Source organism: Aythya ferina (assembly GCF_964211825.1).
Source record: "Aythya ferina genome assembly, chromosome: 11".
Lineage (NCBI taxonomy): Eukaryota > Metazoa > Chordata > Aves > Anseriformes > Anatidae > Aythya > Aythya ferina.
The window spans coordinates 19,896,475-20,039,362 of record NC_140307.1 but is presented as its reverse complement, the minus strand read 5'-3'; the positions used below and the strand labels follow the sequence as shown (position 1 = coordinate 20,039,362).

At 40.7% G+C, this 142,888-nt stretch overlaps 5 protein-coding genes and 1 long non-coding RNA gene across 14 annotated transcripts in view; 3 read left to right on the top strand and 3 right to left on the bottom strand.

Annotated features, from left to right (window-relative positions):
• Window positions 1-23,234, top strand: part of SCG3 (secretogranin III) — a 26,931-nt gene extending 3,697 nt beyond the window's left edge. Inside the window, exons 6-12 of one of the 2 annotated variants that reach the window (XM_084532579.1) lie at window positions 561-722; window positions 1,036-1,213; window positions 3,090-3,206; window positions 15,686-15,769; window positions 16,413-16,541; window positions 18,303-18,371; window positions 22,668-23,234. In XM_084532579.1, coding sequence (XP_084388705.1) covers window positions 561-722; window positions 1,036-1,213; window positions 3,090-3,206; window positions 15,686-15,769; window positions 16,413-16,541; window positions 18,303-18,371; window positions 22,668-22,786 — 858 coding nt within the window. In that variant the 3' untranslated portion in view covers window positions 22,787-23,234. Of the gene's footprint in view, window positions 1-560; window positions 723-1,035; window positions 1,214-3,089; window positions 3,207-15,685; window positions 15,770-16,412; window positions 16,542-18,302; window positions 18,384-22,667 lie in introns of both variants that reach the window. The other variant, XM_084532580.1, reaches the window with a different exon arrangement.
• A 5,324-nt stretch (window positions 23,235-28,558) lies between these two features.
• Window positions 28,559-37,939, bottom strand: LYSMD2 (LysM domain containing 2). Of its 3 annotated transcripts, XR_014696883.1 has the most exons (4): window positions 37,649-37,939; window positions 33,999-34,336; window positions 28,854-29,340; window positions 28,559-28,823 (listed from the first exon to the last, which is right to left on the bottom strand). XR_014696883.1 is itself a non-coding variant. In XM_084532433.1 (3 exons), the coding sequence occupies exons 1-3, from the start codon at window positions 37,844-37,846 to the stop codon at window positions 29,289-29,291; spliced, it is 588 nt and encodes a 195-aa protein (XP_084388559.1). In that variant the 5' UTR covers window positions 37,847-37,939; the 3' UTR covers window positions 28,559-29,288. The 3 variants fall into 3 exon arrangements, 2 of the variants coding, with proteins under 2 accessions (XP_084388559.1, XP_084388560.1); XM_084532433.1 differs by having other exon boundaries at window positions 28,559-29,340; XM_084532434.1 differs by having other exon boundaries at window positions 28,559-29,336; window positions 37,649-37,859.
• Window positions 29,387-33,992, bottom strand: LOC311442810. The gene is made up of 2 exons (XR_014696884.1): window positions 29,480-33,992; window positions 29,387-29,430 (listed from the first exon to the last, which is right to left on the bottom strand). It is a non-coding gene; the product is annotated as an uncharacterized lncRNA (long non-coding RNA).
• Window positions 37,940-58,964: 21,025 nt separating the features above from the next.
• Window positions 58,965-93,302, bottom strand: LOC311442622 (tropomodulin-2). Of its 4 annotated transcripts, none has more exons than XM_084532044.1 (10): window positions 93,242-93,302; window positions 83,136-83,341; window positions 81,302-81,458; window positions 70,191-70,313; window positions 68,551-68,637; window positions 65,828-65,958; window positions 65,077-65,184; window positions 64,681-64,824; window positions 64,213-64,357; window positions 58,965-62,164 (listed from the first exon to the last, which is right to left on the bottom strand). In XM_084532044.1, exons 2-10 carry the CDS (start codon window positions 83,259-83,261, stop codon window positions 62,130-62,132), a joined length of 1,056 nt encoding a protein of 351 aa, XP_084388170.1. In that variant the 5' UTR covers window positions 83,262-83,341; window positions 93,242-93,302; the 3' UTR covers window positions 58,965-62,129. The 4 variants fall into 4 exon arrangements, with proteins under 4 accessions (XP_084388170.1, XP_084388172.1, XP_084388169.1 ...); XM_084532046.1 differs by lacking the exon at window positions 93,242-93,302 and adding an exon at window positions 92,807-92,906; XM_084532043.1 differs by lacking the exon at window positions 93,242-93,302 and adding an exon at window positions 84,301-84,460 and having other exon boundaries at window positions 83,136-83,578.
• Window positions 93,303-98,093: 4,791 nt separating this feature from the next.
• On the top strand, window positions 98,094-123,451 carry LOC311442542 (tropomodulin-3). Of its 2 annotated transcripts, XR_014696718.1 has the most exons (11): window positions 98,094-98,173; window positions 103,031-103,217; window positions 104,568-104,724; window positions 113,242-113,364; window positions 113,971-114,060; window positions 114,582-114,712; window positions 115,907-116,014; window positions 117,439-117,582; window positions 117,938-118,082; window positions 119,229-119,370; window positions 120,363-123,451. XR_014696718.1 is itself a non-coding variant. In XM_084531874.1 (10 exons), the coding sequence occupies exons 2-10, from the start codon at window positions 103,092-103,094 to the stop codon at window positions 120,395-120,397; spliced, it is 1,059 nt and encodes a 352-aa protein (XP_084388000.1). In that variant the 5' UTR covers window positions 98,094-98,173; window positions 103,031-103,091; the 3' UTR covers window positions 120,398-123,451. The 2 variants fall into 2 exon arrangements, 1 of the variants encoding a protein (XP_084388000.1); XM_084531874.1 differs by lacking the exon at window positions 119,229-119,370.
• A 693-nt stretch (window positions 123,452-124,144) lies between these two features.
• Window positions 124,145-135,154, top strand: LEO1 (LEO1 homolog, Paf1/RNA polymerase II complex component). 2 transcript variants are annotated; one of them, XM_084531691.1, is made up of 12 exons: window positions 124,145-124,251; window positions 124,912-125,637; window positions 125,902-126,006; window positions 126,777-126,871; window positions 127,306-127,451; window positions 128,870-128,954; window positions 129,316-129,410; window positions 129,696-129,830; window positions 130,423-130,558; window positions 130,916-131,102; window positions 131,361-131,458; window positions 134,880-135,154. In XM_084531691.1, the coding sequence occupies exons 1-12, from the start codon at window positions 124,194-124,196 to the stop codon at window positions 134,982-134,984; spliced, it is 1,971 nt and encodes a 656-aa protein (XP_084387817.1). In that variant the 5' UTR covers window positions 124,145-124,193; the 3' UTR covers window positions 134,985-135,154. The 2 variants fall into 2 exon arrangements, with proteins under 2 accessions (XP_084387817.1, XP_084387818.1); XM_084531692.1 differs by having other exon boundaries at window positions 134,884-134,969.
• The last annotated feature ends 7,734 nt before the right edge of the window (window positions 135,155-142,888 follow it).

Sequence of the window (142,888 nt, the reverse complement as noted above, 5' to 3'; positions counted from 1 at the left end):
TCTGCACTAGAATTTGCAATCAGCTATTGCATGCTGAATCCCACTGATTACAAAGGGAGGTGTGTGGGGACAGCTGCATAGTACACTTGTCATTCAAGTGACAGCTGTTACGAAGCAAAGAAAAAACATTTTGAAGATGCTGCAGAAAGCTATTAGCGTTTTTCCTCCCTATATTACTGTATTCTGTTGTAGTTGCTCATAGATATGTACGTTGTTAAAGAAAATGTGTGCATGTATATATATATATGTAGTTACGCTGCACTTGCTGTTCCATCTTCCAAGCTGGACCCCATTGTGTTAAGCCCTACAGGGTTATATTTTCCTATTGGCTACATGGGGGTGGGGGGGTATGCACACATATTTGATGTGTGTTTGTATGTGTTTTTTATGTGCCTATCTCTCTCCATGTATACACACACACAAAACAGTGAATGTATTACACCCAATTTATCTATGCTCAGCTTTGAAGCAAACTATTTAAAAAGCTCAGGTTTCATATTGGCATTCATTTTAAGAAAACCACAATATTCTATAAGTACTCTGAACAAATATTTTAACAGATCACAGAGAGCCAGGCCTATACCCTAGAAGATGAAGTGGCAGAGGTTTTACAACAGCTAATTGCAAATGAAGCAAAGGATCGTGAGAAGGAATCTGAAGATTTTGATTACCCTCCAAGCAGAGCAGACAGTGATACAAAGGAAAAGCAACAGGAAAAAATGGTAATTTCTTAGCTAATAATTTTGACTCATTCAGTAAACAGTACAAGTAGACTGCTTCACTTTAGGGAATAAATAGTTCAATCTGGAAACTAAAGATGTTCTAAAAGTAATTCCATAAGACAGAAAAATGAATAGTGTATTATGTTGAATTTTAAGCTAGATTCTAAACTGAAATAACTTTGAAAAAACAGTCTAGTTTTCACTTGGTAGATAGGAAAATATTGGTGTGAGATGATGATACTATTGCTCAATTATCTCTATCGCCAAACGCAATGTGCTCATTGATTTATCTATTTTTATGTCTTTTGTGGAGACATCAAGCAAGACTGATCAGGATAGTTTCACTAACGGGGAAATTGATGACACAGTGGATAACACATGGTCATCATCCAATATCTTGGAAAGAAGAAATGAACTGCCTTCTGAAGATAATTTTGAAGACCTCCAATACTTTCCAAACTTCTATGCACTATTAAAAAGTCTAAATTCAGGTGAGCTTATTTTGGGTGTACAGGAATATTTAGGGAAAAAGTAGAAAATTATACTCTTTGTTTGCTCCAACTCTTTTCCCCTCCATTCTCCACAGCTCCCCTAATTGCTTTAAAAATGTTCTCCAAGATGCATAGCATAAACTCATTTTTTTTATTTTTTCTTTTTGTGAATATGACAAAACGTTGGGAAGAATGCCACTGAGAACTGCAAACGCTGTGACCTTGGTTGCCCATCCAATCTTGGGCCACACGATTCAGGAATCCTGAATTCTTTTCATTGTTGATGGGCATGATGAAAAACTGGAAAATTGTTTTCTCCAGGGCCTTTCCCGTAATGTCCTTTTCTTCTAAGCCAACAGAGATACAAGCAAGTAGAATCAGTAGAATCCTCATAATGATGCTACCAGTAAACGAGTCAGAGCCTCCCAGCCTTTTCACAAACCACAGGTTTGCTGTTTATTGCAGTGAAAGCTCTGCACGTCTCTTCCTATTCCGGTGCTAGACATTATTGCCTTCCAATTAGTGAAAGCAAGATTGTGGCACCTCGCCACAGCCCCTTTGTCAGCATGCTCTGCCACACACCCACTCTTACTCTCTGCAGCCAGCATGTCTTCAGCACTAATTCAGCAATAATTTATTCTGTAGATTCCTTGTCCTGCAGGAGCCTTAATCTTTCCTCAAACTGTCCCCATAAATACTTTAGTGGAGAACCAGAATGAAAAACCTGAGGGCATGTTTTGCTGAAATCCAGGCTAGAAACCTCATATTCTTCTTGTTCTTTTAATTTTCGCTTGGTAGTTTTCAATGCTATTCTTTCTCCTTTTTCTATTCACAAAGCAAAGCAGCATATGGGGTTTAACAGGTAATCAAGCAAACAGAATCAGGGCCCACAAGGCACATCTCTGCCTTGTCTCCTGCTTTATCCCATTCACCTGCCAACTTTTATCACGGTGGAGGAGAGGAGATTCAATTGCATTCTACAGATGTGTGTTAAATTGCAGAGAGCAATATTAAAACCTGTTCAGTAGCTCTCCAAAGGGGCTGGCCCTCTGCCAAGGCTGGGAGTATGTTTTTGACTGTCCCTGTCTGAGACTGCACCTGGCTCTGTTGGGTCCTGTGACAACCAGGGATGCAGGAAGAGCCTGCGTAACTCTGTGGTGGGAGAGATTCATGCTGCTAATGCAGACATGGCAGTAATAGTGCTCAGCAGATAAATGCAGTGAAAAAAGAAAGCTAAGAATCACTGCTTATGAGGGTATTCAGCAATACATATGGACAAGAAACATGGATTTTTATCATAAAAATCATTGTTTATGTCCTATTCTGGAGTCATGATCCTCCCAACCATGTAATATTATATTTTTTCCCAGTTCCTCAGTCATGGTCTCGTGCACTATTAACAGTCTCATTTGAGACACTTGCCAATAAATCCAAAGGGTCTCTGAGCCATCTTCATGTTAAAGGGCCAGATCAATCCACTGAGTAGTTCACTGACAAATAAAAGAAAAACATTGTAGAAGACTGTGCCTATATGTGCTCACTGCTTTTTGAACTTTGTCAAGTCACTTATCTCAGTGTGCTTTCCTATCCACAAAATGAAATTAATACTATTTTATTTCTATAACATAGATCTTCAAGACAAAAAGCTGTAAAGAAGAAACAAACCCCAAAGTTTTTAAGTATATTCAGATGTACTCTGCAGGAGCAGTTTAAAGGGGAACATAAGTAGGATTTCTGTTTGGTAATCTAGCACAGCCTTCCTTGTAGTGTTTTTGTTTTGTTTTTAATGCATGAAGTTTCTGCAAACAGTTTGCAGAACTGAGTTTTCTGAATTGGCTGAAGTCTTTGACTACCTTTGCTTTATCCCCTCACACAGAGACAGAGATGAAAGAGAAAGAGACCTTGATAACCATAATGAAAACCCTGATTGATTTTGTGAAGATGATGGTTAAATATGGAACAATCACACCAGAAGAAGGAGTTTCCTATCTGGGTGAGAGTACATACTTTTTGCAACAGTACTGTTTATTAATGCTATGTTCTTACTCTACCAACAGTAATAATTATATCGTCATCTCCTTTGCTCTTACGAGTCTTGTTTCAGACTTCTTCATTCAAAATGTTAAAGCTGTACTTCTAAATGACTGATCATTCATTATAGCAATGTTGAAATCTATACTGCTTTAATATTTCCACATAATGATGGAAAGGTTATTTATCAGATATGTATTTAGAGGTTTATTCCACCTTCACATTTGTGAAATGCAATTGATTTTAATTGGTGTTTTTTTCAGAGCAAGGTTAGCATTTCACTCAGTTATATTCAGGTGGATCAGGTGTCTGAATTTTCCAAAAGGAATCTAACACTTCAACACCTCTAATCTGTAATCTGTAAATAGCTAGAATAGACAGGACCTAGTGCTATGGACCAAGTTTTACCAAGTAAAACTCTCTCCATCTATGAAAAGCATTACATGTGGGCACAGGAGTAGCTTTTGAAGCTGTCTTTCCTGGATTACATTTTAGAATCTGTAAAATTTTAAAATTTGTATGTTTTTTGCATTTTTTTTTAATGTAATTAGACTTTGTAAAATTGTTATAATTTCCTGAAGAGGGATTTCAGAACAGCTGGGCTTGGTTTGTCTTTGTTTTGTTTTCTTACCAACCTCTCTTTCTGTCTTTTGCAAGTTTTATAGTAAATGTTGATAGTCTTTCTAGTTAAACAAGCAGAGCTACAGAAAAAGGGTACATCTGTATAAGCTCTCTACAGCTCTTTTATTTTTCTAAAGTATTTCTGTTCTAGGCTAACCTGATAATTTTTTGTTTACATCAGGGCAATTTCTCAGCGTAATAAATCAGCCTGTCACAGAGTTAGGACTGGCAATGATCTTTCATGACTTCTGTAGATTTGTTTGATACGAATGGTTGATGCTACTGAACCTGTATGGATTGATTACCAATTACTCGGCTGCAAAAAATCCAGTGACTCATGATTCACATTCAGTGCATGATTGTAACTCCCCTTTAAAGAATTCTGTATATCTCTGACCAATATTGTCCCTTGATTTTCATTGAGAAGTCCTTGAATTTTGGAAGATTTGGATATTTGATACGATCTCTGCCTGCCTGTGTGTTTAAGGAAAGATTCACATAATTACACAGTTATTTACAATGCTGTGATTTCAATGTCATTCTACAAATTAAGATAACATGACTTGCGTAGATATTGTCCTCACTGATAGTGTTGTGCCAAAACTTAATAGGTTAAATTCATCCCTGACGTAACGCTGCTCAGATAATGGAGTTACACTAGGGATGCATTTTTGCCTGCTAAAATTCAGGGCATTTATTCACATTGGCTTTACTTTGAATAAATAAATACCGTTACTGTGGAAACAAATTGCTATGATGACACAGTACAGAAGGCAGGGATTAGGTTAAGAATTTAAGAGGTCTGATTTAGTCTGGATTTAAAGTAAGGCTACCAATGTAGCCAGACTCTGCCTTGCAAATTAGCGATTTATGGAGAGGTGGATTTTATACTCCATCAAAGCAACTTACCGTAGTGGAGAAAGCTTTCTCATAGGTCTCTCATTGCTTCCGTGGTATTCTTTTTTTAGACTTGCTGTTGAGAAATGACTGTAAAACTGACCTTCATTTATTTAGTTAATATTCTCAAATATTCAAGATCACTAAACAAAGGAGAAAGCTAGCTTCTTGCAGCATCCATAACCATGGCAGCAGGTTTATTGCCACCCTTATTCAACTAAAAGTTACAATATAATATACCCAGTACTACGTGAATAGGTACAGTGTTGCTCAATGCAGTTTAGGCTATGGGAATGATGCACTGCTGTGTTCATTTGCAGCGGATGAAGGAATTAGAATGAATATCTGTCAGAGAGAAGAAATAATTAAAAAAAAAAAAAAAGCAGCTTTTAATTGTTCCTTCAATCCAGAATTAGTGAGCAGATCCCATGCTACTTGGCAGAAATTACCTGCTGGGTCTGGGCAAATGGAATTATACCCTTTTTCTGTTTTATTACAGTAGAAAACTGCCTAAATTACTTTTCATCACTCCGTGGGTGAAGCCATGCGAAACTATGTCCCTGAATTATATATTCAAAATAATAAATCATTTACTGAATCAAGTCACAAGCTTTTGTGCCTCTCACACAGAGACAGTAAATTTGAATTCATATACCAGTAACAGCTGGCTTGGGATTTGGAAACCACAGCATTATGTCATCATCATTGTATCCTACTCCAGGGGAAAATATCTTGCTGCTGCAGTGAATGATGTTGTTAGGTTTAGCTTTAAGTTACAAAAGATCTAGCTGCAGTGTGGTGCAAGAAAAACACAAAAGCATCCACATACAAATGCAAGGGAAAGGAAGTTCATGTTTTAATACAGATATTCAGTGTTATGTAAGATATATTTAAAAGCTTTTCATATGCTAAGTAAAATCTGTAACACAAAACACAGAAAGCAAAAAAGCAATTTATCCAGTAAAAGTACTGCCTGTCTTTTTACAGCATGTGTTCAGAAGGTACAGCTCTGGAAGCATTAAAGAGAGGCTGTAACAAACTGATATGAGATGTGCATTCAGTCAAAAAGCATCATATTTGATAATTTCCCTGCTGATGGCAGACTGCTGCTATCTTCTATCACTTTCTTAGCTATGGATGATGTATTTTGATGTACTGGGGGCAAGTTCTTCAGTGGAATAAAAGCCCCATGATACAGTTCTAGACTGTTCAGAGGCTTTCAGAAATCCTTCTAGAAAGCCTTTCTGCCCTCTGAAGATTGAAAGTTGCTTTAAAATCTCTTTTTGCAATGAAAAGAGTGGACAAATGGTGGTACAGAAGTCATAAGGTAATCAATCAAAGGACATGGGGCCACAGCTACACAAGTGGCTTGTGAGTTAGATCCAACTGTGCTATCAATTTATTCACCTATGGGCTGCTTCTCAGTATCCAGAAAATACTACCCAAATAGCTGAGCTTGCTTTCCCCAGCCTGCTAGATGAACAGGCTGTTATCACTGCACAGGTTGAGTATTGGGAGGGTATTAGGACAGTTACTGAAACAATGATTGCTGTTGGCAAGGGTGCAGTGACAGAGTGGACTGAAAGAGCTGGAACCTCTCCACATAATGACTGGCAGAAAGCAGCGAGAAGCTTTCAAAGAAGTTGTGACCGATTCAGCATAAATTATTTCATTATTCATGGCAGTCATACTGTTTCTGTTGCATAAGTAGCTGATGCTGAATTTCCCATGCAGAACTGAAAAGGACTATATCCTTCATGGTGCTGAGTGCCTTGAGGGAACAGGAAATGCTGTTCGAGCCATGGTAAAACTCACTTTGATATCAGCAGAGCAGAATAAGGAATGCATTGCAAACATCCTTACACTGTTTGAATATTACTTTGTGATTAATATTGCACTTGCCTTCATTTTCCTTTTCTGTCTGATGAGTAGTGTCACGGTGAAGCTTCACTCTTACAGCTTCTCTATCAGAACCATCAATCACAGGGCAGATAAGTGTTAAGGAAACACTTCTTCTACACTGCATAGCAAAGAGGGTTTTTTTGTGAGCTGAGTGAGTTTTCCTGTATGTCAGTCTGTTTTCTAGCTAATTTTAAAATGAAAGCATATCAGTCCACTACCATCCTAGTAAAAGCTCTGTTTATAGCAAATGCATAAAGAAAAATAATTTTGTAATACCCTGATGTTAATAATATTGTTGTCAGCTTAGACGCAGAAACAAATGGTTTCTGCCAGTTTGTTCAGATAAATTTGTAAATCATCTCCCACTAATAGGACCAAAATAACAAGTGAGTTTTAGAACTATTCGAGGAAATATTTGTAATTAGACACTAGTGGACCAAAACAAAAACAGAGCTTTCAGAAATGACAAACAAATTTTTAAAAGGCACCAGTGGGTATGTCTGAATTCTCTTTACACAGCTCAGTGATTATATTCTGCTACTGTACTCTGCTTACAAGAGTAGGTTTGTAGCAAAGTTATCCATTGCCACCCCAAGCAAATGAAAGTTGTATTATCCCATGAACTGTTACCCTAGAAACGCAAATCAGTTATGTGAACATTGTATTCCTGTGTGTTCTCATTTATTGACTAGTGCACGTAGCACCAAATTTTGCCATCAGTACTTCTTTCTCTCACATCTATGTATACGTTTCACCTTGATACTGTATATAACGCATATTTTATTACATTTTATAATTGAGGTTGGCGAGTTTTTTTTCAGTTTCTAAATCAGAGCTTCTATGTCTTCCACAACTGCACGATATTGTTGAAGAGAAAGGCAAAGGAGTGGGAAGAAAATTAAGTTTAAGCATTCTGGAGATTTGTTCTCTCTGAGGGGGATCCCACTTTTCACCTCCTTGTAGGAGAGCCTTTAGCTTAGTGTAACCAGTGTACAACACATGGCCCTCAGCAGAGTGGTTTGGGAGCAAAGCCCCCTTAAATTAGGAGGGAAAATAGAGAGATTGCTCCAGCTCATCAGTATGCAGTGTTTGAGTCACAGCCGCCTCCTTCCCTAGACCAAACCAAAGCCACCTCTCATCCGCCTCCCTTTGGCTCTGACTCACTGTCAGAATCCACTCTCTCCCCCGCGGCTGAGTAGGAGATTGTGTTGGTTAGAAATGGACACGAACAGATGTCTCTATTTACCTCTCCTAGCCCCTTGTCATTTGTTTCCATGGGCAATTCAAAAGGAGACTACGAACTGCAGGATGTACTAGCTCGAGGGAGATGGTTTCTTGGTGAGCTACTGCCTAGGTATACACAGTCATTACTTTGGTCCTTTTTTGAATGTTACTGTTAGGGCATTGTTTTATTTTCGTATTCTCTTTCACACAGGATCACAGGATCATAGAATTGTAGGGGTTGAGCCAGACTGAGGCTGCATGACAAAATTCTAGGGGAAGCAGAAGAGGCGCTGAGTCCCCTGTGCTGCTTTTACTATGCCCCTGTCTGCTAAGGAATATGGACTAGCTGTTCAGTCTCTCACATTCATGCTTGGTGCCCTTCACAGCTCCACCTCTGATGAAGGCAGAGCGCTGCAATTTCTCCAGCGTAGGCCAGTGCATAGTAGACACAATCTGGCCTTTTCCTAGGAGACAGGAGGATTCATTTGAATACTGTGACTAATCCCTAAAGTTCTCATCAGCACAGATGCTCCAGGCCAAAGGTCTGATCCTGATATTTGTTTAGATACGCAAGAACAGGCACTGAGTCAAGAGTATGAGGCAAAGAGCAGATCACAGCACCGAGTGGCATCATCTCTCCCCTACTCACTGTCTCCAAAAGCAAATGCTGCCTGATACAGACTGTGTGATTTCAAAAGGGGTCATGGAAGGTGTGGCTAATCCAGTGCCAGAGGCTGCAAGTGGTATATAGACAGCACTATAAGAAATTTTTGTTCTTTCCTTCATTTTGAGCTGAAAGGTGAAGTGCACTGACTATTTCATACAGGAAACCATTCAGGCATACTTTCTTTTTCTTTTTTAATGTCATTTTTCTCAAAGACCTCTTTGCTTATACCGTAGGTTTTCTTCATCAGCATTAAAATCTTTAATCAATTATAATCAAATTCTTTAATCAAATCTATCGGAATTTCCCTTTGGTGATTTTCCTTCTCCAGTATGACTTTATCATATGACTGATGCACACAGCTACCAGTGGGAGTTATTTAATTTTAGGCAGCTCTATTTTTCCTGAGATTTGCTTTGTATCTGATGAACTAAGGTGACACAGATGGCAGTACACTGCTTTAAGAAACTACACTGTTCTTAAGAAAATCAAGGGCTCTCATACATCTGAAATCAGGAGCACCTCAGATTAGGGCAGTGGGCCAAATACTGAGGAGCAGCAGTGATGATGTGAGGTGTATGTGAACAGTTAAATACAAGATGAATTTGCATGGCTGTGAGATGAAAGAATGTGAAAAGAGTATGCCAAGGTCTAGCAAGTCTAGCAAGTGTGCTGACCACAGGCCCTGTTTCAGCTTAAAGCTTTTCTTTCAGTAGCTTCATCCAATGCCTCATCCATTTCTGTCACATGGCACTCTGTGTTTGCACAAACACGTGAATGTTTTTCTGCCCTCACCATTTTCATCATCTTCTATTTACCCCCATTCATACTCTCACTGCATAGAAAAAAAAATAAATGGGTAGCCATGATATCAAAATTCTACTAACCCCAGAGTAATTAAAAAGGAGAACCACCACTCACTACTGTGAGTCATTATGGGCATCACTTAAGGGTGACAACATAGTATTTCCACTATCCATAGGATCTAATTTTTTCAGCTACCTTTCTGAGGGAGATTCAGTAGTTTTAGTATTATTGTTTTTTTCTCCCACCACATTGCATGGCTATCAAATCATGTGTAGAGGTCTGTAAACCAAAAAGAATATATTACAGTTAATTCCTTTGCTTAATTACTATCTAACCTTTAAATTTGCAGCTAGTTCTTGCCAATATTTTGCTTCTTCTTCCATTTCCCTTCACTGCTTCCTCTATGCTTTCCAACTGGATAGTTTGTGAGAAATCTCTGTTTCCTGATGGTGTCTCTGTTGACAAATAAGGATATTGCCCAAATCCTGAAAATCTAGGTCTTGCATCCTACCAAATGGTTTGTGCTTCTAAAGAAAAGAGGACAACACTTTCCTTTTTTTTCTCACTGTATTTAATATATACATTTATAAAAATACTTTCCTAATTTAGTACCTCTCTGACGACAGCTGAGCACTTATATGTAGATCATAAGCTATGATTTGAGATGATGGTGTGGGTGTCAGGTGAAGAGGGTGTCACTAAACTTTCAAAACTAAACTCCATCCCACTCCTGCAGTAGAGGCGTCTGCATGCTGCTTTAATCCCAAACCTTTTTATGCTTAGAAAGTACATTTTATCAAAATACTAAAAAGTGTGTGCGTAGGCTTTGTGGCAACCTCAGGATGGGAAAGGTATTAGGAAAGGAGTGTACCACACAGCTCTAGGAGACCCGGAGTAATACAAAGGAAATGCCTCTAGAATACTGAAAGGTTAAATCTGAGAAACAGACTGAGAGGCAGGGAGTTAAATAAAGTCAATTAAGGAGACTTGGCCAGAGCTTTGCTCACCTCAAAACATACCTATCTGATTGTGTTTTATTTTTTCAATTGCCTTTCATCTGATTGCCAAGTGATACTGCTGCTGTTTTATTTCAAATCACTCTGACCATCTTCCTGGAACCCATTTACGAGTGATGCCACTACCTGGGGTTTGTCACCTGACACATCGTTTCTCAGGGCAGCATTAGACTTCAGACACACCATCATGATAAATCAGTCAAATGGGGAGATTCAAAATGAAAATGCCATATCTTGACAGGTAAGGCAGTAGTAAGTTGGAAAGGAACGGGAGATTTGCAAGGCAAATTTGTAAGGTTCAATGTATGAACATTTTTACCTTTTCTGTATTTCTTATCAATTCTTTAAGGAGCCATCACTGTATTTTATTTACGTGCTTTTCCTAGCATTTTACATGACTTATGGGTATAGTTTAAAAGGATTATTTAAACTGACAAAGACCATAATTAATAAAGGAATATCCAGGACAAGTGAGTCAGACCACATTGTAGAAAGCACCCATTTATGATTTGGTTGGGTTTCCTTTCAAAAGAATTGTGATTTTTGTTCCCATTTGCAGTAAATTCATTTGGGTTGGGTCATCTGAGAGTCTACTTCTCTGATGCTTAGAAACCTTATTCTCATTAAATTTAGTCAGGGCTATTTGGTGCCATTTGCTTTTGTGTCAACATTATCATCCACACTGAACACCTCACTTCCCACTTCGATGTTTACCCCTTTCCATGTTTATGGAGGGCAATTTTGTCTTCTATCAGCCTTCATTTTGTCAGGCTAACAAGGCAAGCTTTGCTCTTTTCTGATAAATACACTCCTCATTTCTCTTACCATCCTGACAGATTTCCTTCAGTTTAATAATTTTTTTCTTAATCAGGGGTCATCACATTCAAAATGTGACATCAGTATTTGGTACACTAGCATTAAGATTTCCATGATTCTACCAGAAATACCTCACTGACACCTGCTAGGATTATATATTTTCTATAGCTACCTCTCACTCATACCTCACTGTCACCTTTGATAACTGAAATGCTGTATCTGGAGCTTTTTCCTCATTTGATTCTACTAGATTTCAAGTTACAGCAGAGCCATTTTCTTAGATTCACTATTATTATGTGACCTGAATGTCCTCTAAAGCATCCATCGCTGGTCACAGCTGAAGAAAATATACTGATCAGATGAACCACGGGCCTCACCCAGAACAGCAGCTTCTCATATTTCTGACTAGCAATGAGAAAGATTGAGATAGGAGGTAGCTAAGGGTCAAAGTCTGCTTTTCTCTACATTGGCAAAAATCAACAGGATATTGATAGTTCTTGTTCCCTCATGTAAGCTAAAAGGACAATTTCCCCAAAGAATTAGGCAGGTGTGCTATTCCTGACAGAACAGTCACAAACGAACACTGATATGTCCTGGATTTTGTCACAGATGAAAAAAGGCTTTGCAAATTCTGTAGAATCACCTACTGCAGGAGACAGAAGAACCCTGGGAGAATTACTAGCAGTCATCAGCAAAAAGCTATCCATCTGAAGCTGCTGTAGTGCGTGAACTCATAAAGTAAACTCATTTTTTAGCTATGCTTAAGATTGATTTTGGCTACCGTGATCATCCTTTTTTTCTCCCTTAATAAACAGCCTTTCTAGCAGGCCTTTCTGCAGAAGTTTAATGATGTGAAATCTTAGCATCAGTCAATTTGACAAGGATAGAATGTGTAACTGCCTCCTGGGCACAATGCAATTATGCAGATAAAAAAGTCTTTGCAGGACAATTTCCAAGAGTCCAGAAAACACCATGAATCTATCTATGGAGAAGGGTCCTTGTCAGGGTTCCATTACCAATTCCATTAAATACTCAAATGGTAATACTTAGAAACTAGTATATTAGTTTCTGCCTCTATAATAAGAACAAAGTAATTTAATTTGTAATTTTTTTTTCCACATAATATCTTTTTCCACAGATTTAAAGGGTGTAATCACAGTACCTTCTCACAGAGTAAACATAAGTATTTTCTGCTTTTATGTCCTTCAGATTTTCAGATACCCAACTTGAAAAACTTCAGTTTCATAAGTGCTGGGAATTTGCATTTTCAGATGCAGTCAACAGGATCTCTCATGCAGTGCCTGTAGAAATTGGGCCGAGGGCTTCTGAATGCCTACCCAAAATAGGAGCCTTCTTGAAAAATGAATGCTTCAGTGAGTCATTTGAGATCAAAGAGGAAGTTAGAAAGTGAGGCAAGGCAGAAACCAGATCTTCTGACTCTTGGTGTCTGGTTCTAATGATTAGATTATACTGCTCCTCAGAAAGCCAGCCGCCAGAGGGGTGACCTCTTTTACCAACATGGGTCACTTCCATTAGCTTGGTAGTTATTGTTCTGTTGTTTTGATTAGTGCCATTTCAAATAAGTGGCCAGCTCTGTGGAAAGGTCGTTACCTTTCTGAACTTTTACTCTGTAAAAATTATGTTGCTAGGGAAATGATACCAGAAAAGTAATCAATTCTTGTTAGACCTCCAAATCCTACATTCAGCTGCTTAGCTGCTGGCTGGGCACATCTCAGTTCAGGAGATGACTCACTCCATTAGTGTAACTCAGAGCAAACATTGCTCAGCCATGGCCTAGCCACGTTTGACAAGTACAAACATGTTTTGAAACAATATCAGCTGTTAAAGGCATTAATTCTGAAGGGGGAAAGAAAAAAAGGTATAAATCCTCTTCAGGAAGAGTTGGGATTCTCTTGTAAAATTCTCTTTATTATATACGTAGGTGCACCAGATGATCCCCATAAACATGAACAAGCTTACATTGCTAACACTTCTCTGTCACAATGAAAATACAGCTGCTTATGCAATCTTGAGATTCACGTTGATGTGCCATCCAGCCATCAGGATAGCTTCAGTACTTCTCCTGTAAAATGTAGTCCTTATTAAAAGGCCTTTCATATAAACTTGTCCATATCTTTACTGTTGAAATAAGACTTTGAAAATAGAGTATAGTTGTTATTATACTTGGTTTGGATTTGGTAAGAAAGCTTGGACCGTTAGTGGCCAATATTGCTATACTATTATACTTCATATGCAGATGTAGCTGTTCAATTCATGGGGCTGGAGAACAACGCATACTGCCATGTTACTGCACTTGGCAAAGTAGTAATATATATTAGTACTCCTATACTGAACTAAACCAATATTGTTAGCCAAATCAAAAGACTCAGAAACTAGAATTTCTGATTTGTAGAAGTAACCGAATAACAGAGGAGCACAAATCCTATTGCCTTCAGTAGTACCTGCTGGGTGTGGGTATATCAACTCTTAAACTCTTTGGGGACAGAGCATGAAAGGCACTTAAGAATCAATGCACTTACATATGTGTGGCATTTTAAGCATTTGAATACTTCTATGTATTTTAACATACTATTTTACACTTAAAATTAAGCCTGATTTAATAGATTTTGCTGGGATAAAGCCTAAATTCAGTGACGTTTTTGCATTTGCATGAATTAGTGAGGGAGAATAATGTATTCACTTGAATTTACGAAGGGTTTTTAAGTGAATGTATTTACATGGTTAACACCAGATTAATACTCTGTTTTCATTAAGATGTTTTTAATGAAGCACAGAGTTCTTAGCTGTGTAATCTTATCCAAAAAACTGTGCCTCTTGCAACAGAGAAATCCTTATATTCCTGCCAGAGTGCTAGTATGGTACTGATTCAGGATAAATAATAGAATCTTAAGCTCAGCTGAAAGGAATGTTTACAGTCTTTTCAATAAGCTCTGGATCAAGTGATAAGTGAGGCATCAATACCACCACTATAATACTAGCTCGTTTCTTCTCTTCATCAGTGTGTCTGATCCAGTTTGTAACCCAGCCCAGACCTGCTTAGGGCATAGGACAAGGTCAAGAATCAAATTAAAATGATAAGTTGATAAGATAAACGAAAATAGTTCTACCCCGATCCCCCCCCCCCCCAAAAAAAAAAAAAGAAAGAAAAACTAATGTGATGGAGAATTGACAGATTGTAGTCAAGCAGGTTACTGATAAAAACTGCTTACATTTCAGTTTTATGTAAATAAGGAAATATAGATGATCCAGGCAGACAGGATTATGTTGTTTCTCATCAGATGGCAGGCAGAATTGCTTATGGTGATCTGCCATGAAGAGAAGTGTGCTTGCTGAAAAACTAATCTTTAGGTTTCAGTGCTGAGCATCTTTCTGATTGAAAACTTTGCTTTCTAGCTGATGGATAAAATGTTGGCCTACCATGTAAGACATTATCTAAAATATTTACTACCCTTACATTATCTATTCTGCCACAGTTATCACATTTGATACTGAGTATTTCAGCTGCTTATATAAAGGGAGCATTGACAATTCAAAACCAAGTCTTGCAAAAATATACAACCAACTAGTTGACATCTATGAAATTTTGGATCCACGTTTAACCAAACTTTTAAACAAACAAACAAACAAACAAACAACAACAATAAAACAGAAGAAAATTCTGCACCAGATCCATAACATGACTAAGAAAATTGTACGATGTATTTGTGGATATCTATTAAGCATTGTAGCAAAAGAAGGACTTTTTTCGCACATAGAGATACAATTATTGTATCTGAAAAATCCATCTTGATGAAAAGATTGCTTTTAGTTTTAAATGAGATAAGAGTTCAACCCTAAAATTTGCATAGAAAATCATTTGCTAGACTTGTAGAGCTGTATACATTGCCACTGCTGTCTACTTCATTTTTAGATAGATGCTTGACCTCAGCAAATTAAAAAATATTTGTTTTAATTAATTCAGTTTAAGTATATATTTCATCTAAATATCATTTAATACATTATTTTTGCATTTCTTTTCCAGTGAAACTGTACAAAATACAGACAGATAAGCAGTTTGTGAGAATATTGTTCTACCAGGATGAAGTACATATTTCATAGTCATGTTAAACCCTTCCATTGTTTTCACCGGAATAAATTGCTACAGATACTGTTATCTATATTTTGTGACTTATACAATTTAAATAATTAGAACTTATATCCTCAGTCTATCCACACTCACTACTTTTACTCTATCTGTGCTTATTGGCCCTATTTGGTACTGCTATTACCATGACTTAGTATTTTTCTCTCTCTTAAGATTGATCAAGATTTAGTGTTGACTCTGCATTCATTCTTCAGAGACAAGGATGAAGACAGTTCTTTTAGAATTCCACTCACTGCTCAAACTGGTGTTGTGGAGAATATAGTATAGATTCTGTATCATAGCTGTTGAAGAATAACTACAATTTGGTTTTGTTTTGCCTTGATTTCTAGAAAACCTAGATACAATGATAGCTGTGCAGACAAAGAAGAAGCTTGAGAATCCTTCCACTAAAACCAAAACAAAGCTACCAGCAGGTACTTATTCTATATTATCTTACCTGGAAATCCATATTTAATAATATTTTTTATCCAGTTAAAGCAGGTTAATTGTATTAGAATTGTATTAGAAATGTATTAGAAGAGGGACTGCTAGCTAAAGATATTGGTCCTTCAAGGGTCTGTAGCCAAAGCTTGCATGTCTAAAGGTACAAGAAGAGATGAGTTTTTACTTAATTGGCTAGTATTTGAGAAGCATATTCACTTGACTGTCCTTTTCAGAGCAGTGCAAATGTTACTCATATACAACATCAAGCTATTTGAATGCTTTTTAAGGTTTAGGTTAAAAAATCACCGTGTCAACTTTGGATCTGGTGAATGGCAAATTTCCTACCCCCCCTTTTTTTTTTTCTGCACAAACAGACGTACACTTATAAACTGCATATTATTGTATTTTAATTACCTGTATTCAGCTACTGTTTGTAAGAGCAGAAACAGACATTCCTGTTTCCAGGGGTCTGGGGTAGAGATGACCTTTAGAAACCAATTTGATACAGTCTCCCATGAGTTTGTTCCTCAGTCATCAGTCAAAATGTTTTACTTCTTAGAGATCATACTGACATAATTTAGAAGTGCTTTTGGAACACAGGATACAAAATTGCTCTTATTATTATTTCCTTAGACAAGAGTAGTGAAGAAGCAGACAGTACGAAGGAAGAAGCAGCTAAAATGGAAAAGGAATATGAAATCTCAAAGGACTCCACAAAAAATGAAGAACAAAATGCAGCAGGAAACAGTGAAGAGCCCAGAGGTACAAAATAGCCCTTGTTTTTGCTACACATGTATGCCTTGAGTGATTAGAATCCTTTACTATCTTTGGTCTTGTTTTTCCATTGTGCTAGCATAAATATATTAATTTTATATAGTTACTAGGAGTCAACACACAATAGTTTGATTCAGAAGTTTATTTAATTATTTGCTTACCTTTAAGCATACAGAAACCATAGCCCATGCTGAGTAAGGCCATAACCCTTCACAGTAATGAAGGGTTAGGTTATGTAGTAGTCTAGATGTACCTCCAGAGTAAGTTCTTGCTCCTGTACTCAAAAACCTTCTTCATCATCAATTTATTGTCCAGACTTGGTGAACTTCCTTAGGAAGAGATATATAGAGAGAATATTTATCAGGTAATGAATTCTAAACTTGCAAAGTAGTATGCATGTTAGGACAGAAACCTTTTGGGGGGTTCTTATTGCTAAATAACCAGCATAAACATCTATGTTTTGTAGTTATTTGTTAAAAAAAAAAATAGGCATACAATCTGCTTTGCACTGATGCTGCTTTAATCTAGTCCATTTTTGTATGCACGTTTTCACTGCAAGATGTTCAATAATGAATTGCAGTGATCAAGGCTACAGATTGTAGTTTATTGGTCACCTGGTTCAGTCCTGTGGCCAGTGTAAACAGACAAACTATTAGCCAGTCACAGATAGGAGAAGATATTTTTTCCAACAGAGACTTTTTAAGTACAGAAGATAAAAATAGCTCAGGAGGGTTGTCCAATTTCACAGTAAAGAAAAATTGTCTCAGTACCCATAGGGTGTAATAAATAACATTTCCCTTGTCTGTTGAAGATTTGTCTGTTCAATTTGGTTCAGGTTATTTTACTTTAGCTTCCAAAAAAAATGTTCAGTGTTTAGTTGTCTCATAAAATATTCATTGCTCTCTCATAGAATAGCTTACTAAAAAGCTAGCTTTGCAGTCTCAGCTCAAAATTTACAGTATATCTGATACAGTATCCACTTACTAAAGTATTAGCCTTCTACAAGAAAATCACACTAGTGTGCTTTTTGTTTTTGTTGTTGTTTTTTCTTTCCTGACAAATATAAGAACATCACATCAATAAAGCTCTAGACAATTTAAGAATTCAGAATCCATTATCTGGAATATTTCCCTAGGGGCTTTATTAGGTAATCCTGGAACTAATTCTGTCCTGTGTGCTTTCTGGTCCAAAAATAGCCATCACTTCAAAATTTCAGCTATAAAAAGGACATATAATGGTATTTTTAATGCTTTCCTTTTCTCAGTAAGTATAAGTAGCTATATTTCAGCTCATCTTTTCAAAATATTCACAATCTTATATCTGCTATATGCTGTTAGTACTGATGAATAAGCATTTCTGACATTTTGTACATGAGCAGATAGTCAATGCTTTCAGTGTTAATTAAGTCATTTCCTGCCATCTGAACAGCTTCAGCTTTGCTGAACAGTTCTTATGATCAAAAAGCTACAGGTTGGCTTCAATTCACTTACACAGTAGTTGTGGATGCCACCAAAAATTATGTACACAAATCCAAAAAAAAAAAAACACCAAAAAAACATGATTCTAACTTTGTGGATGAGTAATCTTGTACAGATAAAACCTGCTAGCCATCTGTGGGAATTTTGACTGGCTAAGGTTGACAGGACTCGGCTTTTAAACAGAAACTAATAATAGTTTTAATCTTCCTTTGCTCAGTTAAACAAGCTGCATCAATCATTGATATATGTGCTCTCTCATCCTTTACTCTAGGGAAAACTGAGGCATATTTGGAAGCAATCAGGAAGAACATAGAATGGCTAAAAAAACACAACAAACAAGGTAACAAAGAAGGTATGAAGTAAAAGGCCTGGACATTGGGATAGTTACCATATAGATTACAAAGCATGTAATTTATATTCCATAACTTAACATTATGTTACAGGCTAAAAAATAATAGTATGAAACCGCGCTTGTCTGTATTATAGTGGTAATAGGTGATGTTAGAGTTAAATAATACAGGCCATGTAAAAGTTAAATTAATGTATTAAAATAGCAAACTAAGGCAAAGTCATATAAACTGTCTCAAACAACCATTGGCCATGAAACACATGGCGACTAACCAGTTAGAAGTTAGTCATGTGCTGTCCAGATAGTGATGGTGGTCTGCCTGTCACCAGATTTTGTCAAGTAAGTCAATTTTGTCAAGTGCTTCATTTGTTAGTTCAACAAACCTTTTAATTATGATTTTACACACATGGTAAACATCTTTTTAGATGCCTGGATTTGTCTACCTATGTGACCAGCACTGTAATATATTAGATTACAGCCCAAACTATTCTAATGTGTTGTGTCTCTCACATATAAAGCTATGTAGAAGGGGAGCAGTGACAGAAGGAGATACACAGGGTATGCTCACCAGCTGCTCCACTATTTGACTCTTCCTTGGAGGCAGGACTACATGAGAGCTGGAGGGAGGAATCTAACAGCAGCAGGATTTCTAGCTTATTTTTCACAGATCTTTATTTATCCATGTCATGTTTTCCTTCAAGATCTTAATATAAAACCAGCTTCCTATCACTTCTCTCTGCTATTGGTGGGGCTTCTGCTGTCAGCTGCTCTTTAAATGAAGGTTCCTAGCCAAGGGATCCAACCCTGGGGTATTAGTGGAGCCTGGTGAGAAGAGTCCTTCATGCACCAGCCAAGCAGAAGGGGATCTGAGATAAGATTAGCCCTGGGTAATCTAACCACCCTCTCTGTGAGTTGAAGCATATATGAATTACATTTCAGAGACAAGTGCATGTCTGCAGCCCAACACTTTAATTTTCCTATACAGAAACTCTGCAATGGGAAGGACTTTTTTTTTTTCAAGCCTATGGTTATTTTTCCGATCTGAAAACTTTCCTCTCAATGGCAACAACTGCAGTTAGCAGCAGGCATACACATTTGCTCAAGAGTTTTCCTGACACTTCTAATAAATATTTATATTTATTGGTGTACTCATTATAATCACTATATCTCAGTCACAAGTGATTATTTCTCTGTATCACACGTACTGACAGGGCAGCCCCTCACTCGTCTTCATAGTGACATTTTTTCTTGCACTACTGCAGCCTGCAAATGGCTGTGACTACAGATCAATAGCATTTTATCTGCCTGGGAATGCATTAAGATGTACGGATGTTACTACTCCCAGAAAATGGATCCACTGTGCTACTACTGAATGCATGTCTTTCTGTGTAGATGGATTTTCATTTACACTAAAATATCTGTCCTCTGGCAATGGAAATGGGCCTTAAAGTCGGCATAAGTTATAACAAAACTAGAATACAGTTCTTACTCTTCTGATACATAATTGTTATTGTACCTTTTCCTTACTTTTTATTTTTATAAAATGCTAATTCGGTTCTCCTGGGATGATGATAAAGGAAGTACAGTCAGAGTAAGGTTATCTAGCAGTGAATGCATTGTGTTGTGTTTCTTCAGTACACGATTAGGTGTCATTTATGTGCTCATCAATTATTTCTCTACTTCCAGCTAGTACCTTGGAGCTAGCAGAAAAACGATTCACAAAGTAATTCATGTATTAAAATGACCAGTCTTCTCTACCCTTATTCATGGATTGTTTATTCACAGGGTATACATAAAGAGGTTTAGGTTTGCTTCAGGAAATGTTTGTAGGTCTTTAACTTTGGATGAATTTCACTGGAAGTTAGTTTTCATTGAATGACTAATGACCTTGCAAGTGTTCATTTGCAGTTTCACAGTTTAAAAATATAAATTGCCTTTTTAGGAGGCAAGTAATCTTCAGTGGTCTGGATGATTTAGAGAGAAACATGTAAAGGCCTAGATTTTGACCTTACTGGCTTTTGTGTCCAGAATTTGTTTTGCATATACAGGAAGAACAGAAGTCTGTTCCTCTGACTGGCTTGATCTCCCAGACCTGGCTTCATCTCTGAAACCAATGCTCTTTCAAGACAAGCTCCTCTCCTGTGTAAATAAACATCTCTCCCACTGCTAGGTGTAGGCTGCTGTGTATTCTATTACTTTTTAGTGTCCACAGAACACAACTGTGAGTCATTTAACTAATACATGCAAATAGCACGTTTGAATTTTTCACAGAATACTTAGGCAGTTTATAGTTTCATGATGTTGACGGTAGCCATTAAGGAACAAAAATCAATTCTGTGATTAATTGTAGGATGCAATAGCAAATGGCAAGATTTGAATATGCAAACGAGACCTCACTTCATTTATTATAGCCATTTCACAGCTTAGTGTAATGCTGCAGCTATTGTGGTGAATATAAATTGAAACTGATTTTTCTAATTCCTTGCGCAAAATAATAGGTTGTAAATAAGCATTAGAAATTAACAGACCATTACTAAGTTCTAGGAAAAAAAAAATGAATTATACTGCCATGAGATATACAAATTAGCCAGAATTGGATAATATCTTCGTGGTTATAATCTCATGTAGAATGTATTTGTTTAGAAATTAAACCATCACATCTCCATGCAATGATCAGAGAGTTGTAAATACTATTCTATTTAAAAAAATAAACCTAGGAATTTGAATGTGGTTAATGTGGATATTATATTATATTAATTTAGTATTTATTGTTCCATCCATTTCCATTCCATGGAATCTTTCACTGGAGACTCTCATTTTGTCAACATGAGTCAAATCTCAAACCCTTATTACTAAATGGCTATTTAATTCCCTATTACTGAGATAGGATGAAGAGACAAACTGGTTATATTCTTTCAAGTAATCCCAATAACAGACTCAAAATGAAATCCTAGCTTCAGTACAGCAAATGGCAAAATTAACTCAGATATGGACAGGACATCCCTGCAGCAGTAGGGTGTTTTGAGTATCTATTTTCTGTATTAGTCACTTTAGATTACTTTATACTGTTATAGAAAAGATCACAAGCATTAATTTGCATCTTTAATGTCTATCTACTTCTATCTGGTTTTGGTCACTTAGCTGTAAAAAGACAGAAAAAATATTTTCTGTTTTGTTAACAATGTGCAGTTTGAAAGAAAGTCCTTCCATTTATATATGGTGGTATACATTGGACTACATTACAAAGTTAGTATTAATACCACTTGGAGGTTCTGTCCATGGAATAAGTCACTTCTACTGAAATTTTCAGGATGAATCTGTTTTTATGAGAGATACTAATTAATTTAACCTAGTATGAAACCTTAAGACATTGATGTTCTCCTGACAACTAACTTGTGATTCTAACAAATTAAGCTTTATATTTTATGCAGCTTTATATATTTATGTAACTGAAACATTTATGTGTTTATGTGGGAATATACTGGATCTGTGCTTGGCAGAGTTAAAACTACACAATATATGTAGGTTACCTTTTTAAGTTATCTGAAAGATTGCTTTAAAGCAGAATTCTCTTCATGGGAAATAGTGATGTTTTTTATCATAGGAAAATGTTGTTTAATGCATATACATGTACTATGAATCGTGCTGCATAGATGCAACCATCTATCAGAAAATGAGAAAGGATCTGTCTGCACTGTATTGCAGATTGACATACAAAGACTGTCAAAGACTACTTTGAGAGTAACACTGTCATAAAGACTACTCTGCAGTATTTTTCAAGTCAGGATACTATGTTCTGTATGAAGGTAAATAATTATATCATGTCCATTTACTTGCAGAAATTTGCTTTCTTGAGTTTTCTGTAATAAGTGCAAATTTTATTGGGATTTTTATAGGAGACAGTCAGTTTAATACTTTTCTTTGAATCCATGACAATTGTGAAAATATTAGGGTTTTAAAAATAGCTTTTCCATGCAGACTAGGACGTTGAATCTCTGGACCTGCAAATATTCTTACCTTAGCACTTACCAGCAAGCAATCAAGCACAAGAGATGATTACTCTTGTACTCTTGAATAGCAAACGAACCAAGAGGTGTAAGAAGACATTGTGTAGGTGTTTTTCTTTTTCTTTTTTTTTTTCTTTGTTTTTTTACAAGTCGCATTTATAGTGAACTCTCTTTTGTTGGATAAAATGCATTTATGGGTAAACCAAGCAATGGCATTGCTTCTTAAGTGAAGCAATATAATGGCGATGACTCACTGTGTAAATGAATTCTTATTTTTCAGATTATGATCTTTCAAAGCTGAGAGATTTCATTGATCAGCAAGCTGATGCGTATGTGGACAAGGGCATCCTGGACAAAGAAGAGGCAGATGTAATTAAACGCATATATGGCAGCCTGTAAAAAGCTGATGGCTGCCAAACACGTAGAAAACTAGTATAGCTTCCCCTCCTCCCAGCTCAATGACTTATGATCTGTTATTTTGAGGATATCATTAGAAATGCTCTGGTTACATTGTACTGATAACTTTCTAGACAGAGAAGAGGAACTGTAGTGCTTCGTGCACAGACTGCATACTGTATTTTCCTGCACTCACAAATCAAACCTAAACTCCAAATTCTTACACTGAATTTCAATTTGGCAGGGTAAATAATTATGTAATGTTCACTTTGATTTATTTTTTGTGTTTGGTTTACTTTTGTAGATAAAAAAATTGTTTCTGATGGACAGGTCTTTTAATGATACACCTTTTTGCTCTCACTCCACTAGCTTTCTATAGATGCAACTATGTAAAGGGCATTATTAGAAAATAGTTCATAGTTCTCTAAATAAAATATTTGAAAATAATTTACCTATTAAAGTTTTCATTAGTATTATTTTACATCCAGAAACCTTGTTTTAAATCCTAATATCATTTTTTCATTTACCCTTTTTCTGTTTCTTTATGTAGTATTCTATTACTTGAAGCATAGTGTCATTAGCTAACCAATATATCTTTAACACTACAACTGCCGCCTTTCATATTAAAGAGCTGTATTCTCCCTATTGTGGCTTCATTCAGCATGTATAAATGTTCTTTGGTACACCATTTTATGATTGTGCATGCATTAGTTGAATCCCTTATCTGAGTAGCCTGATAAAAAGTGTAAATAGCCATTACTTGCTTAGGGAAAAAAGAAATAATTAAAGCCATTTTGCAGGAAAAGGAGAGTTTTCAACTGGAGATACTTTAGGAACATGGGTCCTGTTTTTCAGAAAGACCTTAAAAAACTATCAGATCTCAGCATCCCTGAATATCAAGGCCATGATCTGCTTACTGACTTTGCTCTGTGTTGAGCAATATAATTTTGGAAAACTATTTTTGGCAAATGTATGCTATCACTAGCCAATTACTTGGTACACAACGGGTGAAAAAAGGAAACAAAAATGTCACCCTAATTCTTCTCTCTCACCTTACAGAGCTTATGAAGAATGGTTTAAGAGATCTTTTCATATTTAAGCAGATGGATGATTGTATACATGAAAAACTTATGAAACAAGAGCAAAAGTACAGACATTTTTTAAAAAGTAAATTCTAGACACAGTAATTCTAGACACAGTTCCTAAGATGCAGATCCTGAGACTTATCCCATGCAGCAGTCATTTGTCTAAATGAACTCCGGGAAAGTTCTCTTCTCTTTACTCTCTTTTACTTCTCTTTACTGGTTCTTCATTGATCATTGAGGCTATCCCTCCTATGATTAAAAAAAAAAAAAAAAAAGGAAAGAAAGAAAGAAAAAAAGATACTTCCCAGATTGCTACAGTGTTAGCTGATGCAGAGATCAGTAGCCACCTACCAATGAAGGGAGACTTAAAGAGTACTGCTTGCATAGCACAAAGTTCTCTACATGTTAAATGGTCAGATCATTTCTTTTCTTATTTCCTCAGCACATTTGGACAGAAAGGTGGATGAGGAGATTTGAACAATATTTCTCAGCCAACTGAAATAAATTTTGGCATCCCTGCAAAACATGTTATCCACTGGACGTTATCAACAGAACATTATTGGTAACAAATATTAAATAAACGTGATAGCAATGAGGTGTAACAACATATCTCTTTGAAAACTGATGATACATAAGCCAATGAATGCATCCAAAAATTACATCTTGATGTGGATCATTGAATTGCAATATCAGTCACTAATGGTGATATATTTTGCTCAGGTCAAAAATAATACTCAGAAATTTAGTCAATGTAACCTTTTCCTTTGAAAGATAGTCCCTTAGAAAAGCAAGAGAAAATAATTAGGAAAAAATAATTCATGTTATTCTGAATCATTGTATTTGTTTTCTTCTAAACCCTCTATTTTTTTATTAGTATTATCATTTGCTAATGTTCCCAAAGAACAGAATGTCTTCTTGTTCCTTTAGATCCCATTTTTTTTTCTGAAACAGCTTGTGACTTACTTTCTTCTGTGACTATCACAATGAAAAAGTGGACTGTTTCCCAAATTTGGATTTACAAACAACATCAGGAGAAGAATAACTATCGACCTTCACAGTTGGGGAAGTGATAGTGATCTAAGATCTGCAATTAAAAAAAATAATAAATAAAAAAAAGAAAGAAAGAAAGAAAGAAAGAAAAAAAAGACAAGTTTTCCTTCCCCAATTACTACTTTGTAAAAAGCAAACTTTCTCCTCCTGTCAATATAATGAGTAATATAATAATATTTTTAATTTTTGTTAGAAATTAGGTTCTCCCTTTGGCCTCTCAGGCATCTAGGCAGGAGTCTGGTACTAATGGAAAGATGCCATCAACCAGCAACCTGTGATTATAACAGTTTGTATCCACAAAAAGATTGGTGCAATATTTTTTAATCTCTCTTTTTGCCAAATCTTGTAACTTCAGCAAAACATAGATGACATCATTTAGCAAAAATGTCCAAATAGATATGACCCAATTCCAATTCAGAGCCTGTACGTTCTTGGTCCTGTTCCGTGCTTACCCTGCTCCTCTGTATCATCTGTGGTATATATGTAGACATTAGACCTACATGATGTCTAGCTGACAACTGAGCAAGCCTTTTGATGGCTAGATAAGCAGTCTCAGCCATGGTTCTTCAATCAAGATTCACTTCCCATCCTGTTCAAACCCATTTACCATGTTATTTGAATGTTTCAAATACTGGTTTGATTGTTGGTACATCAAACGAATGTTTATCATTTACATCACCTTTCAGAACTAGAGAGTAAAAACACAGCCAGCCAGATGAATCAGACTGTATTTCTGAAAGGCTTTGACTTATGCTAAATAAAATCCAGCTTAGTGACTTGAGTTTCAACCTGCAATACAGACCAGGCCTTATTTTGAAGGAACACTCGGAGCACATCTACACCAGACATCTGATGCCAGTGTATTTAGTACATAATTTGTAAATTATGTACTTACCCTGTCAGTACTTTTATTTCTCTTGTGAGAAAGGTATTTTCAACACCTGCACAGCTCTGGCTCTAAGACTACAAAAAACAGTTTCTATGTTGTTTGTATCTCTGCTGGATCTTTCAGAAACCCTTCGCTCTCAAAATTATCACTGAAAATGTAACAAGTACGATATATATGGTATTCACATTTTGGGCTTTTCTATTAGACTATTGTTTCTGACACTATATTAAACACTTTACTACAAGCTATGATAGTACAAGGCTGCTTTTGTGCATTAAGGAGAATGCATCTTTTCTTCCCAATGCTTGGCCTTTTGAGGAAGCCCTAAGCACGGAGCAATAGGAGTTCATCGCTGATGTCTGCAGGAAGGGGGAGGCCCCTCTCCGAAACCATTAAGTGGAACAATGGCACCCAATAGCTGCAGGTTTGTCCACCACAGAATAGCTGTAAAACGAGGAATATAATCTCTACTGTGTGTTTTACTTCTGCCTAAAATTTCCTCACTGGTAAAAATGCAAACAATAAAGTTGAAGTACAGGAAGAACAAAGGTGGAGTGAAAAACCAAATCTACAGGAAATACACAGGATGATGTATAAATAAAATATATAGGAAACACTGTCATTTTATTAAGTAATAATGTGGTGGGGGGGATTAAGATATTAAGACATTAGTTATCCTGGAGTCTTAGGAACCTGTTGTTTATGGAGTAGAGAAACTCCATCTTGAATTACTCTTTCTGTATTACAGAAATACTATTTCCAGGCATCATTTTCTCTCTCTCTCTTTTTTTTTTTCTTTTTTTTTTTTTTTTTTGTGGGATTGCACACTTTTGATCAGCGCTCAGCCAGAAGCCAGGCAACTCGCCACCGCTGCTGAGGAGAGCCTGAGGGCTCATCTGGGCCCAGCTGCCTGCTGGGCTCTGCAGGTCCCATGGCCTGCTCAGGGGCCCCAAGGACACGAAGAGAAGTGCCTTGGGTGGTCTGGGAGTGCAACTAGAGGTTGAGGTCTTGTTTGGGTTCAGTTTAGTGTTGGGGGCTGAGCAGTGTGCCCTCAGGGTGCTCCAGGTGGGAAGAGAGCTCTGAAGAAGCGTCTTCATGGCTGAGACCTGTCCCTGCTGTGTGGCAGGCAAGGAGAGGAGCGGAGGAGGCCTGTCCCGGGCAGCCTTTGTTGTGGTTAATGGTGGTGCTGAAATCTTCCCTGTGGGAATGTGCTTGTTTGGAACAGGGGAGACTGGGTAGGGGGCTCTTCATCCGTGGTATGGCAACGGGTGCTGCGCTGCGTGCTAGTGCAGTTGGGGTTCCTGTGAGGAGAGGCCCTGTGGGTCCATCCTGAGGGCTGCTGGCCTGAGCTGTGGGGCTTGACTGAAACGTGCCTGTGTGGCTGCTCCTGTCTGAGGCGAAAGGTGTGGTGGTGGGTTTCTGCCCCCCTCCTGTTCCTTCTGGCTGGCAGAGAGCTGCTTCTAATACCCTTCTGCATGGCTTTGCCAGTCAGGAAGCCTACGTGTGAATGGCATCACTGATATCCTGTTGTTTTTTTCATGGAAGTCCTTCATCCTGTGAGCATGGTAGTACTCCTGGGAAGCGTGAGGTGAAGTACAGCTGTTGGGAGCTTTACTGGCCTCATGTGGGAGCTGGAACCTGTGTTTATTGTGCAAGGAAAGCTGTATTTCTGACCTGTTTAATAAAATGTGCTAGTCCTGGGGGCTGGATAAGTGGTATTAAAATTGTAAATCTTCATCAGGAAAAGTTTTTTTTTTTTTTTTTTTTCTGAAAGGTTACAAAAACACACCTGGGCCTTAAGCTGGAATCTCTAGAAGAAAAGTTTCTTCTGGCTCTGGTAATGCCCTACTGCCCTACTACAATTAACTGAAAACAGTAGAAATTAATATCTAAGCAATAGATGTAAATCCCCATTTTAAAAATACAGAAAGAGCTAAAACTAACTCAGCAGTCTCCACGAGAATGAATGCTTTCTTTACTCTCAACTTTCCCTTCTTCTTGGGAATTTGTGTGCCACTACACCGGATCAGAGCTGGAGACATTCTGAATGAGTCTGCTGGATGGAAATTCCTGCAAGCTGTAGGGACATACTAATTCCTGACTAGTTTTGAACCAGGGCTTTTAGGCGCTTATTTCTAGTGTTAAATTTTGAAGCAATATTGAAAGCTAGTTACTGTATTGCAGGAAGTTTTCTCTTAATTTGAGCAAGCAATAAACTATACAGGTGAATTGATGAACAGGTAACATCTGTCACAGCAGGGATGCAGCAATTCTTTACTGAAGAGTTTTGTGAAGCTTCTTAAATAATTGAGGGGAAAAAAATCCAGGATGATTAACAAGAAGTTGCTCACATATTAACTACAGGGTGAAGAATGAATGCAGTTTGCATTCAGCATTCCTGAGCTTCAGGTGAGATCAATTTGCAGACCTGAATGCTGACATCTTAGAATAGTGAAGGCTTACTATTAGTTAGTTACTTACTATTACTTAGAATTAGTGAAGGCTTTTTATTAACTTTAATGAAAGGTTTTGGTTGACTGCACAAGTAGATCAAATAGTTTTTAGGAGTCTCATTAGTAGTAAATAACAGTAAACTCTTGGGTTAAGAAATGACTTCATGTGTGTAAGGGAAGAGGCAAGGGTGGAGCTTTTTATATAGTAAAGGAGCATATTTGCCCTAAAATTAACATCTAAAAGCTCATGTAATTAGATAAATCATTCTTCACAAAAAAAGTCTAGAACCAAGCTGACTTCATAATGAACAAACATTGAAATTTATTTATTAAATTAAAACCACACAATGTAACTGCACACAAGAACACACAACTGATATTTCAATGCTTTATCTTACAAAAGAAAAATCTCTTGCTTTAATGCTTCCCTTTTACTAGCCAATGTTTGTAGACAGCTCTTTAGTAGTAAAGGCTTTAACTAATGAAAACAAGCCAGACTCCCCTTCCTAGAAATAAAGGATGTTCTTATAACCACCCAGACATGTACAGTTCAGAGGCAAGTTCTGCAGCCCTGCAGTAGACACAACTTCCACAGCAAGCTTGCCTGTGTCTGCAGAATAAGTAAACTTCCACTTGTGGTTTTGTCATTTACAAGCAAACTTACTTAACATCTTAAATACTTAAAACAAATTTCACTTTAACGAGTATTTACAAAATCTTTACTAAAGATCAACATCCTGCATAAAGGGTGACCTCAAGGATATATTGTTGCTACCATGCTACAGTTTGCACAGAAGGGGTATAAAGGCCATTGCTAGTTTTGGAAGGCTTAAACCCTTTGTTCATATAGCATAAGGACATTAACCTATGGAAGGCAGAAGAGGTCATAATTTCAGTGCAATTACCCATTCATGACTTGTATAAAGTACAACATGATGATGAGTCCAAAAGACTTTTTTGAATTATTGACCATTTAGTTCTGTAAGAACTGATTTCATGGAAAGTTTTCAGGCCATCGCATCTGTCTTCTAGTGGTGATATGAAGAAGTTGCATAGGGACCTTCCTCATTCTCCTCCTCTCTAGAAAGGAAATGATCATAATCATCAGATCAGGGACAGATATCATGCCTCAACAATACAAATTTATTAAAATGTGAACAACTACTTTTCCTAATGGATCAAAATAGTTAAGAGTAATTTCCTAAGAACACTTGTATACTACTGTTCATTATACATGCCTGGAATTCTCATTACTTTCAAGAACAGAAGGCTAAAAGTAAGTAAAGCTGTAAAGGTTCCACAACATCAGGATGTTTAGAGCTTAACTATTTGTGGTATTATCGATTTGGCACTATTATAAAGGATAAGCAAGTAGAGAGCATGCTGGAATTCTATTTTTCTATCTATTCTGTTCTCCCATTTCTCTTCAAAAATAATATTTCAATCCTACATTTGCTTAAAGCCTTTTGAGTGGCAGAGGATGCAGATGGGCAAACTAGGCAATAAGGGGAGTGATCCATCAGTTGTATCTGTATCTGTCTTAATGCTGCAAGGATTTTCCCTGAGTGGATTTGTTAATATATTTTCCCTGTGCATCACTCAATATTGAGACTGATCACTTGGAATTTCTTAGTGGGAAATAGTTGCCTACAAGCTCTAGTGTGATGACTGGATAAACCACAGTAGTATTGCTATTAAAAATCCTCAGGAAACATCAGTCTGCTTACTGTTTACTTGACAATACTGCCCTTTTAAAGAAGTGTTCATATATACAATGCAGTGCAACAACTGGTACTAATATGAACATGTGAAGTACTACAAAGACCATAATTTTCTAGTAGTAGATCTTTAAGGATAGGTTCAGTAACATAATTTGGAAGCTGCTGTCAATTCTAGCGTGTTGGTGAGGACTGAAAGACTTCAGTTGTTGTACTGTGAGCTTCCAAGGATTTATTATTCTTAATGCTGTACATGCCTGCATACAAAGGTACTGTTACTCAAATAACCTAATAATGGTACAGGGTACACTATGCGCTTCAATCACGTTCCAAATGCCATCATGCTGACTTTTTCCTGCTAACTTCTAAACACCATTAACTACTGCTTAAATTTTGTATACTCCCCTAGAATACAAATGGGATAAAGCATGGAGTAACCAAGCAGCTGAATAACTTGTTCTCATTTCCACAATCTTCGTCTTTTCCTGAGTAGTCCAGAAAACAAACAAACAAACAAACAAAAACAAACAAACAACAACAAAAAAACTTAATCCAAAGATATTTCTTGAATTGAAACAACTTGTCAAAAAATTAAACCTCCCAGAAAATAAGGTTTTGAGTTAAACTTGCAGTTATTGCAGGGATATGTGTGACAGCAATACTAGAAAATTAGCCTATCAAAGTAGCAGAACAACTACAATCTAAGCTGTTCATACCTACTGCTGCTGTGAAATACATACTTAAACTACGGGCTCACATGGCAGTCTTCAATACAGGGCAGAAGACTAGCATTTGGGTCACAGCCAACTTTGTGGGGTTTCTGTATGTGGTGGGATGTAAGAATTATGTAGTGGGTGACTGTGCTTGAAGATAAGCAAAGTCGTGACTTGCTGTAATGTGCAGAATAAACTTCTAACCAAGGCTCAGGAATGCTGCAGTTGGCAAGACAGCTTCTAGCATTCTGTCCCAGGCTGCAGTGCTTTGCTAAGCAAAGAGGTTGACAACACGTTACTCCAAACCATGGTAATGGTCAGGAAGTACGACTACTGTAGATCTTCAGAGTTGTACGTAGCAAATACAGCTTATTTCAAATAGTCTAAAACCAAGCTAAGCTTTATATGAAGTAAGATTACATAGTAGCTTTGGTCCATTGTCCACAAGCAGCGAAATAGCAGTGTGTGTGTATGTTTAATGACTGAAAATTCCTTTACTTTTAAGATGCTTAAAATAGTGAAGTGGTAAGTCACTGTAACATTCCCCTTGAGGCAGAGGGAAAGGAACAGCAAAGAATTACAATGTTTTATAGTTCTATCTCTTCCTGAATGCTGCTGCCACTTGGCCCAGCAGGATGCAAGCACAGAAAAATGCCTACTGCAAGCTATTGTATGCATCAGGCCACAATAACAAATGCTAACCACCACTTTCATAAGACTGAGCATGCTTGTGACTGAACAATGAAATTTAAATCCAATCCTTAGATGCTTCTAGCATCCAAACCAAGGCAGCAATAAGAGCTCAGCTTCTGGAAATGTGAGTCTCCACAGGTACTGTCCTTTATTGAGGTATCTCTTTTGTGAGCTGATGGCTAATGATGGTGGACAATTATTGGATAAATTAACTGAACTTGTTGAAGCATTTAAAACTTATAATACTGTATTCTTTTCTAGGCTCAGTTCTAGGCAACAAAGCTGGTGACAACATAAGGTTCTGTTCCAGTGCTGCATGCCATTTAATTATATTGCCTTATATAAGCACTGATGATTAGAGAGGCTCTATTCAATTACACGGTTTTCAAAATCAGTCACTGAAAAATGCAATTGCATAAAAGTGTAACCTGTCCCAGAGGCATACACTTGGCCTTAGTGTTCTAGCCTATCACACTCTGAAATCCTAAGTACCCTACAAAGAGCTTGCATTAGATCTCTGGTGTTCTGTCTGATATAATAAGCATCACTAAACTCAATTTCAGTTTAAGCATCCTGAAACATATCCAATAGCATTTTGGGCAAAACAAAGCACTAGCATTTTCTCAAGCTACTAACTTGTGTGCCGTGTGTGGAATAAAACTAGCATCTTCCATAATATGCAAATAGAAGAGGTCTCTAAGTATGTTACAAACAACCTGTGCATTTTTTTGTCTATTATAAAAATACTGTCCAAAACAAAAACAGGGCTTCCTGTCTCAGGCTGCTCACCTAGGGCTGTATCTTGAATAAATCTGCTTGCTGCAGGGATTTATTAAACAATGACTTCTTGGTCAGTGAAACTCCAGCAGAAGTAGTAGTATGTGTAGGTCTAGATGTATTTTTCCATAAACTATCTAAGAGCAAAACACAGTTAGCACAAACTGAGTAGATTACATTCTATGATCTCTAGCACTTGTCTGCTTGCATGGCTATTAAAGCTTAACTTATCTAAATCTACAACTGTGTGCTCCTCACTCTTTTTACCTAACAGTGAGAGGCTTTTGTTGGGATGAAGTTAACTTCAGAAGTTAATACACTACATTCCTTTGAGAGTACTGAAAAAAAGTAACTTCAAGGGTTATAATTAAAGAACAATTCACCACCTTTGTAGCACTGGACTGTTGCTGAAATAGATACCTGTACCTAAGACAGATACCAGGTAAATGTGATCAGAATTGGTGCATGTATGTGCTTGCATTCTTGGTGACTTTAAGGCAGACCAAAGTAAAGAGCCATGTGAGATGTCATAACATCTGTCAAATCAGGCTGACCAGTATGGTGAGATGTTATGACTTCAAGTTTTGGAGCAGATTTTAAAAAACCACAAGCAGAAGCAGATGTTCTTGGTAATGTAACTTGTCCTCCTGCATTCCTTGTTCCTGGGAAGGAAACTTTGTACTGGACCCTCGCTTCCTACACTATAAGTTAAGTAGTACAGGAAGTGGATATTGGTAGAGGTGTGCTGCCTGTGCAGTGTCATTTTCACCATATAGACTTTGCCACAGCATGAGCAGAGCCAAAGTGAATTTTCTTCTGCAAACTTTGTTGAAGGGATGTTAAAAACAACTGCCTTCCTCCAACAGGGACCACAGTTCAATTTCACTCACCTTAACTGCTGGGTCAACACCTACTCTAATGGATGTTAGATACACATCTAATGATCTGAGAGTCAGCAGCAGCGCATATTTTCATAGGAATGCTCTCCATGGTTTCAAATATAATAGTGTAAATGAAAGAGTTTGAAGGAAGAGGGATTTGAGGTACAACAGCACTTTTCTTTCATGTGATCCAGTCAAAACAAAGTAAGTGTGCTAGCAAAATGTAACACTAAAAGCTGTCCAGCCTTCCCTGAGACAGCAGCTCTAAATTGCTGCTGTTCAATGGGAAGCGATGGGAAGCTGTATATGGAGTACAGTAGATAACAAATTGCATTCTTCAGTTGTCTTACAGGATATTTTTCCCAAATGAGGCTTATCTAACTGATAAATCTGATGTACTGTTTCCCGTCAAGTTTTTGTCTGTTGAACTTAGTTCAAGTTGATGAAATGACCCTTTACCTTTTTGAAAAAAAACGGGGCTATACTCAACAGATTTGGTCCTGAAAGGTATCGTTATTTGAAGTGAACTGGAATGATGGAAGAAGCTTTGTACCAAACAACTTTCTGAAGGAGAAGTATGTATCTGCCAGCATAACCTCTTTCCAGCTCTCCACGCGAAGAGAAGAAGTGTGAGGTCCCTGCACTCACACCAAACTGGGTGTGCTTAAATAGTGCTCGCTCACATCGCGAGACACTTTGGAGAATATTGGCCTTCGAGCTTTTATAGGATGCTATTGCAATTCTATGAACAACATACACGGAGGCAGCCTTTAACTGCCATGTCAAGGCATCTGCTAGTGGTGCACTGTAATTAGATCTTGTGCAGGATGATTGCATAGACTTGCTCTTGACAAAACTACAAGTGCTATCTGAGATACTCCACAGAGAGGGTCCAGCTTAGACTAAAAAGCCTTCAGGATGAAATTAAGATGCTTAATACTAAAAGTGGCATTTACCTGACACTGTCATCTTTCAGTTTTCTGGCTGCTTGTTTGGATAACTTAATCTGCAAGTCCAATCTCTGTAGAAAATCTTTGGCAGACAGTTCTTCTGGTGCAGTGGGCTGATTGTCAGGTTCTTGAGGACTGGGAGAAGAACTACTTTCTTCCTGAACCGTCACTGGGCCTTCTTCACAAGAAGGGGAGCTGTCAACAGTTTCATTCTCAGGAGACTCCAGTGAATTAAGTCCATTGAACAGTAATGGTTTCTCTGATATAACAGGAATATTCAGGGTTTTCCTCAGAAATATACAGTCATTAGTGAACAGTTTATTTGCCCTCTTTATTTGTTCCATCTGAAAAAGATAGGAAAAATGTAAATTATTAGGTTTTGGCAAAGTATAAAATGCCACCTTCCTGAAGTACTACAGTAACCTTTAGTTAGAATAAGACTATACTTTTGCAATGGTTTCATTAAAGGATTTTTTTGCATTCAGAGACTTCAGAGTGGATAGTAAATCTTAGCCTTGTTAACTCAGCGTTTTAGTTTCTTCCTTGCATATAGACTTGATTCCATTGTATTGGTCTTCCCAGAAGTCTTGTACTAGCTGAAGACGCATTTCTGGAATAGTCTTCCAATCTCTGTACAGGCTCACGTGAATAACTTACCAAAAACAAAACAAACAAAAAAAAAACACACCACAATTATATGGCAAAAGCACTGCTGGTTTGGTTTACATTAGAGTAAGGCTCAGCACTGCTAGCAGCTGCTATAATTGAACTACTTCAAAAAGCATGGATAAACAAGGGGGAATGGTTACCTTGAGCATCCTAGGACTCGCTGTTTTTTAACAGTGAGTACCACAGATGTTGGAAGAGCTGGATACGCTTCATCCATACTACTCTGTATCCACAGCTGATGCAATGCATTCAGGCTCAGCTGAAGTCCTGACTTTCTGTGAGGAGTCAGGCAGTGAAAGGGAGGGGAGATTCTAAACAATTTTGGATACAGTTGCATAGACTACATGCTGCGTCTGTCCAGTAAGCTGATTCTACAGCACGATTAACAAGCTCTTGTGTGTCATAATGCATCTTAACAGCTGCTGCATAACTTAAATACTACTTTGGCAACTTTTAGCCACAATGCTCCAAAGCCTACTCATCAGCAAATGCTACCTCAGGACAGAAGCAAGAATTCATTAGATGCATCTCTCTCAGTACTAATGTACGAAGACCTGATTGTTCCATACTTAATGCTATTTTTAATAGCATCTCAGGTTGTTCTACAAAGAAAAAGCCCCAGCTGGAGTTCATACTGCTTCCCTACTAAGAATATTAAGTTCTTACTCATCAAATTTTCTTCCAAGTCAGTACGTTAATGGCATGGTTAGATTTAATAGCTGAGTAACATCCAGTGTCAGAAACTCGTCAAATAAGAAAAGCTCATTACTGTCCCAGCTCCTGAAGACTGGAGACTATTTTTGGTGAACCTTGCGTAGTTTAGAGACTGTTTAAGTTTCCTCCCAAGCAGAGTACCATCTGAAGGCCAATAAGAAAGCTACGTGACTTAGTAACAAAATCAATAATGGCCATCAGATGCAAGTTTAAATGCCTATTTTCAGAATTTCTGAAAGTCAGTGCCTTTCTTGATTGTTATCAAAATAATTTAAAATGACAGCTGGAGCTCTTCTCAATTAAAAATACATTATAAAATTAAAAATAGCTATTTTCAACTCCAGTTCTCTTATCAATGGGACTAGGAAGCTGATGCTTCAGAAGCTGATAAATAATGCACTGTACTGCTCTTCTCTATCCTACTGCACTGTAATTCCACCTCTGGTTCATTCTTCCTGGAATATCTTTTAAGTACTATCTGGTGGCATTCTGCACTAAGTAACAGTGAAATAGGAAATATGTCTCTAAAGAATGCCCTTTGCAATCCTGAACATGTTACTTGATAGTGTGCAATATATTCTACTCTTTCTCCAACTCTGACTCATACATTCAGAGGTGCATTGCCTAAGTAGCAGGTAGTTTACCTAGTGCTAGGAAAACTCAACTGATTTGTTAGCTGCAGACCTATAATAAGAAATATTACTCTTAATACTGTAACTGAAAATGCACTAATGCATAAACTGGTGCTGAATTCACCCAAACCACTTCCACTGACAGTGAAACAAGTAGTCCTCATCCTTCTCCCCCACTAGAAGGGATACCTTTGTACGATGGATACAGTACTCTAAGTGAACCATAAATACATGTATGATACTAAGCATGTGAGCTATTAATTCCAGAGTTAATTTACCCAAGAGTTCAAAGAAGATCTAATAAACATCACACGAAATTAATGATATCTGGGGGGAGAAGGGCAGCAGCAGCTGAGGCCAAACAAAGCACAGTGATCTCCCTCTGTCCAACGTGATATTTTCATGCATCTTACATTGTCTATACTGATGTCAACTCAGGCACTGGACAAGGATGTCTTTTGCTACGCAGTAATTCCCTCTGAGGAAAAGCACATGGGGATGCTTCTAAAACCAGTAATGCTGGAAGTAATGTCAGCCCAAGATAATTCTGATGTTCCACAGTCCAGCAACTCTCACTTTCAGATAAGTATACAGGACATAGGAAGCAAGAGTAATGGCTCCTTAGAGGAAGCCAGTCCTTGTCATTGCGTGAATGTGTAAGATTCTTCATTTTGTTTAATGCAAACACGTCTGTATGCATTCATGCCCAGGACTGAAACCATCAAGGCAATAACAAATGTCTAACTTGGCAGTACCCATAGGTTAAGCTGACATGGAATCTCCCTTTCTCAGTTTCAGTCTAATGATGCCGTTCCCCAAGCAGAATACTGACAACACAAAATCAAACAACAAAAGAGATCTTCAAAGCCAGCATTCATATGTTAATTGCATCAATAGCACAGCAGAAGTTTATTAACTTTGTTCGCATGATGGGTTTATGGTTTGTAAGTTAAACACTTAAGACTGGTCATCTACAACTTTAATTTAGCTGAACTTGTAGAGTGTTTAGAAATGCCATTTTTGAAACTATTTTGTGATTCATGCATAGATTTTTCACTTGCTGCACAGTGCAAATACTTGTGTTTTGTTCTTTCAGAAGTGTAAATATTTAGGCCAGAGACTATCCATCATGGAAAGTGTTCCCAAAAAGTAGTAATAAAAAAAAAAAAAAAAAGCAGCAAGGGTCACTTTGCTCTGCCTCAGTACTAAGAAAACCTTTATTTTGATGTAGAGCACTGGTAAATCCAAAATGCCACTAACTCTGTCAACAACATTTGGTTAAGCTACTTTCTATTTCTTCCCTTAAACATTCCTTTCACGATGAAGGCTGAGTGCTGCCGAAGGCTGCTGAACCTGGAAGGCCCGCGCAGATCTTCCAGAGCCAGAGGAGGCCACGAAACCCGCCCCAGGCAGCGCCTCCCCGTTCCGCACCGCGATGGATCTTCCTCGGGAACGGGCCCAGCCGCGCGGCGCTCCCTGCAGGGGCACGGCCGGGCCCTCCCGGCGCCTTCAGGAGCGAGGTGCCGCGGGCACCGAGAGCGGCGGCGGCGGCGGCTGAACGGCGGCCCCGGGGCCCGGCCGCCGCCCCGCCCCGCCCGGCCCCGCCCCGCCCCGTCCCGTCCCGTCCCGCCGCGGCCTTACCGTGACGCCGTACTTGAGGGCGATGCCCTGCAGCGTGTCCCCGGCGCTCAGGCGGTGCTCCACGTAGCGCTCGGCCAGCGGCGCCGCCACGCTCGCCGTGCTGCCGTACGAGCGGGCCTTGGTGCGGGCCAGCCGCTGCGACAGCTCGGCCTCCGACTCCGGCCCGCCCGGCGGCTCCTCCCGCAGCGACTCGGCCATGCTCCCGCCGCCCCCTCAGCGCCCCGCGCCCCGCCGCCCGCCGGCCATGGCGCGGGGCCCGCGCGCGCCCCCCCCCCCCTCAGCCGCCGCCCGCCCGGTAACGGCGGCAGCGGCACGGGGCGGGCTGGGGCCGGCCCGCCCTCAGCTGCGCCGCGAGCCGCACGGCGCCTGCGCGGGGGCGGCTGAGGCGGGGCGGGAGCCGCGAGGGGAGCGGGAGGGCGGCGGGGGGACGGGGGGGGGTCCCACACGGGGGCGGTGCCCGGGTCTGCTGTCAGCGCTCGTTGCCTAGAAACCTGCGCACAGAGGTTCTTCGGCAGCTGGGCCCTCGTGAAGTGATGGGCTTCATAACACAGGGTGTGGGCTGTGTACGTGGTGCCCGTGTGCGCGCACGCAGGGTACCCAAATACCAGGGCCACACACACACATACGCGGGGTACCCAAATACACGGCGTGCCCTGTGCAGCCCTCTCAGGGTAGCTGGATGAGAGCAGGGCTTCTGGGCCGGCTGCCCTCCAGGTCTCAAGCCACCGTGATACTGGGAAGCGGTGGGCAACAAATGCCATGGTGCGTTTCTCTTCTGGAAGCTCCTAGAAAGGCAGACCTGGCCAAACAAAAGATATGTAAGAGCTTAATTGGTTTATGTGCTAACATCAGCATTCCTTGGTGCAGTGTGTATCCACATAATTATTTATGGATATTTATGTCAGCTGACAATATCTAGCCGTGGCTTTTAATTCGGTTGTGTTCACTGACTGTATCATAGTCTCTTGAAGGAATAAATGCAGAAATGAACAGAAATGAATGATCTGACAAAGGCTGTTAATCTGGCCACAAGTTTCCATGCATGTGTCAAAGCAGCCCTGAGAGATGCACTGGTTACTGGTAAGAACTGACACAGCAGCACCTCACCATCACATGAGAGAAGCCGGTGTGACAATCCCAGTGTCTAAACACACAACTGCAGGCAACATGTGGATAGAACAGAAATTGGTTGCAAAAGTGGCTAGCTTTAAGTTTTCTGCAGCTATAAAGCATATTTGGGAAGTTGTAGGCTACCTTGGGATATCCAGTTGAGGCTATACCGGCTCTGTAAAGAGCACCAGATTAATTGTAACCTCTGTGCTTTCAGTTCCTTCGGAAACTCGTCAGCCTGCTGAGCTGCATCAGCTTTCAGCTGCGGCCCACCCAGCGGGAGAGCTGAAGAACTGCAGGGCAGCCTTGTTAAAAAACTGCTCAGTGCAGCCATGGCTCAGCCTCAGCCTCTGACAGCCCATCAGCGGAAGCTACGAACATCTGGATGCCTGCCCGGAGATGGAATTACCCTGACCAGTTACTTCAGCTAAGCAGCTTTTAGCACAGGGGAGCTGAAATTCAATAAAATGAAAATGCCATTCGGTGTTACTGATACAGTGAGTTGAATGTGTAATGTCAGTTTGAAAATACACTGTATGGGTGTAGTAATATACTGTGCTCTTCACATCAGCAATTCATAGAGATGTTTGTTTCTTACCCCTTAAATCCACAGTATGGCTGGGAGAACACTTAGGTTCGAGATGATGCCGAGATACTTGATTTGACTAGCTGTCTGCCTCTTCTCTAAATAAAGTGAACACCCTTGGAAACAACAATAAAAGTTAAATATTTGAGCCAGAGCTTAAATTAGGAAGCCCATTTTTACCTACAAGCATTTCTTATATGCATTGAAAACAAGTTACAGAAGAAACTAGAAGTGCCTTACTGATGACTGTTTGTTTTTTAAGGAAGGAAAATGTTAGCAGTGAGAACAGGGTGTCCGTTCTACTGAGATGTCTTCATGTCTGTGACCTTGAGAAATCTGAGGGGAGTGCCAGCTTTCCCAGGGCTTTTTGGTTTGGGGTTGTTAGCTGCCCTGTCTGACCGTGGCTGAAGCTCACCAGCTTCCCAGTGTCATGCCAGCTGGGCCTGGAGTCAGTGCTGTAGTACAATTCTGCATTGTGCCTGTGCTGCCTGTTTGTTGGGTTGCCCTGTTTGATTCCAGACAAGGTAACGAGCTCCTCTGGCAGCCTGCAGGTCTTCGTTGATTACCCTTCCCCAAAGGTTTGATGTAGGGTTACCAAAATCGACACATTAGAAATAACTCCTGCTGTAGCTTTGGGATTCTCATTTCCCATAGTATTGTTCTCCCCAGGTCAGCAGCTTACAGACATATCCGGGTATTTCCTGATGGATGGGGCTATGAGGCAATTAGAGCTTTAATTGCAGGGTTTAGTGCCTGGTCATGACCTCAGTTCAGCAAGGGAGTTTCTTGGCAGTACTGTCTGCTTCTTTCCTTCCTGTTCTCTTCTGCCCTTCCTGTTTCTGTGTTGCAGCCTCTGCCACCTGAGCTTCTAGTTTGAAGGAGCTGTACTTGACCAAACCTGTTTCTTGCACTAATCAGTAATTCTTTAGGTAATGCTTGCACTAAAGTCACATAACTGGGGTGTTGGACTTGCTGCTCTAATCAAGTTTATATGGGATGGAGGAGTTCACTCCTGAGTCATTCTGAGCTTGTCTGCAGACATCATTGCCTCTATTACTCACTTCATGTTTGGGAGGTTATTGCTGCAGCTATAGCAGTTGGAAACATAGTTTTTTAAATGAAAGCTTTCACTTTGGACACCTCAACTAAGTACAGTGGAGCGTCTGCCTGACATAAGAGTTTCTTGGAGTTAAATCTGTGGAGAAGTGGAAACCTCTTTTTGCTTTTTCCCTGGGGACATATTCAGACCTAGATAATGGGCCCTGCATTCTTGTATAAAATCATTGTACAGGAATTGCCTATGGACAAACTATGTTTAACTACTGCTTTATAAGTATTGTAGCATTAGCTCAAAGGTAACTCTGGTAATGAGTAATGCATTCAGTTAGGGACTTCTGTCTCCTCTTGTCAATCTAAATTAGCTCTGAGGATGAATTTTCAGTAGAGCTTCATGATGAAACTTTAAGTAACCAACAGTATTTAAGTGTATGCAGTCCATTAACTGTCAGTTAGCATTGGGTATGTAGCTGCCATTTTATCTTTGAAAATCATCCATATCTAGGTCAGTAACTGCACAGTGGTTTTGATTTATTTACTTCAGTTTGTTGACCTATATAATGGTTAAAGCCAGGAATGTTCTAAAATAGAGATCAGTATCAACTGAGTCTACCTGGGGGGCAGCCTATACAACTTAATGGCCAAGTAGAGAAGACAATGTTTTTTAGTTAGGTAACCATTCTGTTAATGATCAGGTATTCATCAGCTGCTTTGTCAGTAAAGAAGCCTTGGGCCAAATCTACACTGCAAAGGGTTAAATGAAATAGAGCATCATCTAACTTCATTTATGAAGCAAGCTCAGACGTTACAACTTACAGGATTTGTACTGATGGAGGACAGGGTTGTTTTAACTTCAGGAACATTATACAGTCGTCTTCATGGGTTAAATATGTGGGCAGGATCACAGTAACTAGGACAGAATAAATGAAAATAAGGCTGCCCTTGGCAATGGGCCAAGCTGTGCTGCCCACCTCTGCTCATGTTGCAACCTCTGACCAAAAAAAATGGTGCAGTGTAGGACAAAGATCAGAGACAGATTCTGCCTTTAAAAATAATAGCCCTGGGTTCTGCAATTAATTGCAACACAGAGAAAAGGTCCTGTCTGAATTTCAAAGGGAAAGTAAGTTTGCCTGAACTGATGCACATTACTTAAACTGTTCACATATTCCGCATCAAAATAAGCCCATTATGTTGCAGTAGCAGCTGCGAGCCATTATTAATATTTAACACCCTTAGCAGGGGTTACTATGGGTTTCTATATTAAGGCTATAAGAGTGTTGCAATATGTGCTGTGAGTTTACATTCTCAGAGCTTTTTTGCCTTATTGTGTAAAGTGCCAGTGAAACCTTGTTTGTTCCCTTTCCCTACCATTTGCAGCAGCTGAATACCCTTCCCAGCTGCATGTTAGGTGCGTGATTACCTGTGGAAGGACCTTGCACTTCTTCATTGCCTCTAGTTTTTCTTGTACATCACTCGCCACTTAGGAATGTGAATGCTGCAAGTCCCATGCTGATGGGAGCAACCTTGCACACGAAAGCATGTGAATGGTTTGGGTTGTGCTATTACAGACATGTTCAATTTTCTCCAAGCATGTGGCTTCTGGTGTCAGCTGCTGGAGAATGATACCAGCCAGCTTCCTCTTCCTAACTACATCTTATGACTGATTTTTGTTTATGACCTGTGCATGTTGAAAGGGCAGTCAACCCTTGGGTGATTCATAGTTGTTCACACTGAAAATAGGTGGGGTGAATATGCAGGGTGGAATCACTGTTTGGCACACCTGTGAGGAGGCTGTCCATGGCTGTGTTCGACCTTGGGTTATGGGGCCAGGAGCCAGTACCCAGCAGAGCACTGCAGGCTTAGCAGACGGGGTTGCTGCTGACATTTCAGGAGTGTGGGACAGGCTATCCAATGACCCTGGAGGGAGAGCCACTGGCCCCAAACCTGTGTTCCTGTCCAGGTCTTTTTTAGCCTTTGTCAACTCTTCCTTTAGGTCATAAAGTCCTTGGAAATCAAGCTGTGTATAGCGCTGCCTGGCTAATAAATTGTCAGGCAGGAAAGTCAACAGCACAGGAGGAGGAAACATTTGGAGCAGCAGCATATGTCCATTAGCATCACAAGTGCTGTTCCCCACTGCAGTGACTGTTAGGGAGGCACCCAGGGGCATGAGCTGCTGTCCCTTGATGATGTCTGAGTTAAATGTGCTGTGTGCAGCTAAACCAGCAGCCTATGACCTTCTTTAACGCATGCCTTGCTGATTGTTATACATAACTTGCTGCTGCACACACAGATGGATACACATTGACTAACCTCTCCATACATCAATAAAAGCTCCCTTTCACATCGTGGTGGTTTTACCATGCTAGGCGGCTGAACACCACAACCACTCTCTCACTCCCCTTCCTTAGAAGAAGAGGGGAAAAAGTAAAGGAAAGAACAACTCACGGGTTGAGATAAGGGTAATTTAATTAAAGGGAAAAAAATAATTATTAAGGAAAGATTATTATTAATGAAACAACTAAAGGGAGAAAAAAGGAAAAGGGAGGGGGAAAGGGAAAAAAAATAAAAGCTATGTGGAAGTGCAGAGGGAAAAAAAATTACTCTCTACTTCCCACAAGTGAGCAATGCTTGACCACATCCTTGAAGCAGGACCTCAACTCAAGTAGCCAGTTTTCAGGAGGACAGACATTTTTGCAACAAGAACCCACCCCTCCCCTCTTCTTCCTGTTTCCACCCTTTATTGCTGAGTGTGACACCACATGATATGGAATATCCCTTTGGTTGGTTTAGGTCAGCTGCCCTGGTGATGTTCCTTTCTCACTTTTTTGCCCACCCCCTAGGAGGGTTAGAGAGAGTCCTGATGCTGTGCCAGCACTGCTTAGCAGCAGACACAACCCTGGTGGGATCCCACTGCTGTTCTAGCTACAAGTGCAGAGCACGGCACTGTATGGGCTGCTGCAGGGAAAGTTAACATCCCAGCCAGACCCAGTACACACATTTAGTCAGGCTATCAGTGACGGGAGATACTAGCAGCATACCTTTTGCCTCCCAAGGTGGCTCATAGATTCACAGGCAGCAATGCCTTGTGCTGCTTATCTGCATGAAGTTGTCATTGAAAACACGGAGGCAGAGCTGCGTGAGGACAACTTTTTGAGCAATTCCTGGGTAGCTGTCTGTTTATCACTGGACCCCATGACACCATTTTTTGACTTCAATTTCCAGAGTGAAACTAATGTCAAAATTATTCTTGCATATAGCATTAGAAAGTTAGTCATTGCAGAGTACTTCAGCGTTTAACTTGGCTTCCATATGTTTCTATTCATGCTGCTTTGCTTTTCTGTGCTAACTGCTTCTTCCCAGGTGCTTCCTCCGTTCACGTGCACCTGCACCCAACCGAGCCTTGTATGCAGCATCCTCACTGTCAGCCCACACAGATGAGTCTCTTGGTTATTTGTGTGCTGACTTAACATTTTCCTTCCGCCACTGAATTCAAATTCGGTACAATTAGTTGCTTTAGCATCTTAACTAAAAAAGCAATTAATACGATAGATCTGACAGTCACATGATAGTGGCAGCTCCACTGGTGTGTAAATCAGCAATAAATGTAAGGAAGACAGCTCTGTGGTGAGGGAAAGCTGTGCAGAATGGCTGGAGGGCTGGTAATAAGGGAATCTTTCCTTGCCCCATTGCTTCTCTCTGAGTGGCTTTTTCAATCTGAACATCTTTGGAGAATGTTTTATTGGAAAATCTGTAAACAGATGCCTCACCACAACAAATGTTTTATTTAGACAAAAACAACTTCTTAATATTCATTTGCCAGAGTAGGTGTTTTTTAGTGTCATTCTCTACCTCACTTGCTGAGGTAGCTTCAGTCACAGCTGAGCCAAAGGGAGCTTTCTTAATTAAAGGAGGAAATGCAGAGGAGAAGACTTGCTTATTATATATTGCAACTAGTTTTAGGCTTATTTTTTTACAGACAGATTTGTATAACCTGTTTCAACAGGTCAAGAATAACTTGTTAATTTTATATAGGCTTTTAACTTTGCTTAACTTTGCTGTAGTTCAGAAAGACTTAAAACCAAAAAGCCTTTCTAACCCTTCCCTCAGTCAGAGGGTTTTGTAAGGACTGTCTTCTACAGAAGTGTATCTGAAACTGATAGTCAGGGATCCAAATAAGTTGTCCAGAAATTCCCTAAGAACATGAATGAAGTTAGCAGATATCTAGAAATCCAGGTCAGCGTATCAAGCTTTCCATCCCCACATGCTGCCTATTGAACTATGCCTGCTCTGCCTTATGCTTCCTTGCTGACCCTATTTCTCTCAAATGTCCATCCTCATCTTACTCTTCGATCATTTTTTTTGCTCTGTCATTGTCTTCAAAGAGGATCTGGCTTCAGCTCTGGACTAAACTTAGTGTGAGGCAGAAGCTGAACTACCAGTAGGCTTGGTTCCTTAGACAAACAGGATTTGGTGACTCAAGTGATAAAGAGTGCAACTCTTCTGAAACTTAAGCTGAATGTTTTCAGCCTCTCCCAGGTACACACCGCCTCTTAAGCCTGCAGAAATCCCACCAATGCCCTGTCCAAATGAAAGAAGATCTGGGGAAAGCATACAGATGTCTGCCCTTGCAGTGTGCTTGCAGGATATATGTGTCTGGCTTTGGGGTGGGAAGTGCTTATAAAGAACCGCAGCTGAAAATAAGAGGGATTTTTGTTTGCTTTTCCTATTTGCAAAGCTTAGCAATTGCCTTGGAAAGAACAACTCTCATTAAGTTTTTGCTGTGAGTCTCTTCCAAAATTGCCAACCTTCACTGACTGCAGACAAGGCCCCAGACTACAGCTCCCAGGCCAAATGGATGGCAGTGATGAGGGTGCATTTGAAGCTGGGCAGCAAGTTTCTATTCCAGGAGCTTTTTGCCCTCTGAGTTGTTTACTACTGTGTGTTTTCTTCCTGTGGGAATGCATTAATTGGGCCTAATCAGCCTTGTGGCTCATGTTATCACTCGGTGCCCAAAAGAGGAGTGTGTTTTTGGTGTGTGGCTATTTTTAGCTGGTGTAAATAGGGCACTAAACTAGCAGCGTTCATACTTCTTGTAACAGGCTTCTCATCTGGGGCAGTGAGGAGTCACTCCTAAAAATACTGTGATGGCGTTGTGGGAAGTGAGGTGTGGTGGCGGGCGAAGTGGATCCTCGTTTCACATGCTGACAGTTTCTGGGTGCTTCTCCTTAACTTTTAAGGCAATAATTATAACAGCAGTCCTCTGAGATGTGGTAGAGGGAATAGCTGGCGGATCTGAGTGAAAGCTAGCTTGTTGCCTTTGCAGTCAACTCCCAGCTGGACACGCTGCCCTGGGGAGGAGATGGAGTCCTCAAGGAAACTGGAGAATTCAGGACGCTGCTTTGGCCACGAGCACTGTAAATGTAATTGGTATGAATGCTCCCAGCAGTAACACATCCTGCTTTGTCTGGACTCATTCCTGCCTTTAACATACACTGCAACTTTGTAGAAGAGTATTTTCTATGACAGGGTAAAGATCTCTATGCCTTTCCAAGCAATACTTAGTTGTGCTCTGTGTCTTCCCACAGCATTTTCTTCTTTCTTCTTCTCTGTTAAACTCTGAGCAGGCTCAAGTCAGAAGCCCCTTACAATGACACCTGCCAAGGGAATGTCACATAGCCACGTTCCTGTGTGAAGGTAGCCACTGAACAGCTCCAGAGATCTGAGTGGGTCGGAACAAAAGATGAAGAGTTAAAGGGATAATGGTGGCTTGCAGGAAAGCAACTTGAGGCATTGCTGCGGTTCCATACCATGCCTCTCTGACGGAGGTTACCGTCTGTACAGCAGTGTTGCTGGAAGCAAAAGGACACTGGCTCCTCCATCAGTAAGTCATAGCTTAGTGCTCCAGATGCTTGTTTTTCTGGGCCACTAGAAGGTGTGTCAGGGTGTGACCTGTTTTGTCTGTAAATTACAAATCAAAAATAGGAAGTGAGGAAGAGTTTAAGTGAAGGGAGTTGTGTCTTTTCGGGAGTACTTTGTTCTGACATTCCTGGTATATTTGAAGAATATTCTATGTTTCCACACTTCATCATAGACCAATTGTCCAAAGGGATTGAATATATCATTGTATGTTATCACTGACCTTACCAGAGGAGCTTACCTCCTAATGAGAACGTTCTCAAGTCCTTATGTTTTCCAAAGGACAACAAATTGTGCAACAGGATGGTAGCATTTAACAGTACATCAGAAAAGCACTATGTGCAAATACCTGACTTTCTTTCTGCATTGGCACATCTAATTAGTGATGGACTTGTTTGTTCAAGCATTGGTATGGTTTGTGAAGTCAGATATAAATAATTGAATAAGGTCCTTATAATTAGTTTCTTCCTCCTCTAAGAGTTTCAGCTGCAGAATCCCTTCTAGGGAGTCCTTCAGGACTGATTATTTCGGTGCCTGTGTCTTCCCTACCTCACTTTCTATCTAGGTCTCTTTAAGTGCCAGGCTGACTTTTTTCAGCTGCTTTTTTCCCACTCATTGCCTAGCCCTCATCCAGTAAAGTACTTGCTGCAATGAGTAGCTAATTCTTGCTCACCACCCTTTGAGTGATTAGTCTTTGTAATTGTTGTGTCTGTGTATATGAAATACAGCATATCAGAGTGTGTGAAGGTCTCTGTGAAATGTCTGTCAGATATTGCCAGGAAAATAATCTTTTTGATGACTTCGCCCATCTGAAGACTGCCTGTACTGAGAAGATCTCTCAATGATTTACATCTCTGTTTCCAGTTGCTGAGAGCTCCTTAATTAAGACTCCGGTACTGGCCATAAAATGTGATTATTTTCCAGATGATCATAATAGCACTTCATGTGCTTTTACCCAGCACTCTCTGAAGTCTCATTAAGCCAGAGTAGAGCATGGGAATACTGTCTGGGGCATTTACAACACATGCAAGAATGCAGGAAGGAAACACCCTGAATATTACGGTAGTATGTCCAATACTGGCTTATGCTCTGAATTCATAAACATGAGTGTCAAAGTTGCAAGCAGATATTATGAACATCTAATTCTAGAGTGGAATGTAGTAAGTTGGTGTTTGAAGTTGTTGTTGGTTAGCTGAGACATTAAAACAGCGATAGGTCAGATGTTGAATGTCAGTGATTAGGCTGCATATATATGGAAGTTTGGGTGATGGTAGTTCCTGGAAGCAGTTTATTTTTACTGGATTTGCAACCAGAAATACTGAGCTGGTCATCCAGGGTCAGACACAGGCCAGGGCTGCAATGAGAGGAGCCAGAGCCAAGTATCCCTGAGATTCTCTGAGATAAGCTGCACCGGTTATATTGGATTTCCCATTTACTTATAATGCACGTGAATGCATTTTGATGCATTTAATTCATTCACATTTATTGTGAATTGTAAACGTGAACGAATTAAATGCATTGATACAGAAAGCAAATGTGTGATTTTTGTTAAGAAAATCAGTCACTGTCACTATGCTAAAATGAAAAGCATCCTGCTTGTTTCTATCAGAAGTTGCAATGACATCGTGTTACCATGGAACTTCCAGTTTTATCTACTCACAAATGGATTTTTGGTGGGCAGGTAATCTAAATAAGGCCATGATAACATTACACTATAGCAATATTGGACATAGGCACAAACACCCACGAATATATTGAGTAGATTTTTACGCTGAAATAATGGGCAAGCATAAGCAGTAACTATACAGTGGCAAAGAGTAATAAATAGGAAAAATAGGTTAATATGCTTGCTTGGAAAGGAACAGACAAGCAGTTCCATTGTTAGGATTCATATTTGAATTGCATCCTTCTTGTGAAATAGGAATGAGATTAAAGGAAACGTTTTGCTTGGTGGGTGGGATAAATTGAGGATTTCTGTGAAATCTTTCCGTAGTGTTTTCTATGGAGTTTAGATGCAGTGTGGTGGCAGAAGATGTGAGATAGTGAAACCTGAATTGCAATAGAGATCCGCTGATTTCTTTGCTTACATCAAACAATTGTTGCTTCCCTTAAATTTCAAATTTGGTGATATAAAGCATCTACGCTGGTGTTTTGTCTTTAAACGTTCCTTTGAAAGGAAACAAAGGAAATCGGAGAATATTAGCAAAACACACTTACTCACTCCTCGCAATCCAATGCAGAAAAGCTTGTGACTTTTTTGTTCCCTTTCCTGGCTGAAACACTCAATTACTTTTGGCTTTAGATTCCAAGCTCAGCCCAGAATCCATTTGTTACTGTGCACTGAAACTGCGTATGATACTAACTAGACATGGCAGCTCTTTTCTAAAATAGACTGTTCCAATCTGTCACTTTATTCTTTGGCACCAGGGATTTTTGTTTTCCTGAGATGAACTCTGCTCCTGGCCATGAACCTGATGGTGTGGAAGAACTGCAGAACAAACTGCGGCAATCAGCTAATTCACCTGAGCAGAGCTGCAAGACCTACCTCATCCTGTGCATGTTCTCATCCTCAGCAGCTGAATAAACATTTACAAAACAGTGACTGAGCCAATAGGAGGAATTAAGTGAGAGCCCAAACACACTTTGCAAACACCTGTGCTGTTCTCAGTCGTACAAATTTGCTGAAACTTGCCTCACATTATCCTTCCTGCTAAACAATTCTTTCAAGATGCTCTGAACCAATTCCCTAACTCCATGTCATCTGAATAGGTGAGTGAGCCTGGAAAGGTACCTTCAGGTTCTCAGGGCCATCATCTGCTTCCTGATGAGCATCCCTGGTAGGTTTGTTTCATGGAACTCATTAGCACTTAGCATTAAGGTTGACTTTCCTTGTAAAATTATACAAACTCATTGAGGTCTACCTGTTAGTTAAGCTTACTAGAGTTGCTGGGGTGCTTTTCTACATCAAAAATGCAGCTCAATCACTAACGGGGTGCTGTGAAGAGATGCCTTTGTTTATTATACATGTTGCAGTATCGCTCAGTTTCTTGCTTGTAGAAGAACATGTCTCCTAAAAAAGACAAAAGGCAAAGGAGAGGGAGCAGGAGCCAAAGGAGTCTATCTGCAGAGCAAAGTGATGAGTTGTCTGTACCCTACAAGCACAAAATGCAGAACTCACCTCAGTTCCAGAGCTGAAAACAAAAGCTCAGAGACTTTGGGCATGTGTCAGGACTGGGATTGGCGTAGCCTTCTGAAGATGGTTGCTTTGTAAAGCCATGTCTCTGCCACTCTGATTTTGTGTAAGAAAAAAAGTAGTTATTGTCATGATTTGGTCCCAAGTTTGTCTGGATCCTGAGGAGTTAGGAAGGTATTGTGGGATGGCTGTTAGAACCTTGTTGCCTCAGTCCTCTTCTGCAGTAGAATACAAGGTGATCTCTGCAAAGAGATCCCACTAGATTTTTTTTCTTCTCGGTATTAGTCATAATGATTAAACTCAGTAAGCTGATTGCCAGTATTTAATGCATGAATTCAGAAACAAGATGTACTGAATATATTAATTTCTTCAGTGTTATAAGTGACCTAGTTGCTATCTACTTTCATTAATTACCATTTTAATCATCTTTCACATGAAGGAGGTTAACTTTCTTTCATTAAAAGTAGGATTTTTTACAATCACTATTTCTACTTACTCGTGACTGATTAGTATGAAATTTAACTTGAGTACAGAATATGCAAGAAAAAACTAAGTAGGGTATCACATACTGTTTTTCATGTTGAGGGAGATGTCTGTTAATGTAATCAATCCAAGGTAGCGCTTGGGGGAAAATAGATTAAGTCCAAGAAAAAAATAGGAAATACGTGCTAAAATTGTGATTCTCACCAAAAGATATGAATAGACATCAAGTGGTTCTGAGGATATAGTTTCTGTGAAGCTGCAGGGTTTTTCATGTATCAAGTGCACTTAGTCATCTCCGTGAGTATTTGTACAAATGGCTCAAACATCATGAGAACTCCTATAGTAAACAATTATATGCCTCCTAGGGCAAGAATGAGTGCCTTAAAATTAGTAGCAGAAGGATAATGTTCAGCAGTAGCTCTGAGATGCTGTCTCTGAATTAGATACTAAAATTGGATTCTTACTTCACAGCTCTGAATAGCAAAAAGATGGATTTAAAGAACTATTTTCAACTGGCAAAATAACTGCTTGAGTTCGGCAAATAATTCCTACTTGATAGAAAAGGTGTTATGAATTTCAGCTAGCTCAGTTATACTAAGATTCTTCAGCCTGTACTGGTTTACTGAAGTATTATAAATACAAATGTTTAATTGTCCTGTGAACTGGGATCACTGCTAATGTAGTCATAACTTCAAAGAAAAATAATGGCAATCACTGATGCTGGGTTGTGCAGTGACCTTTTATATCCATGGAGTTTGCAGCTATTGGAAGGTATTGGTTGGAAAGCCCTTTCAGTAGTGGACTCAGAAATATGTCCAGTACTGAATTAAATGCTTCTGTGCAGAAGTTAGTCAATTTAAGGAAAATGCTGTTTTCTCTTACTGGTTTTTGGATTCTTCATATAATGCACACTGTGAATACAGAGGATGTCCTCTAGTGTTTCAGTAAGTGCTCTGAAACATCAGCTTTCAGCTTTTTCTTGATAAACTTGTGAAATGCTTTTCCTTTTTTTCTTGATTAAGAGGAGTGGATGTTTTGGTTTGGTATTTACATTAAATCTGAAACTGTAAATGAATCCCAGGTTCTTTCAGACAGATCTTTCTCCACAGCAGATCGGAGTTGTAGTTGAGTTGGCTGTGAAGTTGGTCCCCAGCGTGGGATTTCAGTGGGGAAAGCACCTGCCAACAAAGAAAGGGGTCTGTGCAAATAGAAATAATAGAACTGCCATTTTATTGTGAATCTCTTGGCAATGGTAGTCACATGTTTGCTCTGCATTTGTGCTCTGTATGGCACACAGGAGCCTCCTGTTCAGCTGAGGCTGCTAAGCTCTATAAAACATAAATAGCTGTCACAAATGCACATGCAAGCTTTAGAGCTAGTTTTGTAGCTTTTAATTGACCAAAGTGATTATCTGTCTACAGTGAGAGCTCTACCTGAGCTGTTCCAGCACAGGGCTTAGACTCATCATCTTAAAAGCTTCTTTATGAATCATAACTCTGTGTCCTTGAATAATTTAGAATCTAACAGCATTGCAAATCTTAAGATTAACAGTCCAAACCTTGTAACGACAATGGTTGGTTTTGACGCACCTCTGAGGTAGGTACCATTACTCATCCTCACTTGGACTATAACCTTAGGTCCGCTGTGTAATGTTGTGCAGCTCTGTTCCTTCATCACCGGTCCTTACCTAGCTCTGTGAACAGGGAGGCTTCTGGTGCTGCATGGTAAATCTGTCCCACAAAGAAATCAGTAGAATGTGTATTCAGAGCTCATGTTTCAAAGGTGGAGCCTATGTGGACTCATTGAATTTATTTTTCCAGAAGTGATTGCACTAAAACTTGTTTGCAGTGGGTGGTGCCATGCCATATGGGTAAGTTGGTCACTTCTGACTGATCAGCAGTTCTCATAACAAATGTTTGTTTGCAAGGATTTCTGCTCGTCGTATGTTGTCAACATATACAAAATCAACTTTTAGTTTCACTGACAGTCCATGAAGCTTCATTTTAAGGTATCAGCTGTTACCTTTACCATATCCATGCTGGCCTTGTCTGTGTTCTGTCAGGCTCTCTGGTCCTGCTTAAAAGCTCAGATCTTCTAGAGTAGCAGGATTTCCTTAGAGTAACCTCTGTCTCCCTCCATCTTCCCTGTTTGTGGCTTTGTTCTGGGTGGCTGCACCTGGTTTGGGGGTGAGGCAGCTAGTGTTTTGGCTGGGCTATTACATCCAGCAGCGTAATAGCACCTTGCAGCTGGATGGCAGCTGCTGTTGACACTGAATTTCAGGAGACTTAATGCTGGTCTGTCACCACAAACTGTGTCAGTGTTTCCTACCTGTTCCTGTACCTTGTCTTCTAATAAAACCATGAACTCTTATTAGTCTGAAATACAACAAATCTCAGGTCTCTCTGAACTGGTTTAAAACAAAAAACATGATTCTTCTCCCAGTTCACATATGTAAATGGATGAGATCAAGACAACGAAGCCTGTTCTTTATTACAACTGGACTGGCCATTCTGAAAAATAAACATCTTGTCAGCATCATCCTGGCAACAATACCTGTGAATAGGTTACTTGGACCTTGTTAACATCAAACCCCACAGTGTTTCAGGTCTGAAGTGAAGGACACATCTCATTGAAGAGAACGCTTCATGTTAGTCATGTTTTTCATCTGTACCTAGACTGGTTTTCCTCAAACTGGCATTCAGGAGAAGGTGATCTTCTGCGGTAAGAAAGAATGCGTCCTTGCTCCTCCCTGAGCCCAAGTCACTCCTCAGCTCTGCAATCTGCCCTTTGGGCTTCCTGCTGGGCCGGGCACTCACTGCCCGCAGTGATCGACAGGAGCAAGCTCAGCAGGAGCTCAGCCTTGGCAGAGCATCTTCTGGGAGGCAGAGTACACTGCACCTGAGCAGTGGGGTAGGGAGGGAAATCCAGGTGCTGATTTACATCCCTCAGCGCTCAGATTTCAAATGGGGAGCTTGGTACAAGCCAGAGCTTTTAGCTAAAGGCTTGGCTGTATCTGGAGGAGTCTTTTCTTTTGTGTTATCTGCATTAAGGGCAATCACCTCAGACTTTTAACCTTGAAGCTGAATTGTGAAGTCTTAAAAGCGACAGAGCTGTGGTTGTATGCCTCACCCTGAGCGACTGCTGGCCACCTGCCCACACGCTGCGCATCCTTTCTTACTGCGGCCATCCAGCAATCAGGGGAAGATGCTGCTCTCATTCTGCATCCTGTTACATGCCTTGGTATCCATTAGCAGCACCATTTATTGTAAAATCTATATTTTATGCGTAAGGCAGAAATCAGCCTAAAGGCTGCCCACTGCACACCATGCTGGTTTGATCTCAGCTGCCGTGGCGGGGCTGCCCAGGGTGCAGGAGCAGAGTCAGGCTGATCCTGCTGCTCCTGCTGCCTGTACCCATGGGGTGACGCCAGTGCTGCTGTCACCCCCACCCCGGCTGCGAGCGGGGCTTCAGTGACTCACTGCAGAGGTGTTCCTAATGAACTGCGCTGGGAGACATGTGTGGCTAGTAGATAAATCTTCACGGACAGGGAAATGCATGAGGCTCGGCAGGTTAGAGAAATGTGTAAGGATGCGTCACCCTAAAATTATTTTTAATTTGTGATGCTCTGTGTATTCCTCAGCTCTGGAAAAATCTTGATGCGTGTACAGCGAGGTTCATGCGCACAGCCCAAATCTCTTCTGCCTCCTTGTGCTGCTTCTCTTTCCTGCTGGCTAACAATGAGCTGTGTGTCAGCCTGCAGCCTTGCTGTAAAGAGGCAGACCCGCCGTGCTGTCACTGTGTGGCAGCGGCCGTGCTCGTCTTCCTGTTTTGCAGTAATGTGGGGAACTGCATCGCATGGGGCTCCCTGCTGGGTGCCAGTGCCTCATGCAGAGCTTTCTCTTTCTTGCTGCCTGTAAAGTCTGCTAAAGAAATGTTATCACTTGCTTCTGCAATAAGTTGATGTTAATTAACAGGTGACTGTGGTGTTTCCAACAGCACACGAGCGTTCCCCCATTAAAACAGTGAGCTACTCCCTGTTTGGCGGCAGTGACAGGAAAGGATGAGCAGCCAGTCACTGCCTGCTGGGGCTTTCCTGCACAGTATAGGAACACCCTCTGTGCCCTGTGCAGCAGATGCGAGGATTTCCATGTACAGCTCAGCCTAGCAGTGGTGTTTATTTAAGGCTCTTAAAAGGAAGATGCTTCCTTTTAGGTCTGCTTTGGCACCACTAGCATGTGTGCCTGCAGTGCTGGGCACAGCCTGGGTGCTGCCAGGTACAGGTGCTGCTCAGCGAGGGAGCTGTTGGGTTCATCCCGGTTGTGTAGTACCTCCATCCCTTGGAGCCAGGCAGAAGTGTTGCTATTTGTACCCTTGGCAGTATCTAAATTCTTTTGGGGATTTGATTTCAGAGCAGCTTTGTTCAGGGGAGGAGATCCAAAGGGTCATCCAGAGGGCTGCGCAGCTTGGCGCTGGCTTACATACCCTGAGATGAATTCACTTGCTGAGGTCTCTGTTAAGCTCCAAGTGGAGCAAATGATTGGGCTCCCTGTGAACAGCCAGAAAACAACCTTGAGCACCAGTGCCAATGCATTTCAATATCTGACAGACCTTGTGTGCCAAGCTGCTCATGTGTCCAAGGGTAAACTCAATCACCTGCTGATATCCCCCCAACCCCTGCGGAGCTGGCAGACCTTGTGCTTTTTACTTCTGCTACAGTGGCTGGGTTTTACTGTCACCATGTGGAAATACCTGCATGTATTCGACCTAATTCATTCCTGCCATTGTATCTCTTACTCCCCGGAAGAGCTTCAGCATCAGCTTTTTTTGTTTGTTTGTTTTTTGTTTTATTCCAAATGATGCAAGTATTTGGTTTGATTAGATCATAGGCTGGATACTGGCATGCAAGTTAAGAGCATCAGATACACAAGATGCCAGAGCAGGTGGCGCCATAGTCCCTGCTATGGAAAAGATGAGACAAAAAAAGGATCAGTTTATAATGTAAAAAAGCTGTTTCCAAACAGCAGAAGCTGATTAACTCACAGGCACAGCAGTGCCCTGTACCATCAGGGTGGCTGAGCATGCACATGACCTTTGGAATAGCTTGTCTGACACTGAGTGGCATAACTGGATGCTACAATGACTGTGCACATTAGTGGGAAAACAATACACTGAACTCTTTTCACAAGTCTGTTCCTGTTTTCCTTGGCACCCAGAACTCCTCCTTGGATGTTCCTGCAGTGATTCACCCTGACGCCAAGCCAGCAGGACAGCCCAGCGTGTCCTTCCCTGGCACAGCAGGTACCGCAGCTGCTGTCTCTGGGGGCTGCTCCAGTCCTCAGCGCTGGCCTTGTGCAAGTTTGAGTCCTGGCTGTCTTGGAAACAGTGCCTCTTCCATTGTACTGATGTTAAATGTAAATCCTTCTGACTTACTCATTTAACTATGCAGCCAGTTTGAAAGCTTCAGAAGTAAGGGAAAATCATATTTTTAAATTGAATTTTCTCATTAGTACAAAAATAGAATAGGAATAACTAGAAGATATTACGTACAGCTATCCCATTTTAATGAAAAATGTATACCAAAAGAAGCGAATGCCTTTTTACTAAAGTCATCACATATCTGTTTAAACCTCTGTCTCATTCTCCTCATAGAAATGATCTCAAACTCTGAATCTCTAACGCTGTGAAAGTGACGCTTGCTCCTGGCAGGTGGCATCGCTACTGTTGTCCCTGCTGCCTGGTTTGCTGCAGCTGCTGAGCGCTGTTGTCTGGCTGTGGGCCAAAACTGCCATTTCCCTCTGGCAGGCACGGTGCTGCTGTGCTCCACAAATGCATGGGAGACACTGCATAAAAGCCAGTTAAGGAGAGCTGCTTAAATGGGAGGTAACTAGGTCCAGCTCCGTAAGAGGTGCTCTTGACCTTATTACAGGCTTACAAACCTCCCTGCAGTGCGTTTAAGAGGATGCTGCAGTTGTTAGCCCGGATCAGCTGGCACATTTGCAGCATGAAGGTGGGGAGAACTTAACCAGGGCTTTGATCAGTGACCGTGCCACAGTTGGGTCTGAACACCAGAATATAAAGGGGGTTCTGAGGGGCTGTTCTTTGTTGTCTAGGGGGCTTGACACACTTGATGACACTTTTCACTGGCAGCCTAAAAGCCTGCAGAAAAAACACAGGATGGGATGGAGCGACTGTGCCGCCTAGTGGGGCTGGACCCCGCGGGGGGCGGCCATGGGTAAGGCTTGGCAGCAGTGCCTGTGGGGTCTTCATCTTTCTGACCCCAAACGCAGAGGTGAGTGCCCTGCTGTAACGATGAGAGAACACACCTGGCTTCTCAGCAACCCAGTTAATGTGGATGATGAACACCAGCGTTGTTCTGCGGTGTGCCAGTGCTGCTGGAGCACAAACTACGCAGGAATGCCAACACCCTGCTTCACCAGGCATCTGTGCCTGGTCATCTCCATCACCTGAAAGTTTTTAATGCTGATTTAGACAGCTGATGAGTGTATAATATAACCTTTCTATGGGCAAATGACAGAATTAACACTAGATTATCAGGTTTGGGGAATTCCTTCTCTGTGTGTGCATATATATGTATGTATACACACACACAATGTTCACCAGCATAGCTTTGAGAGTCTAAACAAATTTTAGAGCTAGAAAATATACAGTTTGCATTACAAAATGTTACTTCCAGATTCTGTTCAGGATAGCAATGCATTTATTATTAGAAAAGATCAAGAGAAAAGCAATATATACAACTGCTTTAGCTGTAAACTTTGTCTTCTCCTCCCTTGCTCATTTACTGAGCCTACCTAACCTCAGGCTTGCTAAAGTCAGGCAGCTGTTACAGGAGACAAGCAGACCTTTCTTAAGGGAGGCCCCTCATGCTGATTTTCTTTGGGCTTATCTGCTTTACTGGACAGGGAGAGACAAGCCTGGATATTGGAAGTACTTTGCCATGCCTGGGAACCAGCTGAACACAGTTCTGCTTTTACCCCTCCTTCTCTTCAAATAGGAAACCTCAGGTGCAGTTGACCATTCCTCTCTGCTCGGATATGGATGAATGCTTGCTATAGCTTAACCAGGGATCAGAGGGACAGATTCCTTGGCTGGTTTTATTATGCAAATACTAACATGTATTAAAATGGTTAAGAAGTGGGTATTCATTGGAGAGCTGTGTGTTTTAGTGGTCGCTGTCTGACATCCCTGACCTGGTGGTGTTATACGCGTTTCCTCCCCACAGCCTGCGTTTGGGTGGCAGCAGCATGACGCTGGGCGCAGAGCTCCTGGCTGCGCTTAGAGAAGTGCAAAGAAACAGATCAGAGCTACTTGAATATGAGAAGACATAGTCAGCATGCACCTCGGTTTCTTGGAGGTTGTAATAAAACTTCCTAGAGTGTCTGTGCAGCAAGGGACCTGCACGGCAGCAGCAGCAGGTGGATGGCCAGAGGTCAGCTGAGCTGGCTGCAGTCAGGCTGTCACTCCAGATCATGTTCATACAGACTGACCCGGCATTCCTTGTAGAAAATAATGCACTTGGGCTTTGCACTGCTGTTGCTCAGGCTTGAGAGAGGAGTGAACAGATTGGAACGCTGGAAGGATGAGGATATGCACTCAGATTGCAGAAATAATATCAATCTTGTTGTAAATAAGTTATTTTTCAGCTGTTTATACATGAAATTTTCATACTGAAAAGAAACAGAAAGAAAAGCTGACTCCAGAAATGTTCAGAGTGAGAAGGTGGAACAGAATATTTGTGTTCCCTGACATAGATTGCATTTGTGGCCAAAACTGCAAGGGACTTCAGCACAACCCGTGTAAAGAATGATGCAGGACCAAATCCAGTTTGTGAAGAACCCTTTTCTCTTTGCAAAAGCTATGATGCCTGTAGAAATAAAATCCTATCTTGGAGATGGGAACCGGAGTGTGTGACCTTATGAGTGACTCTGCAGCTGTATTCTCTGATTCTGTTATAATTGAAGAGCTGGGAATTTTCCTACATAGTTCCCATGAGCACTCCCTCTGATGTTAGGCCCTACAAATCCCTACAGAACCACATCCTGGGACACAGATGTGTATTTTCTCACTGAGATATTTCCTCATTTTCTTTGAGTCTCATCCCTTTTTTATTTTTATTTTTTTTTCTTGGCATGCAAGAGCAAAGTAGAAAGATACTGTGATATTTCAGAGTTAAAGCAATGACATAAATAAAGGTGGTCTTTGGGCAGGGAAGATGTTTTGTTTCTTTGTGCCTTTTGTTTAGTCAGCAGATGGGAGGAAATGTGAACCTGCTAGGAGGGAAGGGTTGAAAGCAAAAAATTGGCCTTTCTGGGAAGCCACAGATATGGAAATCGGAGGTGGGTGTTTACACTCAGTTACTATTGCCCAGCCAGGATGAGGTGCACACTTCTTTACTGCTTCTGTCCCTGCCCGTGGCAGAGCGGTGGAATTAGATGATCTTTAAGGTCCTTTCCTACCCAGACCATTCTCTGATCCTCTTGCAGCTGGGAGGTGATCTGTGCAGGGTTTCCAAACAACCAAAGGTACAGTTGGCATTATTACAAGGGACGGTTTTTAAGAATAGAGAGAGGATAGCTGAAGAATGCAAGAAGGTGATGTATCTCTGTGAAGGATAACATGCTGGTATCCCACTGACTGCTGGAAATAGCTTCTGTTGATTGCTTTTGATTGTAAATGGCAATCACTGTAATGGCAATGCAGACGTAGTAAAAGCTTCTTGGCTGAGACGTTCACCTGTAACAGAGATTATTTGTGAAGACCTATTCAACAGTCTCTGGGATGGCTCCAAGATCTAGTGTGCGTGACGGGGTGGGGAGGGAAGGGGAAGCCCGACAGAAGATCAAGCCATGTGGGAGCTGCAGGAGCTGCACTGGAAGGACCAGCCTAATCTGATGTCAGAGCATTGAGGGAGGTCTGATTCAAGGCACAAAACCACAAGAAATTGCAAAAGCTCAATTCTTTATGAATATTTATTTAGAAAAACCACGATGTTGGGGAGTCACTGTTACATAGCGTGGTAATTCCCTTCCTCTTGAGTAATATGCACCACGGTGTGCGCATGCAGTTACTTATGTTCCAGCGATAACATCTTCACCTAGAGTTTAACATGTACACCACACAGTCTTTAGTGCACGCTACCAGTCACATACATGTTAGGACACGAACAAAGTTGAGCTTTTCCATGAAAAAAATGTATAAAAAATAGAAACCAAACTGAAGCTGTCGACACGAGAAGCAATGTGCAAAAGTAGACAAAGTTACTCCTGAAGGTTTGCTCTCCCTGTCCCCCATTCAGGGTGAAGTATGCTAGATGAAAGTGTAGCACTAAAAGGGACTAGTCACATCCTGCCCCGCTTCCTGTTACTTGCAGGGATTTAACCAGCTAAATCACCCTATAAATACAGAAATCTGCCTTCAAGCATCACCATCGTGTGCTGTTGTATCAAACAGATCCTTTTATCATTGCATCATTTGTGATGCTCAAGGCCAGAGGCTGACCAAGCCTTTGTGTGGAGCATACAGAGAGGCAGGACAGATGTCCCCAGTCACTGAGAGAGGGGCAGAGGCTGGCAGAGGCTGCCTGGAAGAAAGGGCCAGGCGCCACCAGTTCTGCTCACGTGCTGGAAGGAGCCAGGGCCCCGCTGAGAGCTGCGTGGCTCCGGGTGCTGCCTGCTGGTGCCTGCTGGGGCTGGTATTGGAGATGGTGCTCGAGTGCCTGAGAGTCCTCCCCGCAGAGGCGACGTGCCTGTGCAAAGAGCATGGCAGGTGAAGGGAAGGAGGCGGCCGCTTGGCCTTCCCGAGCGGTTCCCTTGGTCCATGACACAAACTGTAGCTGGCAGGAACGGAGCTGCCTGACGGTGCGAGCACCTGCGTGGCTCAGAGCAAAGCTACACAGTACGGCATGCTGCAGACATGGAGAAGCAGCCAGGCCAGTCCGTCCTTACAGAACGGCTGCATGCAAACACCAACGCTTGAAATGGCAATTAAGACTAGAAATGGATTGCACTTGTTTCCCTTGCACGCATAAATGTACCATCCTTAAAAAAAAGTTACCAATAAAAAAATTAAAATACATTTTAAAAAAATGATAGTTGGAATTCCCTTAGTTAGAACAAAATAAAAGAAGGAAATAGGAACAGTGTGATTCTAATCACTGAGGTCTGTCAGCAACCAAAATCTTTTGGCTCTGGGGATGAGGACTCTTACTGCAAAGCCCAGTATCACCATGCTAATCCACTTGTTTTTTAAGGGCTGCTTATTTAAGACCATGCAGAGTTATGACTGTGTTACAGAACTTGCTATTTTTAACGGAATATCTGACTTTTTCCACAACAAATCCTGCATGGATCCAGGGAAAATTTCAGCAAGACTCACCTGTGTTACGTTTTTTACTTGCAAAGCAAAGGTTTCGGCCTTTTTCTGAGGAAGGGAAGGAGAGATGGAAACCGTAAAGACTAGGAGCTCTCCAGGGAAGTCAGCTGTGTATACTGTGCTTCAGATTCCAACACAGCAGCCTACTTCAGCAAATTAGTTTAGGTGGGATTGAAGTGTATATTAGTCATTGTGGACCCCCCCCCAAGTATCCTACAGGAAGAGCCTTGCCTCGGACCTACTAATTTCCATGAAAAAGGCACAGAGGGAGAGTGCATCCCTTTAGCTTGCACTCCAGCTCTGTGCAGCCAAACCCATGCTGGGGTCTCCTGATGCCTGGAGGTTTTCTGCAAGCGTTGGAGTCAACAAGATGCCTAACCCAAGTCTCCCTTAGCTTCCCAGGGTTCTTACAGACAGCCAAAATGAACCCCTGGCTGTTTGTCAGAGGCAACTGTTGGCAGTGTTAAAACAGTGGTAGAGAACAAAGCAAAACATCAGACTTAATTCTTACTAAAATGTTGATGCTGTTGCAGGTTGGGGTTAGCCACTGCTTCACAAGTGCTTTCCATGGGGTTAAGAATTTGTACAGCATCTGAGTTAAGGCCTGATTTAGCAAAGCGTTTGTGCCTATGCTTAAAACTGCCCTTACTTAGCGAAGCACTAATACAAATACCTGACTGAAGCCTATAAATAAAGTTCTGCAGTTGGTCCAACTACCCTCTTCATGTTTTTTCCTGGTGGCACAGCTGCTGTCCAGGATTAACTATTTAATTAACCTTCATCTAAAAGGTCCTGAGAACAGTTCTATAATACTAACAAATGTACATAAATAACAACTAAAAAAAGGTCAAACACATGGCTCAATGCAAAACAAATATCGTGTAGAATACTTGTTTAGATTAATAGCTGTAAACTGTGCATTCTAGTAAAAAAAAAAAAAACTGTTGGCCTAGCAAAAAACAAACAAAAAAAACATCTAACATTCAAAGTATCTAGGATTGGCAGCACTACCATTACTTTACTCCTTTACTCTCTGGGGTAAAGATAGCAAATGCCAGTGTAACATTGCAAAACGATCCACCTAAGCTTATGTAAACAAGTACGCTTTGACAACGTTGGTACACCTCAGTGTGATCCTGCACTCAGACCGGGACGCTTGGAGCCCCGCAGCAGGGTGCTGTGCAGTGCCGTTCCCCTGCCTGGGTCCTGCTGCAGGAGAGGGGCGTGGGGTAAGACCCCACACACCTGTGGTGGCGTTACTAGATCTACTCCTAGGAGCATCCCGTTGCAGGATTCGGTTCAGCAGGACTGTACACACAGAAGTAAGGATTGATTATTTGCAAACATAAGGCATTGCAGGACTTGGCCCTAAAGTTTCTATTTTCAGCAGAGGATAACCTTATCCATACATGAGATCATATCTTAACACGTGAAAGTGTCTAAAGTAAGGGTCAATGCCACTATACGTTATGCTCAGTAACACAGTTAAGATTCTGCATATTGGTTTCAGATATCGTGAAACTTTCATTAAATTAAAACCAACTATGAATCTTTCACAAGAATTAAATGAACTATGGAAGTTAAAAGTGATCAGGCTGCATTTTCAAGGTTAAGAGGAGATGTTAACAGAAACAAGCAACTCCCATTGCAATGGTTTTCCAGTGTCTTGCCTTCTGACCAGTGAACGCTCTGAGAGTGCAGCTGCTGGCAGGCTCCGGTCTTGCCTTGCATCGGCCGTGGCGTGGCTACTGCCGCTCTGCCTCCACTCGCTTCTTGCGAACTGGGCCAATAAAACAAGAAAAGAGCAGTCAGTGTGGCTTTCCTGAGAACACGAGTGCTTTTCTCAGTGACACACTCTTCCCTCTAATGTGCATAAGAACGAAGGAGTTTCTAACAAATACCCCGCCATATTATGTCCATAAATGCCATAATTAACAGATCTTATTGCTAAACAAAGAAATGCTATCTAAACTGGACTTTTCTAGACTGTAGGATTTCACCAAGTGTTCAAATCAATAACTTCTCTATGAAAATCAGATTCTGATGGAGAACTTTTAGATGATGGAGAATTCACCATTTCCAGTGCTTCCTCCCAGTGGCTCCATTTAGATTTTTATTACAGTTTTAGTGCCCTCATTAAAGCCACTGTGTTCCAACCACTGTGCTCCAACCAAGTTGATACTGGTCTGCTCTGGTCTGCATGGCAGTGCTCTGGATTACTTAAGCATTAGGCACCAAAAATGAATAACTTTGTTAATTGCAGGGGTCTCTGTTGTACGTAAGCAACACTCATAATCTCTTACAAAATAATTTGAAGTGACGGTATCGGTGAGTCCTGGCAATGAGAAAAATATCATACTGGACCTTAAAGTGTGTGTTTAAACTTCACATGCTGTGATCACATCAGCCATCAAATAGTACCTTAAGTAACTCTAGATTCTTACTAGAAACAGAGTAGGGTTAAATTGCCATTTAGCAAAGAAAACTGAGATAAGCTTTGTGTTATGGACAGGATTATTTTGGCAAGAAGACCCCTGTGAATGTTTACAGCACTTAAAGTAGATTACAGCTGGTATAGAGCAGGTGTGGCTAGGCAGCATTTGCTGCTCTGTACTCTAGTAAAAATGCATTGAGTCTCCTCTGACTTGGACAGATAAGATTAGCGAGGGTCTCCTGTTCATGTGATGCAAGCTGGTGTTGCATCAAACTGTCATGTCCTGTTTTCTGATATTAAAGTGTTTTAGTAAAGAACAAAAGCAGTAAAACTAGATGAATGAACACTTTTCACTACAATAGTCAATAGCAACAGTATACATGTACAACTACAAAAATCCTGTTACTTTGCTATCAGAAGGTTTATTTCAGAGTGTTTTCTTGGCAAACAGATCATACTACTCCAAAGTCTTCATCATATAATCAGTTGTTTGTGTCTTTCAGTGTTTTGTTGCTTTTTTCAAAGTGTTCTGCCCTGCTAAATCTTGAATAAAACCATACAATACAAAACCAGGAAAATGAAGATTAGATACAGGAGGTATGTCTAATGTCAGTCAATTAAATAGTGGAAAAAAATGTCTTTCTCTATTTGTTGGTGGGATGTTTTAAACACTGTTCTACAAAAGCTAATAGTTTCAGGAACAAAAGTTTATCATGGAAACTGCTAAAACATAATGTTATGCATTAAAGAAGTGGGTTTCAGTTCAATTTTTATCTTAGTTTTCACTGAGAAAAACCCAACCAAAGGCATCATGATTTGGTGTTATCAATCAATTCTACTTTGTAGAGTTTATTGTATTTCTTTATTTTTCCATGAACTGGTACTGCCTAGTCATCTCCTCCCTGTGCTGTGTATCAGGCACACAGGGCCGAGCACACCGCACTCAGGTAAAATGTGCAAAGCTTTCCTGTCCATGCCTGCAATTAGGCAGTCAGGCAAGTCGTCCTTGCTCCCTCGGTTGGCCAGGCATGCTCTGTTGTGGTCAGGGCAAAGAGGCGAGGACCAGGGTGTTCCCTGAGCAAACAGGATGGGTTTGGCTCTCTGCACTGACTGGCCAGAAGAGCTGATGGGGCAGCTGGGAATCCAGGGTGCTCCACGGAAAAGGCTGCAGGCCCCCCCTTCCCAGCAGTAGTGGGAGAAGGATAGTAGCTCTTAATCACAGTAAGATCTTTGCTGTCCTGTCCTACATAGCTTATGGAGCTATGCATCACCCCTCACACAGGGCAGATTGGATGTTGAAAAGTTAACATTGAGCCTTGAATACAGACAGGAAGAGTTGTGTCTTGAGCTTGGCTCACCAGAACAGCTGATGAGTGGATGTAATAGTATCTTACCTAGATCATTGTTTTTAGTGATCGCCGCTGCTACCCTGGTTCTTGGGCCCTGCTTTGTGAACTGGTACCCAAACTTGAGAATCTTGGAGTTCTCCTCCAGCATCTTGGCAATCTCCATCTCTACAGCTGTCCCCAGCTGCTGCCTCTGTTGGTGACATGGTGAAATGTCCCCAAAAGAAAAGAAAAGATTTGCTCTCAAATGAGAGAGAAGTGGTAATATTTCAGTACTGTGATCAAACTACAAAGAGAATCCCTCTCGCCACCTCCGCACATTTGCTCTGGGTTTTATGTTTAGCTTTGACCACTTTTATTTGGATGTTTTCCATGATTTCATTGCATGGGACATAAGCTGCAGAATGACCGAGCCACAGAGGCTACCTTGACTTTGCCATAGCCCTCTAGGCAAACCCTCTAGGAATCTGTACAGAAGAGAGACAAAAAGGGACAGCAGTTCCACGCTCTCGTTACCTGGTTGTCAATTTTGATCTCTGTCAGGGATTCGTTCTCCTTCAGTGCATCAATCAGTGCCAAAATACCGGTCCCAGTGATGAAATTGGATTCTACATTCAGACTCTTCAGTGTTTTGTTCACTTTCAGCATATCTGCAAATGCCTGAGGGGTCAAAAAAAGGGAATGAGATCAACTTCCTAAAAGCTTTAGGAAATGACAGAATCTGTAAAACGCGGTTTAGTACCTACAAAGAAATAAAATACATATAGGCTCAGAAGAACAGAGATAGATGAAAATAGATTGCAGTTCCATCATGCATAGTATCAGGGAAATTCTGCAAGGGAAACGACAGATGCATCCTAAAGCATACATTGACCTACTTGAACATTGTTTTCCAAACAGCATTTAACTTACTATAGCTACGGGGTCATTGCTTCGAGTAGCTGCAAGGCTGAATGTCTTCACATGTGTGTTGCTTTCCAAAGCTTTTGCAAATTCTTTCAGTGTTGGAATAGGGATGTTCTGTATTCAGAAGATAAATCCAGTAATTAGGAAAGCTGGTCACAACATGCGACACCGGTTTTAATTGTTAGCAAACTGATTGATCAGTAGCCACAGGCTATGCAACTGACCCATCCCCAGTGCCTTCACGAGTGCCCCAGCACAGACGGCTCGCAGTGCTCCGAGCAGCACTCTGAGCCCAGGCGGCCACCAGCACTAGGCAGCTTTGTCAGCAGTGCCTTTAACTGGGTCAGGCCAATGCCAGCACGTGACCCATTTCTGAGCTGCTTTCCAATTTTGCTGCTAGTGGTTCAGAGGCTCTGCATCCCAGCTCCTCCTCCATTTGCATGTGTGGGCTAATTGAATTAGGGCAGTGATGATTGTATGGTGCCCATGAGATCTCTTGCTTTATGAGCTGCTAAAGAAAGGCAGCCAGCAGTCACCCCTTGGGCTTTTAATTGGTATCTGATTCAATATCAAGCATTGATGACCTTGGAGCCCTTCAAACAACTCCCTCCACTGCCCTCTCCTATATGTCCTGCTTTTTCTGTGCAGTACAGAGAGAAAAAAAAAAAAAAAAAAAAAAAAAAGTAAAGCTAAAAGGGGGTTGGAAATATTTGAATAAACCCTTCTATGAGGATGTAAATGAAACCACAGAATCTACCTTTATGTTGTTCAGGTTAATTTCCGTGAGACTAGGATCATTTGCTTTTATCCTTTGTAAACTTGCTTCCACGTTGGTGGGATTAGGTGGCTCCTCAAAAATGGGCTTGACCTTTTCACCTTTGACCACATCTGCAACACAAGAGCTCATTAAATGTTGACATAAGGAACAGGCAGGATCAGTAAGTCTGGCTCTTCAGCTGTCATTTAGGTCTGTGCTCAAGAAAGGGTTTACATGAACCCCAGAACTTGGGAGAGGAGCCTTAGCCATGCATCCCAGCCTTGCCCCTTGCCCCTTTGAGCACCCAGAGGCTGCAGCTGCAGTAGCCGGGAGGTATCATTACGGGCAGTTTCCTCCTTCAGGTACAAAAGTCCCAGCACAATTAGAGCCAAACCAGCTTTTAAGGTATAGGATGTAATATACAGCAAGGGCTGCTTTGTTCTCACTCTGACACCTGTAAAGGAAGGTGTGCTTAGAACACAGTCATTGCATTAGCGAGAAGACTTCTCTGCACCTCCAGATAGCCTGTGCTAACTGAACAGATGGTGGTGAGGAGGCCCCTCCGTTCCCTTCTCTAGCCCGATGCTATCAGCCTTACTATAAATGCAATTAGCTCTTGTAAAATTGCAACATCTGCACTTTTTAAATAATAAAACTATCAAAGTATGAAAAGCAAGCCTGTCTGCCAGCACCAAGATATATGAAGTCATTGGGTATTCGTGCTCCAAAGAGATACTACTTTGACTGCTGGCAGCTGTGAGCTGTAAATATTCTTAGAAATGCATAAAAATCATAGTTTAGAACACAATTAGTACTTCGAATTCCCAGGCATATAGTTGTGGGGATTAATTTATAACTGCTGACCACCCAAGCCTCTAGAGGCAAGAAAGCAATCTGTCACTGGCCAAAAGTATGTTCATTCTGTCACAGACAGATCAATGTAGTATGCATTTCTGTTCAGTGCAAAGTTCATCCCATATCGTGGGCCAAAACAAAACCAAATTTTTTTAGAACTTAGAAGAGATGAAGTCATACACAAACCTTGAGCTGGTTTTCACTTCACTCCCTTTTAACTCATTTTTATTTATTTTTATTTTTACCATTTCCCTGAGAGATCTTGCGTATGCCTGACTAACACTCCAGCCTTCCTAGGGATTAGGAAGTCAAAAACTAGAGGTACAACATACTTAGAGAGTTTGTTGCACCTTCGGTTCAAGGAAGGGAAGTAAAGAAAAACCAGCAGCGTGGCTTTGGTAGTGACACCCAGCTGGAAGCTGGGGACAGACTGGCCCCCATCCTCGGGCTAGGCAGCACATTGCTCTCAGTCTACAGTCAGCAGTAGTCTTCATTTTCTACTTCTTGTTGTTCCCAGGAGTTTTACCTTGTTTCTTTAATCATGGTGCTGTTTTGCCACGTTGGTGGGCAACTTCTGAGCTGCGTCTCCATCTTGTCCTGTCACGTGTCACTGGGCCAAGGGGGGCATTGCTTTTGGACCACAGAATAAAGTGATGTGGCAGGGCCATTTTCTGGTTGTTAAGGCTGCTCTTGGAGCATAGTTTAGCTGACTCACATAGCTGACATTGTGACTCTGTGCAACTAAAATAATTTGAAATCTATGTGGATTAGTAATGTATGCAGCTGCCTGTTACAAGATAGATGGCAGCTTGCACAGGGCCCCACTAGGGAGCTTGCAGGGTGTCTTAAGCCTGAGAAAAATGAAGTGACAAAGTGGCACAGTGTCCTGTCTACTTTCCCACCTCCTTTTAAGCAACGATGGATGGAAACAAAAGTCCTTGGCAAGACACTTGCTGTTCTCATGGCCTTGCAAGAAGAAAACACTTTTGAGTACCATTTCCTCAGTAAAGGGCATTCCACAATTTTGTCTCAAAAAGCAAAGCTACCCTACTTGGTATCCCAGAGCTTGAGGAGCCCTGATCAAGGCTTGGCAGCTCTTAAGCCTATGACAAGCAAAACTTGGAGTGCAGATTTACCCCTCACCCCCGCCAGTTGTTGAGCAAAGGTCTGATACACCAAGGTCTACTTTATTTAGTTGTACACATTTCTGTATTTAATAACTACAGTTCTTTCTGCTGGGGGGGATTTCCCAACTGATTACACTTCCCGTACCTATGGAGGCACATAACAGATGTTTACAAAGGCTGCACAGAATTAATAGGAGGGAGAAGTAGATCCGAGAGAACAGCCAGGGCAGGAACACCTTCCTGCAGTTTGTGCCACTGGCTGCAGCGAGATGTGATGATTCTGGCCAGAGATGTGACTGCCAGGTTCGAGCCCAGTGCTTAGCAGTTGTTCTTCACTTGTGTAAATGTGTGTACTCAGGGTGAGACAGCATGACCTGTGCTCTGGCCATCTCTTACCTACAGCTCACTATTTTCTGCCTGCTGCCTAAAATGAAGTGGAATAAAAATATGTCTTGGCTTCTTAAATACTCCCATCCTTTCAAACAGCTCTGCAGAGCCAGATTTTGCTCCCCAGCAAAACAAAGCTCCTTAGGAATCATTTCCCTGCATAGTACTGCTGTCATTATAGATAAATAATTCTAAGATTGTATTTCCTATAAAGAACTCCCCCTTATGATTAATTAGGTCAATCAAAGTAAAGCCAAGTTGCATTACTTAATTATTGCTTAATTAAACCAATACACCCAACCTGTAGGTGTCTAAAAGATTGATGTATAGCCCACAAAATAAATGTTTGCTTACTTCTCACAATTTCTTTTCCATCTTTACTGCGGGCTCCTCCTTCATCAAATTTAGGGTTGTTGACCATGTTGTGCACTCCAAGAACAGCTATAAATGTGTAAATAGCAGAACAGGATACCATGTTAATGGCAGGAACAAAGATTGCAGACAAGTATCTGTTCCCCAGATAAAGAAACCCCGTATAAAACTTGAACTCTGCCTGGTGCTTGTGGGTAGTATGCAGGCCAGGGAAATGCCAGCTGGAAGGAGCTGTGGGGGTCACCTTGTCCGGCTTCCACTGCAAGCAGGCATGCTGCCAGCACTAACCAGGTCAGCTGTGGCTTTGTCTAGCTGCATCCTGAAAGCATCCAGTAATGGAAATCCCACAATCTCTTTGGGTAGCTTGCTTCACTGCTAACACCACTAATGATATTTTTCAGTAATGTACAGCCTGAGTTTCTTATTGCTCCTCATTGTACTGTTTGGCACATCGGGGAAGATTCTGGCTTTACATGTGGTTAGCTTAATAAATTGGTGTTCGTGCTGGGGGTTCTTACAGAAGCTTATAGATGCTAACACACTTGGGAAGAATATATTCCAGCACTTTAAAATAAACAGTAAGCTACTATGAGAGAAATGACAAAAGAAACCAAAATTCCATAAAAGAAGCTTCAGACAAATTGTGTTCTGTGCAAAAGAACTTCCCCAGTGTCAGAGAATAAATTGTGCTGTTTGCTGGTATTTCTCCCATAAATTGTCTGGTCGGACTTTTTGCTACAGGATCATGTATGAGTTAGAGGTTATTAACTTAACGCAGATTTTTACATTTATTGTCATGTTTTTGTTATGAACAGTATTCTTTGTTCTGTAAGCACTGACAGTTGTTGTTACAGACTGGTTTTGGAACTCCGGGCAGTAGGTGTGTTCCTGGTTTTAATTAGACTTTGATACCTACAAACTCAGTCCTGAATGGCTGGCTCCCAGCCAAAGCTCAGCAGCACTTGGAACTTGATGCTGTGAACTTCAGACTTCGTGTGAGGTGCCAGCTGTATTGTAACCCTGTGATTCCTGCAATACACCACACTTCAGTCAGACACAAGCCTAATGCATCCAGAAATGTGTGGTGTAGCCAAGAATTACAGAAGATAATGCCAAGATCGTGTCCTTTAATGGGACAATGGAGTAGTTACAAGAGTTTTGAGTTTACTGTTGTTCCAAACCAGATTCAGATTAATGGGATATATTGAAATATTTCATTTAGAATTCCTAAAGAAAAACAGAAAAATGTCAATGGAGTTGAAACTTCCCCACCAAAGTTTTTGCATGGATTAGAGCGCTGAAGCGCGGAGCATGCACGTCAGCATGCAGTAACATCAGTGGTCTCCAACACTGGAAATGCCCCAGCCTGCAGCCTGCACCCTGTTGACCCTTCCCTTCCCCATACCACATTAGCTGCCTTGTTTTCTCTCCTTGCCAGCCACACCAATTAGAAACAGACCAGAGAGAGGTCTGAGAAATGCCACAGGTACTGAGTTATGCCTGAAGTGCTCAGGGGCGGTGACACCACAGGTACCTGGCACGTGACGGTGGGACACTCCTGGTGGGAGGTGTGGCGGGGGAGGCCCGGACCTGCGGGGGCTCACACCTGCACGTAATCTAACCTGCAAGGTCGTAGAGCTCAGTGTCTGAGGCGCTGGCCAGGGCTTCTTCTAGTTCCGGATCCAGGGTCACTTTCTCTTCTGTACGAGTTTCTATGGGCTTTTCTTTAGGGATAAATATTTTTCCTAAGAGAAGAAAATAGCCAGAGTGAGTAAGGAGTTATTGTAACAACCCGTCTGCCTCCTGGCAGTGAAGGGAATAGGTCTGTGACAATGGAACTGCTTGGAAAAATATCAAGGGCATGTTTTCCTGTTTCTCACTCGATGCTATCCTCAACACCAGGACCTTAATAATAAGAGTCTAAAAATAAAAGGTGCAGACTTGTGATCTGTGTTGGTGATTGTTACTATGGAAGCACGTTTCCTAAGATAAATCCCCCAGAGCAGCGACAGCTGGGATTTTTCTGAAGTTCCTGTGGGCTTGTATATGGTAGAATCAGGTCTACACAAAAAGCTTGCAGACATCTCGTCCTGAGATTTAAACAAGGCACCAGAGGCAATTAAAACCATCCCTCTGCAAGAACCTTTCAGTTTACAAATTCCATGCAGGAGCCTGAAAGCTCTGCAAACCTAATCTCTTCAAGTGATTCAGCTTAATGCCCAGCCTTCCCATTGGCATTTCCCCTCTCTGCCTCATGATGATCGTTCACACACGTAGCCTTCTCCTGATCATCTGTGCAGGCCTTAAAGGACTGAACCGAACCTCGTGTTCCTCGAGAGCTACTTGTTCCCTGACCTATTGGTTTGTTGTGCTTCATCTCTCCTGGGCTGCTACTGCTGCTGTGGTGGCAGCAGGAATTTCCCTGTGACATTGCCCAAAGACAGATCATCGGTCCTTCTGCTGAAATGGAGAAACTACAGAGTAAATCCAGGAACAACACACAAAGTCAAACTACTCCCTTAGCCCATTGCTAGAGCTAGTATCAATGCTGAGATGCTGTAACTGCATGGACTGAGGGCCTTGAGTTTAAATTTAGGGCTGCACTTCAGTCACCAGTGGCACTGGTTTTTTTCTCCCACATAGTGGGAGAAAAAGCCCATACAGTCAGTAATATGTTAGCTGATGCCACGTGCAACACATGGTGTCATTGCTCTGACAGGTCCGTGAATTCCCATTTTCTGTTGTCCACTGCTGAGTGGTTCCCTCACCTTGTCCCTGCCTACTACTTCTCACGCAGGCTGTACAATCCCACTGGAATGAAGCAGTGATGGCCTTTGGATGCAGGTGGCTTTGGCCCACTGTCTGCTTTAAACTGTCTTGTTTGTACAGCTTTGTACATTCTAGATGTAATGCTGGAAGCGCATCTTGTGGCTTCTTGAAATGCCTCTAAAATAGGTTAATTTTCACAGTCTCGGCAATATTAATTTTGTTACCTGTACAAAATACCAGAACTGCATTTACTGTTCAGTTACAGACTTTTTGCCTCTTTTTTCAACACTGGCATCCTTACATGACTTCATTATTTTTCCCATCATGGTTCAAAGTATCATTGCTATTTAGATAATACCCAATTCGTCTATCTCTTTCATACAAATTTGTCTACAGCAATTTCTGTACTGTCAATGACATCACTGAATAGGCTCAGGAAAAAAAAAAAAGGAAATTTCTGAAGCTGACAAGGTTTACTGATGCAGAATTTGACTCATTTGTTCTAGAGGTCTTTGTATCAAGGCTAAATAATTTCAGAGTACAAAACTGGACAAAAGGTTATGCAGAAAGACAAAGTAGTGTTGTATTATGATTCATTTTTCACGCAAAATTTTTAAGCAAGTCTTTTAACAAGAGGCTTCAAGGAGATAAAAGCCTTGGAAGGCCAAGGGTAAGAATCCTTTTCACTTTCACCATGCGCTATGAGATATGAATCAGAGGCAGCCATCCCAGCGGCAACAAAAAAGTCGAGTGGCAAACTTGGGTGAGAAGTACTCTCCCTCCGAGAAGACAGATTACTCATGCTGCCCAGATTTCACAACAGTACAGGTGCTAAGATTTAAGACTCTCTCTGTACTGCTACTTCATCTGATGTGTTGGGTGGCAATTTTCAGATACCACTGACCACAAGTTAGCTGATGTGAACATGACTGGTTAGGACAATGCAGCAGGAAAAAAAACATGACTATGTTGGAAGCTACAAGACCAAAATTAATCAGAATATCTGACTAAATCAATAGTGAGGGTACTGGCTGCAAAATGCTTTCCTTTTAGGTAACTGGTGGTTCCCCAGGAGCTGTCAGTAATCAGTAGCTCATTTGAGATCTTGAGGAAATCCTACTTATCTTTATCCCAACCAATAACATTATCCTCTAACAGATACGCTCCACGGAGCCACAGCAGTGAACCATCTCAGGCAGCCAGTGGTTCTTCAGAGCCCCAAAGCCCAGCCAGACTGCTAACAAATGCTGACAGAAATCCATACTTTAGCATCCGTCTCCTCATAGCACCCATCCCAGGCTGCCCAAGACCCCAAAATGTCTTTGGGTTGTCTTGCTCCCTGATTCACAAGGGCACTGTTTGATCCCAGAGCTCCTTTCAAACAGCTTCTGAGAGGCATCTTTTCATGGCTGTATTTGGTGACAGGACTGCAGGACACTTCCATTTCAGAATCTCAAACTGGGAGATAAGAGGAGGCTAAATAATACTTTAAGTAGACAGAGGACCTAAAGCCTTGGGTAAACTGGACGTAGTATATATTTCAGTTGGGCTTTCTCTGTGAACTTTGGAGTGGGCAGGCCATCTTGTGTAGATGGAAATCCAGGGGTAATGGAAACCAGTGCAGGCTCATACTTTTTCCATGAAGTTCACATATATAGGAATATAATTTTTAAGCATTTGTTACAGGCATATGTAATTCTGGGATGGCAGCCCAAATCTTTTTAGATGTGTACATGACTCTCAGTGATAGGTTCATTTAAAACATTCTTGGCAAACATTTTAGAAAAAATATTCTATTACTGGTTATATGAAATATTTCAAGGGGCAAGGTCATGTCAAAGATGATAATATATATCTTTAATATATGTAGGCCTTTCTGGCATCCAATGGCTTTATAAAAATATTCTTTTTTCTGCTATCTAGACAAGAACATTCTTTTGCATTAGCCCTCTGTGAAGAGATTCTGCAGCCTAACAGCTTAGAAGAGCTTATTATACATTTAGCACATTATTAGGAATTCATTACCTTTCCACCAGCAGCAAAACTGTGTGCCTGTCTTTATGTATGGTTGTCAACAAGTTTTCCTTCATTATTTTAAGGACAGAGTTCAAATATCCAGGAGGTCCTCCTGGTCCCTTATCCATATGTTGTAAATTCATTTTATAGTGCCATCGTGGAATTCACTAATAACAATATGGATCGTGGCTTGCTTGTTTCAGTGGTCCAGCTTAAATTTTAAATGTATTATTTTTAAATATGTTGAAGCCTTGGAGGAATAGTGAAGTGTTATATTTTTAAAATTAGATTTGTGAAGAAAGGATGCTCTTCGCAGTGTTGTTTATATCGCTCTTTCTATTCATGTTGAATTTTAGAATTTAGTTATATTGAGTTTGGTTAGAATGTGTTTGTTTTGCCTCCAGAATATGTTAATGTCCCATGCTAAGTCTTAGTATTAATAGCTTATCTTTCTACCAAAGTAGTGACAGAAACATAGCAACAAAAGTTACGTCTATATGTGTCATACCCAACCTTCTTCAATGTTAACAACACCAAGACAACCATACTTATGTACAAAATTACACATATCTGTATTTAACTGCAAAACAAATTTCCTTTCTGGTAAAAACAAACTTGTAAGCATTACATTTTCATTTTATTTTTACACGTGCATTTAACCCAAAAGATCTGGAATCTAAGGTGATTTTTTTCAACATGAAATTTTAAATGTAAATTGATGGAATTCTCCCCTTCCTTCTGTCAAACAGAGATAGCTGCCTGTGGTGACCTGGATGACAACTGAGGTGGCTTATTATAATGCAGGGGACTTTGTGACTGTGAGTGTAGTGAGCAGAGATTTGTACTGGCACAGTATAACAGCAGAACTATTCTTTTTCGCACACTGCAAAACTTCTATTCAAATTGAAATAGGATATGGCTTGTGTCTTACTCAAAAGAGGTTCGGGGAAAAAAAAGTCCATTGAAAACCAGAGGGAAGGAAAAAGGAACTGAATGAAATTCAGAAAGAAATGAAGAACACAGAGTGAAATTCCGAAACACAGAATGAAATTCAGAAACACAGAATGAAATTCAGAAAAGGACTGAATGAAATTCAGAGAGACTTAGAAGATGAAAGGAAAACAAATTTTCTGGGGAAAAAAGAAAAAAAAAAAAAAAAAGTACTCTGGGTACAGTCCTAAACCCTGAGATTTTGCCATTTGGTTTCAGGAAGCTGTGATTTCCTGCATTACACAAATGCCTCCTTTAAAGCAACGTCAAAAGAAAGCAAAGAAATAAGACAGATCCCTACTCCATCTCCTTACACAATAATAGTTAACTACATGACTATTATTGTTAGCTATAACAATATATGTGCTTCTAGATGTAAGCACATCTATAGGAAAAGGTATTAATTGCACAAGGAACTACTTCAGGTGTATTTTGCTGAAATACATTTATTTGCATATTGTTACTTCAGGGGAAAAACGGGAAATTGAGTAGCATAGTTGGTAGCATTTTACTAGTGTGTTCACTAAAATAAAATTTGAGGATTTCATCTTACTTGGAGTTTACAGCATATGGAACATCATTTTTGCTGTGTCTTCTCTGTGCTTTGCTTCTTATGTCATTAGACTTTTATGAATCAATATAAATTGCCACTGTTTTTATTCACTTAGTATTTATTACTACTTTGTACGAGCCCAAATGACCCAACAAAGTGCATAGTAATGGAAAATAAGTTCATTTTTACTAGCTGTAAAAATGTCCTTTCTATCAGTTTTACAAACAATAGTTGTTTGTTTTTATCATACAAATGCTTTTTCTGCCATAATTGTAAAATAATTACTTTCTTTTCCTATAAACCATAACTCAGATTATTGCACTTTCAAGAAAATATGCGGTTACACTTATTACTTGTTACTGTTCAGTGCACCACTGACTCAGTGAGTGCCTGTTTATTCTCAGTTACAGAATGCTGTAACTCCAGGGTCAGAGCACTGACCTTAGAAGTGAAATTCAATGATCTTGGAAATCTGCCTTGCATAAGTCACAGACACCCGATTCACTTTTTCCATTCTGAACTATTCTTTTCTTTTGAGGCTTACTTAAATTCTTCCTTACAAATATTCTATGAAAACAGAGCTAAATTATTACTTACCAAGACTGTATTTCTATTACGAAGAACAAAGCAGGCCAAGTTCAAATAAGTGTGAAGCTGAAAGCCAGTAGTAATTAAAATGCAGTATCATAATTGCTGCTGTGCTGTTATTCTTGGATTACTAACTGCATGTTCTATGCCTTAAACATCAGGATAATGGAATAGGAAGGTTGCAAAGTTTAGCTTTCCAAAGTTGTTATATATATTGTGCATATACCCAGAGCAACGTTAAATTGCCCCAGCATACCTGGCCTTGAGCAGCATGCTGTGATTCTGCCACCTTCATTACGCCCTTTGAAGAATTCATCTGAAAATTACACTTTCTCAAATTCAAATAAAGGAGAGCCAACCTATCATCTTTAAGACAGAAGGGAGCTCAGAGTTTCATCAGACCCTCACAGGGATCACCACAACAGTTAGGCTCCCGCTGCTCCTCTGGCAGCCCTCTGGATTACCACCAGGTCACTGACAGCAGCAGAAGGCTTTCATGGCTGATGTGGAGCAGCAGCAGAGGAGGAACAGAGGAGGAACAGTTGAGCTCTGTCTCTGGGTTTCAGGTTCTCAGGGGCATCAAAGAATCTTGAAACCTGGGCAAAGCTCCAGTTCCTCTCTGCCCTCTTTCCTCCCTCTGTTCCTTTCCCCATTGACAGCTGTTCCTTTCCCATCCTCTGTGTATTGTGGTCTTGTGTAACTTTGAATCCTGACCCTTCCCACCACTTCCTTTTCCTCTGCCTTCTCTTTCCAATCACTGCTGTCTTCTACAGCTCCTTTCCCCAGAGCTGCCGCATCCAGTCCCTCACCCTGAGCATATTCATACAGCTCGTCACAAAGACAATCCCCCCACAACTCTGCACCAAACTCCCTGCTGGCCGTGTACTCTTTCTTCTCCTGTACAGCTCCTTTGCAAAGCACCGTCAGAACGAGAATCTCCCTGCCTCAGCTGTGGTGTGACAGCAGCCTCTCAGATGAGCAATTGTGAAGAGCATCCAGCACTGCCCACGCAGCCCTGAGCCGACCACACCAGGTCTCTGGGTGCTGCTCTGTTGTCATATGTGCTGTCTGCACATGGAGGCAGCTCCGAGGACATGACTAATGCTCACTGCAGGAGGAATCTGGAGATTACTGGAACAAACTGGAGGTACAAGTACAGTGTCTCTAAGTTTCCAAGTTCAAGTATATTTCCCTGGAGATTGCAAAGGGCATATATTTCAGGTCCTGTCTTCAAAGTATGGAGGCACTGTAGCTCATAAAAAACAGCTGGAAAAATTTACTTGAGATGGCTAAAACAATGTGTTTTCTCCTAATCTTGTTCTTGGAAACAGCTGAGTCCTTTTTGCTGACACTTTCCAAAAATTCAGCCTGAGGCAGACTCTCAGCATGGGAAATTTCAGTGTAAACTGCGAGTTTGGCAAAGTCATGAGCAACTAAAACAAGGTCTTACAAAAGCAAGCAGTGAAAGACATTGGCTACAGGCATTACTGTCAGCAACAGCAGCACTTTCCATGCTTTAGGAGATGAACACCAGTTCTAAATTTTAGCCTTGAAGAACAGGAAGAAGGTGGCAAAACTTAAACAAACCATTTCAGCTTTGGGGGTGAAAAGGCTGCCTTTGTCGATCAAAAAAAAAAAAAAAGATATCATATCTCTAAACCCTGACATTTCTATGTACAGTCTGGTACAGAAACTGGAACAGGAACTCATTAGCGTCTGTTCTAATACTTTGACCTTCTGAAAACGACTCTCATTATCACTACTGCTGAGTATTGATACTGTGCTGGGCACAGCACCACACACAAGATAGATCTCTGCAAGAGCAACTCTTTGGGTTTGCCCCAAAGTTCTCTGGTTCAATCATCATTTTCTTCCTTTTCCCTTTTATTGGTTGACTGAAAATGTTAGCATTTAATCACATACAAGCGTTTTCCCTTTCTCTTTCTAGCCACAAATAATAGCCCAATCCACTGGAGCTTTTCCATAACTTTGATGAGAACTGGATCAGACCCAAAATGAAATGGTTTGGCAAGGAGTGGAAGACCTTGCAGAAAACAGACAGTGGTGAAGAACTGAAACAGCAATGCTTACAGCAATTTAAAAGGGCATGGCCAACTTTTCATATCTAATAATATTTCACAGTAGAACTTTTTTCAATTATGTTTCATTAGCATCATGTAGTAAGAGAACCACTGCAACAAAGCAGAAGCAGAAGTGTGACTAATAGTATATGCCTCTATTACAGTAGTCCTCGGATCCTAACTGAGAGCAGCTGCACACACATTCAGTAAGAGAAAGCTTCTGGCCCATCTCAACAAAGAAGACAAGTGAAGAATGGAGGGTTATTTTCCTTTCTGGAATTGGACAGATAAGAAAACTTGAGGACAATCACAAGAAGGCTGTGAGAAAACGGGACAGGTCTCAAGTGCTAATTTTGATCCTAGGACATACAATGATCATTTCCTCCTCTCAGACCTTCTCTCCACTGTGAACACAGACTCATTCTTGTCTCCTTCTGTTATAACCATGTAGCATTGACATTGCTTTTTAACATTTTTTGCCTGAGAAATTAGCCAGCAGTAGCCCTTCTTCTTTCCATCTTTTATTCCTGGACCACTCTGAAAAGGTTTCATAGTGATCTAAGTGTGATGGGCGGCTGTCCCAGCCTTGTGTCTTAGCTGCAGTGGGTCAGTCTGAACAACCTCGTTGGCTTCTATGTCAGGATTTCTGGAGCATCTATCTCAAGTAGGAACTAGTCCAAAAGTACATAAAATAAACACTTACAGGCTGCCAATCACTATGGCTACAATTATCAGCCCTAACTCCCTATCCCTCCATTGCTCATTAATAATGAACCCCGTTTGTGGGAATGGTTGATTAACAGCTGATTAACGGCACAAGGATTCCTGAAAGCCACGCGATCCTTTGCATACCGCTCATGGGAGCGAGCACTCCCAACAGAGACATTCAAACCGAGTACCCGCCCCTGACTTGTGTCACAGAGGTGCAGGGCTCAGTGCTCTGGAAGAATTGCTCAGTGGCCGCTTTGGGTGTGCTCCTGCCAGGCTGTGAATGTTCTGGCCCAGGTTTAGCACAAAACTTGGGTTTTCAGTGAAATTTGAGAGCCATCCCATACAGGCTTTAAACCTTCTTTTTGTACGGCAATTAATGTAGTAAGTTAACAAGCTGAAATGTGGCAGAGGACCAAAACTCTAATGCATGCCATACGTTTGGTTGTTTTTGCCAAGCATTTCCAATCTCTCAAAACCACGATTACAATCAAAACCAAGGCAATTCCCTGTGCAACCAGCCCCCCACCTTGAGCTCATATTTAATGCTTCCTGTGCTCCAACCACGCTGAATATCCCCCTTAACTCTGGAATTTGTTTTGGCTTGTTTTCTAGCACAATCAAAACCTTATGGTTGTGTTGAGCATATAGAGACCCACAAAGACAACTGATTTTTGTCCTTCAGCAGCTGCTTGGTATTGCTTTTTGGTCTGGAATTCTCCAATAAAACATTAACAACAGAAAAAGAGAAACAGGGACACTAAAAAAAATAATGATGTACTATAGACTGTTCTGGAAGGAGGAAACTTTAAATGCCACCTTCAGCTCATCATGGAATTTTCAAGTCAGTATTAGATTTGCATGATAAACATAGGAACTGGTAGAAATGTCACTTAACATTTGGTAGAAACTTCCTGCTTCCTAAATTTGGAAAAATAAATACTTTCACACTGGAAGACAAACATCAAAGTATGAAACAGTGACAAAAGCTTGAACAAGACCTGACATCTCCTAATCCGACCAACAAGCAAATATTCTCAGGTGGTAAATAATGCCAAGTGGCACATTGGCATTGGCACTTCCCACATCTAATTATACACAACTGGTTGCACTTCGGAGCTGTCCCAGGACTTAATTTTCAACTATCATGATTACCATAAAATGAATTTGTGGCTATTTATGGTATGGCTATATTATAGTGTTGCTATAACATAAGAAATCATTTAACAAACGTAAATGTAACATAATTATATAAATATTTGCCAAACTGTGAATGAACTTTAGAGCCCAACAACATGCATAAGGTGAAGAATAAGCTTTTCCCCAAGAGATACTCTTCTGTAGTTTCTTATATTTACATATTCTTACATATTTTCAAAATATAAACTATTTATCTTGGGATAATTACTCAGATTTGGAAAACTACTATTAATTCTTAAAAACTAGCATATAGTGTCATATATTGGACATCTGGAAGCATAGGAAACATAGGAAAAATGCTGGTTTAGCCTCATCAGAAGAAAACTCAAGTAGAATAAACAGGCCAGCCTGCAGAATAGCTCTATCATGGACGACACCAGGATTAGCTTTATACAGCTGTAGTGCCAGCCGCGTGGGTGTACACAATTCCACACACCACTGTTGTTTTGTGTCTTTATGTTTGGAGATTGCAGACATGACTACAGTGCAAAATGGCAAAGTCAGTAAATATCAGTAAGGTGAGACCTGACCGAAGGTGTCAGAACAAATATACAGAGGTCTGCAAGCAGTAACTTGCGCTGCTCTAACACAATGGTGCATAGGAGACTGGGAAAGGGAAACAATTCGTAATAAATCCACACCACAATAAACCATTCTCCTTTCTGTACAGCATGTGCTCAATCCCTTCTGCTACCTGCAGGAACACGGCAATGTTCCTGTATTTCTGCAGGGCTCAGAATCAACCCTATGAATAGGATTGAGCTCAAGTTACAGTGGAGAAAAATGGAGGTAAATAAATATGCTGCAGGATAAAATAAAGCAGCCAACAGATCTAGCTGGAAACTGTCTCCTTCGTCTAAACCCATTATTCCAAAGAATGAATGCACAAGGTAAGGATAGTAACAACAACTCTTGCCCTGCAAATGACATTTTATAACTTCAATAATGACACAGAAAGTAAAAAATGTTGCACTTGACTGTCTTGAAATACCTGCTTTTCTTTCAGCAGGTCCCATTGAAACAGGGCAGATAATCAGATGGCCAGAAATGGACGCAGGCATCAGGTTCTTCTGGAATGAAGGAGTGGCCTGAGGCAAGCATTTTTATCCACTGTACATAGATGAGGAAATGGTGCTATAGGAACACTGCTTGCTTAAAAGAATGATTGTTCTTGCCCTAAGGTTATCCTACCAACATTTGGGTGATTAGAATAAAGTTTTCCTGTTTTTCTCTTTCCTCCTGTAGCTGTAGGGCAATGGGAAACAGAGGATCTGTCTGCATGAATAGTATTACCAGATGTGCTAGTAAACAAGTGGAAAAACACTTTTTTTTTTTTTTTTTTTTTTGTGAATGCATTCCCTGAGCTATTGCTTACAGTAATTGCAGGCAATACTTACTTAGAATGGCACTCTTAGAAGGTACTCGTAGAAGGTACTCTTCCTGCTAACCAGCTCCCCCATCACAGCACCCTTTTCGTGGGAGCAGTCCCCACAAAGGCGCGAGGCCACCCGTGCTGCCCTTCCCTGCAGCTGCAGCCCCCTGCTGCTCTGCAGGCCGCTGCCTGAACCCAGGCAGCTGTGAGCTCCCAAATCCACAGCAGCCTGACCTAAACCTGTGGCTGGAAACACAGAGCAGCAGGGCAGGCCACCACGCTACTGACAAAAGCACCATTTCATCTCCTCCAACACCAGTACCACACGTGGCTCACGAGCCTTGCCCAGCACCACCATGGCCTCCTGCCTGGCTGGCTGGGTGGGAGGGCTGGGCAGAAGGGCCCTGAGCGTTCAGGTTGGTCATAACGCAACCCCGACACAAAGATTGGCCCTACCTTTCTTCTCCCCTGTAAAAGGCACAAAGTCTTCCCTGTCCTTGTGCTCAAGCGCTTGCTTCTCCAAGTACGAAAGCAGGCGTTCTCTGTCGAAGGGGCCTGTGGCGGATTTAGTGGTCTGGTCCTTCTGCCGAAATCCGGCTGGAAGCAAGGCATTCTGTGAAGGTGTGTGGAAGAGAAGGAGGGATGGAAAGGAGATGAGGCAATTTCATAAAGTCTTCCGAATTAAATTTTAGTGTTTTGTTTTTTTTTTTTTTTCAAGTGGAACTGTTCTTTGCATGTTACTTCACATAACGCTCCTTGGCAACAGCAATAACACATGGTACCTAAATGTACCCATCGAAACCAGGGGCTCTTCCAGGCTTCTCGTTAGTAACACCTCTTAATATTTTCACAAACCATACCTACAGTCATAACACCAAAGAACAGAGCAAGACCATAGACCTTTCTGTTACACGTACTATAACCATAGAGTTTACAGACCAGGTAAATAGACTCAGCTTTCTCTACATTTTCTTCTCCTCATTTTCTTGTTTTTCCTACCATTTCTCTCTCTCTTGTTTTTTTCAAAAATTCCTTTCATACTAATGCAGATGTCCCTTGGACTTCAAAAATGAGTGGAACGCACAGAAAGTAATTGGTGAATGATGTGGATGTCAGCTATGTAGAGTATGCAGGAAGCAAGCAGATGAAGTCCCACTTAAACACGTATCTGTGTGACTATGTGCTTGCATCCGCCTCCCACAGCACAGGGAGATGCATACCGCTTGCACATTTCTGTCCAGGAAACCCCAGGAAGGGATGCAGGTACATGGACTTTGCAGTGCATACGCAGGCCGGACCACACATATTAAGTCTGATCATGGCAAATACACAGCAAATTCAGAGCGTACGCAGTGAGCTCAGGACATGAAGCATTTCATCTGTGCATGCACAAACATGCCTGGAGCACTACAAATTACAGCATGTATGCAGCCTGGCCACAAATCAATGTGGCACTTTTTGAGATGCCACATACTTGAAAGCACCAGAAAATGCACTGTAGAAGTGGTAGTAGTGAGGGACGTGGGCAGCATGGAAAGGCAGAACAATAAGGCCCGCCCTTAAATTTCCAGGTAAATATGTGCTATAAATCTACAGGCTATAAATCCGTTGTTTTCTTCTAGATTTTTTTGTCACCAGAGTAAGCGGGTTTTATCTGCTAGTTTACTTGCCAATTTTCGAACTCCTACACCAGTTTGGAAGTTTTTGGGGTAGGCACAGTCAAATTTCCAACAAGATCTGTGACTGTAACCTTGTTATTGTGGGACCGAGTGGTTCTGTGGACAGAGATCTTCAAGCTCAAATACCCAAATTATCCTTGTTCTCTAGAAAATAAGTTGTGTAGCTGAATCTTATTTTCCTTAATCATGCCTAAATATATTCTCTTCAGCTAAATATATCTGTGATGAATGACATAGGCAACAGATTTCTGAAGTTCAAAAGATTTGATCTTCACAAGCACAAGCACACATTATGTTTGTTTGTTGCTCTGTGCTCAGGAATAGCAGCCATAAAAAGCTTCTCAGCATGCTGCAGTATACAAACATGATTAAAGATTTAGACTGCAGACAGGCTTGTGTCTAAACAGACAAGGGATAGAGAAAGCATGGTGACTCGTACAAAAGCAAGTAGCACATCACAGCAGAAATGAAACCAAAATGTCCCTAGCTGAGCTGCTCACCCTTTAGAGAACGCTGCCGCTCCTATAACAGTACGAATCAAAATGCTGCAGTGTGTGGCATTTATAATGAACAGCTTCTGCACTGGAAGCCTTCTGACCCCCACTACTAACCTCAGGATCAAGGTCATCAAGAACATGCTCTAGCTGTTTCAGTTCATCCTCCGAGAGTTTGCTGAGTATTTCGTCTTCATTGATATTCTTGTATTTCTCCAGCTCTTTTCGGAAAGGCAGAGACATGTCTCCTGCTGCACTGCTCAGCTGACGCTTTTCAGGATTTCAACCATGCAGGAGGATGGAGCTTCTTGCGGTTTCACTCACTGTTAACAATAAAGCATTATGAATATCTCCAGTTAGCAGACACAGTCCTGAAGAGCCTGCATGCTGAGAGCCACATTTACACTTTATTAACGAAAACAAAGCAGCAAGATGTTCTGGCTCTGCTGAGGGAGCGTGGGGATGCGCTGGGCTGTGCAGCAGTATCCGAGGGGTGGGAAGGGATGGCACGGTTTGCTCGGGAGCTTCACATGTGCAGTGGCAAACAGAAGCTTTGAGACCTACATAAGAAAAAAACGGAAGCTTATCCTTTTCCACAGAGATAAATGTTTTATTTAATTTGCTTAGAAACAGCAGTATCTACTTGTTCTTTTGGCTAATGGCATGAAAAGCATCAGAGGAAAGAGGCAGAGTCACAGAAAACAGTCCAGCTCTGCCAAATGTTATGCCTGAGGTATACAATCTTACTACAGCTTTGCTGTAGGCTAAAAGCCTACATCAAAAGTCACATCATCTTGGCAGGCTTTCTGGTAAATTTTGGCTACCTAAGCAGCTTTAGACTATGGTGGTTTGCAGTGCTGTTTCAGAAACTGTGGCTACGAGTGGCGGTGCTTCTCATCAAAATAGGTCTTGCAGCGGGGATATGCTACTTAGAGCTCAAAGGATCACTTGTCATTCATGTGGGCACAACAGTTAGTCATTGTCACATTTTTTGTCATGTGACAAAGAACTCTGTTTTTACTCCCTTTTTTTTTTCCTCTCCAGAATCAATTTTAGAGTTAGAATCTGCTGTAAGTGGATGGAGTGAAAGAGAATTAATGCATAACCAGGCACAGCATCAGCTGCAGAGTTTAAATGTGATCCAGGCCCTCCCAAGTCTGCCCAGCTCCTCACCCCAGCATCAGATCTCTCCCAGTTACACACAGTTTGCTCTGCAGTTTTACAGCTTAGTTTTTGCAGGCACAAATTTCAAAGATATGGAAACCAGCCAACTGGCACTTACATACGGCTTATCTAACAACCAGAATTTCCTTTGGCCAGGTCTTCCTTCAGTTGTCATAAGCTAACAAAATCCATGCAGGTTCTGTCACTCTTCATATGAGCTGGAAGCCTGATCTTTGGTTTTCCTTTTATTCAAAATCCAAACAAAAATGATACATTTACTTACAGATTCATGATTAAAATATTGAATATTGTAGCGTATATCATTATCTTATTTATCATAAGACTAGATAACAGCAGCCTATAGAAAAGGAAGAGAATAACTCGTAGAATTAGATTTGAAAAATTTGGAATTACATGAATACCACAAGGTATAATGAGCCTTCCCTTGAAATACCCAAACATGATATCCCAGGCACAAGCATTATTTTCCCTATAGAGGGAAACTTTTGCCTTATTGCTGCTCTACGTATTATCTCTGTTTTCACAGAGATAATTATTGCTGCTCTACGTATTATCTCTGTTTTCACAGCATGCCACTATTGTCAGGCCATCCCAAACGTCATGGTAGAATTCAACAGTTCTTTAAATTGTGAGTTTCCTTCTGGAAGTCAGTCAGCTATGATGTTTTTCACTGTTACAGTAGTTGAGAAAAAATCTTATATTATCAAAATTCTATGATATGTGATGAGTGAGCTATATTTTGGGGGAAAAAAAAACAGTGAAAAGAGATATTTCTACGTACTTGGTGCTAAATGAGAACACAAGTTCTACATGCGTTCAATGAATCCAACTTGTTATCAAAACTACTTGTTAAAAAATGAAAGTATTTTAATTAAAAGTGAGCAGTATATTTTTTTAAACTGTAAAAAATTCAGATGCAGTACAGCACTTGTGTACTAAAGCATTAGGCGCCTTCTCAAAGTTTCTGTGGATAAACTCATTAAACACACAGCATTTCAGCTAGCAGTCATTAACAGGGCTGAAAAGTTTCTTTGAGGGGATTAGAGCTCCTTAAAACTCTGCTTAATGGTTTAAATGTTTATTTTATTGCAGTTTAATTGCATCCCTGGTAAAGACAGAAATGTAATCCCGAGGTTGGGTTCATTACATGGGAGGGCAGGAGCACACCGAGGATGCCCATTACCAGCAGCTCTCCCCAGGCTCTAGGGCATTGCTCAGGCAAATCGAGGAAAGCAGCTATGAAAGGTTTTTTCTGGCATCAACTAGACCTTGTATGGAATGGCTTCTGTGAAAAGGTTTGCAAAACTGAATCTTGATGCTAATGGCTATTTACTGCAGAGTAGGATTCGTTTCTTACTTTGTGAACTCTTTAAGTGCTTAGCCACAAAGGGAAGCATGTCAGGAGATGCTTTTCAGTGTGTGATAGTTCTCAATACCATAACTGCTTCCTTTTAATCATTAGGGAGAGAAGATATGTGACCACGCGCAGCAAGGTTGCCCAAAGAGTAGTATAAGCCCTGACACGAGGTGTAGCAGCCTGCCTCCTCTCTCGGTACGAAGCACTGTGCTGGAAAACCCTTCTTAACATCAGTGCTGCACGGAAGAGTTCCAATTCATGCTTTTCTTCCAAGCGTATGTTTGTGACAGAAATTCCTGTGATATTTTCCCTTTCACAACTGAACCTAATTCTTCAGTGACTGAATAAAAGCAAAAGACACCACTTAGGGAGTTTCTTTGTCCCCAATCCCTGCAGGTAGCAAAGCTTTTCTGGAGCTTGCCCCTTGCGCTACAGGCCGCTGGCAGCGCTGCTGAAATGCCAGCCATCTCTGCGCAGCCTTCACGCTTCCTGTCGACCTTTCACCACCACCACTTTATCAGAAACCAAGGGAATAAGATAAATGTAACAAGTCAGCATCAATCAGTCTGGAAAGGAAATGCTGCAGTCTTGAGTTGACATACCCTGGAAATTGCACTCTAATGCTATCTCTGATGCTATCTCTGCCTTCCTAATTGGATTCCCTACTGTTAATTTTTTGTATGTAAACAGGGCCATATGCTGTCTGTGCTGCTCCTTAGTGTGCTTTGACTTTTGTGAGTGTGCACACACTGTTTAGTTTTTACAGATTATATCCACTGGGCTTCTTTTGTTATGGTTACTGCATGACACAAACATACTCCAAACTGAAAGAAGCAATTGTAAGCAACCAACAACTCCTAGCCACTGTTATTTTGTGTCTGCAAAAGCAGATCAGGCGTCCCACAAAGAGATGTTCAACCTAGTTGCAGAGGCAATGTGCTGGTGAATGTGGCCCTGCACTAGGGACACTGAGGGAAGCAGAATGAGGGCCATAGGTAAGACTGTGGAAGAGTGAATACAGAGAGCATGAAATAGAGGAGCACAGATTCTGTTTGCTTTTTCCATTTAGTTTCAGTACTGAACAGCAGTATACCATGGGCTCAAGTACCCGCTGTCACACTGCAAAGCATGCTGCTCGATGCCCAACAGGTGAAGTTGATGCTGACTCGGGATAGCACAAAATTAAGTAGTAGCACTTCTGCTAATTGTGTGCTACTTTTAAATCTCTGTGGAGCACAGATGCTTCACAGTGAGCTTCAAAGACTCCATTGGTGTATTTCTGCCTTTGATTCCTTGTAAGGAAAGAAATACATATTTCTGTTTAATTTGGGGCAGGTTTTTTTTACCCTTGGCTACCATTGTGAGAATTCAAAATATGTTTTCAAAGACAAAAAAGGTGTCATTACTCAGCCTGCATATGATCATTATTGCTGCATGTAGTCAACACCTGCTGTGATATAACTCCTCTTTGCTTTGTTATGCTCTATAAGTAGTTTTTGTTATAATCCTCCCATGCTACTGGAAGGGTTTTCTTGAGTAGCTAGGCTGTAGTTTCTGCTGATACCATAATACTGCCATAATTTCCTACCGCTGATACTGCTATTTCTTTTTTGAGATGGAATCAGTCCTCTGCTAAGTTAATGTCAGATGGACATTAATGGAGTGTTCCCACGCTCATTTGCTTGGATGCCTTGAGAAGAGTTAGGATGACCTCAACTACGTGATGTTCTGTGGACCAGAAGCTAGAAAGGCTCGTGCTTTTTAGAAGACAGGCTGTATACCCAGAAAAACATAGCATCTCAGAGGTCCCATAGTGATGAGAATGCTGTGATACAGATGATGTGAATTCCTAGTTTCTGATAGTGTGTACAAGCTAAGAATAAAGTTACATGGCAATGTGCACTTATTAAGCAGAAAAAGATGCGCTAGATGGGAAATGATCCAAGAGTTATTTTCATTGTTATAGAAAAAAATATTTTTTAAATCAAATTTAAGAAATTTTTCTTCTTAATTCTGCAAATCATGGCAACTGTTACTTAGAAAGGAAGTTCTGATGCATGATCTATTTTGAACTATCTCCATATCCACAGTGACGGCTACTTGTGTTTTGAAAAATATCTCCAAAACTGATCTGTAAATATGGAAAAATCCTTCACTTTCTTTTGTCTCAAGTGGATAAGCACAAAAGTAAGAAACAGGTAGAATAAATCCTAGGTTAAATTGATACTGGAGCAAATGAATAGGATTAGGGCCATTATGATTAAGAGCAGTGTTTATGCAACACAAGCAGATGTTCGGTGGAACTCATGCGATTGTTCTGCACCAGCCAGGCAATGGAGTGCTCCCAACAACATGCCTTAATCCAGTGCCAGGCAGATGATCTCTCTGCTGTCCAGGAACTGCTATGAAAAATAAGGCGAGGCTGTTGAAAGCTGAAACTTAAAAATATATGTATTTTGAGAAATGCTCTGTTATTTGACATATAACTAATGTTTCTTTTTTTATTTTTTACGTAAATGTGAAAAGCAACAAAGAGAGATGCATACTTGGAGATTGTGGTTTGTGGTACAACATTTCATTCTTATTTAGAACTAGGCAATTCCAAAATCTCCGAAGAGCTAGAAAGGGTGCATTAGGTCCAGCATAGCACAGAAGTATGGCAGTGATACACAGTGAAGCATTATGAGACTGAATTTTTTGTGTGTATGGTGAAAATGGTATTAGCTACAGGTCCTGATGTAAATAAGAGGTACTAGAGAGATGAAATAAACTCATGGAGGTAGAAAATGGAGAAGAGAACCACAGAAAAGGATTTGGTCTTCTACAATCCACCCAACGTTTCTTTTTCCATGTCTAACCCAAGACTACAAAAGAGTTTTGTTGGTTTATTTGCTTGCTTCCCTAAGTTAGAATCACTATCTACCAATACAGTTTCTAGGTTTGCAAATCCTGGTCCATAAAGCATTATTTTCCTTTTATCCTGATTTACTATTAGATAAACATGCGAGGTGATTAGATACCCATTTGATACTAAAATTACCACCAAATGCTAGTAGTGTGCTAGCAAGGATGCATTTCTTCTAAAAAATGATGTGTGGTTCCTGGTTTTATCTTTGGCAAACTGTCTCATTACATTTTTATTTGTGTGTTTAAAACCTGTTTGGCAGAAAATGTCACTTTATGTAAATGCTTTTTCTCCCCAGGGCTAATCTAGGGCTAGTTCACATTCTGTTCCTAGCAACCGGTTTAGTCCCATAAAGAGCCTGGTAAATAATTAACAATTATGTTGTCCTAATATTAGACTAGGCCTGAACCTTTAGGATGATCATTCAGTGATCAAAAACTCCATTTCATAATTGGATGAGCCGTTCTGAACCTTGATTATGCTTATGCCTCTCTGTAGTTTACATTGCACTTAGCTTCTTTACTGAGGGACTGACAACTCCTCTTCAAATATAACATGAGACAGTTTGCTTTAATTGGAGTTTGATCATGCCCTTTATAAGAAAATAACCATCATGTAAATTGCAAAATTATCCATGTGACAGTATGGTTATTTACAGAAGATATAAAGGGATGCAGTCCCTTTGATTCAGATAATGTGAGAGGTTTTTCACTGGCAATAAAAGAAAGATGAAACACGAACGCTTCTCCTACTTCAATGCAGAATAAAGTTATTATATAAGTAATTTCTAATTGTTTCTAAAATAACATTAGTGATACTATTCATAACCGTTCAAAACACCAAAGTCCTGGGAAGAAACTAGTTTTCTTTACAATGGCTGATGAGTTTATAACCTGTCTCTAGATGACATTATATTTAGATCATAACCACTAGAATTGTTTCCATATAAAAAATTATAATGACTAATTAGGCACTGACCATATGATAGTCCATGGACCACAAGCAAGTCTTACTAAAATACAGCAACCTTCAAATCACTCAGTTCCTGCCTACAGGAGGACAGGACAACCGTAAGCTCTCCAGATACCGGTGAGATTGCTGACAGAACTTGAGCGTGGTGCTCAGGCACTCCAGTGCTGTGTTAGTGTGAGATATGGGACAGTACAGAAGGGACCTGTCCGTGTGTCGTCCTGTCTCCTCCTCAGAGCTTCTCCGCTGTGGTCTGACAGGGGTGAAGCTTTGGTGATGAAATAACAAAGCCATCATCTTCTATTTCTGCTCATTGCGACTGGTAGCTGCAGAGCTGGAACGGAGGCTTCTTGCATCTTTAGAACTTGAGAGGTCGTTCAGGAAATCCACGCACGGTGGTGCACTGAGGCTGCATCACTGCCTGGGCTGACTGATGGCTACCCCCATCAGCATTCAAACAAAAGGCAGAACTGAGACCTCAACTTCCCTTCACCAGGCATTATATCCAGCAGCTGTTTGACTAGAATGGAGCCCCAGGAAAAAATAAATTCAATTCCTTAGTGGAATTACTTCCTAAAACGCAGTCTGGTAAGCTTTCACTGGATATCTGTGTTTCATTTTAACTACCCCTCATTGTTTTTACACAACTTTTTTTATATATATATAAAACCATAACAATATTAGTTTTTCTAAAATTAAAAACATAAAATAGTTACTTGTCTGAAACTAAGGGTGGTGTAAAGCACTAGCCTGAAAATCCTGGAGAGCAAAATCTTTTTATACAAATTAAATGGACTATGAAGTGGCAGCTCCACCCAAAATTTGTCATCTGTGAGCTTCAGCTCTGATGCGACCAGAAACACCTTGCTGCTGAGCTGTCCAAGTGACTGCTGAGTGCTGGTCACAGGGATCAGATTTAATATCATTGTATTACTGCCAGCAGTGATGCTGGTCTGTTCTACGTGACAGTGTAAGGGCCTGTGTGACAGCAACTGCAAGGAAGCAGCCTCATTTTCTCCTGTGGGGCACGGATGCAATTTTTACTTCTTTCAATACCTTCCAGACTCTGCAGGTCTGATCCTGCCATAGAAGGTGCTGATTTACCTTAGAATAAGTGTCTGTACCTCCTCGGAGCACAGATGTTCCCAGCCCTGTGACACAGCAGCCCATGGCTCTGCGGTCCCCAGACGAACACGGATGAGTCAGTTCCTGGATCATGCACATTACAGTAACCACTGGGATGTTTAGACAGAAGTGTCTGCATCCAGTTAGGTCTCCCCAGTTTGTGCTGTGTGAATTGTCATTCTCGTTGTCAGCACATCTACCATGAATGCAAAGCCAAGCACACGCTGGGTCCGGAATTATCCCCAACATGTGAAAAGGCATCAAGGGGATGCCAAAGGCCAGCTTCTGGTATCCTCACTGACTGCACACGTTTTTCTGGAACCAGCTCTTGTGACACCTTAAACACCATCAACCACACAAAAACCTCTCAATTTCACTGTCCTGTCAGAGAAAAGAAATGCCTTGTTTGAGGTCAAATGGAAAGTCTGTGGAATGACAAAGAATTGAACAGTCTTCCAGATATCATACATTGGGCACCATTTCCTTTCTCTACCTGTCCCTTCTTCCATGGACAGTCTCGTTCCTGTAAGTGGATCTTTAAATGAATGATACACGCCAGGTGAAAGAGTCTCAGAGAGATCCAAAGGCTGGGTTAAGAGCGCACACTGCTGATCACAGGACAAATCATTGATAATGATCACTGTTAGATCATTTCTAAAAAAACTCTTCTTGCATCCTTCCTAAGCTGTTTTTAGTTCTTACTGTGTGCGGAGGACTCATAACTATTTTTTTTTTCCTTGTAGCTGTAAACCAATAATGGAAACCATCTATGGTGCGCATGTTCTGATAGCTGAAACAAATAGAAGGAAACATACCTGAAAATATGCTTTCTATTTTTAGAATAAAACAGATCAGACCAGTCCTGGAAAAGACAACATTACTGTTTGTTTTCACATGTTGGGAACATCAGCAGGAAGAAAGGATGCTGGCTAATACTAAGAGAAGCATTGTTCCACCTGTGCTGACAACAGATAGCAAATAGGGTGCTACTTTTCTATCAGTTCCCTTTTCAGATGCTCTTATTTTAGGACAGCAGCTGGACCTTCAGACCCACCTGTTCCTTGAAATAATCTTAACAAAGAAGAATTTTAAAAGTAAGTATACATATTTTTGTACCATCAAATAATCAAATCATCAAATCCCACTGTTAAACAGAAACCACTGCTACACCTGCATGTTACATTCAATAGATAGAAAGTATGCATTCACCCCACTATGAACCTGACACGTGCAAGTACATGTGGCTAAAGGATGCCGCCTGATGCCTCTTAATGCTAAACCCTGCAGAGCTACCACAGCCTCAGTCAAAAGGGTACCCAGCCACAGGAAAACATCAAACTATGAGATTCAATCAGGAAAAAAACTACAAAAGCTTCAAAAAACTAGAGCTGATCAATAACAGCCAGAATGCACAAACATTGCTTGCTAGAAGTTGTAAAACAGTGGAAATAAAAAATAATAGTTTGGGAAGGGAAGAACAGTTACGCAACAAAAGAGCAAAGTGCAACATTTTGAACAAAATTATTTAGATTGTCAAGATGAGAGAAGCTGTTGGCTAAGTTTGGACAAATCCAGCCAGGCTAAATGAATGGGAGGAAAGATACATGTGGGACTTATGTCAGCAGAGTCACTAAATGCCTCACATAACCTTACTCCTTTTCCACCTAATGGCAAACATTTAAATACCTATATATTTTGGGGCAGTTCAGTTAAGAGCTGCATTGCACACAGCACCACAGCAAAGGCAGTCTGTTAGCTAGCACATGGGCGCAGAATAATACTGAAAAGATGATAAGGTCTTCAGAATAGCAATACATGCATACAAGCTCTACACATCCCTGAATTTGAGTTAATTTTTCTAATAAGGGTATATCCCTCGCAAGGACTTAGCAGAGGCGATATTAAGGCCAGTTGGTCCCAGGTGTTTCTTTCCTATTACACGTTCCTACCTGCAGGGCAGAACAGAGGGAGTTCAAGGGCAATTTCTGGGAATACTCAACCAAAGAGAAGCTTGTGTGTGACGGGGAGCTGACAAGGCTGCACCTTCGTATTTCAAGCACGCGACCCGGTGACTCCCTCTGCCAAACGTTTTCAGAAGCAGAGATGTACGCAGTGCATCACTCATGGTAGCCAAATACCTTGCTTCCAGTTATTTTTAAGTGGTATTTGATATCGTCACCTTTCTGAATTTGTTCCATCCCTAATGCTGTTGCAGTGTTTTCTCATAGGTTTATTATTCCTACTCACAGGGCAGTCACACGCATCCAACCAGTTTCCATTTACGTTCCATTGCTGCGCTCCTCAGATTTCTCTCCACATTTCCCATTGCTCAACGACTGCTTTTTTTTTTTTTTTTTTTTTTTTCCCCTGGCGAGAGGAATTCCCTCCAGGCTTCCACCCGAGCCAAGCCCCGTGGATGAGCAGAGGGGCTCCCGGCGGTCCCGCACCGGGGCTGACCAGGCGGGGCCGTACGGGATGCGCCCACACCGGCTCTGACACACAAAAGACCCGGGCAGGCGAGCAGAAGCTCGCCTTCTTGCCCTATTTCATCGCATCGCTCGCCGGGGATGCTCCGGTGCCGCCGCCCCCGGTGCCGCCGCCCCCGGTGCCAGCCCCCAAGCGCGGTGCCGGTGCCGCCGCCGCCCCGCTCCGCGCCGAGCCCCGCCGCCGCCGCCGCCTTACCCCGACCGTCGCCGCCTCCGCGCCCCTCCGCGCCCGGCGCCGGCGGCAGGTGGGTGCCCGGCGCGGCGGCTGCGCAGCGCGGCCCCGGCCCTGCCGGGCACGCCGGGACTCGTAGTCCGGCCCTTCCGGGGGGCCGCGGACACCGGCCCCGCCGGCCCCGCCGGCCCCGGCTCCCTCCCCGGTGGGTCCCTCCCGGCCCACGCACCCGCCCCGGCCGCGTCGTTCTGCCCCCGGGCTGAGGAGGGGGTCCCGCCCGAGCCTCCTCCCGAGCTCAGGTGTCCCCCAGCCCCTGCCCCCGTCGTGAGGTTCCATAGCCGTGGATGTGCCCCGCTGGGTGCCCCGCTGGGTGCCCTGCCCCTCACACCGCCATGCGCGACCAGGGGAGCTCCCTGCGTGTGAGCTCCCTGCGTGTGGATGCGAGGCCCCGGCAGCTGTAGCGGGTGGCTCTGGTAGCACAGGTAGGCACCAGGCCCTCATCAGCCCAGCCTGCCCCTCGCACGTCCCCTCCGTGACCAGCCACATGGGTCCTGCCACAGAAGACCGCCGGCACCAGCCCCGCATGGCCGCACCTCGCTTCAGGGAGCCCGTTCTGGAGCAGAGGCTCCAGAAGCCCAAAGCCTGCCAGGCTGCGGCCGGGCTGCAGGGCACGGCTGGAGGATGAGGACGATGACGACGAGGATGATGACAACAACTCCTCAGTATCTTCTCCTCCATCTTCCTGAGGGTTCAGAGAGGTCTCTCTGGGTTTCACCCACAGGCCAAAAGGGCAGGAGCACTTGGTGCTCCTCTCCGTTCAAGAAGGACAAGCCACTGCTCTGGCACTTCCTCACAGCCTGGTGCCTCTCTGAGGACAGCTCCAGCCGTATCGTCCTGCGGTGCAGTTTTGGTGTTAGCGTGAGGTGAGAACCTCGTGGAGAACACGTTCATCTTCACACAGCATATAGGAAGAGACCATTCCGATGCTTTTCTTCTCTTCTTTTAATTAGTTTTGACATTCTAATTTATGTTTGGGCTTTGATGCTATACCAGTTAACCAGTGGTTGAGTTCGTGTATGATATATAATATGATTTGAATGTACCTCCTGTAATCAAGTACGTCCCTAATCTAATTTAACAGATTGCCTTTGCAGGACACTATGTTTTAGCTGAAGTGAGGCACTTGGTTCTGAGCATTACATGATGAGTCATGAGCAACAGAAAAGCTATTCCCGTGATTAAAATGTCTTTAAGTTTCATGAAGTGTTGGCAGGAAAACGAGACATTCTCTTGTTACGAAGCAGATGCTGCACTGGAGCTGAATTTTCCTATTAAAAAAAAAAAATACAGCTAAGAAATGTAATGCCTGCAGCTTCACTCCATACCCTGCCAAACACAAACACCTCGGGCACCTGTGTGGGCGTGCGGCAGGAAGCATGTCGCAGGCTCTGCACGTTGTCTTGGGCAGCTCGCCACTGCTAGCCGGGAAGGCACCTGTATCCCCAGTGCAGTGCAGAACACACAGCAGCTCCGAAGGTGTGGTTATCTATGAAACAGATCCATTTAGTCTTTCTTCGCCCTCTCTCCTTACGCTGCAGCCTTCAGATAAAATAGGGCTCGTGTCCATGGCTTTGCCTGGCCCTCCTCAGTACCAGGACTGGCAGGGAACCGTCAAGGAAGTGCTTTGGAATCTGCTGCTCTGTAACCTGGTGCTTCAGGCTGGATGGATCTGTTGGTTTGGGTTTGGGTGGAAGCTTCACAGTGAACGTGGTCAAAGTCAGACATGAGACAGGGAAATGTGGCTTCAGTTGTTAACATGGATTAAACCATCCTGGGGGATTTAATCTTGGTCTGTAGAATCAGGGGTTGAATGAGTTACTCAAATTATTATTATACAAATACTGGTAAAGGGAAACGTACAATATCAACAAAGAACAAAAGTTAACTTTGAGGTGTTTGCTTTTTGATAAACCTCTGTAAGTTTTTTTACTCTATTTTCCTGTCACATCTTACAATGTATTTGTTGAAACTCTCCTCTTGGTTGAAGCCAATGGGAAGGACCCCTCCCATGCTAACTTTTCCTTTTGTATTTGCCTTTTATCAGCTGACAAATTCACTTCCTATTACTTTCTGTTAGAAATCTAACAGTGTAAGACATCCGCAGGGAGCGTAGGGCTTGGCTGGATTGAATTCTTCTCTTCTTTGGCTGTGCGTTCTTCTGTCTTTCTTCCTTTTAGCTCATGCATAGAGTTTGCAATTGAGAAATAAGTAACATGATCAGTCTTTGGCTAAGAAAAGATACAGGTTAGCTGTATGAATGAGACATACAGACAAAAAAATGCAAAATCGTCTTATCCCTGATAGGATTCTTTGCATAGCATTGTGCCTGCCTAGGCCTCCTTGAAATTGGCTGGTTGGAAGAAGAGCAGTGGTGGAGTTAGCACTGTAAGGATACAACACCCATGGGGAGAACTGCTCTAGAACAATTTTTGCTCCACTCTGGGGGGCACCTTCAAGAGCCAGCAGTCCTGTGGGTCCCGAAACAAAGTATTGCCTGGCTCTGCCTCCTCTTTGGCCAGTTTGGTCTGGAGCCATGGCATAGTGCGTGCGGTGCAGAGGTTTGGCGTTTTTCCAGCACTGCCTAAACCAAGCTTACTACCAGCAGCTCACATTGATGTAAATGTTTAACTGGGGCATCCAAAAGCAACTCTCATTTCACTGAACTGTTTGCAGCCTAAATGTGGTCAGTTGCTTTAAATCGTATTTTTTAATATAAAAGCAGAGGGGCAGTTGTGATCTTTTCATCTGATAGCTTTAAAACACAGCTTGTAAGCCTTTGCTTAATTAATTCCTGCTTGAACTGGGGTACATCTTTTAGACAAACATCTGGTCCTGATTACTGTGTTGTGCGTGTTTTTGTTCTCTTCACTGAAAGACCAGCTGTTGATTGAATTCAGTGACCTGTATTTAAAAACTCTCGATTCAATGACTGATCAGCAAGTCTCAGACCCAGGCTAAAGCTAAAATTTGACTCTTGTTTTCATATAAAATTACTGAGTGGTGGTGACATTTCCTGAAAGGGTGTTCAGACAGAAACAACAGGCAATGTGGTCAGCCCCAGTCCGTAAGAGCCTGGTGGTTTGGGCTATAAAGCGCTGGCCAGCAGCATGGCGAGTGGTTGGACTGTAATAGGCTTTAGTTGGACTGTTTTCTAAGGCAGAGTACAGCATACATTAAATAACACTAACTTAAACTCAGCTGATGTTTCAGCCACCCAGTCTTGTTTCTGTGAACCCTTCTATATCCACACATACCACAAATCTCAAAGAAATGCATTTGGGCGCTGTACTTGCTGTGGTAGTGATAGTGATAGTAAATACCTCATCTGTACTGAATAATTTGCGGTGGAACATCTCAAATGGAATCACTTTTTCCATTTTGCGGGTGTGGAAAGCGAGATACAGAACAGATGCTTTTGTCAGCCTGGGGCCCACTTGGTGGCATGCTACAGGGCCAGGAAAACAAGCCTCAAGCCTTGAGACTCCAAAAAGCTGAAAGGCGAGAGGAATCGCCTGAGGGCATGACAAGGGCTGCGTCTCAAGAACCAGCGCAAAACTCTGTCCTTTCCTACCACTGGAAGGAACATGATTTCTTCACTCATAATTTGTTTCAGTCTGAGCTGGGCCACTCTCATAAAGTTTATCTAGGAGAGAGGGTCCAGGTGTTGCTTTTAATTTTTACGTAGTCTACAGACAGTATCCTTCCTGTCTATATCCCGTGTCAGTTCCCAGGCAGGAAAGTATTTACGTGCTGGGCCATATACACTGAATCCGTGTTCTTCATTTGTACCACATCAGCACTGGAGTAAGTAAATATATTATGATTTAATCAGTTTAGGATTATGTCTGAGGCTTTGCATATCTCTTTTCCTGCCAGGCATAGCACAGCTCAGTGAATGATGACAAGGATGGTGTGAGCTGGCTCTGCTCCTGGCTCGCCTTGTATCATTTCAGCACTACTGGAAGTTCTGCTGTTGTCCAGGTCTTCTCTGTCCTTTGAGGTTTTGTATTTGCTACACTTCTCTCACCCATGTGTAATTATCTCAAATTATATCTCAGCCTTTGAAAAATAAATCTCTCTCCTAATCCTTTTGAGAACATTATGTTTGCCCTTTGATACCCACACTGGCCTGTCAGCTTGGAAAATGCCAGCCTTCTAACGGCAGAAGGATTATGAATCTATTGCTAAGCGTTTACAGAAGTGCTCTTGTGGTTACAGAAGTGTCTTCATTCACCCTTCATCTGCGTGCCAGCGCGGCTCTACTTTGTTTTGTGGGTCTCTTGCCTCCGGTGCAGGCGGAGCGCGAGTGCCACGGGCTGGCACGGCGGTCATGGAGCCCAGCTCCGGCACTGCTCAGTGCGCCCAAACCCGTCCTCGGCGTGTGCTGGCAGTGGAGCACCCGGAGGTGCTTCAGCCCCACGTGTTGGACTGGTCCATTGCAAGCTTCCGCAGGTTTTTTTAATGCAGTTCATGGGAAGATCACTGGGTGATTCTGTCTCTAAGAAGGTCAGTAAGCGCCTCGCTAACGACTTCAGTACAGGCAGGACTTTGTAAAACATCTTTAATTGATGTATTAGTTATAAATTACTAGAATTTAAAATATTCCAATTAAAAGTTTAATGCCCATGACAGACAACTGCCTTAACTCTAACCTTTCATTTTGGTGTGTGGAAAGTTTAATGGCTTCCAACTTAAAAATAAGAAAAAAAAAAAAACTAAACCCACGGTGAGGGCAACGCGCCGCAGAGGCTTTGTCTGCGCAGCTTCCGCGTAGGCTGGAACTACAACTCCCAGCGTGCCGCGCGCCGCGCGCAGGCGCGGAACGGGGCGGGGCGGCGGGGAGCGGCTGGGAGCGGCGGCGGCGGCGGAGGGAGCTGGGGCGCTGCCGCCCGGCCGGTGAGTGCGGGGCGCCGCGGCGGGACCCGGCGGGGGCCGCTCCGGGGGTGGGCGGGAGGGAGAGGAGGAAGAGGAGCAAGCGGCAGCGCGGCGGGGAGCCCGGCGGGGAGCCCCGCTGCCCGGGGAGGGAGGCGGCGGGGCCGGGGGGGTGCCCCCGGGTGCTCCCGCTCCGGCCGAGCCCGCCCCCGCCCCGGCGGCGTTGCGGAGCGCCCAGCCCGGGGGGTCGGCAGCGGGCAGCGGGGGCGAGGGGCCGCGGCCGGAGGGCGCCGCGCTCCGACGGTCTCGCCCGTAGGCGCGGGGAGCGCCCTTCCGCCGCTCCCCGGGGGGCCAGAACCGTGCCGGGGCGGCGGAGAGGGGCCCGTGTGTCCCGCGGCGCCTTCCCACCGCAGGCTCTGCGGGCAGCCTGTCCGCAGCGGGCACCGCGTGCCTGTGGGCAGCCCCCTCTGGTGAGCAGCCCCCCGCTGCTGGCCCCGCGCTGCGGTCAGTCGCTCCGCGCCGCTCCCGGTGCCGCCGTGCTGAGCAGGGTGAGGCCGGGGGGGCTCAGCTCGCCCCGCACGAAGCTGGGCCAGTCGGCTCCGTGAGCAGAGCGAAGCCCCGGGCTTGTTTATGTAGGAAAGGAGCCCAAAATAGCTATTCCTTGCTTCCTGGAAAACGCGGCTTGCCCTGACCAGAAGTGCAGGCGAAGGAGAGGTGCCACCTGCTGGCTCGGCGACACCGGGGCCGGGGGGTGGCTGTCATCTGGGGCAGCGGGTTCCCTCCCGTGCCCTGCGCCAGGCCGGGGGTGTGCAGGGCTCGGGTACACCTGGGAGCCTCCTGGAGCTGTGCTGCTCAGCTGAGGTGCGTACAGCCCGAGGGAACGTGCCAGAGTTATGGCAGGACTCGCTTTAAGTCATTTTTCTTCCAGGTTTGGTAAATAAAGATAGTTCTTTAGAGTGCAACACGTTCTTCACGAGCAGCTCTGTTGTTTTGCACGCTGCAGGTTCGAGCCATTGCCATCGTGGAAGCTCCCTGGGAAGCCTCAGCTTTGCTTTGGAGCCTCTGGGCAGCGGGAGCTGGTTCGGGGCCCTGGCCGCTGACAGCGGCCACCCGAGGAGCCCTGCTCTGGCTGGGCGTGAGGGGAGGCTGCGAGGGAATGGGTGGGATTGAAGTGAGCGCCCTGAACGTGCTGGCCAAAACTGGCTCGCTTTGTTTTTCCTGAAGTCGTTTCTATTTGAAAATCCAAGTTACGGAAACCATTTACGGGGGACTTTAGCAAGACTCCTGTCCTGTGGGAGAGAGATTTCTAAGGGTTTATTCCTATTAGGGTCCCAAGAAACTGTGTCCTTAAATTTAATAGGAAATTGCAAAGGAAATTGGGAACTGGCTATTCTTAGACTCGTAGTGTTTAATGTACCTTTTAGGTAGGAGAGAAAAAAATATTTTAATTGTAGATAGGTGTATGACAGTTGCTTGACAGTGATTCAATGGATTGGTCAGGTAATTATAAAACAGCCTAAAATGAAGTTATTACTCACTTCTAATTTCCTTAGTTCATGGATTTCTAAGGTGAAAGAATAATGGCTTTTTTTTTTTTTTTTTAAATTTGGTGTCTGTCACAATATCCTCGCTTCTAATTTTCTGACTTCTGCTTCATAGCCTTTTCTAACTTCTGCTTAATAGCCAGAGATTTGAAATTTGATTCATTGGAAGTGACGGCTTTGTCTTCATTATGTCAAATGTTTCTGCTGCGTCTATCAAGCTGCTGGAATAAAGTTCTAGCTTTATATTATAGTTACGTATTTGATAAAGAGATCGGCCTTGTTGGCATTTAATGTATAAAATATTTTTACGGTCAAGTTAAGAAGGATACTTAGAAGAAAACCATCTCTGCTTATCAAAAAGTGCCAAGTATCTGCAAAGCCAAAATGGCTGGTTACTGTTTTGCCTGTGATTTTGCAGTAAGATGTGCCACAAATATTCACAGTCTAAATAACTGCCCCTTCTAAAAACTGTAATTTGTTATGCATGTCTTTTTCTACGCTGCATGGTTAAAATGAGTGACAGAAGGCAAAAGCGAATGTGTTTAATGGGAGGCTGAGAGGTTGTTTGATCAGGCTGTGGCTTCAGCTGGCCTTTCTGCCCTGTCTAAGCAATGAGAGTTCCTGACACCATGCTTTAAAACCTGATTTTTAGCTCATTATATATACACGTCATATATGCCATGGTTTCTTTTGCAGAGAGTGTTTGTGAAAGCTGTTACAAACCCTGTGTAATGCAGACATGCTAGTCAGTGTTACCATTAAAACTTTTTAAAGGTGCCTCATGCAAAGTATGCTTTAATATTCTTATAAATAAATGGACAGGTATTAGAAAGGGTGTCCAAAACACTTTAAATTTACTAGGTAACAAGTGAGTCTCTTCTTGCTAAAGAGAAGACTCGGTTACAAAATTAATGTGTTTTATGCTACACTGCTTTCCTCCCACTCTTCTTTTTTGTGTGATTGCTGCAGTTCAGGTTGTGAGGTAGATACTTTGATCTTTGTGTAAAGACAGGTGAGAACAAGGGCTATGACCAGAGCATTAGTGTGTTATGAAGGATAGGTAGTTTTCCAATATGAAAGATGTAAATGCAGTAAATAAAAGGTAATTAATTTGGGGCGACAGCGTTTTACAGCTATTCATAAAGACAAAATAGAGCATACCTGGATGTAATGCGTGGCTATGCAGTGCTACTGTCGGTCAGAGGAAGGGGAGCATTGTTCTGCCCATGCTAACGACTCTGCTCCTTTTAATTACTGGTTAAAATTACACCTCTTAATACGTGGATGCAAATGGCCATGCAGAAGTGTGGTGAATGGCAGTGTGTTGATGTGGGGTTCAGACCGTGCAGCCTGGTCACAAGCAATGCTGTGTAACTGGCTGCAGGAAATGCTTTTCTTTGATGATAGTGTAATGGCTTAAGCTGTGAAGAAGAGGAAAGCGTTAAGGCTCCGGGAGTCACAAGTTTGCATGCAGATCGTGTGGCACCTGCTGCAGTTATCTAATGGCCTCCTGTGAGAAAGGAGCGCTGCGCGGCTGTGGAAGCTGCAGCAGGTGGCATGGGGCTGGAGAGACGCCCCCTTGGTCGCTGCTGGAGCCTGGCTTTGAGAAGCACGGGTGCATTGCTCTGTGCTGCTGCTGCTAGTAATTTCTGGTCCTGATGCTTTCGTCTCTGTGGCCTCTTTTGAAAGGTGTGAACAACTGGTTTTAGTTCAGGGGAAGCCAGACACTGTGCTCTTGATGTAACTTAGGGTGACATTGAGAATTCCTCCTGCTTGTTGTTTTCGGGAGACCTGACCCTCAGCTTTGGAGATGTGTTCTGTCAACGTCAACCTTGGCCTACAAGCATGTCCTAGTGTGTACACCAGACGTAGTTTTCAAAGCAGACATGCTGAAAATAGCTGTGAATGTATTCATGGTTGGGTTGCAGATGTTGGTAGGAACTAGAAATTTACCTGTAAAGTAAACCTGGTTTTAACAGTTGCCTTCATAGGACTGGTAAACTTGACTGAGTGAGTGAACCTTGACAGGCTCGTGCCTGTTGAGTGTCTCCGAATCAAAGCATTGCAGTGAGCGAGCGTGACAGCCAGTATGCAAAGGGAAGGGAGGCCTTTCTGGAGGTACACCACTGAGCTGAAGGAATCCTGTGAACTGGATCCCATGCGTGTCTGTGTGTCCCTGCTCTTCCTTTTACTTACGAGGCAATAACTTTAGGTTCTTCTGCTTTTGAGGTAGAGGCTAAGTCTGGATTTGAAGTAACCTGGTGTATGTGGCGTGAGCGTCTGAATGGGCACTTGGGCTTGACAGAGCAAGCAGCGTGTGCTGAATGCCTGGTTTCTGTGCTGGTTATTTCTGCCAAGCTGAGAAAGGAGTTAAAGGTGCTGATGAGCCTAGATGTGTCGATCTACCTTTTCCTCCCCAAACGCGTTGTGGAAACTCCTGCTCAGGTCAGGGAGCCACTCAGGTCACCCTTTTGTGCCTGTGTGCACACATTCAGATTGAAGCAGGAATTTGGCTGAGCAAAAGGTGAATCCCAGAACTTCTTAGAGAGAAAAAAAAGAGGAGGAATTAACTACTTTGCTTAAACACCATTGTGACTGTGTGTGTTTTCCAAGTCAAATGCTCAAACACTTTGACTGTTAGAACAAAGGTTACCTGATTTCTTCCAAGTGCAATAGTTAGTGGGCAGTTACAGTCTGTTACATATTTTTTTGGTAGTAGGATTGAATGGACTGCTTAGGTATTATGTTCCTTAAGCCTTTCATCGAGGTACTTTAATTTTCATCTGACAGAACAGAATGTTATTTCAATTGCAGTGATGTAATAAACAAACATCCTTTGCTTCCTCTGTTGATAATAGGCAAGGATATGAGTCAGTAATAACCAAATAGCCTTTTTATAGTGAAGCTCTCCTTACTGGCCTTGAACAGCAGCAGTAACAATAAGTATAAAGCATCTTGACTCTTCTTTTGACTGAGTATCTGTAGAAACAATAGCATTAAGATGGGTTTATAGTTACCAGGTATAACTGGCATCTCATCCCCATCCCACAGCCTGCCCTGCTCCGTGGAAATTATGCCATAGATCTTCAAATATATATGGAGCTTTTTTATTATTATTATTCTAGTTATTGATGGGAAAGGGCATGGCAGAATGGGATTCTGGTCAGTGAGGAAGCAAGGCTTCTAATCGCTCTGTATCTGTCACAGAACAACAGATTGACATGAATACTGGATGAAAAGCTTTCCTTTTAGAAATGCATTGAGAAGTTGAAGATGCTTTTTAATTGTGACATTTACCTGAACTGTGGCTTTCTTCCATTTTTTTTTCTTTTTATAGATCTGGTTGAGAATAAGACTCAGATTCTGAAGTGTTTGAGGAACTTGCTACTGCCCAAGTCATGACACTCCCATTTCGAAAGGACTTGGACAAATACAAAGATCTTGATGAGGATGAAATTCTTGGCAAACTGTCAGAAGAAGAACTGAAACAACTGGAAACAGTTTTGGATGATCTTGACCCAGAGGTAGGTAATAACAGAGAGAAGTTGTTTTTTTTTTTTTTTTTAATTTGTACAGAAACTAGTCTGCAGTAATTTAACACTTTTTTTTTTTTTTTTTTTTTTTTGTCTAAAACTCTGCTTGTAGTCAGTATACTCTTGGACAGAGTTTTTTTCCTGGACTGCTAACAATCTTATTTATGGATACATGTGTGTATATAACATCTCAATGGGATGTTTCCTGTTTGCATTGTGAATGCAGCCACATCAGAGGAAAATAGAAAAAGGGATTGTCAGGAGAGGCTTCCACCTGATATATTTGTAAATGAAAAATTGTTCTTAGTGATGTTATTTAAAAGAAAGTTTATCTAGAAAGGTCTGTTGAATTTTCCTGTTTCTATTTTTGTGTGGTAAACAGTCCTTTTGCATCCATTTCTATTTTATTATTTCTACTGTTGGACAGGAGAGGGAGGGTACTAACTTCTAAGGATTCCTCAACCTATATCCAATAGCCTTTACAAAGGCTACTAGACTTTGCGAAAAGGAGGCAAATAATTTCTCTACACCTGGATGACTGTCAGCATGGAGTGTTGCAGCATGGAGGAATGTTTCAGCTTTCTCTTAATGATGAACTGAGTCATGACCTACACAGATCCTGCAGCTAAAGTCTGAGTTGCCTTTATTAAGATGGGGATTAAGTTTAAAGTTGATATTCAAGGATCACATAAGAATTTTATGATCACCTGTTTTCTTGCACAGCAATATTCTAATTGGCTTTGGTTTACAGATACTTTAACAGAGGTGAACTGGCAAAAGTGATTGGTTGCCTTTTTGAGTCTGAATTTCTATATACTCTTTCAATTTGCATATTCTCCTTTTTTGTTTTTTTCTTTAGCTGTGCAAAACAACCTGAATCAGGTCAAAAGTAGAAATACTTTGACAAAATAGTATGGACATTTGTTTTAAACACATGGATGTTCATGGTGGAGGAAGCAGTCTTCTTACTGTGTGTCTAAATTGTAAATAGCAAATTTTCATTTACTTGTCATTTAAGCAGCGTTCATTCTAGAAAAGAACTGTAAAGTAACTAGCAAGTCTGGTGCTGTTGTACTTAAAGAATTGTTTCAGTCCCATTCAGAGTGCAGTATGCACTATTTTTGTTTGTATTCTTGGTATCCAAAGAGTAGAGTACTACCTCCCTTCCCACTCAGATGGGGAAAAAAAAAAAAAAGGAAGTTGCTAGGGGATACAAAATTGCCTAGAAAGGGTGATGTGTTGGGTTTGAACCTCAGGGATAGGGAAGGGGGGAAATGAATCTGAACAGGTGTTCACTCAGGCCTTTTAAGATGTACTTATGTACTCCGTGTTGTTTTGCAGAATGCACTTCTTCCCGCGGGCTTCCGACAGAAAGACCAGACTGCTAAAAAGGCTTCAGGTCCTTTTGACAGAGAACGACTCCTTGCCTATTTGGAGAAGCAGGCTCTTGAGCACAAAGACAGGGAAGACTATGTGCCTTTTACAAAAGAAAAGAAAGGTAACAACACCCTTGCCTGTGGAGGTGGTTATGAAATTTCATAAAGTGTACTAGCTCAGAGTTACTCTGAGCCAAAGCTTAGTGACATAGTAGCAGCTGCACTGCTTTTTATCTCACAACATTTCCTAATGAGTGCTTCTGTGCAGAGGCAGGATGCTTCCTGTTCGAGCATTGTGTGCACTGTGGCTGGTGTGCTATTTGCATGAGGCACAGGAAGGAAATAAGATTTCCTCAAAGGCTGCCATGTTCTGATGGGGTGGCATCTTCAAAGGAAGAGCTACTGCCAGGTTTGTGTCAATAATAACAAGTGCTGGGTGCCTGTGGTTTATGCCCTGTGGTGCTGTGTACAAGTAAACCTAGTATTTGTACTACTAGGTTTAAAATTTAAAATACAGCAACAGAATAATGTATCGCAGTAGACACCCAGTAGTGATCAAGATGCTGTAGACTGATAAGGCCAGGCAAGTGGTCTACGTAGTCATGTTGTCTTTCTAGTCTCCTTGATGAAAGGTTTTAATAAGATTGCATAGTTGTTATTAGTTATTTACATAGTTAACATTGCAGAAAGCTTTGAAATCTGGCAGTGACTTGTAGTCTGAAAGCCATGGAAACCATGACCCAATAAAGTAGACATTTTAAAGCCTGGAATTTTAAATCTTTCGTTTGGATTCTAGTTTTCTCACTGACTTGACAGAAATTACTTTCATTTTCAGGAGAGGAGAGGAAAAAAAAGAATGCACATCTTAAATGTTGTAAGAATAGATTATTTGTTTGCTTATTTCCACAGATGAGTTCTCAAACTTACCAGTGGTGCTTAATAAAGCAAGGTAGGGGCAGGAACTCACAGCCCTGTGCTGGACACATGCATAGGCCAAGGCTTCAGCTGTTGCCACAGTGTTTGTCTGCTGCTTGTGAATCCTAGCTTGTCCGAACCATCCCCAGCACCATGTCAGATCTGCTGCAGTAAGACTTGAGAAAATTGTTTTATAAGCTGTATTCTGGTTGCCCAAGATGAATAGGCTCCTCTTAGGAATTGTCCCTCTCTTCTTAAGGGTTTGCTGCCAAACCCTTTAATTCTACTGAAATGTCTGCTGTGAATCATTGCTTATTTGAAACCTGAGTCTTCAGTCATTTACTGAATTTGTATACTTGATTGTGCAGTGTATGCAGTGATTTTTTTTGTGTGGATATTTGCATTTTCTATGCCTGTACAGGTAACTGTCACTTGACATCCATCTCTTTTTCCTGAAGGAATACACAGATTGTCACTTCATAGCATGTGCTGTACGCTCTGTCCTACTTCCTTAACACACTGTTTTGCGTTACTTGTGTAGTTTAACAGTGCTTTTGTTGAGAGACAAGTGTGGCGCTTGGTTGCTGACAGGGGAGCGGTCATTTCCCGACTTTGTATGAGTAACAGCATGAAGGATGATGCTGGGTATTGCTGAGTGCCAAGGGTGGAGGGAGGCACCTACACAGCAGCATTTTGGTCCTCCCACCCTTGCTGCCTCTGCAGGCGAGTACCCATTTCCTGTGCATGCTTCTGCCCTTTCTCTCTGTCCTGATCCTTGCCTGGAAGATCTATCGGTGTGTTGGAGGTGGCCAAATGGTCTAATGCATGAGTCCAAGTGTCCCTGTGGCATTGGTGTTGTGTTGGGTTATCCCTTTCAGCCCCTTCAGGACTGAGGTTGGCTGAGGAGGATTTCCTCTAATTAGCACTCCATTGTTTTGCCCAAACAAAAAGAAAAAGCCAGCTTTAAAGCCATCTTATGTATGCATGCACACAGCAGAACTATTTGTTTCGGTTGACAAAATCTGTGAGAATCACGTAAAAAAGTAGAAGGGTCCAGCTGTAATACAGATCTTGGTTAAGAAAGATCAAATGTCATTTCCTTTATGTAATGAAGTATTACTAAATAGCAGGCTGGATGTTGCAATATGTCATGCAAGCTTTGTTAGTAAAAATCCATGTAATTTTTAATGATGATTTATTTATATAGTAACTTCTACTGTTTTTTTAGTAGCATAACAGGAGAAAATTGCATGGAAAAAGAGCTTACTTTCATCAAAACTAAAAATGTGGAAACAAATGTTCAGTGTGGAAATTTGTGCCTCTGGTAAATGGGGGGAAGAGGCAAGATGACTAACTGCCTTGCAGAGTTGGTGGAGGATAACGTTTTCTTTTCCCCTCTTGCAAACTCTGTAGTTCAGCTTTGACCTGCTGCTGTGTTCATGTCCATTTTGTGCAAAAATGGCAAGTCTGTGTAACTTTGGTTAAATCAAGGAATCACGATCTTTCATCTAGATGTGAAACTTGGAGAGGGAATGGAGTAAAACTTCCTTCTTGGTGAGGATAAGAGCTCTCTGTGGATAAAAAATGTCCTTATGTGCTTTCATCTAACATTAAAATGAAAAAAAAAAAAGCTGGCTTACAACTCTTGTTTGGCTAGGTAAATGCAGCATGGAGAAAAACTAGCAAGTTGTGGAATTGGGGTAGGTGGGGAGCTCTGGTTATCCTGCTGATTCAGAAGAAGAAAATGACAATCCTAATCTTCAGGTGTAAAGGTTTTGAGGGAGAGATGGGCTCGATTTGCAGCCACCTTCTTGGTGCCATCTTTGTGGGTCAGGCTTTGCTGACATGTTTCCATATGCCTAGCTGGTCTCACTGTTCTAATTTGGTCTGATTATTCCTTTCTTGGAGTAAGAAGGGGTGAAACCCTTCCTTCTCTCTTGTTTTCGTGTTTCAGTAGGACTGCTGTCAGCATGGTGGCTGCGGGTTCATTGAAGGAGTTTACCCTGGGTAAGCTTCAAACATCCTGGCTTGCTGCCAGCCCAAGTGATCTTGTTTCCTTTCTACAGTGTAAAACAAAATCGTGTCTTCCAGTGGCCCTAAGTCATTTTGGGTTAAGATGTGCTAGTAAAACAGTATTGCATCCCCTGCTCCGGTGGGTGCTCTGACTTCTCCAGCGCTTTGGACCTTTTTTTTTTTTTTTTTGCTGTGCCACAAGACGTGGAAGGCGCGAAATCACATCAAGTGTCCTGATGCAGTGAGATGAGCAGCGCTAAAGAAATGCGAAGCCTCACAGTCTCCATATTGTTATATTGTGTTTTTCTGGCTTGGTTTCTAGAAGCATCCTTCAAAACGTACTTTGTTTTTAAACAGGATTTAATGACTTCAGTCACATTCCGTTCCAATTAAGTGTCGAACCATACAGTAAAGCATTGTTGCCTGAAAAATAATTCAAGCAAGAGATTTGTGAAAGTGATGTGGTAATAATTTCAACAGCACTGGCGTTGTCTCAGTCTGTGTCCATGAAGATGTGAACGGGCAAGGCGCAGCCAGCCGTCCTGTCCTGCTGCCCCTGCTCTGCACGGCCCCGAGCACAGGGATCGCTGCAGCTGATCCGAGACAGAAACGTGCCTGGCGTTGGTGGCTGCTTTCTGCTGCGTGGGCTTCAGCGAAATACTAGATGAACGAGGCTCTGTGTTTCTGGGCTCTGTGCTCCTCTCGTGACTTTCTCTTCCAGTTTTCCCTCAGCGTTTCTGCCAGGCTGTGTTCTGTGTGGGTTTGCTTTTCATCAAGTTTTAACTTTTTCTTTTTCTGCTCTATCACACAGATAATATTTTAGGCTGATACCACGTGGATAGAGCTTTTTTGTGCAGACCTGCTCAGTCAGCTTGTGTTGCTCTCAGCCACCATTTGTGTTTGCAGCAGCAGAACTTGGGGTGCTGTATTCTTCTCTTGCCCTTCAATCACTAGTCTTTAAAGGAAATGTCCTGCGCGTTGTGAAATGAAGTTAATGTCCTGTAGGAGCGTTGAAGAAACAACTTGTCAAATTGACATTCTCCATACAAGAACACTGGAACAAAATAACATGTGATACACCAGCCTTAATGTAAAACAGTTTTCTAACTCTCAGCTACGTGTTCTGTAACCAGATAAGTAACAGCACTGTTTCCTCAGTAAGACACTAAGGACGTTGCTCGTAAGTTGAATTACAAAAAATTAGTATTAACTTGTACCCAAAGCAAGTCAGCAAACATAAGCCTGTTTTATGGTAAGAAGTGGTGATTGGTGAGGTGTGGATTAACAGTTTCTGGACAGATGAATTTTTAGTGGACACAGGACATGTGGGATGTCAGCTGTTGCTTGCTCTTCGTCATGAAGTCACTGATGAGAAGAGGTTGTCCTCAGGTGACATGCGATTCCTTTTCCACATCAGGGTACTGCCATACCGATGTTGGAATTTGTTCTGGCCTGCTGCTCGTGGTTGCTTGCTGCCTCCTGGACCGTGAGGTTTGGGAGAACAGTGCTAGCCATTAGAGGTGCGTGGCCATGCTGAGTGCACCTGCCTTTTGCAAGGTTTTTGGTCCCATCTTAGGTACTGTGTGTGTCTCTAGTACACTTTGTAGACATCATACGCCTTTTCTGCCTTTAGAGGAGTACAGTAGCGTGTAACTTGAAACTGGAAGTTCATTCTGTTGCAAAGGAAGCCTGTGAATTAATCCCAAGATGTGCATCATTTAAAGTGTTAGCTAAAGCTATAAAGAACCTGAATATGTAATTATTATTACAGAAATGACGTGATCATCTCTGAAATTTGCCTTTTTATGTTGTATTGCTTAATCTTTGCGGTATCCTTGTTGGCTGAAGAGCAAGAAGGATGTCTTGTTTCTTCATGTGATCAAATCCCTGCTGTTTGGAAGAGTTCCACTTCAGAGGCAAGAAAGCTATTCATTCTATGGGCTGTGCAGATGTGTATTAAAAAAAAAAAAAAAAAGCTTACAGTAAGGGGAGGGAGGAAATCTCCAAACTGCCTTGGCAGCAGACCTTGAGTTAGATCATTGTCCCTAGAGACACAGGGGTCTTCTTTTTTGAAGTGTTTGTTACAAGAAGCAGGGAAGGACCTGCTCCCTGCTCTCATGTACGTGCTGTGAATCTCTGAACTCTGGCCTAGGACAAGATGAAGCCAGTGAATGAGAGATTATATATACAAGGGTGTGACCTGTTTTATAACAAAAAGTGCTCCTGACCCACTTCATGTGCGTGGAGTTGCTGTAATTAGCTCCTTTGGCAGGGAGCAGCTTTTAACATTTTTTGCTTTTTTCTTTAAAAAAAATAAAATAAAAATGCTACCTTTTTATTTTTTCTAAAGATTATCCATATGAGCCTGACTCTTAAGACAAAGTTAGTCTTTTAGGAAGCAAATGTTTAGAACCTGAAGTTTCTAACTTAACATCAGAAAAAGTAGCAGATTTTGTGGGTGGGTGCTGTGTGATAGGGTGTAGGTAGGGAATAGGAGTTGTAAATGAATGGATTTGAAAAGGGTTGTGAAATTTTTTGTTTTTATTTTTTGGATTGTTCAGCAATAGGGCTGAAGTGTCAGTGGACCTAAAGCATTAGTGCAGATCTGCAGATGGATAACTAGATTCTTTCCTGGACTTCTTTCCAAAAGAAACAGAACAGATGGCTTAGTCAAGAATTGGTGTGAAGACTGGGGAGAGATCCCACAATACTGCTAAAGCAGATTCCTGTTCTTCAGATGCTTACACTGCACTGCAAGATGCATGCTGAAAAACAGCTCTAAGCATGAACTCTAGAACTGTCCTGAAAGAGATTCTGAAAACTTAAGAATCCTTGACTTTAAGTTGCTCAAAGTAGTCTCAAAAGGTCAGAAAACATCATTCAATGCTTTTTGTAAAATATTTTCTTAGACTGCTATACACTTGTTGCCACAAATCTGTACCTGTTTGGGTTGTGCTTTTTTTGCTGACTTTCTTGCAAAGTGTCGTTCTTCTTTTCTCATTGGGAAAGTGAATGAGAATTGAATACTGTATGCATTGGTATCTCTGAATAAGTGGTTTGATTTTAATTCTTTTAATTTTTTTTTTTACAAGTATAGGTGTTTATTTTTTGAAAAGACTGGTTATTAAATTGCATGACTGAGATGTACAAGACTGTTTAAGATACCCTGTGTTTTTTACATTTCTAGACAGAAGTCATGTAGTGCTCACAGAAGAAGCCAGCTTAATTTGGAAAAAAGAGCATGAAATGTTCTGATGCTGTAGATCAGGTGGCATGAATGAAGGCTCCGGCACTCAGTCTTGCTGTTTCCTTCTCTTCCTTCTTGTACTCCAAAAGCTTCACCTTTTTCACTATTCTGAATTACTGAGGGAAAACACCACAAATGTAGATGACAAAAGGCTTTAGATCATGTCCATGCTGTGCTTCAGAGTCTGATGGAAACCTTGCCGGATGTCCTCATACCTCTTTTGAAAATTTCAGTTTAAGCTGAAAGTTATTCTTTCCCCAGTAGGTGATGCTGGTAAATTAAACCGTGGGTAGAAAATGTACTGTGTCAATTATATCAAAGTAATCTTAGACGTTTATCACCTAGGCCTTCAATTTATGAAGGTTTTGTATTAATCCTGAATTACCACAAGCATTGTTTCTTTTAAACTGGCCACCAGAACCAAGGAATCTGTGGCAATGCATGTCAGCTGCTTTCAGCTGCTGTTTGTAGTCAGTACAGTTATGTAAGGAGATCTATTTTCTGCTTCTAAATATGGATAATGACCATTTATACAACTTTCCAAAGTGATAGCAACTCGGGAACAAAAATACTGTGTTGCTAGCAACAAATCTTGGTCATCAGACTGTTGTTTTGAAGAGAAGAAACTGATAGCTAGAGGTGATGCCTGACTTCCTTTAAAAAGTAAATTAACCACAAACTATTGTAATCAAGGGTGTGGATTTGGAGAGAGAGAAAAGGTGGATAGGTGGAGTTGTGTTTGTGTTTGATGTAGCACACAGAAGCTGTCATCAGTTGGCTCCAGAAATGGTGAAACCAAACCCCAGGTTTGTCAGAATTTACCCAGAATTAAAACTGAAATATCCCTGTAAAGCTTCTTGTCACTAGAAGGTATTTAAAAAATACTAAATTTAGGCTTAGTCCAAACATGCCATGAGATACACTTGTGTGCAGTATGAGGAAAAAAATGCAAGGCTTCTGGCTCCTGTCCAGCTGCTCTGGTTCTGGGGCAGGGCGGCTGCTGTCGCCCGATGGGGACGGGCTGGCGTGGCCCGTGGGAGCCTGTGGCAGTGCACTCTAGCTGTGCATGCGGAAGAGGATGGGTTTCCGAATTAGTGTTGAGACTTCACAGGGAGGTTGTTGGCGTCACCTCCTACCCTGGGAAATAATTAAAGGCAGTGGGAAGCCGGATCCTGCAGTTCTGGCTTCTGTTGGCGCAGGCAAGGAAGCTCGGTGCTGTGCATACGCCAGGTGCTGTACCGGGATTGCAGTGGCCGAGGTGCACCACGCTTTGCTTTAATGAGATGCAGTGTGCTAGGCCAAAATGATCAGACCAGGGCCTGTCTGATACATGTATTGTTTTCATATTGTTATCTCACTTTCAGTCACTTTATATGCAAAAACTTTGAATAACTAACAAGGTTAGATTCAAGTTTCCTAGTTGTGAATTACTTTTATCAAATGTATCAGTTTTGTTCAGTCATCCGGTACCAAAGCTTTTCCTTTCCACGTTAATCTGTTCTTTCTTATGCAGCTGTAAACTTTTGTGTTGTTCTGAAGGGCTAATTCTATAGCACTCAAATCTGAATTCTTTTTCAGAACAATTGTTAGAATAGCTTTCTTATATAATAGTTTCTTACCCTAACTTTTCAGCCTAAGACACGTGCAGGAATTACACCGCGTACCTACACCTCTTTATAATGCATGTCCCCCAACATAAGTTTTCCCTTCACCTGTCTAATGACTAAGAAGTTGGTACAGAATATAGCATCACTACTGCTCCTTTTCCTCGTTGAATTTTCTGGGACCTATCTTTTGTCTAATTATCATTTAGAAAGTAGTGTCTTCTGGCAGTTTGTGTTAGAGATGATGCAAATTACCATCCTATTTTCTGCTGGTCACAAATCCATGGTTTTCTTAAGCAGCTCAGGCATCGCTTTTTTTTTTTTTTTTTAAACTTCCGATTTCAGGTACTTGCTCAAATTTGAAATCTGGTATATGCTGCAAAACTGCAATGAATGCTCATGTCCATGATTTCAGATGATTCTTTCTTATCTTATTTCACCTTATTTCTCTGACATTCTCAAGTTACAGCTCTCCCTGGGTCCCTCTTCCCCTCGATGTAGTTAAGTGCTTCAGTCATTGTTTTCCAGCAATAGTAAACTTTATTGGATGGCACTTTTTCATAGGCTGTTTAATGTAGGCTTGTATTTTACTTTCTAATACTTAGGAGAAACAAATAAGATTGGAGTCATGATACAGACTACTGAAATTTGTGATCTTGTTAACATTATGTTGCTGTTCATGCTCTTTCATCTCTGACTTTCAAGAGCAAACAGAAGAAACCTCGTTCCTTTATGTTGCCCTTGCTGTTCTTCTCAGGATTTTCTAAATATTGTATGTACTCCTTATGTATAGAAAAATTTAAAGATAAGTAGCTATATAATGAAAAGTAATATCAGACTTTTAATTTTCTTTACTACAGGGAAAATATTTATCCCCAAGCAAAAGCCTGTACAGTCGTATACAGAAGAAAAAATTGCTCTAGATCCAGAACTGGAGGAAGCCTTGACTAGTGCCACAGACACAGAACTATGTGACCTTGCAGGTTAGTGGTCTGGATTTTTTTTTTCAATTTTCTTTTCCCTTTTTTAAAGTGTGAATGGGCTGGTGTGCTATAACGTATTTGTTATCTGAAATGTAACTAGATGAAGTCACGGTTGTGGTAGAAACTAGATCGGGGTATATACCAGTGTGCTTGCAGCATAACATCTTTATTGATTTGGGCTATTATACAGTCATAGAATAGTTTGGGTTGGAAGGGAACCTTAAAGAATATGTAAGAAAGTGGATTACTTTGGTTTAAGATGCCCAATTTTTACACTCAAAACCTTTCGGTTTATTCCTTCGACTGGCTGTTTTTTGTTACATGTACGCTACTGCTTTTTCATACATTTATGTTGGTACACACCTGTATGCTTAAAGCTTTGGTCAGGATTTTTTTAACTGAACTACAGTTTTAACTATGATGCCTGAACTTGGTGATGCTGAAGCTTTCCAAGATGTGAAATCTAACTAAGAAGTCTGTAATTAATGAAAGGAGTTTTTCTACTTTTCTTAAAATTAAGAGATTCAATAGCATATTGGTCTTGTGATCTGGTGTTTTACAGATATTAGTTTTTGTTATTTAAAAGAACTGTTCTCTCTTTTACAGCTATACTAGGAATGTCCAACTTGATAACAAACAATCAGTTCTGTGATGTAGTAGGAAGCAGTAATGGGGTAGACAAAGACAGCTTCTCAAGTAAGTATTTACACAAGTCCTAAATAAATGAGTTCTTTGTACTGCACGCAGTTAATATAGCATTAACTATCTTCTGTTGCACTAGCATTTTTGATGGAATATTCAGTTTTAAGTTGGAAACATGTTTATAACATTTCTAGTTGACTTCTGGCAAGACTGGAAATGTAGCTGTGCACACTAAAATCTATTCTGCAGCTAATTCACTTTTTGAAGGGATAAAAGTGGGTGCAAAGATGTTTGTGTGCCTTGGCTTTTAGGTTTAATATGTATGTTTGTAATTAAACTCCCTTGTGCTTTCTGAAAAAAAAACTTGTGTGCAAGAAGAGCAGGAAGGCTGTGAGGACCATTGGAAAAGAATTGTACTTTATGAAAATATGGTCAGGAGGGGGTGGTATATTTCTTGGGGAGGAGGGAGGGAGGATGTAAAGACTGGTGATATAGTCTTTAAATACAGTAAGTACTTAGTGTATGTATCACTTGTTCACAGTGAGCTGTTTGATTACATTTGTTTCTTTTTTCAGACATAGTAAAAGGTGAAAAAATGTTACCTGTTTTTGATGAACCGCCAAATCCCACAAACGTAGAGGAGACTTTGCAAAGGATTAAAGATAATGATTCCCGTCTTGTTGAAGTTAATCTAAATAATATTAAGGTAATTGCAGGAAGTATGTAATTCTATATTTTGCTTTTTCTCTGTAGAAGACATTTGTTGTAAAGTTGTAAAACTATGAGAGGGTATGGTGGATTTCTTTTAAGTACAGCAGCCTTCTTGCTAAATGTTGCAGCGTATGTTATCTCAGACCAGAAACCTGCAGCTAAACTGATAAGCCATCCTGATATCTTTTGCCAAAAGCGTACTTAAAAACCTCAGATTTTCTTACTGCCAGCTCAGCTTTCTCTTGCTGCCAAGCTGGTGACATTTCCAGCAGCTCACCATGATGAAGTTCACTACTTCTTTGAATTCTTTGTGCTTTATGAAGCAATGTGCTCTCAATTACTGCTACTGCAAATGAAGTGGTGTTTGTATGAACATCTTCCTGATTTTTGTACAAAAGAATAGTCAGCAATTAGCAGCTCATAAGTATAACAGTTGTGTTTTTAAACATGACTGAAATTCGTTGTATATTTGCATGAAAGAAAACAGAACTATACCACTCCTGACCTGCTACAGCTAGCAGCCTGTCACTGCTTTCTGCCCTGTCTCACTAGCAAGCTAGGCCAGTTGTTGCTCTTACTGAAGGAAGCAAACGAAATAAATGGTTTAAGAACACTGCACCATAGAGAAGTACTAACCAAAATAAATGCCTAAAAAGGTAGCAAAACAAAATGATTATTATAATAAACAGAGAAACTTGCTACCTTCATTAATTATCCACAATTATTCCTTTTACAGTTTGTTGCTACTACACTGTAAAAATGATGAAACAGTAAATTAGCAAACTCTGGAGTTATTCTTAGTAAACACAGAATAGAATTCTGTTGGTTTCACCAAGTTAAAGCTCTAAATGTATTTTTGAGAGGTTAGCATGATAATGACGGGAAACAGAACATTCAGTTCAAGTAAATGTCAGCTAAATATTTTTTTAATACTTGTGTTGTGGCAGTGGCACAGATGTAGTAAAGGTGATTTTGCTTTATAGAACTGGTGGCTAACAGCCATTGCATCTTGTGTGTAGCTCTGCTGTGTGTCTAAGCCTGTACTGTGAGGCTGCAGGAGACCAGTAACTGTTAAGATAATAGTGCGTTCTGCTGTGAAGAGAATCAGGCGCTAGAAGAAGTTGGGGGGTGGAGAGTTGGGGTTAAACTTGTGTATCTCAAGAGACTGAAATGCTATTTTTAATTCAAGAACATACCAATTCCAACGCTGAAAGAATTTGCAAAAGCCCTAGAAACCAACACGCATGTGAAGAATTTTAGCCTTGCGGCCACCCGAAGCAATGATCCTGTTGCAGTTGTAAGTACTTTTGTAAACTCGCTTAAGTGGGGGGCAAGAGAAGCTAGGAGTGAAAGATGACAGTAAGGGATTGGATTGAATCAAGTCATGCTTTTATATAGGGATGAAAATGATTAAATTCTTTCACGGTGAATAGTATGTTTACTATAACAAACCTTTGCTGTGTCAAAGTTGGTAAACAATTACTTCTTGATGAATACGTAGCAATGCATTGGATGCATGAGATAAATGAGATTTTTTTGCCAGACCTTCCCCCTAATTTTTAATTTTGATAACCTCCTTGTTTTTCTTTCTTTCATGATTGTATAGTTACTAGTTCATGGAATGAATAGTAATAGTATGTTCAAAATTACCTTTAAAGGAAACCCATTTGAGACTGAAAATATTCATCATTTTTTTTTCAACCAAGTAGAGTTTTGGTTGAAGAAAGTTACAAAATACCTCTTTCTCTGATCTCCCTGGTACTGAAGTTTAGCTCAAAGCATTAACGTATAAAGGTATTTGACAAAATTGAAACCTAAGTATTTGTTGTCTGGTCCTGGTTTTCTATACTGAATCAAAAGCAGTTCCTTATTTATTTGAACGTAAAGAGGTAAGAGAACAGCACTAACTGTTTTTCTGGAACAATCCTTTGCATTTGTTTTTCAAATTTAGTTTAAAGGAACAAATGAGTATTTGAAAACATTGTTTTGGGTCAGTAAAAAAGTTCCTTTTTAGTGGAACTGAAACATTTGTAATAAAAATGTAGAGGGTTGTTTTTGGGGTGTGGTGTTTTTTTAATTATTGTTCTTGCATTGTGACTCAGTAAAAAAAAAAGTTACGATTTTTATGATAGTAAGCCTCAGCAGCTACCTTTTTTTTTTTTTTAATTTTATTTTCTGAAACAAGATCAGGTATATGCCATTTCCACAGAAGTATCCTCTTAGCTACGTACTAGTACTGTGCTCAGGGCATTGACTTTCATGGCTTCCTACCAAATCTGTAGAGACAAGCATTTTGAAAGTCAGATCTTCTGTTTACAAATTAACTGTATCTAATTCTCCTTTCAGTTGATTAACCCCCCTTTCTTTGGCCTTTACTTAGCAGTTTGCATTATTTGTTGTATGCTGCAAAGGCTTACAAAATGGAATATGCTAATTTCAGACAATTTACATTCCATGTAGCTTTTTAGTTTGTAGCATGAATAAGACGGGCTTTTTCTTGACTAAGAACTATTTAAAAAAAAAAAAAAAAAAGGTGTTTAGATATGCCTGAAGATTCACTTCTCAAATTGTCTCAAAAAGTGAATACTTGCAAAGTTACACTGTGTATCTGTAACCATGTTGCTCCTATTGAACTAGTTAGTGGAAACTGTCATTGCAGTGTCCTATGATGTGCTATAGGACAATTAAAAAGTTTAATGATGCCTTTTTTTTCATTCAAAGGCTCTTGCAGATATGCTTAGAGTAAACACGAAATTAAAAAGTTTAAACATAGAATCAAACTTCATCACTGGAGTTGGAATTTTGGCACTGGTTGATGCACTGAAAGACAATGAAACATTGACAGAGATCAAAATTGATAATCAGGTAAGTGAGGTTATGGTAATATAATTACAATCAGTGCTCGTGCACTGTCTGTCCTAGTTGAGTATTTTTAGAATGCATCTTGTGATAAACATTCCAAAATACTTTACTTTTAAATATATTAACCCCATGCATGTTGGTCTTTAAGGTTCTCGTGGGCATCTAGTTGAAAGTGATTCCTCGTTCACTTCTGTGAACTTTCATGTGCTTTAAAGTGCACAAACATGTTACGAGCTTATACTTTCTAGATTAATGAAAAAAATAAATATCTATTCACTAATATGATGAGAGTATTGATTTCTTTTTTATGAGGAGTGAAACCACTTAAGCTCTACTATCTTTGTGCATCTTTTAATAGAGGCAGCAGCTGGGCACGCTTGCAGAAGTAGAAATTGCCAAAATGCTTGAAGAAAACACCAAGATCCTTAAATTTGGATACCATTTCACACAACAGGGACCTCGAGCCAGGGCAGCTGCAGCTATAACAAAAAACAACGATTTGGGTAAGACCTGTCAGTAGAATGTAACTCAAATGATGTGTATGGCACAAATTTTAAAGGTGTTTGTTTTTTCCAGGTTTTCTGTTAATATAACCAGGATAGAAAAATACAAGTAAAATCAGTTTCAGATTTCTCCTGTGCTTTACTCTTGCTCTTCTGTTGCTGCTTAATGTTTTTTTATGTTGTTTTGGGATGTCCAGGTGTATGAGTTGAGGATTTTGTCATAGTCAAGAAACAATAAGACCATTCATATTCCAGATGAGTTGTGGCAAAGGGAGGAAAAATTATAGTTTTGATTAAAGAGACTAATCTTATTTGAATGAAGGCAGTACATGAATTTATTAGTGTGAGATGCCCTCCTCCATGCCAGTGCACCCAGTCTTATTTGGAAAGCTCGATGAAGGAGAGTGAATGTACTGTCATGTGCAGAGGTTGGGTGGGGTTGTTTGTCTCTTCCTTTAGAGCTCTGTTAATGCACAGGTGCCTTGCTTGCCTCTCTTAGGGTAGATGGTAGCAGTGGTATCTTTATTTGCTGCAGTTATTTTGTTGGAGCTTATCTGTTAGAATCCTAACTAAATGGAACAGCAGAAAATTGGTTAGCAGTATGGCATGTGAATGGAAAGCACTCGTATGATAGCGTCAAATGCTTGACGCTTTCAACTATGACAAGATAATGTGGTCAATCTATTTAATAGAAGTATGTTGTAAAACTCCATTTCATTAAACTTTGTCACTTTAGATGCTTGGTGATGTGTTACAGATTACACGTCTCTTTGGTGTGAAAATGGGCTAAGCAGTTCAACAGTAGAAGTAGCTAGCACAGGAAGAGCTCTAATCCCCTCTAATAGAGAATAGGAAGGTGGAATTGGGTTTACAGATCTGCTTCCCCTTGTAGTAAAGTTTAAAGTGAAGGAGAATAGCACTGAAAGAGAGGAGGTGTGAGAGGTAAAATAGAGCAGAGAGAGAAAATGAAGGTGTTTAGATATACATAAATGTTTCTCAAAATGGATTTCAGCCCAATTTTTTTTGTCATTGCACTCCAGATGTCTGTCTCCTGCACGGTTTCTCTTTTGGCTAATTCTCATATTAGTGTTTGGTAGAAATCTATGTTTCTATTGATATCTTGCCTTTTTTCCCTTGCTTTCTTAGTCTGGAGTATACGAGTAAAAGTTTCTGCAAATACCTTTTCATCTCTCCAGCCCTGAAGCTACAGAGACAGGTTACTCTGAGTACCCAGTTGGGTATCAAGCACTGAAAACTGAGATGTTCAAAGCCTCTCATTTCTGTCTTTGTATGTTTCTTCTTTATATACCAAAAAAGTATTTCTCCCTTGTCTACACTGTGTTGTACTACTTCCTTTTTCTTGTTTGTCTGAAACTGTGTACATACTACCTGTAACTGCATGACTGGAGAAGTTTAAGGTTGGAAAGTCTTCCGCCCATTCCTGGAATTTGATGAAAACAGGCATGCAGAATTTCTGTCACCAGTGAAAAATATTTAGATTTAAATTGAAATTAAAAAAACAAAAACAAAACAAAACAACTGTGGACTACTTTAAAAATAAGCAACATGTTGGCTTTTTATAAAGAGCCAAATTCTAACGATTCTACTTTTTTTTTTTTTCTTTAGACCATATCGAAAGCATTTATTGAGACAGGAGTTGGGAGGGGAAGCAAAATAGTTTTCCTTCTGTTTGATCTGATGTTAAGGAAGATCAACTCAAATCACAAATGTTTGTAAGAGATAAAACTGCAGAACTCCAGTCATTCAGTGAATCTTACATATTCTTAAGTCTAAGCAGCATGTGAGCATCAGTGATTTTATTCATGGATTTTTGTTGCTCTTGTGCTTCTGACAATTGATTTTTTTTATTTTTTTTTTTTTTTAGGCTTAGGCTGTTAAACATAACATCTTAGGTGTTTTTTTTGCGATGTGTATAAATCTTATCAGGTGTAGTTTGAAAGTCCTGTATTGTTTCTTATGAAGCCATGTAAACTTACTTGTCCACCACTAGAAAATGGCAATATAAAAAAATAAATAACTCTGCTTACTAAATGAAAAATGATTAACATTTCCTGTAAGTCTCCTCACAAATATTTGAATCTGTTTATGGGTAACACAACAAGCACTGCTAAAACATAAGCTTAAAATGGTGGATAATCCTAAATGTTAATTGCTTTAGATTGCACTGCATGAGACGTTGCACAGCACGTTATGGTGATGTTAAAAATATATAATGTAGCTGCAATAATAACATCTTAAAATATTTTTGTTTTGTTACAGTTCGCAAGAGAAGGGTTGAAGGAGACAGCCAGTAGATCTTGTTATTAAAACTACATGGAGATTTCAAGGGTCTTCAAGGTGTGCTCCTCACTGTGGGCTTTGGCAATCTTGGACTACATTTACCTAGGTTAGAAGGGAAAAGACTGGAAACCCCATTCCTTTTAAAGCAAAGCTATATTAAAAATCTGCTGGTATATACCACATTTTTCAGATTGACACATGGTAACTGCGCCAGTCTCTGTACCATAGTTTTTTTTGTTATTGTTGTTTGTTTTAAGAATTTTTTTTTGTATTTCAGGACCTTGTCTGTGCTTTCTACTAAAAATGTAATCACAAATCAGTGGTATAGTTGTCTGCAGCCAAAGAATGGGATATTGAAGATCATTGGGCAGATAATGACCCAATTGAAATGGTTGTCAGAAAATCTAGGGGTGCTTGTTTACATGGAGGGGTGTGTATATTCTTGAGAACAATGCTTTAGTAGTGAGGGATTCATCACACAATAGTTGGACTCATTGTGTAGAGCTGTTCATCCTTGTTCATATGCACTGAAGAGAAATCTTTCACAACTTTTATTTGTGATTCTTTTTTATTTTTGGTTCATTCTTGGTACTGTGATTAAGTGTAAACATCCCTTAAAAGCAAGCAAAAATAAATTGTCTAAAGACCTTTTTCCCAAGAGAATTTGAGGGACTGATTTAAAAAAAAAAAAAAGAGGAAAAAATGGGAGCCTTGCCAAAAAAGTAGAAGCCTTGCAAAGTGAGGTTTCTTATTAGACATAAGTCCTAAAGGTCTCTTTAAAAAATGTCCCATAACTTTATCTTTCTCTGTATCTAAACTGGATATGTTTTTAGACTGCTATCATGTGCTCATCAGCATTTAGTTTATATTATTTGTTTAAAAATCCTTATCTACGTGTGTAACTAGTATGAACTTCTCTAGAAGTAGTGGATATGCATTTGTTAAGTTCTGTATAATTTTGTATGGGGAAAAGCAACCTTACCAGTAAAATCAGTCGTAAGTTGCTGGCAAATGGGGAAATCCTTTTTTCAAGCTTTTGCATTAAAATATTAGTGCTTCATAGAAATATGTCATTTTTTATGAAACAATGAAGCAACACTTTCAAGAAAGGATCTTTCTATTCTACTTACATCTTGATGTTGAAATGTGACATAAGACTCGCAGAAATTAACCAATATGCAGTGTCATATTTGTATGTAATAGTACTTATTCAAGTATTTCAAGTTTTATATTTAAGCAAACTAATAAGGCCACAAGAATTGCTTCAATTTCTGTGCATAATCACAGCAGACTTCTCTGAAATAACAAAAATCTGGACTTTCTGGTGTGGGTCTGTGTGGACTGTATTGTACTAGATTACTCAATGCTGTCATGAGATTATAAACTCACAACTAAAGGACTGATTGGCTGTATTTATAGCAAAGAGAGTTCAACTGACAACTGTTTTTCATCAAAGGATCATAATATGGTGAGCATTTTATATATAGGAAATGTATAGGACTGAGATATTTTGCATCGGATTATGTACTATAAAAATTCAACAGAGCAATCTTCTGAAGCTGTGCCCATGTTATAATTTGCTGCACATCATATTTTGGATTTTAAAGACAGACTTTATTCTGGAGGTGACTTCCACTCGTATTGCAACTGTACAGAGAATTCTAAACTACAGTGCCTTCAATGAGTATGTATATAACTGGTTTATAATTATGGAATGACATTTTTCCCTGTGTCAAAATTGGCCTTTTATTGACTAATTACAAATAAAGGTGTGCTCTGAAAAGACATTTGGAATTAATTGTATTAGAACCAAAGACTTTACATTACTATAAGCTTGAAGCAACTAGAAACGATCTGACAAGTAACAATAAAAAGGGCTTCTTCTGGTTTGGGCTTTTATAAATTGTCAAGAACTTCTTAGATTTTTTGAAATTTAAGTACCTCTATAGTATGGGTATCTCTGCAAGCTAAATGTCTTTTACAGATAGAGCTGTATAAACGTGGCCAAAGCATGTCATGTGCTGAGTTGCCTAAAGTTGTACTGTACTTTTTATTTGCTAGGCACCATAATCATTTTGTGTCAAAAACCAGACTGTAATGTTTTCCTTCATTTGTTGAAGGGTTACATGTTCATGAAATCTGTTCGCTTGTGATTTTATGGAGACTTATCTTACTATTATCAAACAAAGTTATGCAATTATCTCCTGTTTGAAGATGAAGGAGAAAAAATGAAAGGCTGGATTATGGAAATAATAGACAAAATCTCTTCCTTATTTCTTTATAGAATTAAATTTAGCTGCTTGATGGTTTATATTCCTGTCAAAGACAGGCTTTAAAGTTGCAACTCTCTGGTGCCCTGTCACAGAAAAAAGTAGAGCACCTCTCTTAATTGGTTTAGCTCTACAGACAGCAGCAAAGTATTCCACTGCTTGTCAGAGCTTTCAGGATAGACAGAATGGGCATAGATTCTTTTTCTCTCTTTAATCAGAAGAGTTTGGCCCTCCAAATTTTTGAAGGACACGTGGTGTGGTGCATGGAACAGTTACAAGTCACTTTTCTGCCTACAATGTATAACTTTTCTGGAATAAATGAAGGAATTCAGTCTGTAGCCAGGAGTCGTGAACAGTCTAAACTTGAATCTTGTGATTTAATGGTTTCAGATGTAGTGGGATCTTATGCACGACTTTGTTTTGAAGTGTAGAAGTGGTATTACTCTGATAGCTAGCTACTGTTAACACAAGGTCTTTTTTCAGAAGAGGTGGTACTTTTTCTTCTAGATTCTTTTCCAGGTTTAATGCAGAAGTCAAATGACCACATATTGTTGATTCTGTTGGCTCCAATCTAAGCATGGAAACACATACTATATTCTAAAACAGTTATATATTTACTGTTGTATTTTAAAGATGTACTGTTATTCAAGCTGTAAAGAAAACTAGGCTGTTTGTAAGCTACAAACAAGCATGTGTTCAATTTAAATTTCCGTTGAGGAAATATGAATTGAGTGTTTTTAGCTTATCAGCACTATATGCTGTCAGACTGTAAAACAGTAAACTTGTTGAATGATTAAAGTACTGTTTTTTTTTTTTTTTTTTTCCCTTAAGTAGCGCACTACTACTTAAGTAGTAGTCCTTGGAGTAGTCCTACTCCAGCAGTAAGCTGGCTGCAGTTGTCTGCCTGTGAGCTACAGCTCAGCCACGTGGTTCAAGCACTTGTGGCTGGGCTTGCTGGGGAAGGGAAGCGCCTGGGGCAGCTGGGTATCTCCACAGCCCCTCTCTCCTTTCACCTTATTTTTCTACCTGATTTTCTACCTCCTGCGTTAGATGCTGCCACAGCAAGAGCTGGGAGCTGTGGGAGGCAAGTGCAGCGCTGTTACACCACTCCCCTTTTCTCCAAAACGGCCCTGGCTCCTTGTGCATCCTCCTCTAGCGCTCTGAGCCCTGCGCTGTCTCATCCAGCTCCGTCCGAGCTCGTGCAGGCAGCAGCCCGTCGCTGGCTGTCCCTTTTCGGTGTGCCCCGAAGCAGACCGTTGCCAAGGGCGGCTGGGCTGCGACCTGAGCGTGCTTAAACAGCAGCGGGGGAGAAACGCGGCCCCGGGCAGGGCTGGGGGCAGACGGGGACCTCGCGGCGGGCCCCCCGTGCTGGGCGAGCGCCGCGTGTGGGGACGCACGGGCCGGGGGGGGCGCTAACGGCACAAGATGGCGGCTGCCCGGGGCCGCCTTCCCGCGCGGGGAGGGCGCGTGCGCGGGCCCGGCCCCGAGCCGGGGGTGGGCGGCGGGGCTCTGCGGGACGCGTCACTGCGCGGCGCCGGCCATGGCCGACATGGAGGAGCTCTTCGGCAGCGACGCCGACTCGGAGGCCGAGCAGAAAGGTGCGAGGCGCCGGCCCCGCCCGGCCCTGCCGCTGCCGCTCGCCCCCCCGGGCCGGCGAGGCCGTCGGTTCCCGGCTCGGGGAAGCCCGGCTCCGGGAGCGGCCCCGCTTGTCCGCCGGCAGGGCGGGGAGCGGGGCGGCGGTGTCGGGACGCTGCCCGGCGGGCGCTGCTCTGCCGTTAGGCCGGGCGCTGGGGGGGTTCGTCCCCCTCTGCGCGGGGCGGGCGCGCCTTGTGCTGCCCGGCTGGAAGCGCGGCCCGCCGGGGCGGAGAGAGGCTGCAGGGGAGGGAGCTGGGTCTGCGGGAACGGCGGCGGTCTGAGGCGTGAAAGGTTTCATAAACTGTGCCGTTACGTGGTTAAAATTCTCGCTGTTTCCAGTTTTGTGTAATTACTGATTCCTTTTAAACTTCGGGATCTTGTTTGGCAGCTGGTGGTGAGACCTTAACGTGGTGCCTGTCAGGTTTCGTTACGCCTTTCATTTCAGGTCACCTTCTATTTTGTTGTCGTAGGTAACTTATGTGCTTCTTTCTTATAGATCTCTGTTGTTGATGTTTCTTTTTTTTTTATTATTATTATTTTTTTAAATCGATACTTATCTTCTTGTGAGGCTCCCTGTAGGGATGTTTTATTTAGTGTTTAAAAGGGCGGTGTCTGTTTTGCAGATTCCGACTCTGGATCCGAATCTGATTCCGATCAGGAGAATGCTGGCTCTGGTAGTAACGCTTCTGGAAGCGACAGTGACCAGGACGATGATAGGGAGGCAATAAAACCTAGTAATAAAGAACTGTTTGGAGATGACAGTGAGGATGAAGGAGCATCCCATCATACAGGCAGCGACAACCACTCTGACAGATCGTACAATCGCTCTGAAGCCTCAGGACATTCTGAGCATGAAGATAATGATCAGTCAGACGTGGATCAGCACAGTGCTTCAGAAGCTGCTCACGACGATGAGGAGGATGATCGAGGGCACGGGTCAGATGAAGGCAGTCATCATTCAGAGGGAGATGGTTCTGAAAAGGCACATTCAGAGGATGAGAAGTGGGGCAAGGAGGACAAGAGTGATCAGTCAGACGATGAGGAGAGGCAGCAGAACTCTGATGATGAGGAGAGGCAGCAGAACTCTGACGATGAGGAGAAAGTGCAGAACTCTGATGAAGATGAAAGGCCGCAGATGTCTGATGATGAGGAGAGAGCCCAGAACTCTGACGAGGAGAAGATGCATAACTCCGATGAGGAGGAGAGGCCGCAGGCCTCAGATGAGGAGAAGATGCAGAACTCTGATGATGATGAAAGGGCCCAGCATTCTGACGAGGAGAAGGTGCAGAACTCTGATGATGATGAAAGGGCCCAGCACTCTGATGAGGAGGAACAAGAGCGGAAATCTGGTAGGACCAAATACAGGGGTAATGATTTGCTTCTTATAGGCCTGTTTTGATCTTTATTGTTTACTTCATATTGGCTTGACAAGATTCCAACTTAAATGTAAAGTCATTAATCACATAGCTTTTAATTACAGTCATCTTTATAACGCTTTTTTAAAGCCCATTTAAATTCCTTTCCATCTGAATCAAATTTAATAATACAAAGGAATTATGAAATATGTGCAACAAAATTCTTGATTTACTGTGAGTCATTATGCTCCTTGGTAGAGTCTGCAAGAGGTAGCGATAGCGAGGATGAAGTTCTGCGAATGAAGAGAAAGAAACCAATTGCGTCAGATTCAGAGGCGGACAGTGATACAGAAGGACAGAAAGGTAAATGGTGGGGTTGTTTTGTGGGCTTCGGTTCATTTGTCTTTTAATTCTCATCTTAAGCACGCCATTCATCTGCTGTGGGACTTGATACAATTGATAGCGTTTTCTATATGGAGTAACTGTAGTGCCATGGAAATGACAAAATGGCACAGCAAGAACACTGCAGGGGGAAAACACACGCTGTATGTCTGCTGATTATTCCCACTTAGCTCTGCCAATCTCTCAGTTTCCTCTGTGAAAGATGGAACTTTTCTTTCGTGAGTGCTGGTTCATGAGCTGTTGCCAGAAGACACCAAGACATGGTGTATGTTATCAGAAGAGCCTGAGAAAGCCTATACTGTTTTTTTTATGACATTTAGTTAGCTGAGAAAAAGGCGTTGATTCTAATGAGAAATAAAATTTCCAAAATGTGCAGCAAAGTTGTTTTTTATGTATATTTAAATTGTTCTTTGTATTTAAATTGTATGAACTTGAGGACAAACTTAGACTCTTGATTCTTCTGTCATAATTTTTCAGCTAGATTCTTACATTTGATAGGGTCTTTCCAGGAAAACATACCTTGAATCTTCAGCTTAAAAACACAAGGGGAAGCATTTTCTTGCAAGATAGGAAAATAATCCGTGTTTTGTGAACATTAGCGTTTTTTTAATCTTTGTAGGTGATTTTAAGTGATAATAAGAATGAAGGATGTGATCCTTTTTTCTGCACTTGTATATAGGTGTGTGTGTTTCCATATATATGTATTTAAAATAGTAATTTTTCTCCTCAAGAACATGCAGATGTCATGGACCTGTTTGGAGGTGCAGATGACATTTCCTCAGGCAGTGATGGAGAAGACAAACCACCAACTCCAGGACAGCCCATTGTGAGTAGGCGTGTGACTTTTGAAAGAAATAAGCTGCCATTCCACTTTGAAGTCTGGAATGTTGATTGAGTTTGGTAATGTTTTAGTGAAAAACATTAGGCTTTTTTTTAATTATTATTATTTTTTAAATCTGAGAAAAGCTATCCCACAGATTCTTCCATCCTTAGCTGAAAACTGCGTGGCAGCTCTTTTGCTGTTTCCGTTGTCTTTGGTTTCTTGAGTTTGTGCTGATATTTGAAATTTTTTAAGCATCATATGAAAATGCTGAATTGGATTGCTTTCACGGAAATGGTGGAAATGTTTTTATCAGAAGCTTTCTGATCTCTCTCTGCATATTGATGGCTTTTCTTCAGGCAAAATATAAATGCTTATTACAGCACCAGGAGACAGACTGACATTTTTCACTTTTGCTTATTGTGCTTTTTTGTCCTTAGGATGAGAATGGACTGAGTCAAGAACAGCAGGAAGAAGAGCCTATTCCAGAGACAAGAATAGAGGTTGAAATACCAAAAGTAAACACAGACTTGGGTAATGATTTGTATTTTGTGAAGCTGCCCAACTTCCTTAGTGTGGAGCCCAGGTAATTCTTTATTAAATACATGATAAATTTTTTTTTGTTTGTTTGTTTTTAAGTGTTGCACTATGTTGTTTTTGTTTTAGCAATAAGATTAAATCTATTGGTCATATTTAAAATGGTTAACATTAAGATGCATACTTTTAGTGATGGTAAGTCAATAGTAATACTTGCCTGGTTGTGAGCTAATCAAGAACTGAGAAACTATGTTAGAAGCTTGGAGTTCAGCCTGATTGAATAAAATTTGTCTTTAAAATCATACAAGTATACGTATGTATGATTTAACTGAAACTAACGAAGTCTGAGTCTCTCAGAGACATGAAAGCCAAACACACTGAATCTTTATGCACTTTTGAGTGATAAAAAAAATTCTGAATTTTAGAATAAGCTTCTTTTTTTTCCTGCATGTGCTAAATGTGGTATTTAAGTATTAAAAGGGACAGTGGTTACTTATTTTACTTTTTACCTATCCCAAGCAAAAGAATTTTTCTGGAATTCAGAGGAAGAAACAAAACAGATTAATAGAGTTGCTTGTGATGTTAAATGTGGCCCCAAAGCCCACCATCAGCACCTCTAGTAAACTGCTGTTAATTTCATCTCTTCAGGTGTTCTGTTAGGAACTGTATTGGATTATTTATTCTTCTTGCCTGGCAGCATGGTATTGTTTCTGTCATACCTGAGTTAAATCATTCTCCCTAGCTTTCGTGCTATAGACTGTATAAGGAGAGAACTATTAAGAATTCAGTTAGTGGCTGTAATCAGTGATAGATGTCCTGAAGATCACTGGGGTCAGACAGGACTGAAAGTAGAATTTTACAGTAGCAGAGCCTGATTATTGTTTCTTTTCATTGCAAGCGATCCTGAAACTATTAAGCTATTGAGTGGGCTTATTTTTTCCCCAGCTGTCAGGTTCTTGGTGTTTTGTGTTTTTGTTTTGTTTAGGTTTGGTTTTCTTTTTGAAGAAAAAGAACAGTCTCTTTATTTCTGTTTGGTTGATTCTCAGATTCAAATTTAAAAAGATTGTGCTCTGAGAAAATCTATAGCTCACGACATTTATAAAAGATTTTCATTTTGATTTTCCCTGTATAAAATTATGTGTATTTATTTGTAAATTTAACCCTGACTTCATCATGTTGATACCGAGGAAACCTTTTTGAGGCAGACTTGCTTGCTTTAGCTAGAGCCATTTAGAGGGTCTGTTAAAGTGGCTGTAATTGATGGTAGTGAAGACACTTGGGTAGGACTCCTGTGGTGTAGAATCAATGCAGTAAATTACATTAGTGTGGAAATGGCTGTCTCACAGCTGCAGTGCCTACTGTTGTGTGCAGTGTATAGTTTAAACCTTTCAAGCACCTGTTATTTTGCACAAGAACAATCTGGCTTATTTTTTAGAAGAATAAAGACTATTGTATAATTTATTACAGACCCTTTGATCCCCAGTATTATGAGGATGAATTTGAAGATGAGGAGATGCTTGATGAAGAAGGTAGAACTAGGTTAAAACTCAAGGTATAATATTAATATTAATTTTACTTTCCTCTATTATGCTCAAATAGCCACATTTCTTCAAAGTCTATTTCTGGTATTTTAGAATGGTGTTTTGACTTATGGTTCAGGTTATGAAGGCGTGGACCAGTTCACTGCTGAGGAAGGTTGCTGAGTTCTCGTAATGCTAAAACAAACAAACAAACCCTTCAGATCTGCATTTCATCTGTAAAAGCCATCCCTTTCACCTTTGTTTCTTTGCATCATACAGTAAATTGAGTAACCCTTCTAACTGTAATTCTCGATCTTTATAGAGAGTATTTTACCAGAGTATTCCTTACTATTAGTTAAACTATGAATTAAAACGGAGTTTATGTTCTGACAGGTAGAAAACACAATACGGTGGCGGATGCGTCGAGATGAGGAAGGGAATGAGATTAGAGAAAGTAATGCCCGGATAGTCAAGTGGTCGGATGGAAGGTTGGTTTGGACTTCTTGCTGTTGAAGGAATACAGTTGTTTTTACAGTGAAATGCCATGGCGTGCAAAATTGAAAGGTCAACAAACTTCACTGTCAGTTCTGCATAGCAGAAATTATTTTAGTCTCGGTGCTTTGAAAATTTTATGCTTTGCTTCATTTGGATTGAAATACAATTATTGGCTGTATACAAAAAGGAAATGTGAAGGCTTTCTCTTTTTATAAACGAGGCAAAAAATAGACTGCAGTGACTTTATCGAGTAACTGATAATATGAATCTCTTTTAAGCATGTCTCTCCACTTGGGAAATGAGGTCTTTGACGTGTACAAGGCACCACTGCAGGGAGATCACAACCATTTGTTTATCAGACAAGGGACAGGTCTACAAGGACAGGCTGTCTTCAAGACAAAGTTAACCTTCAGGTAAACACAATATTCCGTATCAAATGATGTTAGTATTTTTGCAAATAAATGTTGTGACTAGTACATAAAGATTAAAGGTACAAATTAGTAAACCTCCAGAGCTTAGCTGTTTTATAAGAATGTGCTCTTTTATGCATATTTGGGAAAGATTTTTCCTCAGGTAGGTTTCCCAGTCTGAAAGGCTAATATGCTGTTCACCGCGGTATCTAGACTACATGTTTGTTTTTTTAATATAAATTTTAATTTTATTTTTAAGTGCAAGTCCTCATGTGAATCAGAATATTAATATTCTCTGAAATTAACCTTTCTTGTGATGCATGATGGCCATCAGGATGGTGACTGTGCCTTGGGATATTGCAGTGAAACGTGAGGATGATTATTTAGGGTGGTGGTGGACTGCAGCCAGTTTGCTGAGAGGAATTGATGTCTCCAGTAGCTATTATAGTGCACAAGATTTAAAATAATAGTAATAATGCTTTTACTTTTGTGCAGATGAATCTTTGAAACCTTAAGTATTCCTGCCCTGCAACTGTCATTTGAAAATTGATAAATTCTTTTTAGAAGTATTTAACCCATAAAAATTCTCCAACAGGCCACACTCTACAGACAGCGCCACTCACAGGAAGATGACTTTGTCTCTGGCAGATAGATGTTCAAAGACCCAGAAAATTCGTATTTTGCCAATGGCAGGTCGTGATCCAGAGTCTCAGCGGACAGAAATGATTAAGGTATTCTCACATAGAACTTGTTTATCTGATGATTTAATCTTAAAAAAAATAATAATCACAACTGTAATCTAGCTGAACACTTCTGAACATTTAATGTATTTTTGAAAAACAGAGTCCGTTGAGTTGTAGGTAAGAGTAGTTTTATAGGTAAGAGTAGTTAACCATGGGTGCAGTTTGTGCATGCAGTCTTTTTTGTTTGAAATTGCATTACCTTACATTTACAAAAAATCAGTTTTAGGTACAGTCTTTCCACTCCTGTGAAATGATTTCAAAAGCTACAGCAGAATACAAGATACTCTGAGTATTTTATTATTTTTTTCCCCTCAATCTTCATATTTTGTTTCTTTCTTTGGACAGAAAGAAGAGGAGAGATTAAGAGCTTCCATTCGTAGAGAATCTCAGCAGCGAAGAATGCGGGAGAAGCAGCACCAGCGTGGTCTGAGTGCAAATTATTTAGAACCTGATCGCTATGAAGAAGAGGATGAGGGAGATGATGCTATTAGTCTAGCTGCTATCAAAAACAGATATAAAGGTGGCATCAGAGGTAATAAACCTTACCAGTAGACAAGTAGGATTTATGTAATTCAGACGGATTGATTTCATAAGAGAGTCCTGGTAAGGCTGTGTTTTACTGCTTAATTTGATACATAAGGAAACGTAAATTCAGTTTGTGTAAGTTTATTTCCTTTATGGGGTTAGATTCCATGAGCCTTTTGTGAGACTAAGAGAAGCATTTTTTATAATGTCTTTTTCCTGACCAATTTCAGATAAATACCTTTTTCTTTTTTTTTTTTTCCTGTAGAGGAACGCGCTAGAATCTATTCTTCTGACAGCGATGAGGGCTCAGATGAAGACAAAACACAAAGACTACTCAAGGCAAAGAAACTGACTAGTGATGAGGTAAGAAAATGATTTTGTTCTGAAAAAGGTACTCATTTTCAGTCGGGAACATTTCCTGCGCTTAATCCATTTTTTAAAGCTGAGACTTCTGTAGTTTCATTTATGCTCTGATGAATGTAGTATTTGACTTGGCATGCTGTCAACAGTAATTAATCATGCCGATTTCTTATTTGCTACGTCAGTTCATAGACCTGAGTGATATCTGAAGGAAGTCACTATTACTATTGCTGATTAAAAGATGGTTCAGTCTTGTTTCCTAAGCTACAAGGTCCTCTCCTGTTTATTGTGAAAACAAAGGAAGAGTTTTCATATAACATTTCTACTCCTTTTTAAATAGAAGATTTAAAAAACAACAACAACAACAAAAACCCTAAGGTGCAGTTAATCCGATGCTAAACAGATGTTATTTTCAGGTTTTTTTTTTGGTTTGTAACTTATCAGTGCTAGGTATAAGCAAACGAATCTTTGTGTATATCCCATCTTGAGTTTTTGTTCCAGCAACGTTGCTTCTTCAGATACCACGCTGGTGTTTAACAGTGCATTTTAAGATTGACAGTTACCATTTTTCAGATTAGAAACTTACCTATTTTCATTCAACATTAGAAGTGGAACCAGGAAGGTTGTGGAATATTTTTCAATTCTTTATTGAAAGTTTTATATCACTATTTCCCTTAAGAGATTATTTTAATTGTAACTGTTAAAGTCATCGTAGTTATTGTCCCAGATTTCTTTTAAGTGCTTTCCTATTGTTATGTCCAGTATGCTACTCTAACAGCTGCTGAAATGGCTCAAATCTTACTGTTGAATTTTAAAGGCTTCCAAAATAAAGCATCTTAAAAGAACAATTTGGCAGTATAGCTTGCAGTATGTCCTTTTAGAGAATGCATGTCGGACGTCTTTAATCACAGCTGCTGAATCTCTGAAGTTTTGTTTAAATGAGCAATTTATGACATAGTTTTCACTATGACACATAACTCTAATATGAGAAATTTTGAGTTTTGAGGAGTAAGATTTCTGTCATTTCCATTTCTGTATTTTGCTTCCTGTAAATTTCTTGCCAGGTATTTTCCAGCCTGTTGAGATGTTTGCTGCATTCTGAACGTATGTTCTTGCTGCTGTGATGCTGTTCCTCCTATATTGTTTGCTGAGTATTTGCACTAATATGCAAGTGTTTTATGAAGCAGGAGTGAAAATGAGTTTTTATTTGAAATTCATAGATCCTGGCTTGTTATTAGTTATTGAGGAAAATCTAGTATTTTGGAAAATATGACTCATCTTTCAGAAAGCCATAGTCAGGCCTGTAGACAAAACTGTAATTTTGAGAGCTCTGCTAGTGTCTGTTAGTAGAAATTATTTATTTAATTATTTTATTGACAAGACACTACTAGCTGTTAGTTTATAATGTAGCAATCAACGTTAGGATTTTGCAATTCTAGTCTCTGAAAAGAAAGGATCTAGTCAACTGGACTTCTCTGCTGCTTGAGAATGGTAGCCTCCATTTTACAGTTACATGATGTAAAGGCAATATTCCGATTAGGGCCACAGAGGGGTGCTACAACTTCAGGAGAATAAATCTGGATAGCCTAACTACTTATTTTCAGTCAGCAGGTAGGAAGTATATATATTTTTTTAATATGTATCCACATATGTGAAACAATGAACTCCTCCTACACGGACTTGCTTTTATGTGCTGTCAGTCAACAACACAGCCCAAATCTCCCTCCTAATAACAATTTGTTACCACTACTGAAAACATCAACCTTTTATTAGTGCACATTATCATCACATGGCAAGTGGCTTTATTGTTGCTGTAATTAATGGAGATAGCCTGCTAAAGAAGAAGGTGAATCATTTAACAATAACCTAGCCAGATTATCACAGAATCACAGAATTTCTAGGTTGGAAGAGACCTCAAGATCATCGAGTCCAACCTCTGACCTAACACTAACAGTCCCCACTAAACCATATCCCTAAAGAGAATAAATGTTCTGAGGAAGTAGCTATGATTGAGATTTCCCACCCATACTAATTTCTGTTTCCCATGCTTAAAATTCTTCCATAATTCAGATTCTCGCCATACTAATTTACTGTAAATATAGAAGAAAATGCTTTGAATAAAAAGTAATTCATTAAAATTCCAAAAGGCTGTGTTGTCTTTTGCTGCTTCTTAAAATCCAATTAATGTGTGTTGCTCTTAAAAATAAATTAAAAAAATAATGGAAAAAGAGATGAGGTTACTTAGAACTGAGGGTATTTCTAAAACACTTCTTTTTAAGCAATAATCAAGTTACTGCTTATTCTTTGTTTCCAAATTGATGAGTTTTTCATTTGCAACTAATTGCTTGTAGTGTGAGCAAATGTCTTCATAGTGTTCTGAATCAAATTGCTGTTTAGAAGGATTTACATCAGTGCAGGTTAAATCATGTGTTTAAATTAACAATCACCCCACTGACTTCATATTTAGGTGCTAGAAATTGGTCATCCAGCCTGTAAAAGTCATTATGGTATTGCTTTCAAACAGGTAATTAACTGGAAGTACAGTATGACAAAAAAAAAATAATGTTGAATTCAAAATGTAGATGAGGTAAAGGGAAGCAATTCAGAAATGTGTTGTAGGCCAGTTAGTTAATCAGAATCCGATGTTTTGTTGTTGTTTTCTCTGTCCTTGTATTAAAACAAACAGTTCTTGTATTAAAACAAAAAGCTTTAATCCAGTTTCAGTATTTGTTCTACAGCTCTGCATTGTGAACCACTCGCTTATTTCTGATATTAGGGTTGATTTTTCAACGAAGACAAGACTTGTATCTGTATCGTGAAGTTAAATGTTTTCCTTCAAGTTTTTAGGTAGAAAAATATGAGATCAACAAGTATCCCACCATGCCTCCTTAAGCGTTTTACATACAGGAAAATGCTAGATTTTAGTTCACTCCATGCGTTAGTGTCTATATTTTAGCATTTGAATTAAATGTTATGAGTTATTTTTAAATATAAAAAAACAATCAAGCTATCTGTAAATTGATGTTACCTCAATTGATCGAGTAATATCTAGCTCCTCATGAATTCTGGTGAGTAACTGAAGTCTAAATGATTTAAGTTCCTGTGACCATCTCTTCAAAGCCTCCTACACTTATATTTCTCAGACTGTAAGCTGTGGTGTTGATTCTTAGTACTAGTGGTTTCTCATCAGTCTTTTTCCTTGATGCTAGAGTGTGGTTTGTTTGTTTAAAAACAACAACAAACAAAACAGAAACTCTTGCTGATTTACTTTTTTGTTGTTGTTGTTACAGTAGCATGAAGTGGGAAGACTAGAACTAATAATTCTGCTTTTCTTCTAGGAAAGAATTGTTGTCTGCTTTTCTTCTGAGTATTTTAGCCTGAAATATCATTTGTGGTTTTTTTTTCTGTCCTTTCTCACCTTCAGGAAGGTGAACCTTCTGGAAAGAGAAAAGCAGAGGATGATGACAAAGCAAGTAAGAAGCATAAGAAATATGTGATCAGCGATGAAGAAGAAGATGATGATGATTAATAATGAGGAAGCACTAACGTTGCTTTATATATATATATATTTATATATATTGTACAGTTCTCTTACAGCAAAGATGTAAGTAGCCATAATGGGATTATTTTGATAATGGAAAATTCCAATGAAGTCTCTGTTTCTGGTGTGAATAAAGTGTGGTTTTTTTGTTCTTGTTTTTTTTTTTTTTCCCTCTAATTTTTAAAGTCTTGTCTTACTGCAGCAGCTGCTGCACCAGAGATCATCACAGTGCTATTTTTTTTATCATGTACGGTACATTTCAGTTTTGAAAACTTCAGTAATTGGTTGGGTGATAGAATAAATCAGTAACTTTACTGAGTTTATTAGGAGAAATCATAATCTTCACACAGAATGCTTAAATTACAAGTGTTTCCAATGAGGATATGGAGAAAAAACTTATCATTTGTACAGAAGAGTTGGAAGAACGTGAGTGGTACAGTACAATACTGTTTTTTTCCTAGGCATTCCTTATTTACTGTGGACCGTGGACAGTACATTACTATGCTGGCATATTTGGGGATTTTTTGACTGAAACTATTTCTTATCATGTCTGAGTAAACTGTGAGGTTTCTGTAGTTAGAGTAGTAAACTGCTCACCTAAGACATTTCTGTTTCCATGAATTGAAGCCCAGAATGAAAATCCATGTCTTGCCTGAGCATTAAAAATAATACTAATCATATGCTAGTGATGTAAATGTCAGAGTTAAACAAACCGTGCAAATTTCTGCAAGTACATAAAAGTCTCTTTTAAAAAGTGCAGTGAGTCGCACTGTGAATGTACATCCCAGTAATACCGTTTCATAGTCTCATATAATCCTTATGGTGCTATTGCCCATTGTTCCTGGTCAGTTTTATAAATAGATTGGTTTAGCTGCAACGTTAGTGGAGGAGAATGTTATGGACAGAATCATTGCTGCTTCTATGCTATTTTTAAACACCTTATTTGATTGTGCAAATGCCAGTTGTAAAGCAGGGAAAGGCTACAAGGAATATCTGATCTTTACCACACTTTCTTTTTAAGATTAAACTTCCCATGTGTAGTTTCCCTTGTTGGTGAGATAGCATTCAGATGTTATCGTTGCTGGTTTTTTTAACTGATTTTTCACACAGTCTTACAGAGTGTGTGACTTCAAAGAGGTAGCAGAAAGCACAGCTTAATGCTGTGCTCTTTTAATGATAGCGTTGACTGATGCTATGAAAAGTTTATTATATGGATTTGTGTTACGTAACATAACATAAAGTAGCTAATAATTATGTAAGAATAATTGTTACACATCTCTCTCCTCCCCAGCTAAATTCTGCTTTTCTGTAAAATGATAGAAGGGTTCAAGTGCCTCATAGTGAGCATTTTGCTGTCTGACATTCCCTGATTCTTCGAGATACAGCATTTAACCTGGACATCTTGCTTTTTCTGTGTTTAATTAGGCTAACAGTTTACTGAAGTACTCTACCTCCATTTTTCCTGCCTGGAAAGTGTGGGAAGCATTCTAGCTGCAGTAGCACAGAGCTCTGCGTGTGTTAACATATTCTGCTGAGCAGCTGACTGCAGTGTAGACACTTGCAAATATGAAAACGAAGTGAAAAATTTCTACTTAGAAGTCTGAGTGCCTAAGAATTTAAATTATTTTTTTTTTAATAACTGTTACCAAGAGTTCCTGTGTCTCTTCAGTGTGCAGATAAAACCTTTCTCCATCTGCTGGAATTTTGACCCTGTAATCCTCTTAGGTTAAGACCTCTGCTGGGAGTCTGGTTCCTTACATGAGGTTACCTGCTTTTCATTTGTAACCTTCTCAGGAAGAAGCCAGCTGTAGAGAAAGGGAATTGTTTCTTATGCTGTATGGATACAACATGCTGTACTTTCATGTAAAAGCCTCCCAGATACCTCTTAAATTACAATGCAAAACATACACCACCATTTCACTGATGATGTGTTTGCTTAAATGTCAGTTTAATTAAAACGTTGGTTATTTGTACTACACTCCTAAGAGTGAAAATGTTTTAATCACTCTCATAGGTTTGATGCTAACTAAGCCTTTACTTAGCAAGTGGTTCACTTCAGCTTCCAGAAATGAGGCTTTTTGTGGATTACAAAGATTAAAAGAAGTACTTTTTTTTATACTGTCTTCTTTTGTACATTACTCTTTTAAGTCTTATTAAAACATGGAATTTTAGAAAATATTCTTTCAGCTTAAATGGGTTTAGCAATCACCTTGTAATTAAAGTCATTTGAATGAACTTTGTCTTATCTACAGTATTTGTTAGTTGTTAGTCTAATGCACAGTTTTGTTTAACTCAAGGGCAATTTTGCTCTCTTTTTCTAGCCTCCAAGTATGTGAAAACTGCTTGGAATTGATTCTTCTTAACCAAATTAAAAATACTAATCCGAAACTAAAATATATAAGGAGAAGGAAAGAGAAAGTAGGTTGAGTTTAGTTTACTTTTGTACTACCTGATCAGAATACCTTATCCAGAAAGGGCATGACTTGGACAACTTCCAAAAATAGATTTCTTTGAAGAGCTGGCATGAAGCCGAGTACTAGATTTTCTGGCTAGTGGTAGGACGTATGATAAATTCTCCTGAAACTGTCTTTAAAAGCTGTTCTTGGCTATATAGTTTTGCTGTTTCAGTTATATCCTTCAGCTGTATACTTCCCAGTTGTTGAACTGGAGTTTTCTTACTAGTGCTGGGTAGCATTTTGCACTAGGCATTTTCCTCCATCCTAGCCGTGCAGCTTGATGGTTTTCATGCTGGAGCACATCTGATGGATCAAGGGGCTGCAACCGACAGGAGCAGCTGCCCATGCAGTCCTCTCTTCCTAGAAGCAGGCTTGGAAATGTCAACTTGCTAAAATCTCAGGAAACTTACTTTCTGCTGAGTTTGATATTTGTACCATATAAGCCAACAGAACTGCTTTATTGGCCAAGTGAGCATCAAACCAGTGAGTTGGTGTGGTCATGACTTAGGGGATGTGGGCAAAGGATGTTTTCTTTGGCAGAGGTGTAAGCATTTGCTTGGGTGTCTTTGAAAACTTACCTGACCCTGTAGAGGTAAATGAGTAGTTTGTTCTGTTTTGTTTTTACTGGTGTAGCTGCCTGAACTGGCACCATGAAGAGTCGGTTGTGACTTGAGGTGGTGCAGGGGGAAGCAGCTAGAGCAGGACACTCTGTATGTGGCAGCAAGTTCTAACTCAGATCTGACGTGAAGCTGCAGCCACAGGAAGGTGTTAAACACGAGATAGTGACTTTCCAATGAAGTAATGGGTATTTATTCTTCAGCCAGTAGGCACAAGAGTCCTTGGTGTCAGCCCGTTCTAGTAAACTGCTTGTTTTTCTAATGGCTTTAAACTGCTAATCAAGCTGAGTGTTGCTGAACTTACAGAGATTGTTATGTGGGAAAGATTGACGAGATTTTGTTTCTGATAAATGTTCTTTTAACATTTGCTATAAGAAGTATTACTCATTACACTCATGAAATTTAGCTAGGCTATCCTAATGCTTAGACACTTGCCTGTGGCTTGACTTGGAAGTGCTTCTAGGCGAGCAATGTGACTAATACCCAGTGTTGCCTAGCGATGCCCTTTGATTTGAGCTGGGGTGTTTTTTTTTCTACTTGTCTGGACATGAAAGACTTAGAGAAAAGCTGCAAACTAGTATTGATTACTAGCTTGTATCTTTAATTGCTTTAAAACTCTTGGGCATTCTGACGTATTATATAAGCTAAGTAGCTGAAAAAATGATGTAAAATTAAGTAAATCCATGCTGAAATGATTCTCTGACAGAATCTGACACAAATACTTTCACAAGACTTGGTTTCTTGATTATTTTATTTATATTTACGAGTATTTTTCTGGTTTAAAACCTTTAATGGAATGATACTTGAAAAAAAATATTATTAAAGTCGAAGTGTAACTTTAGATGTGTTTTTGTTTCTTGCTTTGTTTTCTATTAAGTCATGAAATGAAAGGTTGTAGAGCCTGTTTCCCAGCAAAAGTAGCTTCATGTCTTTGGATTATGTTGAAATTTTCTGGGAAGCAATAGCATTCATGCATTTATCAATGATAATCATGAATCATATATATACTGTATTCTTTATGTATTGAAAATTAAAGGTAAATAAATTCTTACAAAACAGTGAAAGTATTAACTAACACACCCTCTTTTTTATATCCCATGATTGAATCACATTATATCTGATTTTATATAGTTTTATGCTTTTCCTGGTCTTCTCATGATACCTCACTTCATAACATAACTGTGAAAAAGGCATGCTAATCCTAGCCTGATGAATTTGCAATTTGCAGATTGTTTTTAGTTTGTTTGTTTTGTTTTCTTCTTCATCTGCCAGTGTAAAGACGTATGGTAAACATTCTGTATAGGATGTGTTCTTACATTAGGATTCATTGTTGATCTCTGCGATATATCCATTTTCAGGAAATTTTACAAGGGTCACTATGTAAAGGAAATAAATATATTTTTTTTGGCAGCAGCTGCAATCTCTATCCCTTCCATTCAGGTGTTTGGTACACTTGCATTTAGTGTTTTTCTTGGGGAAGTTGTTGTGCTTGGTTGGCTGAGGGTTGTATTTTGAGATCTAGAATCCTACTATAGCTGTTGGTCCCATGTTGGTGCTGATCGGATTTAATGCCAGTAGTTTTGAGTTCTGTTTACTAGTGTGGAATGAGATAACTGTTCAAACCGTGTGAGCTTGCCACCTCACAGTCCTGTTTTTCAGCTTAAAATAAACTGCTACTCAGCTTATGCTATATTTGTGAAGGGAGGAGTATATCCCACAGAAGATCAGGAAGGATCAAGCCAGTGTCATGGCTAAAGCATGTTTTCTTGACTTTTTTTTTGTTTGTTTTGTTTTCCTTGTTTCTTCCTCACAGGAATAACTAAAAAAATCTCAAGTGCCAAAATCACAGTTGTGTAATTTAAAATTAACCCCGGGGGAGTTTGTGAGTTTCCATGTTCGTACCTCACTCGTATTGGTAGGGAGTTTCTGCTTTCTTGCAGTCAAGTTTATTTATGTTGGTTTAAGGGAAACTGTGACACTGAAAGGTATCTTTCTTTCTTTAAAGATATATCTTTCACAGTTTTCTTAGATGATGCATCATTTTATGCATTTTACGTGTTACACTAACACAACATGTGTTATCCTTTTTTCCATACCCTCCTTTCTATGCTACGTGTGTCAAATTGGCTTGAATTTTGAATTTTGCATTGACTCTCTCGATACCTTTTTTTTTTTTTTTCTGGTGTTTGGGAAGAAAATGTGTATTTTTCCCCTTGGTGAAAAATGCAAAATACCTACAATTATTTTAAAAAGTATTGATGATAATTTATAGCTTCACAACTGATGATGAAACAAGGCTTAAATAGCAAGGACAGAAATAGTGGAGTGTTAGCTTACTGACTAAAAATGTTTGTCTGTTTTTCTTCCCTGGAGTTCTGTGAATTGTCTTGGGATGTATCTGATGTTCATTTTTTCTTCTTGGAGCTGAAAGCAGTGCTTTATTGAACCTTTCTTATGATTTATGAGCAAGGTAGAGTCTTTCAGAAATGTTTGGGGTTATGGTGAAGGATAGCCAACCCAGGCTGAAGTATGGTGGAGCTTCCAGAATATGGTCAGCTTCCAGAATAAACACACAGGATCCCTAACCCAATGAACTTCAACCACTCAGTCTAGCATATGAAAGCTGTCTTAAGGAACAAAATATGTCTATTCATCTAATGAGGGTGGTATAAAGCATACTATAGACCCTGGTGAGTATTTGTGGATGGTTTATAAAAGATTGAAGAAATGTGATGTCTAGTGAAAACGGTAACGGAAGCCTTGACCTGTCACTGTGACTAGATATTGCTATTAAAAACAAGAGATTTATTTGTTTCAGATAAGAGGGATGATCAGATTCCCTGGGAAAATAAAGTTTTAAGTAGGATGTGCAGGTAGAGCACATTTGTGAAGAAAAAGATAGACAAATGTATTCAATAGAAAATACACACTTTTGTTATTGGCTCTTCTCTAAAGTTATCAAGACGAATTGGTCCTCATTTCAACACTGAACGAACTACGCAGTTCCAGGACATGCCTGGTAACTGTCGGTATTAATTTCAGCTCTGTAGTGAAACTTTTCCAAGGATTTATGGAACGAGGCAGCAACCTGCAATACAGATGCCACATCAGCAGATTTTGAATGGTGTCCATCCAGAGTGACGAATGCAGCTTTATAAAAAGTAGCATTTTCTGGCTCTCGGTCAGTTTCTACCACTTTATTTAACCTTTAGCTTAGGAAGAGAAGTCCAGCTGAGCAAAGTGCCCTTAAGACACTGCTATAGTTAAAATACTCCAATGTAGGATTGTATCTTCAGCTAAATACAAGAGTACTTTCTTCTCTTACAGTCATGCTTAGTCATGGGTAGCAAGATAAATACACAGAATAGATGTTTATCTTGACAGCCAGCTGACTTGGTCTGGGCGCTCTTGTTCTGTAGACGGGCTGAGTAGGATGTTGCTGTAAATACAGAATTTTTTGATGGATATTAAAGTACCGATGCTTGCGTTTAAATATACATTATTGCAATTAGATGAACAAATTACTGGGTAGGGGAAAGTTCAAGGGTAGCAGGAGTTGCCCTATATTGGCTGAATGAGACTGAGAGTTTTCTGCAGCTCTGTCAGCCTTTGTTCTTATCACAGAAGTAACATCTGTGCATCTGTTTAGGTTACTTACGGTGCTTCTCTGGTCGATCATTAGGTACATGTGTAGTGTAACCATTTAGATGTTTCCCCAGGATCTCTGCTGTTAGTGATTTTCTGGTTTTGGAACAGTGTTGTGGGAGACTCTTTCACGTCTGTCAGAAGGGTTTCTTCTTGCCCTTCAGGTGACGTTGGTGGTTAGATGCTGCAAGCAGTCAGCTCAGTCCACAGAGGGGTATTTTTCTGGTGATCTAAGTGGACAGCCTTTTCTTTTGGAAGCCCTTTGTTCACCGTTGCCTTGAGCAGAGGCTGTTCTTGTGTGAGCTGAATGGTGCTGCTATTTTCAAGGTAGTGGCAGAGTGCAGACAATTTAGAGCAAGGACTTAGTAATTTCAGATGTAAGCTGTTTGTTAAGGACCTCATCAGCAGTGAGTTCTGGGAAGTTCTTCAGAACTGCTAACTGCCCTCATTGCCTGTTCAGTTCGGCATACAGCTGCTTGCCAAGTTGTCAGACATTTAGATCACTGTGCCATTCACTATGAATTAATTGTAGATAATGCCAGTGTGGACTTTGTATGCTTAAATAATTTATGTTTGATAATATCTTTAGCCATTTTGTTCCTTCTGATCTTGTTCAGAAGAGTGGGCTGCTGGATGATGTTGCAGGGGTTTTCATTGTTAAGAAAGATGCCGCGTTCCCTTTGCTGATGTTACGTACGGCTAACCAACCTTCCTGTATTTGTGTGAGAGGTAGATAGGGAGGGAATGGTGTTTTATGAGCACAGTTCCCAGGTTTTAAGTGTGACATTCAGAACTTCATGTAATTCTAATCCCTCTGGACGTAGCAAAAAAAAAAAAAAATAAAAAAAAATCTTTTTATCTTCAGATGAAAATGCTTTCTGAACATAATCACAAAGTGACCACACTTAAATTGAGAACATTTCACTAATCTGTGGATGTGTTACCCACCTACAAATCCTGTTTGATCTCCTGGAACTCAATAGGATTAACTGGCTCTCATACTTTTCCAAACACTGGATCTGGAGTAGCTGCTGGCATATAGCAGGCACCACCACATATGTGTGTGTCTGGTTTAGGATCTAGCCATAGCATGACACTACTAGATGCTGGGGAAAACTCAATCTGTGAGTGCGGCACTGCCAGTTCAAAGACTTGAGCTGTTTTGTAATTTGAC

Bases quoted from the DNA above. Each gene is read 5' to 3' on its own strand.
- LYSMD2 (XM_084532434.1), bottom strand. From the start codon at position 37,846: ATGGCCGAGTCGCTGCGGGAGGAGCCGCCGGGCGGGCCGGAGTCGGAG. The intron at 34,337-37,648 runs GTAAGGCCGCGG...TATCTTTTTCAG, and splicing joins CCCTCAAGTACGGCGTCACG to ATGGAACAAATAAAGAGGGC. The intron at 29,337-33,998 runs GTAAATGCCACT...CTTTCTAGAGAG, and splicing joins CTGAAAGATGACAGTGTCAG to GAGGAGAATGAGGAAGGTCC.
- LOC311442622 (XM_084532044.1), bottom strand. From the start codon at position 83,261: ATGTCTCTGCCTTTCCGAAAAGAGCTGGAGAAATACAAGAATATCAAT. The intron at 64,825-65,076 runs GTAAGTTAAATG...TTGACCCCTCAG, and splicing joins GCAATGACCCCGTAGCTATA to GCATTTGCAGATATGCTGAA. The intron at 62,165-64,212 runs GTAAGATACTAT...TTATTGGCCCAG, and splicing joins CACTAAAAACAATGATCTAG to TTCGCAAGAAGCGAGTGGAG.
- LOC311442542 (XM_084531874.1), top strand. From the start codon at position 103,092: ATGACACTCCCATTTCGAAAGGACTTGGACAAATACAAAGATCTTGAT. The intron at 104,725-113,241 runs GTAACAACACCC...TCTTTACTACAG, and splicing joins TTTTACAAAAGAAAAGAAAG to GGAAAATATTTATCCCCAAG. The intron at 114,713-115,906 runs GTAATTGCAGGA...TTTTAATTCAAG, and splicing joins TTAATCTAAATAATATTAAG to AACATACCAATTCCAACGCT.
- LEO1 (XM_084531691.1), top strand. From the start codon at position 124,194: ATGGCCGACATGGAGGAGCTCTTCGGCAGCGACGCCGACTCGGAGGCC. The intron at 125,638-125,901 runs GTAGGACCAAAT...GCTCCTTGGTAG, and splicing joins GGAACAAGAGCGGAAATCTG to AGTCTGCAAGAGGTAGCGAT. The intron at 126,872-127,305 runs GTGAGTAGGCGT...TTTTGTCCTTAG, and splicing joins CAACTCCAGGACAGCCCATT to GATGAGAATGGACTGAGTCA.